This window comes from Bos grunniens, chromosome 23, assembly GCF_055505025.1.
Source record: "Bos grunniens cultivar Pamir isolate PY7600 chromosome 23, Bosgru_T2T1.0, whole genome shotgun sequence".
In the NCBI taxonomy this organism is placed as follows: Eukaryota; Metazoa; Chordata; class Mammalia; order Artiodactyla; family Bovidae; genus Bos; species Bos grunniens.
Window position 1 is genome coordinate 21,852,089 of NC_141187.1, and position 128,148 is coordinate 21,980,236.

General features: G+C 37.6%; 1 protein-coding gene across 6 annotated transcripts; it reads left to right on the forward strand.

Moving 5' to 3' along the window:
• The first annotated feature begins 29,338 nt into the window (after positions 1-29,338).
• On the forward strand, positions 29,339-115,650 carry CD2AP (CD2 associated protein). Of its 6 annotated transcripts, none has more exons than XM_086372042.1 (19): positions 29,438-29,863; positions 31,338-31,433; positions 60,133-60,293; positions 74,038-74,191; positions 80,298-80,398; positions 81,639-81,756; positions 84,706-84,896; positions 87,557-87,635; positions 88,031-88,125; positions 88,522-88,626; positions 90,005-90,041; positions 91,133-91,195; positions 96,692-96,863; positions 97,254-97,396; positions 104,121-104,233; positions 104,907-105,008; positions 106,073-106,242; positions 107,972-108,035; positions 112,669-115,650. In XM_086372042.1, exons 3-19 carry the CDS (start codon positions 60,270-60,272, stop codon positions 112,708-112,710), a joined length of 1,773 nt encoding a protein of 590 aa, XP_086228168.1. In that variant the 5' UTR covers positions 29,438-29,863; positions 31,338-31,433; positions 60,133-60,269; the 3' UTR covers positions 112,711-115,650. The 6 variants fall into 6 exon arrangements, 5 of the variants coding, with proteins under 5 accessions (XP_086228164.1, XP_086228168.1, XP_086228167.1 ...); XM_086372041.1 differs by lacking the exon at positions 29,438-29,863 and adding an exon at positions 31,511-31,697 and having other exon boundaries at positions 31,343-31,433; XM_086372040.1 differs by lacking the exon at positions 29,438-29,863 and adding an exon at positions 31,522-31,697 and having other exon boundaries at positions 31,343-31,433.
• The last annotated feature ends 12,498 nt before the right edge of the window (positions 115,651-128,148 follow it).

Genomic DNA, 128,148 nt, shown 5'->3' on the forward strand with positions numbered 1-128,148 from the left:
TGTTGGAATAATTTCCTTAATGTTTCCAATAATGCTCTTTCCTCTAGTGTTGCAGGGAGGTCAGTTCTGACTCCATGTTGGGAATGTTTCTTTGACTTGCTCTTGTTAATATAATCATATATAACGGTCTGCCTCAGAGACCCTGCCTCGCTGCCTGACTGTTAAGCGCCTTTGTTCAGAACCCTGTCAACCTGTAGATGTCAGGAAGGAAGAAATTAACATACTCCCTGCCTGAGCTTTGCCCTTCTAGAAGATATCTGCAAGATTAATGGCTTTCTTATTTTGTTCCCTTACCTTCCCCCCGCACCCAATGTCTCTGATGTATAAAAGAACCTGGCATCCAGACCCCAATGAGATGGTTATTTTGCCATCTTCTCAGTCATCGGGCTCTTTAAATAAAGTCATATTCCTTGCCTTAACACTTCATCTCTTGGATTGAGCCAGCTTGGATTAGTAACACTAGGTTCAAGATAGAGGGTACACAGAAGTCACAGGGGTATAATATACAGCACAAGAAGTACAGTCAATAATATTATAATAACTCTCTATGGGGACAGATGGTCACTAGACCATGGTGATCATTTCATAATGTATGCAAATGTCAAATCACTATGCAGTACAGCTGAAATTAACATAATGTTATATGTCAACTATGTTTCAATTTAATAAAAAAAACAGCAAAAACTTAAGAGAAAAAGAGATTGAGGGAATTCCCAGGTGGTACAGTGGTTGGTACTCCACACTTCCAATGCAGGAGGCACAGGTTCGATCCCCGGGCAGGAACTAAGATCCTGCATGCCATGCAGCTCAGCCAAAAAAATAAAAAGAAAAAAAAAGATTGAGAATACATACACAGTTGGTAGGAGCATTAAGAAAAGGACCAGTAAAGTAAAGGGTATTATAAACATGAAGAAGAAAATAATCATTTTCTCTGACAAATCCAGGAAGGCTAAATAGAGACTTAGAAGTATTAGAAAGGGAGAGAAAGGACCTGAAAATTAGCTTTCTGGTGTCAGTAAGTCAGTTTTTTGTCCTTCCCTGTAGCTTCATCTTTAGTCTCTTTAGAAGGGACTCCCCCTACCCAACTTTCTTCCCGTTTCTTTCTTTCATTGCCTTCCTATTTATGAGTTTCAAAGTGGCTCAGTGGTAAAGAATCCATCTGCCAATGCAGGAGACACGGATTTGATCCCTGGCCCAGGAAGATCCCACATGCTGCCAAGCAACTAAACCCCTGTGCCACAACTCCTGAGACGGTTCTCTAGAGTCTGGGAGCTGCTACTACCAAAGCTTGCAACTAGAGAAGAATATGAGCTATCAAAACAAAAACAGCAGAAGGATTTTGACTATGTGTAATTTATTTAAAAAAAAAACAACTTTCTATATGCTTCTCATGGGCTTCCCTGGTGGCTCAGATGGTAAAGAATCTGCCTGTAATGTGGGAGACCTGGGTTTGATCCCTGAGTTGGGAAGATCCCCTGGAGGAGGTCATAACAACTCACTCCAGTGTTCTTGCCTGGAGAATCCCCATGAACAGAGGAGCCTGGCAGACTACAGTCCACAGGGTTGCAAAGAGTTGGACACAACTGAGCGACTATGCACACACATTTTTCTCATGGTTAGCTCTTTTTTGTCATTGTCTTTGTTCTCATGATTTCAAACTTTGAATTGTTTGGGGGTTTAAACTGCTTGTTACCTTAAAGTACAATTGATATTATATCCAAATGTATGACATTCCCCTCATTATAATTAGGGGAAAATTATCATGTTTTTGGAGAAGGCAATGGCAGCCCACTCCAACACTCTTGCCTGGAAAATCCCCTGGACAGAGGAGCCTGGTGGGCTTCAGTCCATGGGGTCACTAAGAGTCAGACACAACTGAGCGACTTCACTTTGATTTTTCACTTTCATGCATTGGAGTAGGAAATGGCAACCTACTCCAGTGTTCTTGCCTGGAGAATCCCAGGGACAGCGGGGCCTGGTGGGCTGCCGTCTTTGGGGTCACACAGAGTCGGACACGACTGAAGCGACTTAGCAGCAGCAACAGCATCATGTTTTCAGTGTCAATCTACTTGACAACTATATTGACCACTCATATTTTTTCTAGAAACTATAGTCTAGAAATTGGATATGAATAGTCTAGAATTGCAGTCCAGAATTTCTGCCTCCTAGATTTAAAATTCCCAATATTCAAAAAAAACTTCAGTATTCAGAACACCAGTCTTTGAAGTTAGCCAAGTATTCCCTGATGCTCCAGTTGATTTTGTACATTAATATACTCTATGCCTTATTTCTTTATACCAGAAACAAAAAAAATTCTTTTAAAAAAATGTTACCTACTTGCTCAAAGACTGAAAAGGAAAATGCATTTAAGTTTCATTCAACAATATTCATGCTCCACTGACCCCAGTTCAGCTTTCTTTCCCTCATTTTGTGAGTCTAGTGCTACTTTTTTCACGGAGTTTTGAAGACAAGACTGAATAAAAAGAATGTGTCCTGCTTTTTAAGTGTTGCCAGTAAGGACTAAAAATTGTGCCACTTGGCAGCCAATGCAGCCATAACTTTTCCCTTCACTCTCAGTGTTCACATAACAAGGTGAACTTAATCCTCTTAACCAAGTTTTACCAACTGTGACTGGCAGAAGAAAACTCTCTGATCTTTGCTATTTGAAGAACTATTATCAGTGAATAATTGCCATGTTTAATTATGTGGTGAAGAGGTTATCTTCAGTTTTAGGCTAGCAAGGAGACTGACAAAGTGCTGTGTATTTCCATTTGTTTTCTTGGGGTGTCATTGTCTGCTCAAAACCCCACTGTCATTTCCAATCACTGACCACTAAGACGTTAACCAAGACTACAACAGTTTCGGTGTCACTTTGGCAAGCAACAGGAAGCCTTTAGAAATCCCTGAAAATGCACAAACTCGCCCACAGATTCTAGGAAATAGTGCATCAAATAAAATTTCCCTCCAGGATCATTAAAAAAAATAAAATATTAACAAAACAAAGGAAAACAAATTTTAAAAAACATAGTGCTTCATTTGCAGCCTCCCTATCAGCTGCAGATTTGAGATTCAGTGAACATGCCAGAAGCAGCCAGCCAGGTCTTGTGATTCACAGACACATGATGCTTCTGCTAGGAACACAGACAAGTGGATACACTCCTGATCTATTCACCAACTCTGTACTGGGATTTCAGATATATTACCCACGAGCTGGTGGAAAATGGTGCCACTTGCTTTCTTTTTCAGTAAATCTTTGTAGATTTAAGATCACTTTGAAAAAGGAAAGGAAAGGAACCTTAAAATCAGATCGGTTGTGTGGCAGCAGCTTCAGTGTGTGGGATTTAGTTTTAGAGGCTCTCAGGTGGAGTTGTCAAGCTCTTTGTGCTTCCAGCTCATTGGGAGGGTCCTTACAACATCCTATGGCTGGGGGTCCATCCTTAAAGATTCTGAATCACTGACCCAACAATTCCATTTCTAGAAGGGAAACAAAAGAGATTTTACTTTTCACTTTGTACAATTTGTATCCTGTTTGAATGTTCTATGTTTATATTACCTTTTATTTTTAAAAATTAACTTGAGGGACTTCCCTGATGTTCCATTGGTTAAGATCCCAAGCTTCCACTGCAGGGGACAAGGGTTCAATCCCTGGTTGGGGAACTAAGACCCCACATGCCACACAGTACAGCTAAAAAGAAAAATTTAACTTGAAAAGCACTTGCCTTTAATATGGACTTTCCTATATGCTCCTCACTTGCTAGTGGTTATAGTTCTTCTAGGTTCTCAAAATACCAAACCCACATAGAAACAGAAATCTATCTACAGTTTTTAGTGTATTGGACTGATACTATGAAGTTTTATGATAGAAACATGGATTGTAAAGTCTGGTTCTGCCAGTATGTAAATTTAGGTGAGTTGTATAAACTCTCCGAGTCTCAGATTCTTCAACCATGAAGTGGGCACCTTAACCCTGTACCTGTTTCTTGAGGTTGAGTGAAAACTAAATGATATCCATGTAAAGCAGTTTTTACAATCCTGCTCCTGCTTCTGTTTTATGTTTTGGATTTTTGGCCACAAAGCATGTGGTATCTTAACTCCCCAACCAGGGATTGAACCCACACCCCCTGCATTGGAAGGCAAAGATTAACCACTGGACATCCAGGAAAGTCCCTAAAGCAGATTTTATACAGCAGGTATCCAATAATGGCTTATATCCATTACCTACTCTAACCCCCATTCCTGCCCTGACATAAGGGATAGTTTATAGTATATTTAATTCATTTATTCATTTCATCTTTTCATGCAAATATATGATCTCTCATTCACAAATGTAGAAAATATATGATCACTTTCTGAGCTGAGTATCCCAGTCTGAACTCAAAGGTAAATAGTATTAATATTTATTATATAGATGTTTATTTTGGTTAGCAAATGTTCTCTGGTTCTTTTCTGCCAGCTTTTCCTTACCACCTGCTATTTGTGTTCCCATCTTTCCTCTTTGGTGTTTGTTTATATATAACCACACCTTTCACGGCTTCCCAAAGCTCAAAAGATGTTTCAGTGGGGAGTGTGTTTTTAGATAGGAGACAGATGGATCAGGGATAAACACAAGTCTTTGTTGTTGATGACCATGGTATTTTATGTTTGCCAGGTAAATGCACAGTCCAGAAATTGAAATGAGATAAGAAGGCAGAGAGATTCTACTAATATAGTATGTGGCTTGTGTTTGGGGCTTGATAGTTTTCCCATATTCTTTACCTCATTGGACAAAGTTTAGTAACATTGTTATTTAGCATTCTCCTGCCAGCTCTGTGGAGGGTATTGGGGTCCCTTGTGGCTGGACAAGCAGCATCAGTATCACCTGGAAACTTATTAGAAGTCTAAAATCTCAGCTCCCCCTCCCCAGCTATGGAATCTGCATTTTCAATAACACCCCCACATGATGTGGGTATACGGCATAGTTAGAGAAGCTCAGACTTAGGGAACATTTAAGTCTCATCAGTTGCCTGGGATACCTGACTGTCCCATGATGTCTTTCAGTTTCATTGAGACTGTATTCAAGGCTTCCCAGGTGGCATTTGTGGTAAAGAACCTGCCTGCCAATGCAGGAGATGCAAGAGATGAGGGTTTGATCCCTGGGTCAGTATTTTTGCCTGGAGGATCCCATGAACAGAGAAGCCTGGCAGGCTATGGTTCATACGGTTGCAGAGTCCGACATGACTGAAGCAACTTAGCACACACACAAAGTCAAGACCTCGACATTCAGAACAGGTTTACTCCATCTTTTTTCTGGTGTACTATGTCAGTTACCTTTTAGTAGCTGATTCTCAGTTGAAAAGGTAAGGCTCTTTATTGTCATTACTCTAAATTCTTTTTCAGATAGGTTGCTTATTTCCTCTTCATTTATTTGGTCTTATAGGTTTTTACCTTATTCCTTCTTCTGTAACATATCTTTTTCTCACTTCACTGTATGCTTATGGCTGATTCATGTTATTATATGGCAGGAACCAACACATTCTAAAGCAATTATCCCTCAATTTAAAAAGATTCCCCCCGCCAAAAAAAAAATGTAAGGTTGAATCATAGACTGAATTCTATTTGGCAAGGATACCCTCAGGACCAGACAAGTGGTTGGACTCAGTGCCTTTTACGGCCTCATTGCGTAGTATGACGCTGTACTTCCACTTTTCTCCTACAGAATCACCGGGAGAGTTAAAACGAGAGTAGTAGCCAGCATAATCATGATAATCAGAGGTAGTGAGTTTACACAGTATCTCTAAATCTTAGACCAACTTCTCAATCACTGGCATAGTACTCCAGTCAGGAGACTAAGATCCCACAAGCCACGTGGTGTGGCCAAAAAAATAGGAAGCGTGCTCTCTGTGCTTCAGACAGTGTTCTAAGGCTTAAAAAATATCAACTCGTTTGATCTCAAAACAACACTGCAAGATAAGTGCTACTATCATGGCTATGTTATAAATGAAGAACCCAGGGCACGGAGAGGTCAAGTAACTTGCCCAGGGTCATACAGTCAGTAAATGGCTTAAGTGACACATAAGGTGGCTGTAGGTCACTCCTCACAGACACTATATCCTACCTTTTGTCGCTTCTAACCAAATCCAGTGCCGAGTCCCCCCTGAGGGATTCCATCATGTCTGCTGCTGCTGCTGCTAAGTCACTTCAGTTGTGTCCGACTCTGTGCGACCCCATAGATGGCAGCCCACCAGGCTCCCCCATTCCTGGGATTACCCCACCTCATATTAGCCAAATGCTTGAAAACTCATTTTCCCTCTATTTTATTAAAATTAGCATTCTCTGGTGTATTTGTTTTAGCCAGTTTCTAGGAAAAAACAGAAATCTGATTTACACTAATTCATACCAAGGATTATTAAATCAGATTATGGCTTAACCTAGTCATCACTGCATGGGTTTTGACAGCTCCAAAGAGAATACTCACTATGTTAAAGGAATTCATCTCAGTTGTAATAATTTTCAAAATTTAGAAGGGTCAAATGGTGGTGGTGGTGGGGATTGTCCAGCAGGAAGGACCTAAATCCCAACCATCTAGCCTCAAATCCCAAAAGTCTCCTTTTCTAGGTCAGGGTTGTGCATAAAACTTCATTTGGGAAAATAAAGGAGAGTCTGTTGCTTAAAATAATAATAAATGGACCCAATGCTCTAGTCACTTTCTGGCTTTCCTTCCCTCCCCTGCCCATCATGGGACACATCCCGTCCACCTCTTTCTGGATAAGAAAGCACTTAGGGACTCACAAAATGGGCAGAACACCTCTGTGATCAAAGGACTTCCAGAGGAGATCCAGATAGTAATTTTGAGCAGATACTTTGAGCCTCTCAGCAAGGTGAAATTACACTGCAGAGGTGAACGTCTTGACAACAGGATTGTTCTTTTATTTTTTTAAATTGCCACATCACAGAGCATGCAGGATCTTAGTTCCCCAACCAGGGCCTGAACTCAGTCCCAGTAGTGAGAGCACCAAGTCCTAACCACTGGACCACCAGGGCATTCCCAGAATTATTCTATTTGATGTGTGTGAGCAGGCTCAGTCGTGTCCGACTCTTTGCGATCCCATGGACTGTAGCCCGCAAGGCTCCTCTGTCCATGGAATGCTCCAAGCAAGAATACTGGAGTGGGTTGCCATTTCCTCCTCCAAGGGATCTTCCCAATCCGGGGATCCAACCCGCATCTCCTGCGTTTCCTGCATTGGCAGGCAGAGTCTTTACCACTGCGCCAGATAGTGGGTGCCAGCAGCCACACTTCCCGGTATCTTGGCCTCAAACATTCTTGACAAAGAACGGGCAAGACCATTTCTGCTGGGCATGACCAGAACAGGAAAGTAACCAGCCATGCAGGTTTCTTACAGTTCCCCTCAGCAAAGGCCTGAAACCTCTGGGGGTCTGGACGCCTCCCTTAGCCCCAGGCGGTTGGCTTTCCGGCCTCCCTGAGTTCGTCCTGCTAAATGGCTGAGATTGCATCTAACCAAGTGTCGGTCAATGTTGTCCTTCAATGAAGTCAGATTTCTGGTCATGGGTCAGATCACTGCTTGAAGCAGTTTCTTCCTCCACGCCCAGTGAATTCCCCAGGGAATTATGTGGCTTTATGGCAATTTCTGCAGGCCCTTGTTAGTATTGAGAGCAGCCGGGAATGCTCTTCTTGGTTCTAGTTAGTGATTAACTTTTGAAGGCAATTCTTCTATAGCTAGTTTGTGTGAGTGACATGGAGCACCTGTTTAAAGCGATTCCACACCAAGTTACATGCCGCTTTTCCTGATCAAGCCCTAGCCCAATTCCAAAGGGTTGTGACTTTTGTGGAGCCTGTTGTAGTTAATATGACTATGTTCCAGAGATGTGCTGTGTAATTTTGTGCCTACATGTCTGTGTGCTCAGTTGATTCAGTCGTATCCAACTCTTTGCGACTCCAGGGACTGTAGTCCATCAGGCTCCCCCGACCATAAGATTCTTCAGGGAAGAATACTGGAGTGGGTTTCCACTTCAATTTCCAAGGGATCTTTCCAACCCAAGGATCGAACCTTGCATTGCAGGTGGGTTATTGGTTGATAGTGACCTAAATGAGAAGGAAATCCAAGAAAGAGGGGAGATCTGTGTACACATAGCTGATTCGCTTTGCTGTACAGTGGAAACGAACACAACATTGTAAAGCAACTATACTTAAATAAAAATTAATTTAAAAATTAAATTTTAAAAATTGTTGAGAAGGTAAATCTCATGTGACTACAGGAGAAGAAGGGTTGGAGGGTATGTAAAGAAGCTTTGGGAGGTGATCGGTATCTTTATTACCTGAACTGCAGAGATGGTAACAAGGTCTTATACATAAGTCCCCAAATCACCAAGTATTATTCATAGGTTATGGTCCAGTTTTTTGTACACTAATTATATCTCCCTAAACCTGAGTGTGGAGAAGGCAATGGGACCCCACTCCAGTACTCTTGCCTGGAAAATCCCATGGATGGAGGAGCCTGGTAGGCTGAAGTCCATGGGGTCGCTGAGAGTCAGACACGACTGATCGACTTCACTTTCACTTTTCACTTTCATGCATTGGAGAAGGAAATGGCAACCCACTCCAGTGTTCTTGCCTGGAGAATCCCAGGGACAGGGGAGCTTCGTGGGCTGCCGTCTATGGGGTCACACAGAGTCGGACACGACTGAAGTGACTTAGCAGCAGCAGCAAACCTGAGTGTGTGTGTTGGGGGCGAGTAGGGGTGGGGAATAAAGTCCTTTTCTCTCAGAAATTTCTCAATTGCTATAGAAGCGAAATCAGCTTGCTTTCTCCCAGATCACTACTGTGGTCCCCTATGGTTGACTAGGGGCTTTCCTTGTGGCTCAGCTGGTAAAGAATCGGCCTGCAAAGCGGGAGACCTGGGTTTGATCCCTGGGTTGGGAAGATCCCCTGGAGAAGGGAATGGCTACCCACTCCAGTATTCTGGCCTGGAGAATTCCATGGACTATATAGTCCATGGGGTCACAAAGTGTCAAGACATGACTGAGCAATTTTCACTTCACTTCTTCATGGTTGACTAAACTGTTTCCACTTAAGTTCTTTAACCTCTGGGAATCCACAAGCCAGTTCAGTGACATGCCCAGAGAAATCAGCAACCTGATTGTAGTGAGAGCTGTATACACATTTCTCAGTGAGAAAGCCTTGGATTACCACTTCTATTCAATTCCTGCTAGTAGGTTTCTTTTTATATTACTAAGATTGAGACTCATTCACTGTGTACATTGGAAACCTTATGTCTTAAGCTTGTGGTAAAGGAAATGGCAACCCCCTCCTGTATTCTTGCCTGGAGAATCCCTTGGGCAGAGGAGACTGGCGGGCTACAGTCCATGGGGTCACAGAAGAGTCAGACACGACTTAGTGACTAACCAACCAACCAACCAAAGCATGTTTTGTCAAGACCTGTATTTATAATCAAGGTTTTATATGTTTGATGATTTTTAAATGCGTGTATTCAGCAGACTTGCCTCCTCATAAATTTTGGTTCCTCATTTCAACTGATTGCTCAGTTTCTGCTGTTTGAAAGGACTTGTCCGACTAGTGACCCACATGCTTTGTAAACCAACTTATCTTCCCCAGTCAAAATACCACTTCCTCTGGATTCCACATTTATGTCCCCATTTCTTTACACAATTCCTTTTTCTGGTCTCTCGAGCTCAGCATTATATTTAATTTACTAATCAAAATATTTTCATAGCTTAATAGGTTTGATTTTTGCAAGACTACCCTACAGAAACAATGGAAACAATGACAGACTTTATTTTGGGGGGCTCCAGAATCACTGCAGATGGTGACTGCAGCCATGGAATTAAAAAACGCTTGCTTCTTGGAAGAAAAGTTATGACCAACCTAGATAGCATATTGAAAAGCAGAGACATTACTTTTCCAACAAAGGTCTGTCTAGTCAAGGCTATGATTTTTCCAGTAGTCATGTATGGTTGAGAGAGTTGGACTATAAAGAAAGCTGAGCGCTGAAGAATTGATGCTTTTGAACTGTGGTGTTAGAGAAGACTCTTGAGAGACCCTTGGACTGCAAGGAGATCCAACCAGTCCATCCTAAAGGAGATCAGTCCTGGGTGTTCATTGAAAGGACTGATGCTAAAGCTGAAACTTCAATACTTTGGCCACCTGATGTGAAGAACTGGAAAAGATCCTGATACTGGGAAAGATTGAAGGTGGAAAAGACAGAGGATGAGATGGTTGGATGGCATCACCGACTCAGTGGACATGAGTTTGAGTAAACTCTGGGAGTTGGTGATAGACCGGGAGGCCTAGCATGCTGCAGTCCATGGGCATCGCAAAGAGTTGGATACAACTGAGTGACTGAACTGAACTGAACCCTACAAAACTGTTCTCTTTTTGGAATCATGCTTGCAATTTACAGGTGCTAACACGTAATTGTGGTTCTGGCTATGGAATTGGGGCTAACTGATCAGCCTGACCCAAGTGATGGATAATTGAAAGTCAGTCTTCTGTGTATGCTACTGTTGCTGCTGCTGCTAAGTCGCTTCAGTTGTGTCCGACCCTGTGTGACCCCATAGACGGCAGCCCACCAGGCTCCCCCTTTGCTGGGATTCTCCAGGCAAGAACACTGGAGTGGGTTGCCATTTCCTTCTCCAATGTGTGAAAGTGAAAAGTGAAAGGGAAGTCGCTCAGTCATGTCCGAATCCAAGTGACCCCATGGACTGCCGCCTACCAGGCTCAGCCGTCCATGGGATTTTCTAGGCAAGAGTACTGGAGTGGGGTGCCATTGCCTTCTCTGCTTCTGTGTATATATTAGATATAACTAGGAGAAGGCAATGGCACCCCACTCCAGTACTCTTGCCTGGAAAATCCTATGGACGGGGGAGCCTGGTGGGCTGCGGTCTATGGGGTCGAACAGGGTCGGACACGACTGAAGTGACTTAGCAGCAGCAGTAGCAGCAGTCACACTGGGCAATGGGAAAGTAGCAAATGAGTGCAAAATGCAATATTAAGACAATATCTAAGTAACAGGAAATATTTTTTAACACATAAGTGAAATATGTCAAATAAGTCAAAAATAATAAAAGTAGTATAAAACTAAATCCCAGCAATTATCAACTACTGTTTCACCTATGTTCTTCCTCAGCTAGACCAAATAGAAAACACATTTATTTCAACGAGTATTAATTGATGTGGTTATCTTGGTCTGTGGATCAGCTCTATCAGAATCATCGGAGATCTTTTTATATTGATTTTAGTTTACTTGGTTTTGTTTTATTCTATTTAAACTTATTCTATTGCCTTATTCTACTTAAACTTTATTATATTTAAACCTATTCTATTGCCTTATCCTATTTAAAACATTATTTAGTTTTACATGTGCAAAGTATCAATTTAAGTTGTTTACAAACTAGGCCTTTGCAGGTGGTCCATTTGTTAAGACTCCATGCTTCCACTATAATTGGAGAACTAAGATCCCACATGCTGCTCAGTGTAGCCAAAACAACAACAACAAACAAATAAAACACACAATAGTTACAAAGGATTATGCAATGACAATAAACTGCCCTTCTCTTCCCATCCTTCAGCTGTTCAGTTCAGCTCCCCAGTTGCAAATACTGCACTAGTTTCTTTTATTTCCTTCCAGAAACATACCGTGTGTGTTTCTAGCAGATAGATTGCTTAATTTCTTTAATATCCATTCTCAGCCTCCTACTAGAAATCCTTCCTGTGTTACAGAGGCTAGAAAGCTGAAAATAAAAGCTTCCAGACTCTGTTATAACCAGAGTTCTTGAAGCTAGCTAAAGCCAAGATCATTCCAGAGGACAGTAGTGGGTGCTGGAGATGCTGTTTGAAGTAGGGGATAGGGGTGGTTTATCTCTTTCCCTGGCCCTCTGTATAGTTTCCTACTGCCACTGTAACAAATCACTGCAAATTATGTGGCTTAGAATTACACAAACTTAGGGGCTTCCCTGGTGGTCCATTGGCTAAGACTCTGTGCTCCCAATGCAGGGGGTCCAGATTCAATTCCTGGTCAGGGAACTAGATCCCACATGCCGCCTTCACACTGCAACTAGAGAAGCGTATACACTACAACGAAGACCCAGCACAGTCTAAATAAATAAAGTAAAAATGTTTTTTAAAATTACACAAACTTTTACAGGGCTTCCCTGTTGACTCAGATGGTAAAGAATCGGCCTGCGATGTGGGAGACCAAGGTTCAATCCCTGGGTTGGGAAGATCATCTGGAGAAGGGAACAGCTACCCACTCCAGTATTCTGGCCTGGAGAATTCCATGGACAGAGGAGCCTGGTAGGCTACAGTCCATGGGGTCACAAAGAGTCGGACACAACTGAGTGCCTTTCATGCACTCTTAATTTTACAGTTCTGGTGTTCAGAAGTCTGAAACAGGCTGCATCAGCAGAGCTGCATCTTTTTCTGGAGGCTCTCGAGGAGAATGTGTTTCCTTGGCTTTTCCAGCTCCTAGAGGCTACCAGCCTTGGGTCATGTCCCTGTCCCTGTCCTTGAAGCCAGCAATGACTGCTCATGTCCTCTTCATATGACCATCTCTCCAGGTCTCCTGACTCTCTCTTCCATTTTTCAGGATCCTTAAACCCACCTGGATGATGCGGCATGCTCTCCTTCTTTTAAGGTCAACTGATTTCCCAAACATAACGCTGCAACTCAATTGCCTTTTGCCAAGTAACATAACTTGAAGCACAAGCTGGAATCAAGATTGCTGGGAGAAATATCAACAACCTCAGATATGCAGATGACACCACCCTTATGGCAGAAAGTGAAGAAGAACTGAAGAGCCTCTTGATGAAAGTGAAAAGAGGAAAGTGAAAAAGTAGGCTTAAAACTCAACATTCAGAAAACTAAGATTATGGCATCCGGTCCTATCACTTCATGGCAAATAGATGGGGAAACAATGGAAACAGTGACAGACTTTACTTTCTTGGGCTCCAAAATCACTGCAGATGGTGACTGTAGCCATAGAATTAAAAGACGCTTGCTCCTTGGAAGAAAAGTTATGACCAACCTAGATAGCATATTCAAAAGCAGAGGCATTACTTTGCCAACAAAGGTCTGTCTAGTCAAAGCTATGGTTTTCCAGTAGTCACGTATGGATGTGAGAGTTGGGCTATAAAGAAAGCTGAGCACCAAAGAATTGATGCTTTTGAACTGTGGTGTTGGAGAAGACTCTTGAGAGTCCCTTGGACTGCAAGGAGATCCAACCAGTCCATCCTAAAGGAGATCAGTCCTGGGTGTTCATTGGAAGAACTGATGCTGAAGCTGAAACTTCAATATTTTGGCCACCTGATGCGAAGAACTGACTCGTTGGAAAAGACCCTGATGCTGGGAAAGATTGAAGGTGGGAGAAGGGGATGACAGAGGATGATGGCATCACCAACTCAATGGACTTGAGTTTGAAAAATCTCCGGGAGTTGGCGATGGATAGGGAAGCCTAGCGTGCTGCAGTCCATGGGGTTGCAAAGAGTTGGACATGACTGAGCAACTGAACTGAATTGAAATAACATAACATGTTCACAGTTTCCAGGGGTTAGGACCTAGGCATTTTTTCCAAATTATTTTTTAGAAAAAAAAATTATTTATTTGGCCGCACTGGGTCTTAGTTAAGTTTCGGTCTGCAGATCTAGTTCCCTGTACTGTGCATGCTTAGTCACTCAGTTGTGTCTGACTCTTAGTGACACCATGGACTCTAGCCCCACCAGGTTCCTCTGTCCACGGGGATTCTCCAGGCCAGAATATGGAGTGGGTTGCCATGCCCTCTTCAGGGGATCTCCCCAACCCAGGGTTGGAACCCAGTCTCCCGTATTGCAGACAGATTCTTTACCATCTGAGCCACCAGGGAAACCCCTAGCTCCCTGACCAGGGATCAAATCCAGGCCTCTGGCACTGAGTGTGCAGAATCTTAGCCATTGGACCAAGAAAGTCTTGGGAACTGAGACATCTTTGAAGGGTATTGTTCTTCCTTCCACACCTTCCAACCGTCTATCCTCAACTGGGAAACAGCTGACTGGGGAAGTGCTATGCAGAGATCAGCACCCTCCCCACAAACACACACTCATAGGGGAGAAAGATAACTAGATCTAAGGGCAAATGGATACCTGGATACTGAGAAAAGTGATGAAGATCTCTAGAATAAAGAGTTCTTAGAAAGCCATGAGAAAATAATAAATAAAAACATGAAGATGAGTCAAAGATATGGGCTGGAGGTGGGCAATTTTAAACAAAGAAATAAAAGTAGTCAATCTACAAAGATTCTCAGCCTCCTTAATGTAAATTCAAACAACGAGTTTTAACATTTCTCCTACCATATGGACTAAACGCAAAAGATCATTAAATACTCAGCTTTGGTGACAATATAAATTGTTGAAGAAATGTGAATGGCATGATATTTTTGGATGAGTTTTGATCTAGCAACTGCACTTCTATGAAAAATTTCACATGAGTGTGCAAAAATTTACATACAAAGATGTTCACTGAGGCAGATTTATGGCATCCCAAAATACAAAATTCTGGAAGTGCTTCAAATGTTCATTAATGTAAGATTGGTCACGATTCAATAAAACAATAGAATGTACCATTTGAAGCGATGACTTGTTTGGGAATAAATGCAGTGAGATTAGGTGGAAAAATTACAGTTGCAAGCAATGTATAGTGAGTTATACTACACTACACTATAGTATCGTGCAGTATAGTACACTACGCTATATATTATTATACTGTACTGCTGCTGCTGCTAAGTCGCTTCAGTCGTGTCCGACTCGGTGCGACCCATAGACGGCAGCCCACCAGGCTCCGCCGCCCCTGGAATTCTCCAGGAAAGAACACTGGAGTGGGTTGCCATTTCCTTCTCCAATGCATGAAAGTGAAAAGTGAAAGTGAAGTCGCTCAGTCCTGTCCGACCCTCAGCGACCCCATGGACTGCAGCCCACCAGGCTCCTCCATCCATGGGATTTTCCAGGCAAGAGTACTGGAGTGGGGTGCCATTGCCTTCTCTGATTATACTATACTACATTGTAGTAAATTATAAGCAATTTACATGTAAGAATTACAAGCAATTTGCATGTTAGAACATGAATACAAATGTGGTTAATATAAACTGTTAAGAGTGGTTGTTCTGAAACATGGGATTTTTGGGGACTTTTAACTTTTCAGTTCAGTCAGTCAGTCGTGTCCGACTCTTTTCGACCCCATGCATTGCAGCACGCCAGGCCTCACCTTTTACTTTACATATTTCTTTTTATTTTTGAATTTTGTACAACAAGCATTCTTTACATAACAGAAGAGAAGCATAAAAATGTGGAAGTAATTAATATATGGATTTAAGAATAGGCCAAGTCTTTATTTACACTGGATAAATTTGACTTCACTTTGTCACATTAAATCGATCACATTAAGAATTCGTGAATCATGATTAAAGCATTCTCCTCTAAAAATGAACAGATGAATGAAGAAATGAGTAATTAAGAGAGATTTTCTCTTCAGGCCTTTTGTTGCCCGGTATTTCTGTCTCTGTCTGTCTCTCTCAATAAATTTGTTTAGAGAGTTCCTCTTTCTCAGGGTCCTTTTCCTACAAATGAAAATGTCCTCTTGGGCTTTCAATTCCTATGTCTACAAGATGTCTGTCATGAATTTCCTTTCCGTTTCATTTTAGTTTAAGTAATATTCAAATAGATCCTCTAACACTTTCATTTGGGAAGAGAGATCCTTAGGTGAACTTAACCAGAAATGGGAATTCCTCTAAAGTTCTTTTTCATGGCATATCATTTTCCTGGGTCCTTGAGAACTGGTGGTCTTTTAACAAAACTCTACTGTGTGGTGATCGCAACATCTTTCTGTTTTGTAAAATGTTTATTGAATTGTTTAATCAGATTCAGAAACTGAGCACCTCTCCTACTCCTGGGTTCTCGTTTCCTCCGGATCTGAGACGACATTGCACTGGGGAGGTGACTCATTTCTTAATCAGCAGGGCATGACTAACTTTTCGAGCACAGTCTTGTAGTGACGTAATAGCTTGGATTTCTTCATTCTTTGTATTCTTTTTAGAGGTTATAGGTAAGCCTGGAAGAAGAAAGTGATGGTCCCCTGCTGAGAAGTGACTACCGCATGCATGTAAACACAAATATACTTCTGTGAAAAGGCGAGGCTAATGGGACTTCACCCGCAGGACTGGCGGCTCTGATGCATGCCACAGGGTAGTTAAGATTTTTCTAGCATGTATCTCACACAGCCAGCATTTATTTCACTCCTTCCTCCCTCCCCATAACTCTTAGGGAAAAGGAACTATGACTTTGTAATAAGTAGAATGCATTATATTCTGAAGATATTTCTTTTTATAAGTATTATTTCTACCAAAATTCTAGTATGTAAAAATTAACTGAAATTTATGACAATTGTTTAAAAGGAACTGTCTTTACTGCAAAAGATAAGGGATCACTTAGGCACGCATGTGCCTAAGTAATGACATCTTGACTAATCACGTCCAGGAAAAGTTTGGCACAGAGTGGCAGATAAATCACTGATAAGATAGCATTTGTAAGAGGAATATGACCGAATCAGTGAAGGCATAATGCCTTGATTTGAAACATTCAGGAGGTAGAGACATAATTTTACAGTATCTTTCTGTTGTTGAATTTAGTACACAATTATTGAGGGCCTCTTTGCATTAATGGCAGGCAAGGGGGACTTTGCTGTCCATCCAGTGGTTAAGACCCTACACTTCCAATGCAGGGGGAACGGGTTCAAGCCCTGGTTGGGGAGAACAAAGATCCCACATGCCTACATGCCACACAGCAAAGCCTTTTTTATTTTTTTAATGGCTGGCAAGAATGCAAAGATAGGAAGAAAAAAGACCCAGTCTCAAGACCATTACCCTAAAACAGAAAATGTACATTGAAGGATAATAGCTGTATACAAAAGGAAATACACCATGTGTTCTAGGAGAGGCATGAGCAGACTGTTTCTGAGAAGGAGAGAATAATTTAAGAAAGCAGGGATGGTGTGGGAGGTGGCACGTGAGAAATAGTGGAGATGGTTTATACTGTGCACTTGGGAACCGACCGCAACTTCTTCCCCTAGACCGCAAGCTCCATGAGAGTTGGGTCCACTTCTCCATTATCACTTCTCTACATCCATCTACTCAAGCACCTTGTACACCTCCTGGCACTGAGTAGGTCCTCAAAGAAGGTGTAAAAGTGGGAAGAGAAATTAGCATTAAGTGCCTACTCTGTCCCAGGCCCTTTCTTGGTTGATCTGTATAACAGACTCCTGAAGGAGGAATCCTTTCAATCTATTTCCGGGGCAAGAACAGAGAGGCAGACGTGGAGAATGGACTTGTGGACACAGCAAGGGAAGGAGAGGGTGTGATGGTGAGAGGGAAGCGTTGCCGTACATACACAGCCATGCATAAATTAGATAGCTGGTGGGAAGCTGCTATACAGCACAGGGAGCTCAGCTCTGAGTTCCCCGATAACTTAGAGCAGTGGGATTGGGGGTGGGTGGGAGAGAGGCTTAAAAGGGAGGCAATACAGCTATGAAAGTGAACTGAAAGTGAAATTGGTTCAGTTGTGTCTGACTCTTTGTGACCCTCATGGACTATACAGTCCACATAATTCTCCAGGCCAGAATACTGGAGCAGGTGGCCTTTCCCTTCTCCAGGGGATCTTCCCGACCAGGGATCGAACCCAGGTCACCCGCTTCACAGGAGGATTCTTTACCAACTGAGCTATGAGGGAAGCCCTAATTTATGTATACATATAGCTGATTCATGTTTTTGTACAGCAGAAACTAATGCAACATTGTAAAGCAATTATCAGTTCAGTTCAGTCTCTCAGTCGTGTCCGACTCTTTGCGACCCCATGAATCCCACCACATCAGGCCTCCCTGTCTACTACCAACTCCCGGAGTTCACTCAGACTCACCTCCATCGAGTCAGTGATGCCATCCAGCCATCTCATCCTCTGTCGTCCCCCTCTCCTCCTGCCCTCAATCCCTCCCAGCATCAGAGTCTTTTCCGATGAGTCAACTCTTTGCATGAGGTGGCCAAAGTACTGGAGTTTCAGCTTTAGCATCATTCCTTCCAAAGAAATCCCAGGGCTAATCTCCTTCAGAATGGACTGGTTGGGTCTCCTTGCAGTCAAAGGGACTTTCAAGAGTCTTCTCCAACACCACAGTTCAAAAGCATCAATTTTTCAGTGCTCAGCCTTCTTCACAGTCCAACTCTCACATCCATACATGATCACTGGAAAAACCATAGTCTTAAGTAGATGGACCTATGTTGGCAAAGTAATGTCTCTGCTTTTGAATATGCTATCTAGGTTGCTCATAACTTTCCTCCCAAGGAGTAAGTGTCTTTTAAGTTCATGGCTGCAGTCACCATCTGTAGTGATTTTGGAGCCCCCAAAAATAAAGTCTGACACTGTTTCCACTCTTTCCCCATCTATTTCCCATGAAGTGATGGGACCGGATGCCATGATCTTTGTTTTCTGAATGTTGAGCTTTAGGCCAACTTTTTCACTCTCCACTTTCACTTTCATCAAGAGGCTTTTGAGTTCCTCTTCACTTTCTGCCATAAGGGTGGTGTCATCTGCATATCTGAGGTTATTGATATTTCTCCTGGCAATCTTGATTCCAGCTTGTGCTTCTTCCAGCCAAGCATTTCTCATGATGTACTCTGCATATAAGTTAAATAAGCAGGGTGACAATATACAGCCTTGACATACTCCTTTTCCTGTTTGGAACCAGTCTGTTGTTCCATGTCCAGTTCTAACTGTTGCTTCCTGACTTGCATACAGATTTCTCAAGAGGCAGGTCAGGTGGTCTGGTATTCCCATCTCTTTCAGAATTTTCCACAGTTTATTGTGATCCACACAGTCAAAGGCTTTGGCATAGTCAAGAAAGCAGACGTAGATGTTTTTCTGGAACTTTTTTGCTTTTTCCATGATCCAGCGGATGTTGGCAATTTGATCTCTGGTTCCTCTGCCTTTTCTAAAACCAGCTTGAACATCAGGAAGTTCACGGTTCACGTATTGCTGAAGCCTGGCTTGGAGAATTTTGAGCATTACTTTACTAGCATGTGAGATGAGTGCAATTGTGCAGTAGTTTGAGCATTCTTTGGCATTGCCTTTCTTTGGGATTGGAATGAAAACTGACCTTTTCCAGTCCTGTGGCCACTGCTGAGTTTTCCAAATTTGCTGGCATATTGAGTGCAGCACTTTCACAGCATCATCTTTCAGGATTTGAAATATGATAGCTGACTCATTTGAAAAGACCCAGAGGCTGGGAAAGATTGAGGGCAGGACGAGAAGGGGACGGCAGAGGATGATGGTTGGATGACATCACTGACTCAATGGACATGGGTTTTGGTGGACCTGGGAGTTGGTGATGGACAGGGAGGCCTGGCGTGCTGCGGTTCATGGGGTCACAAAGTGTCAGACACGACTGAGCGACTGAATTGAACTGAGACACTCTCAGTTGTTATTAATGTTGCCTTCGTTACTAATACTGCAAAACAAGAAATTATTTCCCTGATTTATTTTAAGGAATACATTGGGATTACGTGCTATTTGAAATATTTGAAAGCAATTATACTACAATTAAAAAGAAAAAAGTATGGAAGGAGGATTCCTTTAAGATCCTCCTCCTATTCCCTTCTCTCTCTCTTCCTCCTCCTATTTATTTATTCTCCTTCTCTTTAAACAAACAAACAAAAAATCACGACTCAGGGGTCAAATTGAGATCAACTGAAACATTAGCTGTGAAATTAGCTCTGTGTGCAAGCACAGGCACTGCTATTAATAGTTATGTGATCTTAGGCAAGAGAATTACTGGTCTCAGTTTCCAGCTCTTTAAAATGGGGATGATTATACAATAATTCATAGCAATGTAATAAGAACTGTATCAGATGAGGGGTATAAGGTGTATGGGTCAGCGCCCGAGACTTAAAAATGGTTAGACACTCTTTGTCAACAAAGGTCCGTCTGGTCAAGGCTATGGCTTTTCCAGTAGTCATGTATGGATGTGAGAGTTGGACTATAAAGAAAGCTGAGTGCCAAAGAATTGATGCTTTTGAACTGTGGTGTTGGAGAAGACTCTGGAGAGTCCCTTGGACTGCAAGGAGATCCAACCAGTCTATCCTAAAGGAGATCAGTCCTGGGTGTTCCTTGGAAGGACTGATGTTGAAGCTGAAACTCCAGTACTTTGGCCACCTGATGCGGAGAGCTGACTCATTTGAAAAGACCCAGAGGCTGGGAAAGATTGAGGGCAGGACAAGAAGGGGACGGCAGAGGATGAGATGGTTGGATGGCATCCCTGACTCAGTGGACATGGGTTTTGGTGGACCTGGGAGTTGGTGATGGACAGAGAGGCCTGGTGTGCTGCGGTTCATGAGGTCACAAAGAGTTGGACACGACTGAGCAACTGAACTGAACTGAGACACTCTCAGTTGTTATTAATGTTGCCTTCGTTAGTAATATTGCAAAACAAGAAATTATTTCCTTGATTTATTTTAAGGAATACATTGAGATTATGTGCTATTAATGCATAAAAACTTTGTTTCCTTAAAACTGCAACAATAAGTCTGTGAAAAAATATTTGGTGACCAGGGAGGATTAGGAGATCAGGGAGGCCTCGTATGTAAAGTTGACTAGACCGGACAGACTGGATTGGCAATTGGAGGTAAAGGAATTAGAAGAGATATGTTGTAAGATAGAAAGAGGGGGGAAGGAACAATGCAAAAAAGGAGGGTATTTAGTCTAGGGAATTAAGGGTGAAGAAAAAGTAGCTCAAATATAAAATTATGAGTCCCCAGCAGTGATATGACTGTTGAGAGAAAATAGGGGGACAGGGTCCTGTTAAAGCATCAGTTCTAGAGTGACGGAGGTAGGCAGGATGTGCAGGAGATCATTTAGAATGACTCAGGTTCCCTGGTTATAAACTGGAGGGGTTGATGTGATATGAGGAAAGGCAAACGCTGGGCGAGGTGATGTGGGCTGACCACAGGAGATGGAGGAGATCAGCTTAGGAGCCACATATAGAATCTGCCTCAGTTGTGGGAGTGGCTCAGAAACCTGCAGAACAGCATGTGAATTCTCAGGAATAGGCAGAGAGGAATGTCTTGGTTCATGAGCTTCTTTTGCCTTAGCAGGCATTTAACCCCAGACATCAGAATAATATCAGAGCAAGCAGTTTAAACACTCCAGTCTCAGATGGGACATAACCTTGTTGTCATCTATGCCATTAGGAGGTTAAGTAGAGATTTGAAATAAGGTTTCTACTTCTTGTTTTAGAAACCATTCCTGGTTAGATGAGCAGAAGCATAGAAATATAACACTTTGATAATTCGATGAGTGCCTTTTAGTATCACATTAGGCAGACACAGAAATGGGATTGACCAGGGGATGATGATTATAGATGGAATCCTCTGCTGAGAATTCTCTTAGTTTATTAAAAAGAAAAATCCCTTCTTTGTCATTTATAAAAGCTCACAAGTGAAGAAAGCACAGATCACTCATATTTTTGTTTTCAAAAAATCTACTCTTTTTTGAAACTTGTGATACAGCAACTTGTGATATGTATAGATATTTTCTGAGTTGGGGGTCAACAGGTCACTTGCATTTATTGCTTAGAATTTGCAAAGAGATCTAAATAAGAATACTAATTCATTACTAAATTCATGACTAAAACGAGAAGGTACCCAGTCTATTGGTTTTTGCCGTGATAATGCTAAACGCAGATTCTCTGAAAAAAGGTAAAGTTCAGAGCAGTTAAGCATATCTTATAGATGTGTGAGCTGGAAATCACATTCCTTTGTTTGTTTTTTTAAATTTTTATTGGAGTATAGTTGTTTTACAAATTCCATTTTTAAGAAGTTTTTATTGGGTTATAGTTGATTTACAATGCTGTGTTAGTTTCAGGTATGCAGCATAATGAATCTGTTATACATATTCATACATCCCCATTCTTTTTTATACATAGAGGCCATTACAGAACACTGAGTAGCGTTCCTTTTGCAATACAGTGGGTCCTTATTAGTTATTTATTTTATATATAGTAGTGTGTATATGTCAATCTCAGTCTTCCAATTTATCCCTCCCTACCTCTCCTTATCCCCGGGGAACCATAAGTTTATTTTCTACATTTGTAACTTATAGATAAGTTCATTTGTATCCTTTTTGTAGATACCACATATAAGTGATATCAGATGATATTTGTCTTTCTCTGTCTGACTTACTTTACTCTGTATGACCATCTCTAGATCCATCCACGGAAATCACATTCCTTAAGGGCAGAGCTGATGTTTGCTGCACTGCATCTTTCACGGCACCCAGCATACACAGTGCCTTGTATATTATGTTAGTTTAATTAATTTTTTTTTAGTATAAGTGAAAAACATATTTATTAATTGATCAAGGGTTAGTGGGGTGTAATCAATGCTTATAGAATCAAATATTTTATACTTGATTTTTTAAAACGTGAGAATTTTTTTCTGTGGCTGAAAGAGCAAAGCAATTACCTACTTCAAGTTCATCATTAACTACCTGTAACTTCTAGGATAAGACCTCAGGATCATCTCCATAACACATGAACCCTCTGTGTTTGGCTATGGTTTCCCCAGCCTGCTGTTGCTGCTGCTAAGTCGCTTCAGTCATGTCTGACTCTGTGCAACCCCATATAGGGCAGCCCACCAGGCTCCTCTGTCCCTGGGATTCTCCAGGCAAGAACACTGGAGTGGGTTGCCATTTCCTTCTCCAGTGCATGAATGTGAAAAGTGAAAGTGAAGTTGCTCAGTCATGTCCCACTCTTCTCGATCCCATTGACTGTAGCCCACCAGGCTCCTCCGTCCATGGGATTCTCCAGGCAAGAACACTGGAGTGGGTTTCCATTGCCTTCTCCCAGCCTGGCTCCCCCTAAAAGCTATCCTGGACTTTCAATAGTTTACCTACTTCTTGTCCGGGCTGTCCAAATATACTTTCTTGTCCTTATTGGGCAACTCCAATGTACCCCCCAAAGCTCCCCAACATTTGCACTTTTAAGAGCAGAGACTATATTTTCTACCTCTATATTTAAGACAGAGCAGGTGCTGATCTATAATGGGTGATCCCTAAAAATGTCTGTTGAGTTGAATGAATCTGTACTCATAGCCAGAAATTCTTCATGGGATATTGTGTGTATAATTGAATTGCTTGATATTTGAAAAATGGAAATGTGTAATATTTGTCATTTGGGATTGTTTAAAATATCTGATCCTTCAAAAGAGACTAGCTTTAACATTTTGAAAAAGTAATGCTTCTTGAAAGAGATTATTATTGGGGATCTATGACAAGGCTCTCCTCATTAGTATAGTGGTGAGTATCCCCGACTGTCACACAGGAGACTGGGGTTCAATTCCCCAATCAGGAGACAAAAAGACCTATTTTGAGCTTATTTCCTTGTGGCTCAGATGGTTGAAAAATCTGCCTATAATGCAAGAGACCCAATGAAAGAGACCCAGCTTTGATCCCTGGGTCAGGAAGATCCCCTGGAGAAGGGAATGCCAACCCACTCCAGTATTCTTGCCTGGGAAATTCAATGGACAGAGGAGCCTGGTGGGCTACAGCCCATGGGGTTGCAAAGAGTCGGACAGGGCTGAGGGATTAACACTTTCACACTTTCACTTTCACCATCTGAATAAAGTTCAAACAACATTACTAAAAAGGTCCTTTTCAGCTTGCAAAGTGATAATTCATTTGGATGGGTTCATCATATTTTTAATTAAACTTTTTCTTTATGTGTAATAATGAAAAGTGCTTAGAGCCATCATGTGTTTAAGTACATCTCCCAAAGTACCAACAGAGTAGCAGGATTTGTCGGAAGGTGATGGGTCACCAGTTTGAGCAGGGACATTTTTCAGCTTCACTGACCTCACAGTATAGGCATTGTGTTTGAGATTATTATTTCCTACAATTATTTTCTAAAGAATGATTTTTTAAAAATTGAGGTTATACATTGTTGCAATTTGTGCTTAAGTATACAACAAACTAGCTAAGGCAAAACAAGATAACAATAAAAAAGCTGGCCAGGAAATCTAGTACTTTGGAACTAAGAATAAAGAAACAAAAAATTTGTTGCCTTTAAGACCTGAGCTAAATGAGTGTTTTAAAAATAACACAATCAAGTTAGAATTTAATTTTCTTCAGAATAATCTTCCTGGTTAGAGTAGTTTACACCAGAAGGAAAGGAGATAGATGGGTTTTTCAATACAGATATCTTCTGATAAATTCCTAAGAAAACACTGGGAAGAAATGATAGCAGTTTGGCATGAATTAGACTGGTTGAAATTGTCATTCTCACCGAAATTGTAATATTCTCTTTCATACCAGGTCAATATTCAGCAGAAAAAAAAAAGGAATAACTAGAATAGTATTAGTTCATTTGTCTGGGAATGCAAAAAAGGGTAAGGTCAGATAAAACCTAACTCATTATAAGATAAAGGAAATAAGGGCAAAAAGAAAAGGTAATTTGTTCTTAGCTGAAAGGTATTTGAGGTTAAATCTAAATATATGATAAGATTATCATCTCATCATATTTTCTATCATCCGACTAATAGTTACTGTTGAGGAAAGCATTGTTTTGAGCTGAGCAACGTGCTAGATGTATAAAAATGTATAAAATAAAGTACCACACTTTGAAAGTCTCCTGGGGGGTGGTGATAAGACTTATAAGATGAAAAGAGCTCCATGTAGTAATTAATAGCTAACATTTGCTTATTATTACTCACAACTTGAGAACATAGTTTCACATACCATTTTGTAAGTTTAAAAAATATACTTCTAATTTTGTTCTTCTTCTGGAATTTCCATTGGCTTCTTCTCCTCTTGAAGACAGCGTTGGGACTTCCCTGGTGGTCCAGTGGCTAAGACCCTGAGCTCCCAATGCAGGGGTCTCAGGTTCAATCCCTGGTCAGGAAACTAGATCCCACATACTGCAACTAAGAGTTGGAATGCTGCAACTAAAGATCCTGTATGCCAAAGCAAAGACCCAGAGCTGCCAAGCAGAGAAAAACAGGATATTATTAAAAAAGAAAAAAGACAGCATTAACTCTGGGATGGTTCTCTGCTTTACTTCAGTTTTCTCATCCTTATGGTCCTACTCCCTGATCTTTCCAATTTCTTTTATGATCCATTATGTCAATATCACCTCAACCAGATTTTGCCTTCTGAATTTATACAGTGATTTTGCTTATTTCAATTTTCAAACTTCTAAAATATGTGGTTTCTCATGAAAATACTACAGATCTTGAGATTTCTAGGGTAGAACTGATCGTAGATTTTTTTACCTTTTCAGATTATGCGACCTGACTTCTGGTTAAGAATATGTTCATCTTATGGCCTCACTTCTTTTTCACTTATTTAGTCATTGAAACCTTTAACTGACTTCTAACTTTTCTGTTCTATATATGCTGAATATATGCAGCTATATATATTACATATTCTGTTATGTATATTCTTAAGTTACAGTTTCAAAGGTAACCTTATTGTCAAATCCAGTGTTCTTTTTTCCTCTCCTTCTGTTTTCCTGACCCTCTCTTCATTTCTATTCATTGGTTTTTATTCTTAAAATATTTAAGATCCTGGAGACTAAGACATTCAGTTCTCTTCCTATAATATCTTATATTTTTCTTTGTTTCCTTCTATGAATCCTATTTTGCCTCTCATCAGCCTCATTCATTCAAAGTTTAAATGGTTTGGTTTCTTATGGGTTGCATAAAACTCAACATTCAGAAAACTAAGATCATGGCATCTGGTCCCATCACTTTATGGCAAATAGATGGGGAAACAGTGGAAACAGTGTCAGACTTTATTTTGGGGGGCTCCAAAATCACTGCAGATGGTGATTGCAGCCATGAAATTAAAAGACGCTTACTCCTTGGAAGGAAAGTTATGACCAACCTAGATAGCATATTCAAAAGCAGAGACATTACTTTGCCAACAAAGGTCCGTCTAGTCAAGGCTATGGTTTTTCCAGCAGTCATGTATGGATGTGAGAGTTGGACTGTGAAGAAGGCTGAGTGCTGAAGTATTGATGCTTTTGAACTGTGGTGTTGGAGAAGACTCTTTCGAGTCCCTTGGACTGCAAGGAGATTCAACCAGTCCATCCTAAAGGAAATCAGTCCTGAATATTCATTGGATGGACTGATGCTGAAACTGAAACTCCAATACTTTGGCCACCTGATGCGAAGAACTGACTCACTGGAAAAGCCCCTGATGCTGGGAAAGATAGAAGGCAGGAGGAGAAGGGGACCACAGAGGATGAGATAGTTGGATGGCATCACTGACTCAATGGACATGAGTTTGAGTAAACTCCGGGAGTTGGTGATGGACAGGGAGGCCTGACGTGCTGCAGTCTGTGGGGTCGCAAAGAGTCGGACATGACTGAGTGACAGAATTGAACTGAACTTCTTATGGCTTGCAGGAATCAGACAGATTTCAGGATATTTCCCTTGCATTTCCACTTTTACCCCTTACTTCTAGGACTCCTTCAGGTTGTAATTACTGCCATTCTCCAAGCCTTAGCTCAATTTATACCTTCCTCCTGAAGCTTGCCTTTATTATTGTTATTTAGTGTTAGATTCTTTTCAGACCCCATGATCTGTAACCTGCTAGGCTCCTCTGTCAATGGGATTTCCCAGGCAAGAATACTGGATTGGGTTACCATTTCCTTCTCCAGGGGATCTTCCCAACCCATGGACTGAACACACCTCTCCTGCATTGTAGGCAGATTCTTTACCCCTGAGCCACCTGGGAAGCTTGCCTTGCCCATAGCTACACACACAACTCATACTGTCAACTATCTGTTCACGTCTCTCTTCCTGGTTACACTGCAAATCTTTGAGGATAAGGGCTGGACTTCAGGTTTTTTGGTTTATTTGTTTGCTTGCAAAGGAGGGTGAACACAATACTCAATAAATATTTGTTGATTGAAGAAAGTCACATTGTTACACGGTTTCAATACAACACAACCAATATGTACATCTTTTTTAGGTGTGCATATTAATTTTTTTTCTTTTTTCCTTATTGGTCTCTGACTGTAACTGACACTTTTTGTTCTAAAGGTATGCTATGCAGTCTTTTTAGAAGTAAAAGATTAAAGGATGTCAAATGCAGGCGTATAGGAGATAAGTAGAAATGGATATTTACAAGGTTGCCACTATCAGCCAGACACTGTGCTTTGCACTGTAAAGATTTCTTTCAACAGACTCAAGAAACTGAAATCCAACAAGGTTAATTTATCCAAAGTCCCATACAAAATGAATGGTTGCGCTGAGTTTCAGAAATCCAGGTTTGCCTGATTGATTGTGAGACTTAAAATAACACAACTGCTTTAGAAGTCACTAGACAAGAGCTGGCATTCAGCAAATGTTGCTGTCTGAGGATTGGGTTTGCTTCAACAGTAGGAGAAAAAAGTTGGCTGATTGTATATGTATACACACACACACACACACACATTCTGGTCATCATGCAATTCACTTCTCTGCCTGATGTTCTAGTAACTATAACATGGCTCACAGAATATAGCTCAAAATATTATCTATAGCCCTTGAGGAAGAATTAAAGGTCCATGCAGAGTACATCATGAGAAACGCTGGATTGGAAGAAGCACAAGCTGGAATCAAGATTGCCGGGAGAAATATCAATAACCTCAGATATGCAGATGACACCACCCTTATGGCAGAAAGTGAAAAGGAACTCAAAAGCCTCTTGATGAAAGTGAAAAGTGGAGACTGAAAAAGTTGGCTTCAAGCTCAACATTCAGAAAACGCAGATCATGGCATCCGGTCCCAACACTTCACGGCAAATAGATGGGGAAACAGCGTCAGACTTTATTTCTCTGGGCTCCAAAATCACTGCAGGTGGTGACTGCAGCCATGAGATTAAAAGACGCTTACTCCTTGGAAGGAAAGTTATGACCAACCTAGATAGCATATTCAAAAGCAGAGACATTACTTTGCTAACAAAAGCCCGTCTAGTCAAGGCTGTTTTTCCTGTGGTCATGTATGGATGTGAGAGTTGGACTGTGAAGAAGGCTGAGCGCCGAAGAATTGATGCTTTTGAACTGTGATGTTGGAGAAGACTCTTGAGAGTCCATTGGACTGCAAGGAGATCCAACCAGTCCATTCTGAAGGACATCAGCCCTGGGATTTCTTTGGAAGGAATGATGCTAAAGCTGAAACTCCAATACTTTGGCCACCTCATGCGAAGAGTTGACTCATTGGAAAAGACTCTGATGCTGGGAGGGATTGAGGGCAGGAGGAGAGGAGGATGACAGAGGATGAGATGGCTGGATGGCATCACTGACTCGATGGAGGTGAGTCTGAGTGAACTCCGGGAGTTGGTGATGGACAGGGAGGCCTGGCATGCTGCGATTCATGGGGTCTGGCATGCTGTGATTCATGGGGTCGCAAAGAGTCGGACACGACTGAGCGACTGAACTTAACTGAACTGACTATGCCTAGTGACTACATTATTATTATTTAGTCTCCTTTGGCTGTTTTCTTCTGTTTCTGCGTTTCTCACTTCTCTGATTAAACTTATTCTTTGACTAAAGTTTTCCCCAGACTAAAGGTAGGCAGAGGACATGGTTTCCGGGATGGGGGTGGGGGGCAAGGACCATAGGGTTGTGCTCTGTTTTAACGTCTGATTACAACAATCCTATGTTCTTCTTCATATTGCGACTAGGGAAAAAAAAAAAAAAAAAACCAGCCAGTATTTCAGATTATGACTCTCCGGCCCTGCTCCCCATCAGGTAGCAATTTATATTTTCAAAACAGAAAAGGGTATTTAGAAAGTTGCCTTCAGCAGACAGAAACTAAAGGAATCCACTAATTGAATCCTGTAAAAGAATTTATTTTGTGCCTATGATTTTTTTTTTTTTTTCCGATGAAGAAATGCTTCTAATTCATACAGAACTTTGCAAGGTAAACCGCAGGTCCTGTTTGCAGCTGGGTCTCTAAAGGTCGAAGGAAAGTGGGTTCTCTCTTTCTCTATACTCTTGCACGTTTCTCTCACGGTCTCTTTCAGGTCCCCCGAAGCCTGCCGTACAAAAACAACAGTGCAAAGTGGGGCAGCCCAGCCTCACTTTGCCTATCAGCAAAACCTCTGTCAATCCATCGGAGGCGACAAACCACACAAAACGCCCGTCCCAGCTGCTTCGAACCTCAAGGCAGAGAAGTGACCGCAGCTACGCCGCTTGTCTCCCTCATCCGCTCCGCGCACCTGGACGCGGGCGGCGTGAGAGTCCCGGCCGTGACGTAACCGCACCTGGCAGCAGCCCCAGCGCAGCGGTGAGCCGGAACGCACGGGGGCGGGGCAGGGCGGCCTGGGGATTCTCGCGAGATTTTCCTCCTCCCGGCCCTGCTCCCGGCACCTTCCCGGCCTCTGTCCGGGTCTCCACCTCACTCTTTGGCGTCGCGTTCGAGGACGGCGGGCGCTGACGGAGCTGCCAGGGGCGGGCTGCGGGGCTGGGCTCTGCGTTGGAGCCGACGGCCAGGACGAACCGGCAGGTCCCGCCCCGTGGCAGGAGCGACCGGGGGTGGGAAAACCGCCGGCTGGGCGGGCGGGGGAGGGCCCTCCGGCCGCCACGAGTGAGGAGCCGCAGCCGCCGCCTGTTCCTTGCGGGCCGTGGGGACCGGACTGGCCGGGGAGCGCCGCGGGCGAATGGAGGCGCCTCCTTGTCCCGCCTGAGCTCAGCCGGGCTAGAGCCGAGCGGAGGGCCCGCCTCCTGCCGCCGGAGCGGCCGCGCGAGCAGCGGGAGGAGGAGCAGCGGGCGCCGGGCTGCTCCCCGCCGGAGCCCCCAGCATGGGTAAGGGACTCGAGCGCGCTCCTCGCCACCCGCTCCGACCTTCCGGATTCGGGGAGGCGGTTCCCTTTCTCGACCTCGGCGGGGTGGGGTAGGGGGTGGGGGTGGGCGTCGGTCCCTGCTATGCCACACGGCCCGCTCCCTGTGTCCCCTCCTCGCTCTGCCTCCCACCTGGCTCATCTCGCGGAGAAGCTGGTTGCGGGGCCCCAGGCTGCTTTTCCCGTCTCGTGCTTTTCTCGCCACCTCTTTTCCTGGTCTCGGGAAAGGTGAGGGGATGGGCGAGGGGCAGTCCGATCACTTCGCCCCCCGCCCAGCTCCTCTCTGCACCGAACTTCCCTCCTTTGCCAGCGCTTATCGTCCCAGATCCTAGTGGGTTGGGGGAAGGATGATCGAAAATCTTGACCGCGTAGCACTTTCAACTTCTATATCTTCTGCGAACCTTTTTAGAGATTGGCCTTTTAAAGCACTTTTTTGGTTTGTTAGAAAAGGCATTCCCCGCCCCCCCCCCCAGCCTGAAACTTTCAAGGGGTATCTCAGGGGCAGGAAAGCTTGAATATTTGCTCCGTTTCTACCCAGGCAAGTGTGTTGGCACTTAAATATTAAATCTCTTCCTGAGAACTGGATTGGAGTTGAGTAGGATTTCTGCGTTGAACCCTTTGAGAAGCAGTTTCCTGTTTGGAGTTAGACTTCCTCGCTAGAAGGGGAGAAAAGTACAAGGCCTTATAGGTTATTTACAGTGTGCTTTAAAGTTTTGTTTGGCGCTAGAGAAGGAACGTGTTGCAGTCTGGTTTGAAAGGGAGTTTTGTTGAGTAGTGTAACAATTCTTTTGATAACAAAAGTTCGATGTGGGCTAGGCGCTATCTCTCTAAAACCTTTGAAAATGAAAAGCAGTTTAAAAGAGAACTTTAAAAAAAATCAAACTGTGTCACCGTAAGGCATATGTATGCTTTGTAAGAGTAATCCCATTGTTGGTTCTGTAGTCAGAAGGACGCTCTCACTTTTTGCAGTTCAGGAAAGAATTGGTGCTGCTTCATCTCAACAAACTATTAACTGAAATTAATAATTCATGAGACTAACAAACGATTTAGAAGCAGGACAAACACAGGACTGCTGATGTGGCACCTACTGCCCACACATTGTCTTGTGGGAAATGCTTTAAGCATAGTGTTTATAAACAGTCGCAGTAGCTCTTCTGTGTTTTCCTAGACTTTACAGTTTTATAATCTGTCTCCCTTTTGCTTTCAGGTAACTTTTGTGCACAAAGTGCTCTTAAACTTAGAAACAGTAAAACCTTGTTACTTGGGACTTTCCAGTGAATTTCTAATTGATTAGTTGAGCTTACTGGGTAATTGAGGGTTTATCCTTTAAGCTTCAAATTATAAAACCACTTTGAGTGCAGATCATACTAAAATTAAATGTGTAATTCTTTTCTGTTTTAAATAGGATGTGAGTATAATTAAATCTTTTGATGACCTAGGGTCATCATTTGTGACCTTCAGTTACTGTGGTTCGTTGAGGATCTATCTGTTGGATTGTATATAGGACTCCTGATCAGATTTCTTTGCATTTTGGAGTAAGTATTTTTCGTGCTTCGCTGTTGGATGTGCTTGTTACCGTGATCAGTGTCCCCCTTCACCCTCTCATCACCAGTTTTTCTACAGCATTTTTTTCCTGCGGAAATCAAATTTGTAGTTCTGCAAAGGAAAAAATGAGTTGACCCTTATTTGGTGTGTGAGATCTTCTTTGAGAATAGCGAGTGTCCATCCTTGCCACTTTGGAGTGTCTGTTTTGGTTGTCCAGAGGCCTTCACTCAGTGACTTTGCTGTGTTCTGCCTAGGTGAGTTCTGCCGTATTATCTTAGTACAGTGTGATGTTTGAGTACTCAACTGGACTGTCCAGAATGTATTTTAAAGTTTGGTTACTTGGGGGCATGTGCAGTTAATTTTTGAAAGGTATTTGTCAGACGAATGTGTACTTTAAATTTATTGGTCATGCATTCATAATAAAACTGTCAAAATCATTTAAGGAGTTTTTTCTTTAATATAAGTCTAAGGTGCTTGATTTCACTGTCATAAGTCTTTCTTTCTTGTGTTCTGAGATGACAGCTTAAGGGATTCCCTGGTGGTCCAGTGGGTAGAGATCTGAGCCTCACTGCCAAGGGCCCTGGTTCAGTTCCTGGTCAGGGAATGAAAATCCCACAAGCCCTGCAGCATGGCCAGAAAAAAATAAAAGATGATAGCTTAAAATACTTACATGATATTTTATCTAATTTACCACGAAATGAAAAATCTTTAATTTCTTCACTTTGAAGTAACTTGGATAGCCATTAAGTGATGGTTCTTGACATTTAGGTGGTACAGCGAGAGTTAAAAGCATGGACTCTGAACTGGGACAGTTTAAAGTCAAATCCTGGCTCTTCTGTCTAGGAGCTGTTGTGACTGAGCTTTAGTTTCTTAATCTATAAATGCGATAAAACTATCAACCTCAGGTTATTAGGAGGATTGAATGAGTTAATACTTGTAAAATGCTTAGAACAGTGCCAGTGTAGGTTGCTGTTATTTTCAAATGATGAAATAAAATAAATCAATAAAATAAATTAAAAAAATAAAAATTTTCAAATAAATTTCCCCAATTCTTGTACCAACTTGAAAAAAATAATGCTCAATGTTTGACCTTTATTATCTTTAAAGACCAGTGGGATGAAATGCTTTTGTACCAATGCAGAAATAGATAACTTTCAACATTTGGTATATACTGTGAGAAAGTCCAGCGTTGGTAGTAAGGTTAGTAGAGTAGGAAAAACTAAGTGGGATGAGTGCTCGTAGAGACTTACTTGAAGTTTATCTTTTAAGCACTGTTTTTAGTTTCGACATTTGGTTAAATGTGGAAGAATGCTTATAAGGAAATTTGAGGCATTCTGTGGGAAAGAATTTGGGGAGAGTGTTAGCGAGATGGAAAGACAGTACTTATATTTCTTATTGGGAAAGTACAGATCTGCATTTTGGAGTGGAATAAGACAGAAAGCAATTGGCACAAAGTGTTACTATATGTAACTTCTGATTTTTGAAAAAATAAGTGGATTTTAAGGACTTGATATTTCTGAATTTTAAATAAGGTTATGAACTTTTCACATATGACATATAACAAGTCAACATGTTTAAATTATGAGGCAGTTAATGGACAGAAACACACAGTTGGTTTAGAGATAATATGTACAATTCTATAATACAGATATGTATTTCTTTGGCTCATTGTTTGGAGAAAATCTTGATTCACCCAGATAAGTAAGGGCAACTAGAAATTGCCTGCTAGTAGCTCACCTTTTAATTTCAGGATTTACTTCAATTAACTAATCCAGAACACGAAAGTGAAATATTAGGGAATTTTGTTTCAAAGTTGAATCCTAGTAAATAATCAGTTGTATTCTTTAATTAGTAAGTACTTGTAATCAGATTTGTCTTAAGTGCTTCAAATTTGGATAGATATAAGTCCATAAAATCACATTTAGGGTGAAAATACACGTTCATAATATATTTTTCCATAAAAACCAGCTTGAAGTTTGCCATGTACCTCTCTAAATGAGGAGTTAGCCAAGTAAGATGATGTCTTATTAACTTAATAAGATGATCTAAATTTTAGGACATTTAAGATAAGACATAAAGTGCTTTTGGTTCATTCCATGTTGTCAATCAAAAATACCTTCAAATTTTTATTTGTAAGTAATCCAATCTGTGATTTTTTTTTTCCCTCCTCTTCTGTGTCATGGAATACCCTCTATGAAATACCTTTTAAGTATGATACCATTTTTAATGTGTTTTAAAAGTGGTGTCATGTCAAGAGGTTGAACATAGGCAAAGAAAGAGGTGAAGATTCTTGATTTGGGTGGGAGAAGGACAGCTGCAGAAGCTGTAAACTGGTGTAAGTTGTGAAAGATCTGAAAGCTGTTGGAGTTTGTGTTCAGAAAAGAAAGGGGAATAAAACCTAATATGATGTGATTGAAATTTAGGTAAATTGGTAATCATTATGATGGATCTGTGACTTTGTTAATTGTGAAATTTGATATCCAGCTATTAGGCAATAGTTCCTCAAGCGGAATTAGTTCTTTTTCAATGGAGAGGCCAGAACACTGGCCTGAGAAATCTGGATGAAGGTCCATGTATGCCTGTAGTTAGCCTCTCAGCATGAAGAATACATTCTAGCAAAAGCCAGTGCACAGACAGGTGAAGTTGGCCAGCTTGGCATGGTGGTGAGCAGCAGGCACCCTGGAGAGGTTCAGACTGGTATCTTGGAAAAGGGAGGAAATGGGTTTTAGCAGTAGGCTTTAGAGAGCTAGCAGGGGAGAAACAAAACCAGTCAAGGTCCACATTTCTTATGAGAGATAAAAGGTAAGGTATTTGTTCCTGAGAACAAAAGTGAGCTTAGTTATTGGATTGTTTAGGGTGAGCCAGGCAGTAATATTGACAAGGTAACTGAACTCTTATTAAACTGTTGATCTTACTTATTTTCTGCTTGGCACTACATCAGTAGCTGAATCTGTGTGTGTGTTACAAGTTGTCCTGGGTAACTGGGATGAAAGGAGATTTTCTGTCTCAGTGCTTGAGGATATTTGTTGCTCACAGTTTAGCACTTCCTCTGTTTACTTGGTCGCAGGGATTTGATACATATGCTCTTTTTTTTTGGCTGCTTTTTTCACCTGTTCCTCTCCTTTCTCACCCAAGACAAAGCAGATTACAAAATTTCAGTATACCCTTCTGTTTGAGAAACAAGTGTACAATCCTTAACAGTTTTAAGTAGTTTTAGCTGCCAATATAATAATAAATGATAGAGTAAGCCATAAGAAACTTGAAAGTACCACTGATTGTTCCTGAACAATTTCACTGAAGTGGTATTAGGTTAGTTATTAGAACGACCTTTCTTGGTTTTGCTTTGTTTTTTAGTAGAGTATATCTGCCCTTTTCAGTCCTCCCTCATGCTCCCCCACTCTATATTATCCACAGCTTTCTTTTAGGTTTGCTTATATTGGATAGACGTTCAGACTAGTTCACAGTCTTTTATCACTACTAGTAAGCGTATAGGAGAAGGCAATGGCACGCCACTCCAGTACTCTTGCCTGGAAAATCCCATGGATGGAGGAGCCTGGTAGGCTGCAGTCCATGGGGTCGCTAAGAGTCGGACACGACTGAGCGACTTCACTTTCACTTTTCACTTTCATGCATTGGAGAAGGAAATGGCAACTCACTCCAGTGTTCTTGGCTGGAGAATCCCAGGGACGGGGGAGCCTGGTGGGCTGCCGTCTGTGGGGTCGCATGGAGTCGGACACGACTGAAGAGACTTAGCAGCAGCAGTAAGCGTCTAGAGTTCCCTTCATAATCTACTAGGGCTTCTCTGACCCAAGACTGTGCTATACTTTCATTTTTCAGTTATAATCACTTGGTTTTAGCCCCAGGTGAGTTAGGTATTTTCTTTCTAGGGTCTCAGTGTTTCTTCTTTTGGACTAAATGACATTACCTCTTTTCTGTTTCTTGGGTTTTGTTTGATAGTTTCTGAAGACCTCAGTTGCCTGAATGTTCTATTCTTTGATTCTTTTATTTCAACTGAAAGCATGTTTACTGGTTGTTTGTATTTAAAGGAGCTTTTACTCTTACAAGTAACTCTACTGTTTAAGTATTCATTATTCTAAAATGATACCTAGCTTAAAATGTTGATCTAGTGTCAGATATGGCAGTTTTATGGACTCTTTCCTGGAATCTCATTATACCATATCGTTCCTTTCCATTGCCTCCAGTAGACTTGTGTTTTTAATCTTTAAAATTTTGTTTACTTACTCCACTTGCCTTCATGATCACATTTTACTTCTCAACTAAGTTTCAAAGCAGAGATGACTAACATAGGATCCTGAATTCCAGTGACTATTTTAGTGCCATGTAGCTCTGGTTCTTTTTGATGATCCAGTGTCCAGGTAATTCTTAGGGAGTGACTGTGACATCTAATCACTAGGAGTTCCCAGTGGAAAAATACTTTAAGTGTGGTAACAATAACAGTTACCACCAACATGAAGAGAAAGGTTCTGTCCCAAGGTCAGAGAAAAGAGCTTTTTGTCAAAGAAAAGAGCTTTCAATGAGAGAGAGATAAATCCAGAATTATTTGTCTTACTGTGAGGAATGTGATTAATGGTGTGTTCGGTGCGAGGAACATTAGGACACATACACATCCAGTGGTTTACAGCAGTGTTAGAGGTTGGGCACGTTATTAAAGTCATTTGGATTTCAAAAATTTCACACAGGAGATTCTGATGTACATGCTCCCATGTCTCCTTCACTCCAGTTGTTGATGAGTGTCATCACTGGGTTGGGATGGCTGAATGTTGTGAAAGGAATAAGACATCATAATAGGAATAAAACTTAGCTCATGGATCACCAGAAATCCATTTAGAAAGGGAATTTAGTACATTAAGAAAGTATCAGTGTCAGAAATGTCAAAATATAGAAGTATAAGGAAGATTAGGATATAGATTCCTGCATTGGAAGTCAAATAGGATTTGTTCGTTTCTCTTCATTTGACCAGTGACGTCATGAGTCCTTGACAGTAGCCAGGATATTTTTTTCTCTCCTCCTGGTACTGAACCTTTAGAGTGAAGCACACCTTCATTTGAACTGATTTCTTCAAGATCCTTTTACCTGAAGTACTAAAACCGTACTAACCTTCTTAGTGTCTATCAGTGCCCCGGTACTGAGGAGGTCAGAATTTACTTAACATCTAGGCTGACTTTGTTAATTATCAGAGTTCTATTCTTACAGTATATGTATTTATCGTGATTATTATAATAATCAAGTGCCAAGTTGTTTGCTTTGGTTTATAAATATAGAATTTCATACATTTGTACAATTGAGATCATCTAGTCTTGGCTGAAGCAGCGTGTAATGATTTTAGGAAACATATTTAAAGTTGGTCTTTCAAATGTATGGGCTTCCCTAGTGGCTCAGACAGTAAAGTATCTCAGGAGACCCAGATTCAATCCCTGGGTCAGGAAGATCCCCTTGAGGAGGGCGTGGCAGCCCACTCCAGTATTCTTGGCTGGAGAATTCCATGGGCAGAGGAGCCTGGCAGACTACAGTCCATGGGTTCACAGAGTCGGTCACGACTGAGCAACTAACACACTTTCAAGAAAATGTATACTCTTCTATGTTTTTTTCCTAATTGTTGTTAGACTTAATAGTTAGAATGTGTTTTACTATCAGGGGTTTTTTTGTTTTTAATTAGACTTTAATTAAAACTCCTGTTCTACTGCAGCAGAAGGTGCCCTGATGCGTATTTTGCCTTGCTGCTTTGGAGGGTTCGTGTGTGTGCACATGTGCATGTGTTTAAGGTGTTTAAGATGACTCCATTTTTTCTTGCCTCTTAATTAGACCATTTTTATCCAGCACACTTTTTTGAAGCAGTTAAAAAAATTACCTTACATGATGAAAACAAATCTGTCGATGAATTTTCAGAATGAATGTCAAATGTAAAGGCTATTAAATTTCTAGGTAACCTCTTTCCCACAAAAATTGCCTAAATTTCTTACATTCTATGTAACCCAACTGAACTTATGATTAGAACCTTACAGTTTAAAGCCTAAATAAATGTCAAATGTAAAGGCTATTAAATTTCTAGGTAACCTCTTTCCCACAAAAATTGCCTAAATTTCTTACATTCTATGCAACCCAACTGAACTTATGATTAGAACCTTACAGTTTAAAGCCTAAATAAAAATTCCTATATTATTACTGTCTTTTATATGTAATAATCTTACTTGCCTGGAACTTATGTATGCCAGAGACCCCATAATTTATTTTATACTATTAAAAAAACTTAATACTCTTAGTAACTCACAGAAAATTGGGAGCTTGCTGTGTGTTCACCATGTTTGTGATTCAATAGTGTTTTAATTGGAGTAACTGGAGTGGATGAGGTCTCACTTTCTTTTTAAAAAACAGTTGACCGTTGGTTTGAACTTCCCAGGTCCACTTATATAGATTTTTTCAGTAGTAAATAACACAGTACTATAGGGTCTTCGGTTGGTTGAATTTGTGAATGCAGAACTGTTGGTCCAAAGAGCTGACTATAAATTATATTTGAATTTTCAACTGTGAGGAAGATTGGCACTCCTAACCCCTATGTTGTTCAGAGGTCAACTGTGAACTCTTTAATCTTTCCTGTATGACTCACTGAGACTCTTTAAGTCCCTTTAGTAGAGAATCAGTAATCAAGGATATTGAACATCTTGACAGGTGGATCTGCAGCTTGCCTACTCCATGAATGTTAGAATGAGGTTACATATTTCTACTAAATAAAGGGGAAATTGCTTATTTTTCAATTGAGAGACATTTCTTTATGATTCTCCTGTTAAATAAATTTAGGCATAATTTGCTTTAAAAAGTTTGTTTAAAATAACTTGAACAATGTTGTTGAACTATAAAATTATATCATCTTAAATGGGTATTATGAAGCAGCTATACATACGTTCTTTGAGGCATACTAAATTGATAAATTACATATATAATTAAAAATTTTCTAGTAGCTGTGTTAAAAAATACAGGAAAGGTGAAATTAAATGTTTTGGATATGTTTTTTTAACATGTTCAATATAAAAGTCATTAATTTGTGTACTTTTTTTCTGTCTTTGGAATCTAGTATGTATTACACATTTATAATCAGTTTGGACTAGCCACGATTCAGGTGCTTCATATTACCTGTGGGTGGCGGTTACTGACTAGAGGATGCAGTTTTAGAATGTAAATCTTAAAGGCTTTTGTGAATCTAGTGAGAGTATATGTGAAAACATTTTATAAGTACTATGCAATTATAAATAGTTATGTAAGGAATTGAACTATTATAGGTTTCTGTAAATAAACCATTTTTGGCCTTTACCAATTAGTTTTTTATTAGATATTTAATTATTGATAATTTATTGTGATTAAATAACAAGTGTATATTCTCATCAGTTCAGTTCAGTCGCTCAGTCGTGTCCGACTCTTTGCAACCCCATGAATCACAGCAGGCCAGGCCTCCCTGTCCAGCACCAACTCCCGGAGTTCGCTCAGACTCACGTCCATCGAGTCAGTGATGCCATCCAGCCATCTCATCCTCTGTCGTCCCCTTCTCCTGCTGCCCCCAATCCCTCCCAGCATCAGACTCTCTTCCAGTGAGTCAACTCTTCGCATGAGGTGGCCAAAGTACTTTAGTTTCAGCTTCAGCATCATTCCCTCCAAAGAAATCCCAGGGCTTATCTCCTTCAGAATGGACTGGTTGGATCTCCTTGCAGTCCAAGGGACTCTCAAGAGTCTTCTCCAACACCACAGTTCAAAAGCATCAATTCTTCAGTGCTCAGCCTTCTTCACAGTCCAACTCTCACATCCATACATGACCACTGGAAAAACCATAGCCTTGACTAGATGGATCTTTGTTGGCAAAGTAATGTCTCTGCTTTTGAATATGCTGTCTAGGTTGGTCATAACGTTTCTTCCAAGGAGTAAGCGTCTTTTAATTTCATGACTGCAGTCACCATCTGCAGTGATTTTGGAGCCCCCCAAAATAAAGTCTGACACTGTTTCCCCATCTATTTTCCATGAAGTGATGGGACCAGATGCTCTGATCTTCATTTTCTGAATGTTGAGCTTTAAGCCAACTTTTTCACTCTCCACTTTCACTTTCATCAAGAGGCTTTTGAGTTCCTCTTCACTTTCTGCCATAAGGGTGGTATCATCTACATATCTGAGGTTATTGATATTTCTCCTGGCAATCTTGATTCCAGCTTCTGTTTCTTCCAGCCCAGCGTTTCTCATGATGTACTCTGCATATAAGTTAAATAAGCAGGGTGATAATATACAGCCTTGACATACTCCTTTTCCTGTTTGGAACCAGTCTGTTGTTCCATGTCCAGTTCTAACTGTTGCTTCCTGACCTGCATACAGATTTCTCAAGAGGCAGGTCAGGTGGTCTGGTATTCCCCTCTCTTTCAGAATTTTCCACAGTTTATTGTGATCCACACAGTCATAGGCTTTGGCATAGTCAGTAAAGCAGAAATAGATGTTTTTCTGGAACTCTCTTGCTTTTTCCATGATCCAGCAGATGTTGGCAATTTGATCTCTGGTTCCTTTGCCTTTTCTAAAACATGCTCGAACATCAGGAAGTTCACGGTTCACGTATTTCTGAAGCCTGGCTTGGAGAATTTTGAGCATTACTTTACTAGCGTGTGAGATGAGTGCAATTGTGCGGTAGTTTGAGCATTCATGGAAACCCCCTAATATGGTTTAAAAATGAACAAATTTAAATATTTATTACCTAAAAATTGTGAATTAATTTACACATTGTTCATGAATTTGTGTTACTATTTTCTCTCAAAAGACTTACATTTTAACTGTATTACACCTTGTTCTTTTACTCATTTATCAGTCAATAATAGGGGAATCATAGGATTTTTTTTTTTTGAGGGGGTGAGTTCTATAAAATTTGACAAAAATTTATTGGTATTTTTAAAAATCTGGCTTCAAATGTGCTTAAAATTAATTTCTAGTGTTTTTTCAGAGTTAATAGTGGATTAAAAATCTGAGGAATATTTAATTGAATTTTCCAACTTATTTGCTTTTTAAGATTTTGTAAATTTGTTGTTTTTAGGATTTATTATTTTGGGAGGAGACATCACATGCACATAATTTGTTTTGGGCTAATTCTTAATTTTTGTGAGATTGAAATCCTTTTTTGTTTTTAAACTTTGCTTAAGGTTGTTTTTGGGTGTCTGTCACCTATTGATCTGATTTAGTAATGTTTAAAGGAATGCAATGCTATGTAAAAGCTTCTTTATACCAAATTTTATTTTCTTGTCTTTTACTGTGTGGTAAAAGTATATGATACTTTGCATACTTTTCACACTCTTATGTGAAATACAGAAAGGAGAGGTGGGTTTTGTGTGTGATATCTTAAGAATGACTGCATTTATTTATCTCTGCTCTAAGAAATGCTGATTATCAGTTCTGTGTTTAACAAGCTTGAGGAAGTAAATTATAGAAATTCTAATATTATGCATATAGCTAAAAGGTTGCAAAATGCCAGACTAGATGAATCACAGGTGGAATGAAGATTGCCAGGAGATATCAACAACCTCAGATATGCAGATGATACCACTCTGATGATAGAAAGTGAAGAGGAACTAAGAGGCTCTTGATGAGGGTGAAAGAGGAGAGTGAAAAAGCTGGTTTAAAACTCAGCATTCAGAAAACTAAGATCATGGCATCCAATCCCATTACTTCATGGCAAATAGATGGGGAAACAATGGAAACAGTGACAGACTTTACTTTCTTGGGCTCCAGAATCACTGTGGACAGTGATTGCAGCCATGAAATTAAAAGATGTTTGCTCCTTGGAAGAAAAGCTAAGAAGCTAAGACAAACCTAGACAGCATATTAAGCAGAGACATCACTTTGCTGACACATGTCCATATAGTCAAATCTATGGTTTTTCCAGTAGTGATGTACAGATGTGAGAGTTGGACCATAAAGAAGGCTGAGTGCTGAGGAATTGATGCTTTTGAATTGTGTTGATGAGAAGACTCTTGAGAGTCCCTTGGATTTCAAGGAAGTCAAACCAGTCAATCCTAAAGGAAATGAACGATGAATATTCATTGGAAGGACTAACACTGAAGCTGAAGCTCCAATACTTTGGCCACCTGATGCGAAGAGCTGACTCACTGGATAAGACTCTGATACTGGGAAAGATTGAGGGCAACACGGGAAGAGGACGACAGAGGATGAGATGTTGGATGGCATCACTGATTCAAAGGGCTTGAGTTTGAACAAACTCCGGGAGATAGTGAAGGACAGGGAAGCCTGTCATGCTGCAGTTTATGACGTCACATAGAGTAGGACAGTGGTTTTTTCATTTCTCCATTTATGGTGAAGATAGTCCTGGAAATAAATTTCTGGTAAAGATGTTTGGTTTATGGTAAAAAAAAAAAAAAAAAATTAACCCTGAAAATAACTAAAAATACTAAAAATAAATAGGAAATAAGATGTGGAACCATTATAAAGTGTTTCTTATACAGCTACTTCTTTGGCAATAAAGCTTATAGGGAAGTGTGTTTCTGTTCATTTTTGTGTAACTTTCTATATTTTGACTTTTCTATAATAAAGGTTATTACTATAAAAGTTGCTATAATATAAATAAAGTTAGGTCCTATAATTATATAGGTGTTATGATGTGAATAAGGTTAATTTGACATACCCAGTTAGATGATGCCATTGTGCTATTTATCTGTATTGTATTTATCCAAACCAAAGTAAACATTCCCTAGTGAATGTTCTTACTGCTTAAACCTACTTGGAATTTGTGTGAATTATTATTTCTTCATTAGATGGTATTTCATTATCAAAAAAATATGGAATTATTAGTGCAGAACAGTCAAAACTTTTATAGTGTTATTATCTTAAATATTTTTGTGTATGATCTTTTAAAAAATTAGGGATTTTTAAGAGTTTTAAGTTTTCAGATATTTTTGTTTTAAAAAGATCAATATTTTTAAATTAAGTGTTTAAAACATATTCCACCAGAACTACTCCCCCAATTTCTTCTTGCAACCAAGTTGTTACATAAAATAATTTTTTTGAGGATTTAATTCTTAGAGTGGTTTAGTGTACTTTTTAAATAGTTCACTTTCTTTTACTTCATTTTCATTCTGGGTTTTCATAGTTGTCTTTTTGGTTCTTACAAACACTTTCAATTATTAGTCTTCCCAGTTTTCAGTTTGTTTGCTTTAGTTTAGAAATTTCTTCTTTCTCTATAATTTTGATATTTGCTTCCATTTCCTTCTCTCCTGCCTGTCTGCTTCCTTTTGTTTGTGTGTGTGTGTGAAGAGTTCTCTTTTACTCAGTTGGAACTGTGGGATATGGTATGAGATGAACATCTGTATGTAGTATGTTACCCTTATACAGAGTTTTGTGGCGGTTTTGTGTTGACATTTGGGGCCAGAAACTACTTGCTAAGAGTCTATCCTGTGTTTTGATGGGTGCTTAGCAGCATCCCTAACCTCTACCCAGTAGATGCCAATAGAATTGCCTGAGTTTTAACCACCAAAAATGTCTCCAGACATTCCAAAGTGTCCCCTATGGGGCAGAATTATCTTGGTTGAGAACCATTACCCTAATATAACTTAGTTTTGAATTTATATGTTCTAAATATAGTTGTCCTGAGAGACACTGATTTGCTGTTTTAGCCCCAAACTTACGTTTTCTGGGGCAAAGCTTGAGGTTAAGACCTCACACTGTGGACTCTTTACTGGGGCCAGGGGGATCAGGTTCACAAAGGCTAATTTTTATTGAATGCTTATTTTAGAATCTGTGGATCATGTGGTTTTTCATATTACATCTATTTATATGACAAATTAGATTTTCCAAGATTAAACCTATCCCATGATAGACCTTGCTTAGTTGTAATAGCCAATTATCTAATTATGCATTTGAATTCCCTTTGTTGATAATTTAGAACCATTTCTATTTGAGCGAGTACATTTTTGGGTGCAATCTTTGGTCTGAATAACATTCATATTATTTCAAATACTGATTATTTTTAAATAGTGAAGCTTTGTAGATGTATTTTGTGTTCTATAGAAGTTTTGAAAAAGTCTTTAAAACAAGCTTTTTTTTTTGTAACTTTTTATGAGGTCATTTTTTAAGACCACTTTCTGATTTTATTCCTGGATTGATCTGTTGATTTCTAAAAATTTGTTGAGTAACTAGTTTTTCTTTAAAATAGAAATTTATCCATTTCATTGAGATTTTTAAGCTTGGAACTTTAGGGCATATCCAAGAACAAGCCTAGTTTCATTAAGTTCTCACATCCCACTGGACTGCTGAGTCTGACCCAACTCTGCAGCATCTCTTTTTAGAGTGTTGAATTGACAGATCTCTTTGTGTGTTCTGTAATCTCTTGTGGCTCCGGTTTATTTTTCATTGCTCATCCTGATAGGCTTCTTTGAGGTATTCAGTCTTTTGAGATGCTTTGGAAATGGGTTGCTGGATGGGTTAGCCATAACAGTGCCAGTGCCATTTGAGATCACTTGGTGGAGTGCATCGGTTAAATGTACATATTTTCAATATTGGCTGTTAGAAGGGCTATTCATGTATTGGCAAAAAAATAAACCCAGATATCTAGGATGAATTTATTTTGAAGTTTACTGACTTCAGAAAGATCTGGTTCACTTAGCTCTAATAAATGAGATGCTGGTGTTTTTTTAATATAGTTTGATTATCTGAGAAAAATTAAAAATAGAATGCTACTTTAACATGTACATGAAAGTAGCTCTGACAAACTGATTTTTAATGAATTAAGTTAATTTTACTGGAAAAAACATGGATTGTTGAAAGTTGGACTTTGGAATAAAGGTTTTAAGTGGCTAAAATATACGAAAGTCAACTCTGTTACTCTGCAAGATGACAAAAATAAAGAGTAATTTAATGAGGAATTCATTGTACTGAGAGGCAGGCCTGCTTGGTGTAACATTACAGAGATAAAATTTTTGTCTGACTTTTTTGGCTTTTTCATTTTTCTAAAAACATTTCTGTAGTTACCAATCCTTCTTTCACAGCTTGGTTTAGTTTCACTGCCTGTATCATAGAAGGATCCACCTCATAAAAGAAGTCAAAAGCTGTCTTGAATAATCAGCACCCTTCTGCGAGATTATCTCGTGTCAGTCTGTTTTCTGGTACTGCTGTTTCTATGTCATCTTTCTCATTGTCTGCTTTGGAAGCATTCCTATTAATTCCTGTTGCGTATTGTCTGTTAGCTCTTGAATTTCTCCAAGATCCCTGTCTTGAAACCCTTCATCCTCCACTTTTTTTTTTTTTTTTTTTTTGCCGTATCTATACTCTTTCATGGTTTCCTTGATTGGCTCTGTTGTAAATGCTGTTAAGTCATTTACAACATATGGACATAGTTTTCTCCACTGGGAATTTTTTGTTTCAGGATTGATGGCTTTCATGGTTTTTTAAAAACTTAACAACAGTGGCATCTTCAGTGGTGTAATCCTTCCAGACCTTCATGATCTCTGTCAGGGTCCTCTTCTGTGAGTGTTGCCAACCTATTCTGTAGCTTTATGTACAATGAGCCTTAAAGGTCCTTTGACCCCCTGATCTAGAGGCTGAATTAGAGACATTGTGTATGAGGGCAAATAGGTAACTAACGCCTTCATTATTGAACTCATGGGGTCGTTGTTCAATAACAATGGCCAGGGGACATTGTCCAATAACAGAAGAACTTTAAAAAGTAGTTCTTCACTGGCCAAATACTTCCTGACTTAGGGAATATGTCAGTGGAACCATTCCTTTTTCTGGATTGGATTCTCATCCAGTCCTTCTTGTTTTATAACCAAAAGATTGGCAACTGATGTTTATCTTTTCCCTCAAGGCTCAAAAATTAGTAGCTTTATAGAGGAAGGCAGTCTGGACCATAAACCCAGCTGCATTTGCACAAAACAGTGGCGTTAGCCGGTCTCTTCCTCTCTTAAATCCTGGTGTTTGCTTCCTTCTCTTCCTCCCTCTCTCTCTCTCTTTTTTTTACACTAATAAATATCCTTTGTGAATCCCCCCACCCCGTCCCGGAATAGGGCACCTTTGTCTGCAGTAAAAACCTTTTCAGACAGATATCCTTTCTCCTCAGTAATTTTCTAATGGCATCTGAGAACTCTGCTGCTGTCTCTTGGACAGCAGAAGCTGTTTCACCGATTATCTTGACATTTTTAAAGCCAAACCTCTTTCTAAAATTATCAAACTATCCTTTGCTGGCATTAAATTCTCCCAACTTCACATTCTTCATCTTCCTCTTGCTTTAAGTTTTCATGCAATGATTTTGCTGTTTTTCTTGAATCATACTAGAGTCTGTTGGTATGCCTTTCTTATAGCAATCCTGAATTAAAAGTTGCATTTTCGATATGAGTAAAAAGTGCAAAGTTTTCAACTGTATGCTGGGACAGCTGCAGTGAGTGACAGCTTCACAAATTTCCTGTCTTTTATTTTTTAAATTTAATAATAGTCCTTACCCTGGGTTCATTTATCTTGAAATGGAGGTCAGTCGTAGCTACAGATCTCAATCTGGTGCATATCAAATAATTCAGCTTTTTTTTGGCGTCACAACTTCTCTGTGTTTCTTGGGAGCATTTCCAGCATCAGTAGAGGCACTTTGTATCGCAGAGTGATATTTCACTGGATGACTGTACCAGTTTTTTTTTTTTAGTCCATTTGTCTATTGAAGGGCATTTGGGATTTGTCTAGTTTGTGGCAGGCAGTTAAGAACAGGGCTGTTGTAAACATTTGTGTATAGGTTTTTAGGTCAACATAAGTTTTACTTCTTCAGAGTATGTATAGTTTGGAGTCATATGGTAAGTGTCTATTTATGTGAAACTTCCAAGTTTTTCCTGAGTGTATATACCTTTTTTTTTTTTTTTTTTGCATTGGCACCAACAGTATATTAAAGTGTCACTTGCTTCATGTCTTTGTGGTTTTTTTTTTTTTTTTTTTTATGTTGCTGCTGCTGCTGCTAAGTTGCTTCAATCATGTCCGACTCTGTGTGACCCCATAGACTGCAGCCCATGAGGCTCCCCCATCCCTGGGATTCTCCAGGCAAGAACACTGGAGTGGGTTGCCATTTCCTTCTCCAATGCATGAAAGTGAAAAGTGAAAGTGAAGACGCTCATTCGTATGTTGCTGCTGCTGCTGCTAAGTTGCTTCAATCATGTCCGACTCTGTGCGACCCCATAGACGGCAGCCCACCAGGCTTCTCTGTCCATGGGATTCTCCAGGCAAGAGTACTGGAGTGGGGTGCCATTGCCTTCTCTCTCTTTTTTTTTTTTGTTAGCCATTCTTAATAGGTGTGTAGTAGTATCTCATGGTGTAGAATTGGGAGATTTCTTCTTTAAATTTTGCCAGGGAAGCCATCTGGCTCTTGGGATTTCTTTTTTGGAAGGCTTTTAACTACAGACTCAATTTAAAAATAGTTATTCAGACTCTCTCAAACTACTAAAACTTTGTGGCATTCTGCATGAGTGTGTTGTTTATAGTGCTGCTGCTGCTAAGCAGCTTCAGTCGTGTCCGACTCTGTACGACCCCATAGACGGCAGTGTCTTGTTTATAGTTTTCTTTTATTATTTTAAAAATTAATGTGAAGTCTCTGGTGATACTCCTTTTAATTCTTAATATTGGTAGACTGGGTCTTCTCTCTCTTTTTTTCCCTTGATCATTCTTAGAGATTTATCAATTTTATTGACCTTTTCAAATAACCAATTTTGATTTCATTGTTTTTTCCCTATTTTTCTGTTTCTCTGGTTTCAGTTGAACATTTTATATTATTCAAATTTATGTCCTTTTATACTTAAAATTTTCTTTTAGTGTAGGTGCCCTAGAGTTTACAGTATATGTTGATTACTAATCTAAGTTCACCTTTAAATAGCACTGTCCCACCTCATGTCAAATGCAGATCCCAGAGTATTCCCCATTCCTGTGTCTTTTATGATATTGCCGTCATTCATTTATCTATATGCTAAAAGTCACCCAGTACATTGTTACTGTTACCAATTTAAACTAATCTTTTAGATAAATTAAGAATAAGGAAAGTTAAAGATTTTGTTTTACTTCACTTATTCCTTTGCCTTTACTCTTTATTATAGATTCACGTTTTTGACCTGTATAATTTTCCTTCTATTTGAAGAACTTCTGTTAACATTTTCATTGTAGGTCTGTTATTTTTGTTTGTGTGAGAAAGTCTTTATCCTTTTCTTTTAAAGAGAATTTCACTGAATATAGAATTCTAAATTTGTAATTTTTTTCTTTCAACAGTTTAAATAGTTTACTCCACTCCTTTCTTGCTTCAGCGTTGCTGAGAGAAGCCTGCTGTGATGCTTTTCCTTGTTCCTCTGTCGTTAAGGTGTTTTTTTCTTATGGCTTTTTTTACGATTTTCTGTGTCTTTGATTTGAATATGGTATACTTAAGTGTAGGCTTTTCCTCTTTCTTTTTGTCCTTTGAGTTTCCTGGATGTATGGTTTGGTTTTGGTATAGGTTACTAATTTTGGAAACTTCTCCACCATTATTACTTCATTTATTTCTTTTGTTTCTTCTTTCTTCCTTTTCTTATATTCCAGTTATACATATGTTATATCTTTTGAAATTGTTGGATGAAACAGAACTTGGATGTTCTGTTTTGTAAAAGAATATTATTTTTATATTTAGTTCAAGAAGTTTCTGTCGATCTGTCTTCAAGCATCTTGACTCTGTTCTTGGTGGTGTCTAGTTGGTAGATGAACCTACCATTGGCATCCTTTATTTCTATTACAGTGTTTTTTGATTTCTAGCATTTCCTTTTGATTGCTTATCTTAGGGTCTTTATCTGCTTACCTTACTCATCTTTGCTTACCTCTTTTTTTTTCCATTATCACCCTTAATATATTTAAAATTCTCAGATTTCAAAAAATTTGTTATATTTGAGTCTGGCTTTGACTCTGGGTTTGTCTTTGTGTTTTTCTTGCCTTCTGAGTGAATGATGTGTAATTTTTTGTTGAAAGTTGGACATGCTGTATTAGATAAAAGGAGCTGAGATTAATAGGTCTTTTGTGTGAGGTTTGATAGTAACCTGTCAAGGAGTGTACTCTCTAACATTGTTCTACCTGCAGTTGCCAGAGGCATCAGATTCCTTTAGTGGCCTTGTGTTTGTCTCCCTCTTGGGTTTCCCTAAGCGCTCCTTCTCAGGTAGAATCTGCATCATGTATACTCTTTCATGGTGATTAACTCTTGTTATAATGGAGCCCCATCAGTCTAGTTGTAAGGTGCTGGGAAGAGGAAGCATCCTATAATCTTAAAATTAAACCTTAAACTTTTGGTGGGTCTTTGTCCTGGGTCTGTGATATCTTATCTCCCCACTTCTGCATGTGAGACAGAAAGGTAAGAGGGGACTGGAATCAGAGAAATGCTGTTATAACCCTTTCCAGTGGTGGAATCAGGACCTGGTTAAGTCTTTTTCCTGGAGAGCAGGTCTTTGTTTGGGTTAGTGGTTATTTCACAGTGAGTACTTTCCCTTTCCTCCTTGCCAGAACCTCAAGGAGATCTTTATAGACTCTTGACTGTGAGAACCTAATGGGGTTCCTGGAAGTAAAACCCACGAAAGGTGGGGGCCTGCTGATACTGTTGTCCCTAGGAGTTTTCTACTCTTAGGCTGTTCCACACTCGGCCTCCAGAAATTCATCGAAGTTTGTGTTTTAAATTTTTGTAGTAGATTGATTTTTGGCCCCAAAATGTTATGTCTAAGTCCTGCCCTGGCACATATGAATGTGATATTATTTGGAAGTATAGTTTTTGTAAATGTAACTATGGATCTTAAGATGATATCCTAGATTTAGGGTTGGCCATAAATCCAGTGACTGGTATCCTTATTAAGAGTAAGGAGAAGGAGATTTGAGATAGAGACACAGAAGGGGAGGGCCATGGAAACAGAGATTGGAATTATGTCAGCCAAGAAATGCCAGAGATTGCTGGCAGCCCCTAAAAGCCAAGAGAGAAGCATGGAGCAGTTCTTTATCAGTCTTCAGAAAGATGCAGTCCTGATGATACCTTGATTTTGTATTCCGGCCATCAAAAATGTAGCCATGAAAGAATTTTATAAGTTTTATTGTTTGCAGTCACCTAGTTTGTGATAGTTTCTGTGATAGCCCTGGGAAGCTAATACAGTATTCATACCAGTTGATGACTCTGGTGTTTGCTGCTTGGAGTGATCTAGTAGATCTTAACTGTGACTCTGGATGTGCCTGTGTCTCTGTATCCTGAGGTGGTGGTTTGCCCCATGTCCTCACTTCTCTGCTGGGTCCAAGGAAAGTCATTGATTGTTTAGCTTGTTTAAATTTTTTCTCGTGGTAAGGGTGAGTGTGACAGTCTCCAAACTTCTTTCATGTTGGAATTGAAATTGCAAGCTGAGTTGTTTTTTTTTGGGGGGGCGGTGGGGGGGGGATCTGGCATTTTTATACTGTATTATTTTAGTGATTATCACATGCATGTTTATCTTTTAAATATCTAATGTTAATTATTGCCTTTACTCTCCTTTTGTATCATCCAAGAGTCTTAGGCTACTTTAACTCCTGATTTATATAGCTGTTATTATTTTAATCTTCCTATATTTTAAACTTCCTCATCAGCCTCCCTCCTCCTTTTCTGCTTCTTATTTAGGCTTTTTGTTGGGTATAACTGTCATATAACAGTGTATTTCAGGTGTACAACATAATGATTTGATATTTATGTTTTGAGAAATGATCACCAGAGTAAGTCTAGCTAAAATCTGTCACCATACATAGTTACAAATTTTTTTTCTTGTGATAACTTGTAAAAGGTTTACTCTCTTAGCAACTTTGAAATATGCAGTATAGTTTTATTAAAGTCACTATGCTGTGCATTATATTCCCAGGACTTACTTATTTTATAGTTGGAAGTTTTAATTTTCATTTCTCTGATGATTACTGATGTTGAGTACCTTTTCTGGTATCTGTTGACTATATGTATGGCTTCTTTGGAAAAATGTTTATTCTGATTCTCTGTCCATTTTTAAGTCAGATTTTTTTGGTTAGCTTTTTGTTTTTGTGTTTTTGCTTTTAAGTTGTATGAGTTCTTATTAATCCCTTTTAATACACATGATTTACAAATATTTTCTCCCATTCTGTAGGTTGTCTTTTCGCTTTGTTGATGTTCCTTTCTGTGCAGAAGCTTTTAGTTTGATATAGTTCCACTTGTTTAGTTCTCTTTTTGTTGCCTTTGCTTTTTGATGTCATATCCAGAAAACCATCCCCAGGACTGATGACAAGGAGCTCACAGCCTGTGTTTTCTGTGAGGGGTTGCATGGTTTCCGGTTTTAAGTCTTCAGTCCATTCTGAGTCGGTTTTGTATTTTACTCGGTGTTTACCTGCCTGTGTGTTTACCTCGCTTTGCCTTTACCTACTGAGTCTCTCCCTAGGTATTGGCTGTGTTCCTCTTTTCCTGATGTCCTCAGAGAACACCTTCAGAGTTTCTTTCAGGGTGGCAAACTCTGTTTTTGCTTGTCTCTTCTTGTGTTTTGAAGGATTTTTCCCCTCTGGTTCAGATTTTATGGTTTGCAATTATTTTCTTTCTGCATTTTGGAAATATGAAACTGCTGCGTTCTGGCTTCCATTTTCGCTCATCAGAAGCCCATTTTAAGTGTTGCTTCCTTGGTAACCGTTTAAAAATTTGTCTCTTCTGAGATTTCTTTCTTTTTCCTCTGTGCTATTTGGCAGATTTACCGTGTTGAGTTGCAGGTTTCTTTTTGTCTATTCCATTTGGAATTGCTTAGACTTCTTGACTCTGTGGTTTGATCTCTTTTATCAGTTTGGTGAGTTCATAGCTATTAACTTTTCAGATAGTTTTTATTTTCTTCCTCTGGGATGCCAATTAAATATGTTAGATTGGTTTACTATATCTTCTGTTTCTGTTACATTCTCATCTCTATTGTCTGTATTTTTGTCCTTCTTGGCTTAATTTTGGTTAGTTTCTATTTACCTGTCTGCCTTTTAGCTAGTTTTCTGCAGCCTTGTCTAATATACTTTAAAATGTATCCTTTGAGTTCCTACTTTTGGTTATTGTCTTTCTCAGTTCTAGAATACTTCTGTGGTTCAGGTTTATTTTCTCACTGTCTGTGCTATTTAGCTTTGTGTCAGTTTTTCAAGCTGTAGTTTATATCTCTGAACATGGTAAATGCCATCATTTTAAAGTCTGTATGTGATGAGTTCAGTATTTGGAATTCATTGAAGTGTTTCTGTTATTTCTTGTTTCCCTAGGTACTTATTTTAATCTTTTTTTTTTTTTTTTTTTCACTTTACATGCCAGGTTGTATTTCCTTGTCTCTGGATATTGTAAATTAAAAAAGTATTTCTTGACATAATAGGGCATCTCCCAGAGAAGGTTCTGGTTTCTTCTCTTTTGTCTTGGTGTGAGGTTTCCTGAGTCATCCACATAACGTTAAGCTGGGGTACAGTGCTTGGGTGCATATATTTAGGTCCTATCTCAAACTGTGTGTGTAGATTTCTAGTGCTCACTTAAGTTTCATCTGATAAAATTGCTACATTTTTAGTAGTTTAATCTTCCTAAGAAAGTGATTTTTATATTTCATCAATGGTTTTTATATTTCATCTTGTGAGATTTGGTGCAGATTATCTAGTGTTCTTCTATTTTGAGTCTTTTGTTGCTATGTTTTAAAATCTTTATTACCCTACTGATCAGATAAATGCTTAAATGTCATATCTGCTTAAATTGGATAGCTTTCTTCACACTTTAAAAAGAAACTGTTACATAGCCAAAGTAATTTAAATTTAACATTCTCTTTCAGTGGCAGTCACAATTGAAACGCACAATGAATAATCCACAACCAGAAAGTGTCGTCTGAAACAATTGGTTTTGTAGGAGAGTAGGTCAGGGGGAAGAGCCCTCAGTGATAGACAGGGTCTGTATACCTTTTATAGTCCTAGAGTGTTTTTCAGGATGTGCATTTTCTCTTCCTTTTATTTTTTTCTTTCCAAATGTTTTTAGTCAACATGTGTTTCTTCACTTTAAGCAACCATTTAAAGTGAAGAAATAAATTTAGTCAGTCAAAATACAATTGTTTTAAGTGATGAAAGAGTTTTGTTTAATTTGAAATTTAAAATAATGAATTTTTTGAGTTTCCACAATATGGAGGATGCTGATTCTTGGTATAGCAGACTTGTGAATTAAATGAAGTTTTATTTAAACTGTTGTAGCTTTTCTGCAAGTATCATTGTTACATACTGTCTAGTGAGCATCAGTGTTTCTAGTAACTTGTTTTTACCTAACTGGTGTATGTTTATTGTAGAAAAATCCTGAAATATGGGTTACTGTTTCTAAGAATGCCCTCACTTATGACAGCTGCAGACTTTGGGGATTCCCACAACTGCCCTCACCTTTGACAGTTGGTTGGAAGAGTTTGCAGAACCCATTGAAAGCTGTTATACTCTTGGGGATGGTATTCTGTTGTAAAAGGACACAGATTAAAGTTGGCCAAGGGGACAGAAGCCTGGGGCAGATTTCAGGAAGGTACGAGACATGATGTCAGTCTCTCTCTCTAAAGTCACGGATGGCGTTAAGTCCTGGCGAGGATGTGTGACAACATGGAGAGTACTGCCAACTGGGGGAACTCACTTGAGTCTTCGTGTCCAGAGTTTTATTGAAAAGATACAGTTGACTGCCCAGGTAACTGACCTGTTTAGTGTCTAGCGCTTCCAGAGGTAGAACAGCTGCAACAGGGTTTGAAGTCCCAACATAATGACATTGTTTGGTAAAGTCTTCAGGTAACAAAGGTGCCTGAGGAACTTCAGAATCCCTCAATAAACAAACTCTTCCCATAGATCAGGATGAGGCCAAGTCCTGTCCTCTCTTTTGGGTGAGATTAATTTTTTTTTTAATTGGAGTATAGATGATTAACAATGTTGTTTTAGTTTCAGGTGAACAGCAGGATGATTCAGTTATACATCTACATGTGTCTATTCTTTTTCAGATTCTTCCCCCATTTAGTTGTTACAGAATAAATACCAAGCAGTTTCCTGCTGTTACACAGTAGGTCCTCACTGATTATCTGTTCTAAATAAAGCAATGAGTACGTGTCAACCCCAGAATCCCAATCTGCCAATCCCAAGTACGTACTCCCCCACTCTTTTAATTCTTTACTAAAGGTGAAATATTATATCAAAAAGAGATAACAAACAGCATCTTAGATCCCTTCAGGCATCTGTTAACATTTTGGAATGTAACTCTTTATATTTTTCTGTGCATATGTTTGTTTCTTCCCTTTTTACAAAAATAAGTTGTTACAGTACCTTTGTTTTATAACCTTTATTATTTAGAATGGTATTGCAAGCCTAATTAAAAATGTTTAAAAGGGCAAGAAGGACTTCCTGGCAGTCCAGTGGTTAAGACTCTGTGCTCCCAATGAACCCATGGGTTCAGCCCCTAGTTGGGGAGCTGAGATCCCACATGCTGCTGCATGGTGTGGCCAGACATTAAAATAAAAGGGCAAGAATTTAACCTTATTTACCATATGGTGTTTTATTTAGAAGAAATAAATTATCTTTGAGTCAGTAAACTTTTAAATTATGAAACAGAATCATGAGTTATAAACATCTTTATAATAATATTGGACAAGCCACTTTTAATACTTAGTGCTTTCTTAAAAAAATCTTATACAAGTAATACCTGCATATGCTATAAAAACAGAGGAGCCTGGCGTGCTACGGTTTATGGGGTCACCAAGAGTTAGATATGACTTAGCGACTGAACAACCACAATGAAAAAAATGGTATTTCTTTGCCTTACTGTTCTCTTCCTCTGTTCTTATTCTCCAGAGGGAAGCAACTTAGAACTATCTAATCTTTCAGTTTTGATTTTTTGGCTTTTGTATTTCTAAATAACAAGTTTATGTAGCTGTTTCTGATTGGATACTTGCGTTTTTTAACCTTCTGATATGATAGGTAAAGATTTGGCTTACTTGTAATCTCACTTCTGTTCTAAGTTTATCCCAATACAGTTTTATTTCTCTCTTGGATACCTTTCTGAATTCTGAGTTTTATAGTTACACTTTTATTTCTTTTTCAGCAACTAACGCATTATTTCTGGACTTCGAAGTTTGTATGATGAAGATTTACCTTTCTCTTTATCAACCTCTCCAGTATTTACTTTATCCTATAATGTGAAGGCTTGTTAATATTTACATTTTGTTCTGTAACTGTAATATAGTCTTGTTTTGTTATGGGTTGGTTTTCAGTGTTAAAATTAATAACTAGTCTCTGTTATTATGACCATGTAAATACTTTTTAGTTTGCAGCCAAGTAGTGTATATGATGATTATATTTTCAACACTGCATAGCTCTTTGCCTTTTCAGAAGTTTCTAGTCTCTTTAGTTTTTCTTCTCCTTATAGTTTTATTGTCTCTTTGAATTCCAGATTCTTAAGGATAGTATACAATTTCACAGTCTGGCTCTCACTTCTTTTTTGCCCCCAAATACTTCCTCAACTTTCTGTCTCCTGCTTAATCTAGACTGTTCCTTAGATCTATAGCACAATTACTGTCTTAGAACTTTTCTTACTCTAAGGCTGGCTTCACTGGTTCTTGAATTTTGTATCCTGTCTTTTGGTTCTTACTCTGTCAGATAAGATCGTGTAATCGCCTGTGTATTATTGTTGTTCAGTCGCTGAGTCGTGTCTGACTCTTTTTGACCCTGTGGTCTAGAGCCCGCCAGTCTCCTCTGTCCTCCACTGTCTGCTGGAGTTTGCTCAGATTCATGTCCATTAGGTCAGTGATGCTATCTAGCCATCTCATCCTCTGCTGCCCTGTTCTCCTTTTGCCTTCAGAAGTCTTTCTCAACATTGGTCTTTTCCATTGAGTTGGCGGCTCTTTGCATCAGGTGGCCAAATTGCATATGTAGGAATTAATTTTCTTTGTCCTTGTCTGTCTGAAAATGTTATATCTTGAATATGGAATACATTTTTCTTCAGTACTTAGGTGGCTTTGCCTTTTTATTTTCTTTTTCTGGAATCTGGTGTTGCCAGTGAGAAGTCTCCTAATGAATATGATTTTCATTCTTTTGTATATGAACTTTTTATTTCTTCTCAGATAAATTTCTAGGATATGTTTTTTAAATTAATTTTTAATTGGAATATAGTTACTTCACAATGTTGTGTTAGTTTCTGCCATACAGCAAAATGAATCAGTTGTATGTGTATGCATACACATCTCCTCTTTTTTTGGATTTCCTTCTGTTTATGTTACAATAGAGCATTGGGTTGATCCCTGGGTTGGGAAGATCCCATGAAGGAGGGCATGGCAACCTGCTGCAGTATTCTTGCTTGGAGAATTCCATGGACAGAGGAAGCTGGTGGTCTACAGTCCATGGGTTTGCAAAGAGTCGGACATGACTGAGCAACTAAACACAGCATAGCAGAGAGCACTGAGTAGGGTTCCCTGAGCTGTAAGTAGGTTTTCATTAGTCATCTATTTTATATATAGTATCGGCAGTGTGTATACGTCAGTTCCAATCTCTGAGTTCACCACCCCTGCCCCGCCCAAGTAGTTACTTTAAAATTTTTGTATCGTACTGGCTTCTCATAGACCTCTCTATTTGAAGATTTGTTTCATATAGCTTTGGAATATTTTCTTCTATTATTTCACTACCTATTCTCTGTTTTCTCTTTTCTCCCCCTAGAACCGTTACTTGGATTTTGAATTGACCATCTGTGTCTTGTCTGTTCTTTTATATTTTCTTTATGTCTCTTTACCTGTTTTGATAAAGTTTTCTTGGGTTTGTTTGTCTCTACCTTTGCAAAAAAAAAAATTAACATGACTCATTGGAAGATGTATTTCCAAATGCTTTTTATTTTCATACTTCTTTTTTTTATAACATTCTGTTCTGATTTTATTACATCTCTTGAGGGTAAAAATTTGTACAGTTTAAATCTTTAAAAATTTTTAGACATTAAGTTGTAGAAATGTTTAAAGTACAATACAAAGAATTTTTTCATGACTGATGCTTTTCTCCTGAATATTTTAGTGTTTTCTACAGATCAGGATCTTCTATAAAATGTAAGAAATTAACATTTATTTATATATGTGTGGACTCATGGTTTTTTTTTTGCTTTATTCAGTGGGGTATATTGTTACACTGTCATTTATTTTCGTTTTTTCATCGTTTATTTTGATGCTCAGATTGTCTTGACTTGGCCAGTAGGATGTGTTCTGATGTTACTTCTCCGTGTCCTTGGACATCAGCTTATCTTTCTTTGAGAACTTCCTTGCTTTCTAGCACAACACCCTGTTCCATGTTTATCTTGTACTTTTCCTGCCTAAGCCCTGGAATTGCATATCTTCCCAAGGATTCCTGGTTCCTTTCAGTAGAAAGTGGTTTTTATAAGATCTCAGCATTAGGTTTGCTCGTTGATAGGTTGTGGTTTCAGGCCCTTTCAGTGGATAGAGCGTGCATGCCCGTGTGGTACATTTGTGTTTATGGTATGTGAATGTCTGTGTATTGAAAACCCTGAGTTCACGGTGATACTTCTCATTCCCACTTAATATCATAGGATTAAGTGAAGTCTTTTCCCATTATGTTTGTAACTCCCTTCCTTTCATAGAGAAACTTGGCTTCCATTGTCCTTAATTTATTTGATCAACTCTCCTAGATGCAGCCAGTCATTCCCCACCCTTGTATGGACACCCTCCTCTCTGGCACAGGTTGTTCCACCCCTTTCTGGGTGACCTCCACCCTCCGTCTAGGTTACCTTTCCTCTGCATGGTGATCTGGCCCTAACCCCACTACAGGGGGCTTCTGTTCCTCACCAGGCTGCCCATCAGCTTGGATGCCCTCACCACTGTGACTGGGAACTGGCATACCATATCATGTCGCCTCTACATGGATGCCTTCCTCACCCTGCCTTCGAGTTGTGATAGGCTGCACTGGGGAACCGCCACAGACAGACACGCTTCTCATCCTACTTTGGCTCTGATAGCGTCACTGCCACCCCTGCCCTCCTAGCTTTGGATACCTTCTCTACTCTTTGGTCCCTGTCTTCTCACACCTTCTCAGACTCCTTCCCCTCCTTGGTCTCCCTTCCCCCCACTATGCTTTTGTATGCCTAGTGACTTTAATACTGAATTATTCTGGAAGGGGAGAGGTTGGTGTGTGCTTCATCCAGGAGGAGCTTTTCAGTTTATCGTCGTCTTTCATGGTTAACTGTTGTCTACTATTCATATTTATGAATAAATGAAAAGCAAAAAGCTGATTGGGAACTCTTTATATGGGTATAACTTTTTAATTTTATTTTAGAGTTGGTATGTTGGAAACCACCCATTGCTCTGGAGACCTCTAAATTCTGGGTATCAGAAGTCGTTTTTCTAGGAAACCATCACTCATCCATAGTAGCTTTACTAGTTCCCCCAGACTATTGTGTGTGTGTATGTGTGTGTGTTTCTGAGATTAACCCTTTAGTATTTTACCTTTGAAGAAAAATACGTACCTATGTAGCATTGTTGTCTCAGAACTGTTGTGGTTAATAATGGGTCTCAGCTCTTCCGTGAGATGCTAATTTCCCTATTTTCAGTTCTGTGTTTCCCACGAGCGTTCCTTTTCTTAATTTCTGGCCTTTCTGGGGTTCTGCAGAGCAGTTTGATGTCTCAGTAATAGTTTCCTTAAGTTTTCTGAGCTCTGGCTTTATCAGTAATGGATCCATTTTCAGGAATTTTAAGTTTCTTGCTAATTTCCATCTCAGATTGGTATGTTTTCAGCTGCAAATACAAATCTCATCTAGAATTTACTTAAAAGTTAAGAAAAAACTGCTTCTATAACAAGAAATCTAAAAGTTATAGGGCTGGTTAGATTAGCAGTTGAATCAGTCTAGTAAAGATCCAAGCCATTTTCATCTTTCTTTTCTTGTATTCTAAGCATATCTGCTGTTTTTCTTGTCTAATCTAGTTGTAGCAGTTTTGGCCATTACATTCTCAATGAAGAATATCCAAAGTCTGTAGGAGGACACTCTTTCCTTGTGTTTTGTTTATAAGGTCAAATAAAACCTTTCAAGAACCCCTACTTACATTGTATTGGTCTGAGTCGATTCATCATATCTGTATTTGAAAACCAGTCTGTGTGTGTGTGTGAGATAGAGAATATGAATGAGATTATCATAAATCTGTGTGTGATCTGTGTGCATGCTCAGTCGTGTCCGATACTTTGCAGCCCAGTGGACTTTAGCCCACCAGGCTCCTCTATCGTTGGGATTTCCCAGAGAAGAATACTGACGGGGATTGCTCTTTCCTTCTCCAGGGAATCTTCCTGACCCAGGGATTGAACCTGCATCCCCTGTGTCCCTGCATCTCCTGCATTGGCAAGTGGATCCTTTACCACTGAGCCACCTAGGAAGCCCCTGCTATAAATCAGTTCTCTTCAGACATTTATCTCCGTGACCAGAAGTGTTAGGTGTCCTGGGACCTACTCAGTCTGCGCTTAAGCAAGATTCCCAAAGTCAACAAGATGACCTGATTGTACATTAGTATTTGAGAAGTACTGGTCTAAAATAGTTTAATCCTCAGGGTTTAACCCTCTGAGTCTGAGAGAAGCTTCACTTGTAAAAGTACAGGGTTCCAAAATACCTGAACAGAATCAGCGTTCAGTGAGAAAGGAAGGAGGAGGAGGAGGAGTCGGTGTGGGAGTGGCTGTTTGTTTGGTAGCCAACAGTGTCTGCCCATACTCCCTTCCCCTTTTTTTTTTTTTGGTATAGTTGTATATATGTGTTCTTTTTTCTTAATCATTCTTTTCGGAGGAAGAAAAGGTAATGGAGGTATGACTAGTTAAAATATTAATAGTATGCTTATATGCTGTCCTATAACCTTAAAATCCTTAACAGCCTTCATTTCAGGGTGTATTCATTTTCTATGCTTCTGTGAGAAATATCGCCACAAACTTAGCAGATAAAAATAATACACATTTATTATCTCACGGTTTTTGTGGTTTCTTCAGTCCGGGCATGGCTACATCCTCTGAAGGGCTGCAATCAGTGTATTGATCATGGCTGGCTTCTCAGCTGGGGAAGGATCTGCTTCCAGGCTCACGAGGCTGTTGGCATCATTCAGTTCCCTGTGGGCAGTTGGACTGAGGGCCTCAGCTGTTTGTGGGCTCTCATCCAGAGACTTCCTCAGTTACTTGCATGTGGCCCTCTCCATAGGCCAGCTCAACAAAACAACTTGTGTCTTCAAAGCCAGGAAGTGACAGAGTTTCCTAGCAGGGGTATTATAGCCTTATGTCATCACATACAGTCCATCATCTTTGTCACATTCTGGTGACTAGAAGTCAGTCATAGATCACGTTCACACTAACGGAGAGAGAAGTACACAAGGGCCTGAATACCAAGAGATGGGAATCGTGGGGGCCGCCTTAGAGGTTGTCACAAAGCATGTATAGCTGACTGGCAGGATAACTGACGAGGTAAATTGTACGTTGTGTTGAGGTTTCTCCGTAACACTGGTACTGTGCATTATAGTTAGGCAAAAAAGAAATCTGCGGGTGTAGCCAAATATTAAAAACTGAGGTAAGCTTTGATGGTATCTTTATTGTATTAATCATTGCTAAATAGGTTCCTTAGTTTTAAGTTTATTAGTATGGTTAGTAGTATTTCATGAGTTAAGTTTTAGATGTTTGTTTCTTTTTTTTTAGTTGACTATATTGTGGAGTATGACTACGATGCTGTACATGACGATGAGCTAACAATCCGAGTTGGGGAAGTCATCAGGAACGTGAGGAAACTGCAGGAGGAGGGATGGCTGGAAGGAGAGCTGAATGGGAGGCGAGGCATGTTTCCTGATAATTTCGTTAAGGTGAGCATTCTCGGTTAGATTCCTTGCTGTTGCTCTATCGGATTTAATCTTGAAGAGATGCATACACATATTTTTAACACTAAAATATTTTAGATAAATTTTTTGTTTGAGGAATTAAAAAAACTGGAGACTCAGGTATCACTGTAATGAATGTTATTGTTGCCTGGTGTCCTGGGGGATTATAAAACTCTGTGTGTGTGTGTGTGTGTGTGTGTGTGTGTACATGTACCTGTCTACCTGTGATGTAGGTAGCACTTTGTAATTTGCAAAGTTTTTGCTATCTACATTTCCATTTAAGCCTAAACATCTTGTGGAGGAAGTAGGGAAGACGATAGCCCCATTTTAAATCAATGACATGTAGGTTGAGAGGTTAAATGGTGTTTACCCAAGGTTGGATAGCTAATAAAACAGAATCTGAACTGAAATCTGAGATAGTTGCCTCTTTACTCAAGTGTGAGTAAAAACACTTACTGGGTTTTGTTGCTTTTCTAGCCCCTTTGAGAATCTTGTATTCTTAAGTTTCAGCATTGCAGCAGTTATCTTTGATAGTAACAAATACTCTTCAACTACCACCAGACGTTCCTTTTTAAATAATGTTCTAGTCACTTCTGCCAGAAAACAATCAAGATTTTTAAATATATTACAAACTAAAAAAGTTCTCAGAAATTTAGAGGAGGAAAAAAAAAGTAAAGGATATCTGTGTGTTTACATGCCATTTATAATAGTCTTAACCCAGAGCTTCCTTGGTAGCTCAGACAGTAAAGAATCTGCCTGCAACACAGGAGACCCCGGTTCAATTGCTGGGTTTGGAAGATCCCCTGGAGAAGGGAATGGCAACCCACGCCAGTATTCTTGCCTAGAGAATTCTGCGGACAGATGGTGGGGTTGCAAAGAGTCGTACATGACTGAGCAACTAACACTACTATAGTTGTCTTTATTTTCTGGATTAGTTTTCTTACATTCAGCCACATCCCTCTTCTCATGAATTTGTGGCTGTGAGCTCTTCTGGGAAGGCTCGAGTCTATCTCTCATTTGGTTTGTCCAACTTGCAGAGTAGTTGTTAGAATGTCTGTGCAGTGTGAATGTTTTGTAAATATTTGCTCAGCTGCGGTTTTACTAAGTATGAACACATACTTTGTTAATTGGTTTTAGAGAAGGTGAACTAACTACATTTTACCTCTCAAAAGACCTGAGAAAAGCTGTAGTAGGAATTGAGCTCTTTTGTTTATTTTTTCTTTACAAATTGACTTTCTTCTAATCTAAAATGGAGTGTAAAGCAGATGCTGTCAAAATTGAAGCAGAATAACTACATTTAAACCCAGTCAAATGAAGTCTCCCTTTGTTGGTAGAATGATATAAGGAAAATCACATAATGTCTTTGTTTTCTTCCTTTTAAAATGGCCTGTCTTTAGTCTGTAGTCTGTATATAGTAAGCTGCAACATTGGCCTCTCATCTCTCTCTCTCTGTGTCTCTTTTTTGGGGTGAGTGGGGGAAGTGGCTTTTCAGGAAAAATATATTGAAGTAATAGAACAGTGGTTAAAAAAAAGAACTTAGTAAGAAGTATTAATATGGGTCTGTTTTAAATTGTGTGCTGATAGGTAGTCCCCGTGCTGACATGTGGTCACACTGGTGGAGATGACCTGTCATGGCACTCCCATCTTAAAATACATTTTCCTGTCCTGTTACAGTACAGCTAATTGTAGAACTTGAATTTAATCTGCCTGCTAGTAGAGGATGCTGTTTGTGTTTGCTCGGAGATGCAGGGAAGCTTAATCTGGGATTAAAATGAACCACAGGGTGGACTAGAGTTGGGAGACATCAACATGAACTCGTGTTTAATTTAAAATATGTACAGATACATACAGAAATAATTTTATATGTGTGTGTTTATACTCCGGTCACTACACATGCATATATATATTCCTCATTTCTTCCACTGAGGGCCTGGAAGCAGTGACACACCAGTACCAGTGAGTACACTCGTTGCTCAGATCTTGGTTTCAGAATATCATTTTCCAGTAAAAGGAGGCTCCTGAGAGGAGTGATCCTATGGCTGCAACACGGTATTCACAGGATGAGCTGGAGCAGCTAGTAGTGCCGAGAGTAAGAATTTGGAAAAAGGCAACATAGGTGCCAACTGGAAAGCTGGTTGAGCATCAGAATAACCTAGTATTTGAAGAGCAGATAGATATGCACGAGTCTAAATAGATAAATGCTGATATAAATAGATTGTTATGTAAATAATGGAATAGAAAGGATAAATCTTACAGAATTATTCCAAGTAATATTTGTAAATACTGTCCCCACCCCCAAGTATCCTTCAAGTGTAGGTTGGACTAAAGAATAGATGGAAGAGAAAAACAGCAACTGTACAGTGGAGAAACTCAGCAATTACTGCCTTTACCAAGTGATCAAGGCTAACATCGTCGGTAATAAATCATGTTGATACCATGTATCTGCTGAGCCTCCGGTATTTATTCTTCTCCCAAACCTATCATTGCAGTCCATTTGTGAAAAAAAACATCAGACTGACCCAAATTAAGGAACATTTTACAAATATCTGATCAGTACTTTTCAAAAATTTCAAGGTCATTAGAAAACAAGGAAGGCCTAAGAAACTGATGTTGAGCAGAGACTGAGGAGACATAGTGACAAATGCATTGTGGTGTCCTGGATTGGATTCTGGAATAGAAAAAGGATGTTGGTGGGAAAACTGTGAAATCTCTATAGAGTTGGTGGTTCTGTTAGTAGTAATGTACTATTTTAATTTCTTAGTTTTGACAAGTGTAATACAGTTACGCCAGGTATCACTGTGGCATATATATGGGAGATATATGGGAACTCTGGGCGGTACCTTGGCAACTCTACTGTAAACATAAAATTATTACAAATCAGAATTTTTTTAAATTTTCTTTTAGCCTTTTATTTATTTTTAATTAATTTATTTTTTATTAAAGGATAATTGCTTTATAGAATTATGTTGTTTTCTGTCAAACCTCAACATGAATCAGCCATAGGTATACATATATCACCTCTGTTTGAACGTCCCTACCATCTCCCTCCCCATCCCACCCCTCTAGATTAATGCAGAGCCCCTGTTTGAGTTTCCTGAGCCATACAGCAAATTCCCATTGGCTATCTATTTTACATATGGTAATGTAAGTTTCCATGTTACTCTTTCCATACATCTCACCCTCTCCTCCACTCTCCCCATGTCCATAAGTCTATTCTCTATGTCTGTTTATTCAGTTCAGTTCAGTTCAGTTCAGTCGCTCAGTTGTGTCCGACTCTTTACGACCCCATGAACCACAGCACACCAGGCCTCCCTGTCCATCACCAACTCCCAGAGTCCACCCAAACCCATGTCCATTGATGCCATCCAGCCATCTCATCCTCTGTCGTCCCTTCTCCTCCTGCCCTCAATCTTTCCCAGCATCAGGGTCTTTTCCAGTGAGTCAGTTCTTTGCATCAGGTGGCCAAAGTATTGGGGTTTCAGCTTCAACATCGGTCCTTCCAATGAACACCCAGGACTGATTTCCTTTAGGATGGACTGGTTGGATCTCCTTGCTGTCCAAGGGACTCTCAAGAGTCTTCTCCAACACCACAGTTCAAAAACATCAATTCTTCAGCACTCAGCTTTCTTTATAGCCCAACTCTCACAATACATGACCACTGGAAAAACCATAGCCTTGACTAGATGGACCTTTGTTGGCAAAGTAATGTCTCTGCATTTGAATATGCTATCTAGGTTGGTCAAAACTTTACTTCCAAGGAGTAAGCGTCTTTTAATTTCATGGCTGCAATCACCATCTTCAGTGATTTTGGAGCCCAGAAAAATAAAGTCAGCCACTATTTCCACTGTTTCCCCATCTATTTGCCATGAAGTGATGGGACTGGATGCCATGATCTTCGTTTTCTGAATGTTGAGCTTTAAGCCAACTTTTTCACTCTCCTCTTTCACTTTCATCAAGAGGCTCTTTAGTTCTTCTTCACTTAACTGCCCTGTAAATAAATTCTTCAGTACCATTTTTCTAGATTCTATATTTATGCATTAGAATACAATATTTATCTTTCTCTTTCTGACTCACTTCACTCTGTATAATAGGTTCTAGGTTCATCTACCTCAGCAGAACTGACTCAAATGTGTTCCTTTTTGTGGCTGAGTAATATTCCGTGGTGTATATATACCACAACTTCTTTATCCATTCATCTGTTGATGGACATCTAGGTTGCTTCTATATTCTAGCTATTGTAAATAGTGCTGCAGTGAACAATGGGATACATGTGTCTTTTTCAGTTTTGGGTTCCTCAGGGCATATGCCTAGGAGTGGGATTGCTGGGTCATATGATGGTTTTATTCCTAGTTTTTTAAGGAATCCCTATACTGTCGTCCATAGTGGCTGTATCAATTTACATTTCCACTAACAGTGTAAGAGCATTCCCTTTTCTCCACACCCTCTCCAGCATTTATTGTTTGTAGACTTTTTGATGATGGCCATTCTGACTGGTGTGAGGTGATATCTCATTGTAGTTTTGATTTGTGTTTCTCTAATAATGAGCAATGTACAGCATGTTTTCATGTGTTTGTTAGCCATCTGTATGTCTTCTTTGGAGAAATGTCTGTTTTGGTTGGGTTGTTTGTTTCTCTGGTATTGAGTTGTATGAGTTGCTTGTATATTTTGGAAATTAATCTTTTGTCAGTTGTTTCATTTGCTATTATTTTCTCCCATTCTGAGGGCTGTCTTTTTACCTTGCTTATAGTTTCCTTCGCTGTGCAAAAGCTTTTAAGTTTAATCAGGTCCCAGTTGTTTACTTTTGTTTTTATTTCTATTACTCTAGGAGGTGGGTCATAGAGGATCTTGCTTTGATTTATGTCATCGACCATTCTGCCTATAGTCTTCAATCCATTTTGAATTTATCTTTGTGTATGGTGTTAGGAAGTGTTCTAATTTCATTCGTTACATGTAGTTGTCCAGTTTTCCCAGATGCATTTATTGAAGGGGCTGAAAGCAGAATTTTTATCAAAAAGTTAACCACAGGTGATGAACAACAGTGGAGAGTCCACAGTTTAGTAAGGTAGTTGACTTTTATCATTTCAGATGCGTATTAGAAGTTTCAAGGAAAAAAAAAAATAATAAATAAAAAAATAAATTTTTTTGTCTACTGGAAAATAAGCTTTCAGTGGGACACTAGTATGGTGCTTTGTAAACACAGAACTGTGGTGTCGATGGTAGAACGAAGCTTCCTATAGAAAATTCCTGTTATTGTTTTGAATAACTATACTGAAAAGCAGCATTTAAATAGGGCTGGAAGATGGATAGAAAGGTCACATCATTTTTGTAGCCTGTTATGAAACATTGTAGATACTGTAAATTTTTTTTGTGTGGCTAACGTGTCTGTTTTCAGTGTCTCTTTGCAATGTTAGTTCATCTTTATATATGATTTAGAAAATATTTTACAAAAACCATAGGACAAGGATCTGTGAACTTAATGTTAGAATGTTGTCACTTTGTTTTTTGCTTCAGAGCGTTAACTTTATAATAAAGACAGCATGACAGTAACATTGAGTTTTTTATTACCCTCTTCTCATTTCTCTTTCTCCCAATTGCCTGTGTTCTGAAGCTCTGTGTATCCTTCTAACACATAGTTTTATATGTATTTACCTATGCATAAATAAAGACTGTTTTGTGTGATTTATACATTTACATAAGTACTGTGTCAGATTGCAGCTTTTAAAATACTTAACGTGAGATTTTGATGTGGATACATAATATAGTCACATCTGCCAAAATGTGTTTTATATCACTCATCAGTGATTGATAAATAGAGGAATGAAGTTGGGACAAAGTTGTATTTGTTTTTCTAGACAAGGTGAGCTGTCATAGAGGGTAGTGTTTTAATTTCAGTAAAAAGTTAAAACTCACCTACCTGCTTGCATAGACAGGAATTCTTTTGGCTCTTAAAACCTCTTTTTTTCTTTTTTTATATTTGATCCTCTATAACTGGATATTTTCCTCAAAGTTACACAGTCCTAACATGATAAGGGCTTTTAATTTCTGGTGCTTCCGTCTGCTTCTGTCTGCATTATCTTAGTATCCACTAGCCACCATTTCTACTTTATTGTTCTATGCATTTTTAATAACTCCTGAAGAATCTGTTTGTCATAACTCCTTGGGTAATCTTAGGTTATTGCTCATCTTTTGAGGTTCTGATTATGTTATTTGTTTACATTTTTAGTGGTCAGTTTCCAGAGCATGCATAGGTTTAGAGTAGTCTGCCCCAAGTCCTACTGTTTGCATAATCATTGGTATTTTTAGTATTTGATTCAGAGGTTTTCACAGAATCATTGCTTTTTTAGTGTGTGATTCCTCCCGCCACTCCCCACCCACCCCCCACCTAACCCACCCGTCCTCGCCCCGAATGTCAGGTATTTAGGAATAATCATATAGTGCGTCTATAGTAGAAGTTCCTTTGTTGTTCAGTCGCTAAGTTGTGTCCAGTTCTTTGCCACCTCATGGATTACAGCACACTTACTGTCTCCTAGAGTTTGCTCAGGTGCATGTCCATTGAATTGGTGATGCTGTCTAACCACCTCATTCTCTGTCACCTCCTTTTGCCTTCAGTCTTTCCCAGGATCAGGGTCTTTTCCGATGAGTTGGCTCTTTACATCACGTGGTCAAGGTATTGAAACTTCAGCTTTAGCAACAGTCCTTCCAGGTTCATTTCCTTCAGGGTTCGTTTCCTTTAGGATTCAATTTGTAATAGCCATATAGTGTTCCAGTTTATGTCTTAAGCATATTTTATGAGTATTTAGCTATTTTCTAATATGCTAATTTAAACTCCTACCAGTGATGTAATGAGTGTTTTTCTTTAATGTTTTCATTAACATTTGATGCTATCAAATTTTCTTTTTTATTCTGTATTCTATGTCTATGTAATGTTCAGAGTTTAAACTGTGGTTAGTGAGAGAAGTAGGGAAAAGTATATGTATTCCATCTCTCCACAAGATAATCTAGATGGTGATGCATTTTGATAGAGATTTTTAGCAGTCTAAAAACTTGCACAATATAGAAGTTTCTCCTTTTAGAACTGGTGTTGGAATAGCTGTTTTTCCCTTAAGCTGTGGTTATAAAGCTGGTGTTCAGAAAAATGTAGTATTAGTTACCTTTAACATAAGAATAGATTAGTGTTCAGTAAAAAGGTAATAAGCATATTTGATACCCTCTAAGTTATGCCTTGCTTCTGAAGGTTAGGGCTTCCCTGGTGGCTCAGCTGGTAAAGAATCCACCTGCAATGCAGGAGACCTGCGTTCTATCCCTGGTTTGGGAAGATCCCCTGGAGTAGGGAACAGCGACTACCCTCTCCAGGATTCTGGCCTGGAGAATTCCATGAACTGTATAGTTCATGGGGTCACAAAGAGTTGGACGCGACTGAGCGATTTTGACTTTTTCTGAAGGTTAAGATAACCATGACAGTAGCTAATAGTGCAGCTGACTAGTTGTATGCATTTACTAACGTTAGTGGACTCTGTTCACTGAAGAGTGTCGGGTATGGTAGAGGCCATGGTCTGATTCACTGAGAGTGAGTCAGAGGAGGTTGGGCTGGAGAGTGGGAGGAGCATTACTATTCAAGGTACACTTGAAAGTTTGACCAGTGTTGAAGCACAGGGCAGTACGGAGAAAACAGAGAAATACCAATGGAATAAGATATAAAAGAGGTGAAAAGAAATTATTTTTATTAGTTGGACTTGAAGAGTATTAGCAGGACAGTATTTGTGGTAGGAGATCCTAATGTTCAAGCTTTGAAGCACCTTTCCTGTGAGCACTATACTTATTCCGTGGAGGTGCTACAGGTTATTCTAAGATCTGTTAATAATACAGTTTTGACTTTAGTGCTTTAAAAAATAAATGAGTATGTCCACAGAAGATGGTTCAGAGCTGGTAAGTGAATTGCTGTTCTTTATATTTTTTAATTTAAAGTGGGATTTTGGTCCCTTTTGAAGAGTTCTCAGAGCTTGATAATAATATGTTTTAGACTTTCTGGTATAATAAGGAACAAGGAAACAGAAGTTATTCACACTTTAGCTGGTAAGTAAGTAAAAATCATTCAGCTGTTTACTCTTGTTTGGACCTAAATTTCTGAACAAATTTTTTTTTACTGGTTTAGAAAAAAATATTCAAATCATTGCACCTGGTTTTTTCTTAAATAATATGTAGTGTGACAACTTATCTTGCCTTCAAAAATGTTTGTTTTCATTTTATTTCTAGATTTCATAAGTTAAATGGCTAAGTAGACATTAAATCTTTATTCATGTCTTTTTAAAACTGCTTTTAAAGAAAAGTTAATTAGCAATATGGGAAGTAAGATGATGATGAGATGGATACTTTGAAAGAGTTTCAGTGATTTTTTGTTTGTTTTTAAAATATCACATTCTGATTTAGTTTTAAAATCTTATTCCACTATTTCCATAGGAAGAATTATTATTTGAATGAAATAAATGACAGTTTGATTTTATGTGACCTTTAACAGTGGATGTGTATCAAATAAACATGTAATCTTGCTTAGTTTTCTTTTCTTTAGTAATATCACTTCCATATCTTCTGATTTATACTTCTATAAAGTTGAAGGTACTAGTTTTAGGTAACACTTTTGGAAATCCTGAATGTTAAAAGTAATTGAGTGTAGTCCCCTCCTTATCCTTGGGAAAATTCCAGAAATAAGTCGTGTTTTAATTGTGCACCCTTCTGCCTGGAATGTGAATCATCCCTTTGTCCAGAGTCTCCTACCCATTAGTCACTTAGGAGTAGCCCTCTTGATTATCAGATCAGTTGTCTCAGTATCCCAGTGTTTGTGGGCGAGTAACCCTTATTTTATTTAATAATGGCCCCAAAGTGCAAGAGTAGTGATGCTGACCATTCAGATATGCCAGAAATCATATGAGTGAAAAGGTGTGAAAGCTTAATAAACAAGAAAAAGTTGTGTGCTGAGGTTGCTAAGATCTACATTAAGAATGAATCTTCTGTCTGTGAAATTGTGAAGAAGAAAAAAGGAGTTCACACTAGTTTTGCTGTCTCACCTCAGATGGAAAAGTTCCTGCCACAGGGGGCGGTGAGTGCTTAGTTAGGATGCAGAAGGCATTATAGCTCTTCAGTTGTTTTGAAAGATAGAAACCACATTTATGTAACTTTTCATTAGAATGTATTGTTATAATTGTTTTATTATCAGTTAATCTCTTATTGTGTTGAATTTATAAATTAAACTTTATCATAGGTATATATACATGGGAAGAAACATAGTATATGTAAGACTCAGTGTTCTCTGCGTTTTCAAGCATCCACTGGGGGGTCTCAGATTTTAATTAGCATAAGCAGAACTATAACTGTTTAGAGATTTGTTGGTTAAGTTATCTGCCTCTTTCGTCTGAGAAGTAGAAGAACGCTCCTGCCATCTAATCTGGTTTTTATTATTCTTTGTGACCTTTGCTTCTATGTTCTAGAGGTAATTGCTTTCTATTTTCAGATCATGGTCGTTCACTGGCCATGATTAGATAATCAAATTATAAAATAGGTATATTTCAACATGATGGAGTGGTTCATGAATTTTATTGATGAACCTTTTAAGTTACCTTTTTTGATTAATGTGATTGGAATTAAATATTCTTCTTTACCTCAGATCAAGAGTAACTATATCCTTCCCACCTTTTTAAAGCTGCTTCTTATTTGCTTATATTTTTCATCTTTTCCTTTAATTTACTACTTCCTACTCCTTACCCTACTTTCTTATCCTTACGAAAACAAGCAAGTCAATGTGTAGTACATTCTTATCTATACAGCAATCATCCACGCTGTATTTTCTTGACTGGTTTTGTATTGACATTACCTGTTGTGTAGGAGACTTCCCTTATTTGTACAGTGAGGTTTAGTTTTCTGACTTTGCTTTGTCAGTACATGATACTGTTTTAAGTGAGGGCTCATTCTTTCATTGCATCTCCTAGAGTCATTTTCAAAGTCAGTAAAGGAAGTGAAATTTGTAGGAAAGAGATGTCACAGTGTTAATATGTCAATATTTTATTTACTGGCTGATTCTCAGTCTCAGTTCAGTCGCTCAGTCATGTCCGACTCTTTGCGACCCCATGGACTGCAGCACACCAGGCCTCCCTGTCCATCACCAATTCCTGGAGTTTACTCACACTCATGTCCATTGAGTCAGTGATGCTATCCAACCACCTCATCCTCTGTCGTCCCCTTCTCCTCCCACCTTCAATCTTTCCCAGCATCAGGGTCTTTTCAAATGAGCCAGTTCTTTGCATCAGGTGCTCAAAGTATTGGAGTTTCAGCTTCAGCATCAGTCCTTCCAGTGAATATTCAGGACTAATTTCCTTTAGGATTGACTGGTTGGAGCTCCTTGCAGTCCAAGGGACTCTCAAGAGTCTTCTCCAACACCACAGTTCAAAAGCATCAATTCTTTGGCACTCAGCCCTCTTCACAGTCCAACTCTCACATCCATACATGACTACTGGAAAAACCATAGCTTTGACTAGACAGACCTTTGTTGGCAAAGTAATGTCTCTGCTTTTCAATATGCTGTCTAGGTTTGTCATAGCTTTTCTTTCAAGGAGCAAGTGTCTTTTAATTTTGTGGCTGCAGTCACCATCTGCAATAATTTTGGGGCCCCCCAAAATAAAGTCTGTCATTGTTTCCACTGTTTCCCTGTCTATTTACCATGAAGTGATGGGACCAGATGCCATGATCTTAGTTTTCTGAATGCTGAGTTTTAAGTTAGCTTTTTCACTCTCATCTTTCACGCTTATCAGGAGGCTCTTTAGCTCCTCTTCACTTTCTGCCATAAGGATGGTGTCATCTGCATATCTGAGGTTACTAATATTTCTCCTGGCAATCTTGATTCCAGCTTGTGCTTCATCCAGTCCAGCATTTCTCTGATGTACTCTGCATATAAGTTAAATAAGCAGGGTGATGATACACAGCCTTGACGTATTCCTTTCCTGATTTTGAACCAGTATGTTGTTCCATGTCCAGTTCTAACTGTTGCTTCTTGACTGGCATACAGATTTCTCAGGAGGCAGGTAAGGTGGTCTGGTTTTCCCATCTCTTAAAGCATTTTCCACAGTTTGTTGTGATCCACACAGTCAAAGGCTTTGGCATAGTCAATAAAGCAGAAGTAGATGTTTTTCTGGAACTGTCTTGTTTTTTTGATGATCCAGTGGATGTTGGTAATCTGATCTCTGGTTCCTCTGTCTTTTCTAAATCCAGCTTGAACATCTGGAAGTTCACGGTTCATGTATTGTTGAAGCCTGGCTTGGAGAATTTTGAGCATTACTTTGCTAGCATGTGAGATGAGTGCAGTTGTACAGTAGTTTGAGCATTCATTGACATTGCCTTTCTTTGGGATTGGAATGAAAACTGACCTTTTCCAGTCTTGTGGCCACTACTGAGTTTTCCAAATTTGTTGGCATGTTGAGTTCAGCGCTTTTCACAGCATCAAAATAAAGGGCAGAAGGAAGAAACAGTAGAAGCCTTACTGACCCTTCATAGGTGCTCTATAAAATTGCTATTTAAGATGATAGCCAAAGAATAATTTCGAGGCACTATGTGTCCAGGAATGAGGGACTAGAGTAGAGAGAGAGAGGGAGAGAGAAGGGGGAGAGAAAGGGGAGAGAGATTGGAGAGAGTCAGAGAGAGAGATTGTGTGTGTGTGTGTGTATCTGGTGGTAGTAATTTGTAACAGGAAGAGGTTCCAGAGATGGAGCAGGGTGGAGCCTAAAGTGGACCTTACCTTATTTGTAATTTTGCTTAGACCCTAAAGTCACTTGGTACTTTTGATAATGGCTTAGTTGGCACTGCGTATGTGGAAGGCTGTAAACCTGAGTTTTCCATATTACTGTAGATTGTATATTTTTTTGTTTTGCTTTCCTCCTCTCTTCGTGTCTTTTGTCTTCAGAAGATATATTATATCTAATATTCATGGGTTTGATTTCTCAGTGAGTATTGAAGGTCCTCAAAATGTTTCTAGATCTTGAGCAGTATGTTGTAAATTTATATTTTTAGAAGTGGTAGACATTGTCATTGTCTTGTATATCATACCTGTTTATATGGTTAATTTTTGTTCAAAGATAACACAAATATCTATTTAGCCTATGAACAGGATAGAATGAAGATTTAAACCCCGGATATCTGTCTCCTGTCTCACATTGGGTCAAACTGGAATTATTTTCCTAGAGGAGTAAGATTTGAATATCAAGCCAGGTTCTTGGTCTCTTGTACCAGAGAGGTAACAATAGCTTTCAGAGATACGATATTTATCTTTTTAAAATGTAGGTAGCTCATGAGATAGATGTTCAGGAGAATCCAAAATTAGTACTCTTTGGCATGTTGAGGTTATAGCTACTAGTTTTTACATAGATTTCATATTTTTATTAGTTTGAAAAATACTTACTGTGATCTGAAAACTGAAGTTTTCATATGGTGTGTCATTTATTATTAGTAGCAAATTGAAGTTGTTTTCCTTACATACATTACTAGTAAAAATGAAGCAGTCACTACAGTGTGAAATATTTTGTGTATCTTCTATGATTTATACTTTAATAGTTTTCACAGTTTCTCATCATTTAACAGATATTCCAAAATGAAAAAATTTTCTGTTTGCAAAATGATATGCCTTGTTAAAAAAACACAAAAAAGCAAGCATCAAACATAATAATCTGAAATCCTGCCAGCTAGAGTAACAACTCGTTAACATTGCAGTAGACATAAACACCTGGAGATATAGATTCTTTGTTGTGAAAAATACCTTCTGGTTAGGGATTTACTTTTTTCTTGTGGTTGGTTACTTTTAATGAACAGAAACTGTTAATTTTAATATTAAATGTGTGAGGCAGGAATCCAGTTTGATTCCCTGCCGCCTAAATGTGAAACAGTGCATGCACCATCTATTTTAAGATTAATATTTTCCCTCCCTTTTTGCCTGTTGTAAATCGTTTTTCTGTTTATGGATTTTGTTTCATTTATCACTGTATCTGTTTTTGTGCCAATACACTCTGATTCGTAGTATCGTATGGTTTTTCTTTATTTCTTAGTTAAAACAAAAAAAATCCCCTCACTTTCTTTTCATTGAAGTATTTTGGCTGTTCTTGGTCATTTGTTCTTCTCTACAAATTTAGAACTACTTTATTTAATTGCTCTCCGAAATCTGTGACATATTTATTCAATTGCATTGTATCAATTTTAGGGGAAAAATGCTATCTTTATGATAATGAGTTTTCAACATCTGAACATGGCATGACTTCTCTTTCCTATGTCTTCTTTTATGTCTTCCAGTAAAACTTCATACTTCATATTCTTAGACCTGTGACTTAGAACAGGGTTTATCAGACAACAGCCCATGAGCCAAATCTAAATACCACCTGTTTTTATAGTGTCACTGAACTGAGAATGCCAGCTAAGAGTTATATAAATAGTTGGAAAAAATGAAATGAGAAGCAGTATTTAATCACATGTGAAAATTATATGAAATTGAAATTTTAGTGTCCATAAATAACATTTTGTTGGAGCTGTAACCAAAGTGTGATATTCTTTAGATATGTGTGGGCAGAGAAAAAGGTTGCAAACTGTTGATACTTTGTTTTATATAATAATCAATGTACCTGGTTTTGGTATTTTGCATTTGAGGGTTTAATTTAATGAAATACAGCTTAATTTGCCTATTTGCTGATTTCCCCTTTTGTAGGAAATTAAGAAAGAGACAGAATCCAAGGATGACAGTTTGCCCATCAGGCGGGAAAGGCACGGGAATGTAGCAAATCTCGTACAACGAATAAGCACCTATGGACTTCTGCCTGGAGGAATTCAGCCACTTCCACAAACCAAAACCATTAAGAAGAGTATGTAAATAATATTTTCTTCTTCATTTAAATCAGAATAGACGTTTGTTTTATAACTAACTGTTCATAAGTTGTATTAAGAAAAATCAACCTTTTGTAGCAGACTACAGAAACTTCCTACTTATCTTCAGTTACTAGTTATGGGCCCATGTCGTCAGTCTTCATTTGGAAATCCAGCATGAGCTGTTCTATAGGAATTGTAAATTGAGATACAAGGCTTTGTTTTCTTGTTGGTCTTACAGGCTCTGTTGGATAGTTAATCCTTTGCCTTAAATTTACTTGAATATTATTTATTAAATATTAAATGGGATGCTAAAATGTCTGTTCATCTTTAAGCAGTATAGATGCAAGCATTTGATAATACATTTTCTTTAGTGGTTAGCCATCTGAACATGGATATTCAGTTTTCCAAGGTGGTTGGCCTAGCAGAGTGCCTTTGAAGTATTTGGTGTAAATATGTTTACACCAAAGACGAGTTTAATATAGAGGGAGAGTACCACATTTAAAATCAGACACTATTTGAATCTGTCTTATGACCTTAGATCATTTAGACTCTTGAGTTTTATTTTACTGCTGGTGAAAAAGTGGCTTAAAAAAAATAAAAAGACTAGTAATATTGCTGTTGTCAAAAACGTAGTCTTTGGAAAGACTGTTACTCAAAGAAGTACTTCAAGCCTGGGAGCAGATAGTGTTTTAACATAGTAAACCTGAGGCCCCATTAGAGATTGAATACTATGTTCAGTTTGATTTAATAAGTTATAAATGAGTATTTATCCACTATTATCTTTGATCATTCTTTTTTTTTTTAAACCCACCTCCCCTCCCTCCCTCGCCACTCCCCACACCAGTCTCTTTGATATTGGGGTCCCTTGTGTTTGATGCTGGTTACTACCTTGTGTACCAGGTAGCCTAAAATATAAAGAAATTTTGTTTATATATGTTTCATAAATGTAAGATTATTTTTGATTTTTATAGTCTCATATCTTAAACCTGTTACTTTCTATGCTACTGTCTGTGAAGTTAGGGGAAATCTCTACTTTCTAGATTATATCACACTTGATTATTTTCATAAAATAAAAATAGGTTTTCATAAAAATGAACAGGTTTCATGACACAGAGACAGACCAGTTAAAAGGTACTACTTGTTGTTCTTTTCTCCCAGTGAGTGCAGTGTACAGACAATATTTAGATATCACTCACATTGCCTTCAGTCTTCTGCCCGAAGGTGGACTGTTTAGTAGTTCTGGTTGTCCTGGACTCTGAAACTGTTTGGAGATTGAGGAATAGATAACGGAGTTATTTCCGCAAACTATACATGAATCTCTACGTAGAATTTCTGTGCACAAGGAGAATTTTAGACCCATAAAATAGTTATTTATGATCTCTGTCTGTTGTAAGATATATATACTACTTTCTTTAGCTCTACTGAGCTATAAAGGAACACACTTTTTCTTAAGTGGAGGCTAGACAAAGGACTTCAAGTTTATTTTGTCTCCTAATAGGAAAGGACACTAAACTTCACCTTCTTTGAGAACACTGTCCATCATTTTTCTTGTAAGAAGGAGAAACCATTATATAGTTGGTGCCAAGAGGCTTAGGCTTTTTCCTAAGGTTCCTCCATAACTTGTTTTTAAGTGCATGTGTTGCAAAGACTAAATTAGTCACTTGGTGTGCTAAGTAACATTTAAAACAGGATGCAGGTTGTTTTTGCTTTCAGATTACTTTTCCAGGAAAAGCAGCTAATTTTTTTTTAATCAGATTTTTTTTGTTACCGTTAGTTTGCATCATTTCCTTGGTTAATGAAATAGATCAGTTATTCAAAGTCGTTCATTGTAATGTTAAATAGTAGTATATACTCTTTTAATCAATACTGTTAATATAAAAAAACCCCAAACCATTGTAAAGGTTGATAATGATAAACACTGCATTGTGAAGGTTCAGTTCAAATCTCTGCCAAGACAAGTGAATCTGCATGTGTGCTGAATTTTGACTAAGCAACCACAAGGAAAAGTTCACATAGTTAATATGATAGATACCTGGAGACTGGAATCGTTAGCTGTTTTTCTCTCCAAAGCCAAAAAACGTTGGCTTTATTTTTTTTTCTGCAAAGTCTGGTCACGAAACCATTGAAACTTTTGCTATTGCATGTAAATTAAGCATCTTCTTTAGTAAGACAGTTATTTTTAGATTGAGCACAGAAAATTTTCCAGGACAAAGTTGATTGTAAAAAGTTGCTAAAATTATAGAATAGAACCAATTTACTCTTTTATAGCAAAAACATGTACAAATGGAATCACTGCTGAGACCCTTGTAAAATCGGGCACAGATATAATGGTGTAGAATATTTTTACTTGGAGTAAAGAATTGATGTCTTTCAGCATCACAGTTGTATATAATGTGCAGTGTGGAATATTAGTGGATATTCCACTTTATATTTGGAAAACCTTGATACCAGATATGAATCTACTCATGGCATATTGTATTCCTTATTAGTGGGAATTCATGCTACAGAAGTGATTTTTCCATCTAGTTATTTTGAATGCAAAAGATGCTTTGAGATTAATATTGATAAATCATTGGTAGTTGTATAGAAAGAAATGATGATACATTAAAAGTTGGTTGACTAGAATATAATCCACATAGTGTTTGATTCTCAGATAACATTTGGTAACATGCCTCCCAATTTTGAGTCAGTACTGAAGAAGATAAATTTCTGAATCTCATCAAAGTATGGTCACTGATGATACATCTTTGCAGCATACATGTGAAAAGGAAGGGGCATATTAGTAGTTCAGGCTCTGCTCTTTGACATTGAAATATTCTGACTTAGAAGGGGAATAAAACCTCATTCAAATGACTGCTCCCTGGCTGCAACCTTTCATATGAATGGGGTAAGGTGTTTTGATTTTTTATTTTATTCTGAAAAATTTAGTCTTACAGAGAAGTTGAAGTAATAATTGTGTGCTAAACGTGGTATATTCTTCACCTAAGCTTGCTTTGTTATATTGGCTTTATATATCTGTTGAAAATATGTTGTTAGACATGATATTTCATCCCTAAGTACATGAGTTTTTTTCTTCATGCTAGTGATGATGATAATGTTTTCTAAGATTTTGATGATCTTAAGTGTGTATCTCAGCAGTATAGGTAGAATCTTGAGTAGCTTAAAATTTTCACTTACTGGCTTAATATGATTTTTTTATTGCTGAGGATAAGAAAAAAATTAAAAAAATTCAGCCATGTAGCAAATGGCTCAGTCTTGATGTTTCTTTACTTTTGATGACTGCCTTTGCTTACTGGAGAAAGAAATTGATAAAAAATTTTTTTTACATTAGAAAATGCTGTAATAAAGTTTGACGATTTACTTTCCAGAACTAAATGGAACTAAAAGTGGATCAGAACATGTAAAATATCATGTAAGAAACGAGTTGCCAGTCCAGGTTCGATGCACGATACTGGATGCTAGGGGCTAGTGCACTGGGACGACCCAGAGGGATGGTATGGGGAGGGAGGAGGGAGGAGGGTTCAGGATGGGGAACACATGTATACCTGTGGCGGATTCATTTTGATATTTGGCAAAACTAATACAATTATGTAAAGTTTAAAAATAAAATAAAAAAAAATCTTTTTGTTGCTATCGCTGAAATTTTGGCATTCAGGCTTCTAACTTCTGAGTATGATATGCTCTTCATTTTAGCATTTGATGGAAAAAATTAAAAGTGTTCTTAAATGAGAAATAATATAAGAAGTACTTAAGAACTCTGTTTGATCTAAATATTTAGATCTTTTTTTTAAGAACCATGAAATACTTCCCATTTGTGATGACTTACATTTGAAAATAAAAAATATTTCGAAAAGGTTTTTCTGAAATTATTTGACATTCATGTGATGAATACTGTAATACCTGTGGGTATGAAGACCATAAGAGCAGTGTTAATGTGGACAGTCAAATCTGCCAAATAAAAACTAGATATGGATAATGATTCAAAACTCACAATTTAACAGAGGAAAATGCCAAGTTACTCTAACACAAGGATGATAGTAATAATTACCTTATAGGGTTTTCAGAGTATTAACATGTTAAGTAAATATTATAAGAAATGCTCTGTAAATGTCTGTACTTGTCATTGCAGTATTTTATACTATTAAGAACCGTACTTGTTGTTGTGCAGTCACTAAGTCACGTCTGACTCTTTGCCACCCCATGAACTGCAGCGCGCCAGGCTGCCCCATCTTTCACTCTTTCCCAGAGTTTGTTTAGATTCATGTCCATTGAGTTGGTGATGCCATCTAACCACCCTCTTCTGCCCTTTTCTCCTTTTGCTTTCAATCTTTCCCAGCATCAGGATCTTTTCCAATGAGTTGGCTCTTTGCTTGATGACTAGAAACATACATAATGTGCAGTTCAGATTCAAATGAAAGGGCAATTCTGTACCCAAGTCATCAAATAAAGTGTCATTAAGCTCTTCTTTATGTAGGACATATCATTCACATAAAAATTGGAGAGTATGGCATTGCAGTTAGAATTGCAGCCTTTGAAAGACCCATAAAGATAAGCAGGTCCATGGTATTTTCAGAGAATAAGGATCCAACGTGACTAGGGTACATGAGTTATGGTAAAGCACTCTAATCTGTGAAGAAAGCAGCCTGATACAGTGGGAAGGAGTTCCTGTTTCTCCTTGATAAAATATGTCTTAGCAAGTTTTTATGCTCTTTTGTGTGGGAAGTATTTATGAAGGACTTGGAGTAATATTGGTACATAAAAATTTGTCACTGCCTTTGTTGTTACACTTCTTTATTTGCTTGCTTATTAATAGCTTTACTTATAAAATACTGATTTAAAGAAATACTTTATCATTAATTTCTCTGTAGTTCTAAAAAGCTGTATGGAGGTTACTTACGTTAAGAAAATACTAGTTAAAAAAATCGACTGAATGCTACACATCCTTTTATTGACAGTTTTACTCTTTAATTTCTTTTCTTTTGTGCTTAGCAAAGGTTCTGATACATTTTAGAAATTCAGTAAATATTTATTGACCAGTATGTATGGGTAGACATTGTATGTGCCATTTGAAATGTGAAGAATCTCCAAATTGCTTAACTTGTGTTGCCAACTAATAGAAAAGTTCATTATAGGCAGTCATTCTAACTGAAGAGTAAGCTGTATAAAAATACAGAATCATACAAAAAAAATTTTCTTTTTTAAATAAATGACTCACATTTTGTGGCAATGGTAGGGGCTATTTAGATATTTTTATCCAATGTGGATTTTCCTTTTAAAAATGAGAAGTTCCTTTGCAAATAATTTTGCATACTATCTTGGAAAAAAAACTGGAGAATTATGCTAGTGTGAAAGACAAGACAAAAACAAAGCTTTTGATTAAAATATCACTAGGTTGTTTGAAGTTAATTGACATATGCTTAGGGGCAGAGGAGCTAATTAATACTCTTTATTAACTTTAAATTATTTAAAAAGATACTGATATTCATTAAAAAGAATCAAGTTACATCTTTTGAAGTCCTACATTATATAATCATTACTTTTCTGAATAAATGAAGCTTGTTTAAAACGCTACAGTGAAATTATTTTTGTCTTCACTTGTGTTTTTGTCAGAAAAATTATTAAATAAGATAAAATACATTTTAGATTTGTGCATTGTATCTTTTTTTTTTAAACACAGATACTCTTGACTTAGTGCCTTAAAATATTCCTAGATTTTGATCAAGAAGCAGTCTGAAAATCACTGGTTCGAAGGACGTGTCTGTGATAAATTTGTTATGCCAATAGTGTCTAAAGTCTGTGTTTCTAGTTCCCAAATTGGCAGTGGAAATTTTACTTTTGTATAATCAGTTGGATCTGATTTCATTTCTGAGAGCTACCTTATTTGCAGTTGGCTTGAATTCATTTTAGGAGAAGGAAGCACTTCTAGGATGGGGAGCCAGGTGGAAAGCCAGATGGCACAGATAACGGTGCTGTTGAGAATGTGTCCATGTTCGGTTTTCATTCATACACACAAATCCTGTGACAGTAAACACAGTGTGTAAATAAAGCTGCTACTGTTTGTTTTAAAGGTCTTTCTTAATTTTTTTATGTGACTTCCTTTAGAGACCAAGAAGCGTCAGTGTAAAGTTCTCTTTGAATACATTCCACAAAATGAGGATGAACTGGAGCTTAAAGTGGGAGATATTATTGATATTAGTGAAGAGGTAAGGAAAACACATGTTAGAGATAAAGCAGCAAGCAATTAGAATTAATGCTCTGGGTATTAGAAAAATGCTTTGTAAGAATACTAATTTTTAAAATTTATTTTGCCAGTTTTTTTTTTTTAAGATACAGATTTTAAAGTGGATCTTTAATGACCTAAAGGAAGGTTGTTTAATTGTAGAAATAAAGCTTTATTCATCCTTGCTATGCCTAATATTTGTGTACCGAATTTGTATCTTTGACTTTAAAAATAAAATAAGCTCTTTTTTTTTAAGCTAAAATTGATGTAATCTAAGTAGCTGAGCATATAAACCTTTCTTTGATTCTGAATTCACTTTAGACACAAGCCATAAAAACAGAAGGATTTTTACCTTTTGCACAGCAGAGATGTTTGCAAGCAGAATGTAAAAGCTTTGTTTTGTTTGAATTATCACATTCAAATATTAACCCCAAAACACTTTGCCTCATTTTAATATCTTAGAATAAGATTTTAAAATATTTCAAAAATAGTTTTTCATATATCTACTTTTATCATTAAAGGAATATCAAAGTGTTATTTAGCAGCTAAAGATGCCATTTTCAGAGTGTATATTTTGATATCAAGTATTGCCACCGCAGCTGATTTTGTTTGATAACGTGTAATTTATCGCTAGTTTTTGTTAAATTCCAATGTGTTTATAAAAGGCAGTTCTGGTTTATTGCTACCAGGTGGCAATAATAACAGTGCTCATCAAGCTCATATTATGCCTGACGCACCATTCTGAGTGTTTCAAACTTATTATTTCATTTAAGTTTCTGAACAACCTAAGGAGATAGGAATTTTTATCCCCATTTTACGAATGAGATGGACTCACACAAGATAAGGGACTGGCTTACCTCCTGTTGCTGCAGGACACAGCATTCCAAATTTTGTGGCAGAGAACACTGTTTTGTTAGGTTTGTTAGTTATGTGTGTCCAGAATTCAGATTGGATGGCATGTTTCTGTTCTGTGATTTATTAATAAGATTTCATTGTGGAAGGGTTGCAGAGTGCTATTGATTAATCCGTGTATGAGTAATTGAATCCACATAGATTTAATCTACTTAAAAATTTTTTTCCCCTTTGTTTTTTCTTATAGATTTAAAGGGATTATTTTGCACCTCTAACTTTGTGCCTGTTCATTTCTGTAGCTCAATTTTTCTGTGGGGGAAGTGAAAACTTAAGAGAAACTATTATTATTTTTGAGTTGTGAACTCTTTCAGGTAGAAGAAGGCTGGTGGAGTGGAACCCTGAACAACAAGTTGGGACTGTTTCCCTCCAATTTTGTGAAAGAATTAGAGGTAACAGATGATGACACTCATGAAGCCCAGGAAGATTCAGGTAGACTATTTTAAAAATTTGAATAGATTTAAACAAATTTTGTATATGACTAGTGTTCATTTTGTATATTTTTAGTCTCTCGTCTTTTTGAACTATGAGCTTTAGTTTATCTACTTTTAAAAAAAGCAATTTATGACAAGGACTTAAAGTGAAAATGTTAGTCGCTCAGTTGTGTCTGATTCTTTGCAACCCCATGGACTGTACCCGCCAGGCTCCTCTGTCCATGGGGTTCTCCAGGCAAAAGTGGATAGCTATTCCCTTCTAGGTAATTTACTATTTTTCCTTCTGATGTCTGCTTCAACCCAAAGTAAACTTATACTACCCTTATTATGAAACGATACTGCTTACGTTACCTGATTTCTTCCCACTGAAGGTCTACTTATATACAGTTGTGATCAGAGTTTGCAAACGGCCTGACTACTTCTGAAATATTAGGAGTTTAAAAGACTCTTCCTCTGATCTTCTGTATCACTTAATAGAGTTTGTTTTCCATGTGCAGCCAGAATGTAATTTAATTATTTTGTGACCTTGTCATTTAGAGACCATTCAAAAGTATAATCAAAAAAGCTTTATCCCCAAACTTGGAATTGCATCTGTGAACTGCTGAGGGATTTAGGAGAGATTTTTTTTTTTTTAAGAGATATTAAATTCATAAGTGGTGGCATAGGGATAAGTAGATATTTTTCTTTATAGAAAAGTATGTAGTGAAAATGTTCAGGAATTCACACTTGTACATTCGTGTTATTTGGCAGTTTTATAATGGTTACATAGATTCATAAAAATGAGGTATAGACATACAACCTTAAGGTTGTTGATATTGCTTTTTTATTTCAAAGACAGTGTAGAGTCAAGATACGAAGACTATTGTTTTAGTCCATTAGAGCTGCTGTAACAAAATACCACAATCTAGGTAGCATTCAAAACAACAGAGATTTATTTTTCACAGTTCTGGAAACTGGGAAGTCCAAGATGGAGGCTCCTTTCTGGTGCATAGTTGCTGACTTCTCACTTTGTCCTCACAAGTTGGAAGAGGCAGGGGAGCTGTCTGGAGCCTCTTTGTAAGGCACTAATCGAATTCGTGAGGGCTCTGCCCTCATGACCTAATCACCTCTCTGAAGGCCCACCTCTTCACGTGGGGAGCTAGGATTTCAACATAGGAATGTTGGAGGGACAGTTACTACTTAGCACCCTGTCCCCTGAATTACTTCAGGCACATATTGGTATTAAGTGTCATAGATATTGTATCTATTGATGTTTATTTTTAATGTTAGAATTTAGTGTGAAAAAAAAAAAAAAGAATTTAGTGTGAATTAAAGTGTGTAGTGAAATAGTCTTTATGATGCCATATAAACTGAGCCCTTAAAATATTGTATGAAATTCAAAGTCCATAAGGGATCAGTAGCAAAAGAAAATCGAATTTAAATTTGGATGTAGTTCATTACTTCATAATTATAATACTTTGGGCATTTCCTTGCACTATTCAGCCTTATTTGAATTTTAGTAACCTTGCAGAATCATATCTGTTAAAAATGTACTTCCTTGCTTGCTTAACCCCTTTACAATAACAGTGCATTCTAAATGTGGAGCTTTGTGATTATGGGGTGGGAAGTCAGTGGTTGAAGTACACTGTAATTTCCCTTTTTTTAAAACTCGAATTTTCAGGCAGAAAGATTTTGCATATTGATGTAAGTACCAAGAAGTGAGCACTTTATAGGATCTTTAGAACTTTACTGAAGACATGATGTCCTTTGAGTTTTAATTTAAGCATTTGGTATCTTACACATTGGGTCTTAGAGAATGAAATATAACATCTTCTGTGTTAACTGATGTTTTGACAGTCTTCTTCAGTCAGTAAAATAGCATCTATTTCAGGTAACTGTTACAGGAATTACCAACTGTACATTATAAAATATGTTTTTTTGTTTTGTTTGTAGTATTGGAATGCCATATCCACTGCATTTATTTTACATAGCTGCTGCTTACACTCCTTCTTTTAATAGATAGAATGAAGTGTATGGGATGTGTTGTGGTTTGACCAGTTAAACTCTGGCTATTACTGCTAAGAAGATAATTCTGACTCTAGACAGTAGGTAGACAGTATTACCTGAGCTTTTATGAATAATTTATTTTCATGCCCTCTGTTTTCATTGAAGAACTGTGGAATAAAAGGTATAAGAAAGCCCCTTTTTATATTTTTTAATAGGAACATGGTAAATTTATAATCTATTCTATTACTTAGTGGTTTCTATATAAAAACCTCAAGATTAATATCTTTTTAGTAGTCAATTTCAGGAAAAGCTTTGCTTTTCTAGGGAAGTGTTATATTTCAGTTTTTATAATAAAGTGACTGCCCTTTCATTTTGTCGAATATTCTTAGCCTTTGTTGTTTAGAGTGTCCTTTTGCCTTGCCTGTAAAACTGTCTTTTCATGTACTTTCACCCCTGTGAGAAATATGAGCAGTGGTATATGGGTTTGATGGCATTTCCCATGGATCCAGTGTATTCCCAAATCTGAAATTTAAAAATGGAAGTGAGTAAAGGGAAATTCTAAATATAAACATTATTATTTAACTAAGTCAGCATTGATGTATTTGTTCGTTCAGTACATTGAATGCTCACTGAGCATATCGTGCACGTTTACCGTTTGTGTCTTGTGTCATCTTTGTAAAGGAGCTGTAAATTTTGACGTACTCTTCTTAAGAAACTGATATACTGTGATTTCCTGCATTTCTGATTGGCCTTTTATGAATTAGAAATACCTAAAATTGTTCTTAAATATAGGAAAAAAAAATCAGTATAAAGTGCTTAGGATAGTTTTACTACTCAGCAATTTTATTTTTATTCTACCATTTTTTTATTAGGAGGTATAGGATATAAATCCTGTGGAAGTGGAATGTCAAGGCTTTTGTGATTTTAGGTGTCATTCTTTAACAACCAGTTATCCTTTCAGAAACTGCTCTGACTGGGCCTACCTCACCTTTACCCTTCTCTCTGGGGAACGGGACTGAAACTGCACCTGGATCAGTTACCCAGCCAAAGAAAATCCGAGGAATTGGATTTGGAGATATTTTTAAAGAAGGCTCTGTGAAACTGAGAACAAGAACATCCAGTAGTGAAACAGAGGAGAAAAAACCAGAGAAGGTAGTAGTGATGTGCTTTCCTTAGATTAACCCCCTTCATTCTCTCATTAAGCAGTTTTAAAAATGTCACAATTAGTTTGCAATTCTGCTTCCTTTTTTTTTTTTGAGATTGCTGGTGATAGGTTATGAATGAGAAACTGTGAGAAACTTTTTAAGCTTAAGTGACTTCCTTTAATGTTTACATTTGATTCTTATAAAATTGGATGGGGGGTAAATTTAACACAAATTTTTCTTAGTGGAAATTTTTAAGTTTTTAGTTATTATAATGTAAAAATATAAAAGCAAATACATTTTTGTTTTCCTTTTAAAGCTAAAATTATGTTTTGCCTTTCAGTTTGAAGTAGCCCTTAAATGGGCCATTTTAAAATGAATTCACAGTGAGATATTAAGTTAAGTTAGGCCTTGCTTAATTTTTCTCTGGATTGTTTTTTTTTTTTTTGGATTGTTAATAGTGGTGAAATCTACTAATCATTAGCCCTAGATGTATGGAGAACTTTATTTTTTACTAGCATTTCACTGGCATTGTGAAATAAAGAGAATGTACCATCTAATAAGAGATTTTAAAATAAATCATTAAATTTTTACTTTGGGGGGGAAATAGCTACAGTCTTTAGGATGTTTACTTCAGGTCTTGTTTCTGGTGTTAACACCTTGAAGATTAGTTTGAGTACTTAACTTCAGGAGGCTTGTCCCTTGACTTTTAAAGTATTGTTTCCCTTCTGGTTCTCCTTTGTTGTGTCTTCTTTAACTCATAATATTTGAAAATGTTTTAGTGTTTACTTGTCTTTTTTAGTTACATTTCACTATTAAGACTGTTTTGGTTGGTGAAATATATTCTGAAGTTTTCTCCTAAAATGGTTAGTTTCAACTTTTTTTTTTCCTTCCTTTCCCAGCCTGTTACATATTTTCCTATATAATAATAAGTTAGGTTCGGGAAAGAGAGCTTACACTTTCTCCTCTGCCCTCTCCTAGCTGTGTGACTGTCTGACATTAGGATTATGGGCCTAATTCATTCTTGGTTTTAAAGGTACAGATTAGAATTCTTTTTGGGATGGTGCTATATAGTCCTGTAACAGCTAGGAATGTCTAGAAGCACTGTCTGTATTATGAGGGATATTAGGCTAGATGATCTGGGGTCCCTTTTTAACTCTAAAGCTTATGGTTATGTTGAATAACTTTATCTGATTGTTGATTACACTGGTAATCTTTTCTTTGCCATTTTTTTTTTAAATTTCTGGCTATGCTAGGATGATTATTGATTGATTATTGATTACACTGGTAATCTTCTTTGCCTTTTTTTTTTTAAATTTCTGGCTATGCTAGGATGATTATTGATTGATTATTGATTACACTGGTAATCTTTTCTTTGCCATTTTTTAAAAATTTCTGGCTATGCTAGGTCTTCATTGATGTGTGGGCTTTTTGCTACTGGGGGTGAACAGGGGCTGCTCTCTAGTTGTGGTGCACAGGCTTCTCGTTGTAGTGGCTTCTCTTGTTGCAGAGCACAGGCTTGAGGAGCGCAGGCTTCAGAAGTTAGAACACGTGGGCTCAGTCGTTGTGGTGCACGGGCTTAGTTGCTCCATGGCATGTGGGATCTTCCCGGACCAGGGATTGAACCCGTATCCCCTGCATTGGCAGGCGAATTCTTCAACAGTGAACCACCAAGGAAGCCCCTCCTTTGCCATTGATAATGTTCAGTAAAGAGTTGTTGTAAGTGAGGGTATTCTCAGGATTACCATGTAAGATGGCCTTCCAAGACTTGATTTGATCACTGACCTAGGAATTGATAAAGTAGGGAGCGCATGTGTGTTTGTAGGCAACACCAGATTGGAAGATATAATGGAGAAAAGTTAGGAGAAATTAAAGTTGAGTATTTTAAAAGATAAATAGAATGTACAATGATATTACCAGTTAGCAGTATGCTCAGATTTTTAACTAATGAAATCTAAGGTCAAATGTAGTGTTACTTCTGAGGAGAGAACTTAAGGAAACACTAAGACATGATGAAAGGCTTACTGTAGTTGATTACAATGGAAAATTGTCCACTAGACTATATAGTTACAAGGGTTGTAACATTACCTAAATGTTTTCATTCTGATAGCAGCATTGAAGTAAGTATAAAGACTTTCTTTTCTTTTCTGATGGTTAGGAAGTTCAGTTCTGTCGTTTAAGAGCCCTCCTTCTGGAGTTGAATTTTGAAGGTTCAAATCTGGGCTGCACTGCTAAATTATTTTTATTGTAGTCAAGTTATTTAACTGCTTTCTAACTTATAAAAAGGGTGACTGATAGTGCCTACTTTATTCTGATTGTTCTGAGGATTAAATTGCAAGGCGTGTAAAGTGCTTATTAGCTTAGAGATTGGTACATGGTACATTTTCAAATGCTGTTTTTATTTGTTTTGGAGGTTCTAAAATCATAGCATTTTGGGTATCAGAGTATGTTTGTTATCCTTAAGACAGCATTTTAAAACTAGAAGTTCTAGACTATCATTTAAATAGCTTTTCAGATATTTATCATTTTCATGGAAGAGTTTTCAGTTATATTACTAATCTGGCTATAAGTACTGTTAGGGAAAGCTAGATAATTGTTAATGGAAATTTTGTTTAACCTTATTAGCTTTGTTATAACTTAAAGTAGACGATACTGTCCTTTCTATTCTAGCCTTTAATCACACCGTCACTAGGATCCAAAACTCAGAGTGTGGAGATAACAAAAACAGACACTGAAGGTAAACTTAAAGGTAAGTTTTTTAATGAAATGTTCATGTTGAGTGAAGCATGCTCAAATATATTATTAGATTTGTTGAAGACACTTGTTACATTGTACTACTTCATCAGAGTATTAAATCCTCCTAGATGTGAACATCATGAGGTCAGAGATTTTTGGAGGTTTTATTCATTGATATATCCAGTACAGTTAGAACTGTGCGTGGAACAGGTAGGCACATAGTAACTGTTTGAATGAATGATTAATGAAACTTGTTATTTAATTCAGCATGAAGTAAATTGGCTAAAATTATTGAAACCATCTCTAAAAGCTTCTAGTATTCATTTCTTAAGACAAAATGGAGGCTTAATAAGTATTTGTTGAAAGAAGTAATTTATATGTAAACTTTATTTACGTTTTTCATTTTAGCTAAGGAATACTGTAGAACGCTATTTGCCTATGAAGGTACTAATGAAGATGAACTGACTTTTAAAGAGGGGGAGATAATACAGTTGATAAGTAAGGTAAGACACTTCGCAAGTTTTTCAGTGAGTAACTTAATGTATTCATAGAAATATTTTTTCAGTAGTCTTGCATTCACACTAGAAGGTAAACTGTGAAAGACCTGGGACTTTGTCATATTTATTGTTGTGACCTGAGAACCTGGCATATAGTAAGTGAGCAGAAAGGTTTTTTTTAAGCAAATGTTTATTGTCTATTGTTATAACTGATGTATTGGAAATTATTTTTACCCTCATATTGTGGGGAAATATATTTTTTTAGTAGGATCTCAAAGTCTGCTTTAGGTCTTTATTTTTTCTTTATAAAAATAATGGAATTCAGTGTTTTCTTATTTTGTTGCTAACTTTTTTTCTTATTTAGACATAACCATTATTTTTATTCTTCATTTTGCGGTTTAGGAGACTGGAGAAACTGGCTGGTGGAAGGGTGAACTGAATGGTAAAGAAGGAGTATTTCCAGACAATTTTGCTGTTCAGATAAATGAACTGGATAAGGACTTTCCTGTAAGCTTTTCTTTTTTAGTGATGATGATAAGTTAAAAAACCTTTTACCAGTGTTTCTTAAAAAAACAAGTTTTTACATAGTTACTGAGTAGTTTTCCAGGAATTTCAGATTTATATAATCAGGTAAAAATTATTTGAATTATGGTGAAACAAAACAGTGTATCACTTCTGTGTTTTGTTCCTGTTTTTCTTTTCCTTTGACTAAAAATTAACTTAGACTTTATTACTTTATTATGATTAAAAGAAAAAAGACTGGCTGTACTATTCAGACAAGTTAGCACTTGACTGTAAGTCATTATATTTAATTTTGTGGAAAATTTTTATTTTAAGGTACTGTTGGTTACTGTTACTCTGTCACTGCATTTCTGGGACAGTGAGAAGGCTTTATTTAGCCTCCTTACAGGATTTAATGTATTGATCTCACTTCTCACAATGAATAATGTGAGACTGAGTCAATGATCTTTTAGTTTTATACAGTTTGATCCCTCTTTTTCGCCTATGGAGGGATTAATGAATTTTTAAACAAGAGGAAAAGATTTACACAGAGAGCTGGCAAACCCCAGCAAGGCAGTAAGCCATATTTAATTTAAGCCAGTGCAGAAATCTCTAACCTTTGCAGTCTTTTATTTAAAGTAAATTACAAAAGGATAATGTATGAAACCTTACACTGTCTGAGATTCTTCCTTTGCTAAATTTCATTCATTATTAATTCAACAGGCTTCAGGTGTGCTTTATTTTTACACACTTTATACTCTTGTTAATGAGCTCATTTTCTTTTTTTGGCTTTTATTAGATGTTCATGGAGTATTGATTATCAGTTATTTTTAATTTGCAAAAACCAAATTCACAAACTTAGAAATGTGTTTCAAGTTTTTTAAGGCAAAAATGAATGAATGCTTCTAAACCCAAGAGAATTTTAATAAATTAAAAAATAGACCTTTGCCTTTTTGTTCTTTTTGAGTCCTGAATAATCAAAAGTGAAAGCTCTCTGTATTTATTAGGTATTCCTCTTCTTTTAAAATAAAGTATCTTTCTTTCCCTGCCAGGTAAAGAGAGGTAAAATGGTGCATAGGAATCTTAAAATAGGAGAGATAAAGAAGAATGTTTCTGCTCATCATTAAGCTTTTTTAAATTCATCTAAGTCCGTGATAATTTTTGAAATATTTGAATTTTGATCAAAGAGGCATTTGTTCTAATAGGATAAATTTTTTGTCTGTAATCTTTTGTGGAGTTGCTTGAATCTTACCATTTTATAATTTCTAGCAGGGATGGGGTAAGGAGAGGTATTTATGTAACTTAGATTATTTATGATCAGAATTTAACTATAAATATTTAATATGTAAGTGTTTTACTGTTTTCACAATTATTATTTTAATAGAAACCAAAGAAACCACCACCACCTGCTAAGGGTCCAAGTAAGTAAGAAACAGATTATTCAGTTTTGTTTTTTATAGTTTTAAGTTCTAAAATGATGAAATTGGGTCTTCTGTAAATCATTTATTTTTGGTAGCAAAAATTAAATGCTATGACACTATATATAATTTTTTAAAATCTATGAAAATTGAGTGTTCATGTGTATTAATATGTCAGTATTTTTTAAAAGTATAAACCATATAAAATTGGGATTTTGAAAATAATTTGGATATTTTATGACATTTTGAGTTAAGAAAATTGACTAAGCTTAAATCTTAAATATTTACCTAGCTGATAAGTTTTCAGATGCAATCCATTTTTCAGTGTCACAAACAAGTACTGATTTATTTATATATTCTTCAAAGAGTGTGATAATGCTTAAGCAATCTGGAAGAGTTTTGTTTTTCCTTTTTAAACAGTTGCATAAATGATGAGTACCTAGAAGTGTTTTCCAGAGTTAATGTTTTATAATCTGACTCTACTTTTTTAAATTCTAACCCATAATTTCTGATTTTTAAGATGTGCAGTCCAGTTTTTTTTTCCTTGAAAGATTTGCTTTTTTTTTGAGTAACACAAGTCCTTCCCTCCTCCATAATTTCAGCTTTGTGTTTGCTAACCTTATCTCAGAGCAAGGATACCTTAAAGGTAATTTTCGATAGAAGCTGGCATTGGAGAGTTTTTAACCACTAGTCATACTGGGCTTTTAAAATTAATTAAAATTAAATAAAATGTAAAAGTTAATTCCATAGTTGCAGTAGCAGCATTTCAGGTCTCAGTCAGTGGTCAGTATTGGACCATACAAAAACAGAGTATTTCCATCAGTACAGGAAGTTCTCCTGAGCAGTGGTGTTGCAGAGGATGTGAACACCTTCCCTTGATAGAGTAGGAGCTCAGCCATAGTGCTGTCCCTTACTCAAGGGGACAGTGGCAGGTTCAGGGTCAGATACAGAGTGATTGCAGTGTACTGCTCATTCTGGTAAACCGTGTTTTCATCTTACATTATTTTTTTAACTTTTGCTTTTAGTAGTATAATTATCTTTGTGCTCTAAAACTTATCTTTTTTTTAAAGTATTAACTTTATTCCCCCTTTTAGTTTCAAAGCCTGAGCTGGTAGGTACCGAGAAGAAGTATTTCCCCACAAAGCATGAGGAAAAAGGTGAGGTAATTTCTTCCAGTATCAGAAAAATAATTATTATTTATCAGTGTAGAGAAAAATGTGTCTCCACATTGAGTCACTGACACTGATTTTTAACAAGTGTTCATTATGTATTATGAAATTCTTGGAGTTTTCTGGAAGGAGTTTGTGCAGATCAATAGGAAATTAAGATTTTACTCAAACTGATACCAATTTACATTCATGAGAAAGTTATACCATCACTTCAGTAAGGATATAGCATTTAATCAGTTATTTCTAATAATGTGTGAGAAAACCAAATATTAAACAGTTATACTTATTATTTTCATAGTGTCCCAGTTGAAATATATTAAAAATTTTTTTCTTAGGTATAAGAGTGAGGTCTTAGCTAAAACATGGAAGTGATTTATTATGTATTGTTTGATTTTCACTGTGTATATTTATCATGTAAACTTGGAAAGGTATTCCAAAATATGTATTTTGTTTGAAAACGTCACATGTTTTGTTACTGTTAATACCTGCTTCTTGTACACAAGATCTGCAGTGGTGTATCTAGCAGAGTAGGTTATAGACACTTGCAAAGACTTGTCACTGTTGCAGAATACTTTGTATCTACTGCCAGTGTTGATTCTCCTTCCTGTTCTTGTCTCTTGCTTAAAGTGTTAATGTATTCTCTTAATGATTTCTCTTATTTCAGTCCCTAGTCTGGCTTCTATTTCACATTGTTACCAGATTAATTTTTTAAAGTTTTTTTTTTTTTTTTTTTAATTTATTTAGAAGTTTCAGAACCACAGCAGAGTTGAGCAGAAAGCACAGAGTTCCCGCATCCTCCCTGCCCTAGGCATGCACGGCCTTCCCCTCCATCAGTGCACCCCACAGTGGTTCACTTGTTACAGGCAGTGCACCTCCACTCACAGCATCGGCCAAAGTCCATGGTTTACACTGGGGGGTCACCTCTGGCATTGGACAGCTTATGAGTTTGGACAAATGTATAACTGTGCTGTCAGACAGAATAGTCTCTTACCTCTCGAAAATTCCTGTGTTCTGTGCTTTTCGTCCCTCCCTTCCTCCAACCCCTGAGGCTGCCCATCTGTTAATTTTCTCCCTAGTTTTGTGGTTTTCAAAATGTCATATAGTTGGACTCATACACTACATAGCTTTTTCACATTGTCTTCACTTTGTAATATTCATTTAGGGTTTATCGATGTCCTTTCATGGCTTAATAGCTCAATTCTTTTCAGTGTTGATTAATATTCCAGTGTCTGGATGTACCACAGTTTATCCATTCACCTACTGAAGTTGGTTTCAGGTTTTGGCAGTTATGAACAATGCTGCTTTAAAACTTGTGCCATCTTTTTGTGTGTCCATAAGTTTTCAGTTCACCTGGGTAAATACCATGGGGTGTAATTGCTTGTTCATATGGTAAGAGCATGTTTAGTTTTGTAAGAAATTGTTAAATTGTCTTTCGTGGCGTCTGCACCATTTTGCATTCCCACCAACAATGAATGAGAGTTCCTGTTGCTCCACATCCTGGTCTGTATTTAGTGTTGTTAGGAAATGATCCCAGATGACATTTTTGGTATTATCTTCTACTTTATTCACTAAATGTAGCAACCACACTCTTGACTCTGAATGTCATACACCTTCATAGCTTTATCTCTTTCTCACGGTCTGGGCTTACCATGGAAAGTTTTTATATCCTCAACTCTCCTCCTCCTTTTTTTACATTTGAGATTTTTAAATTTAGATGCAAAGATATTTCTTGATTAGTCTTGTGATATACCTATTGTTAGGTCCACATCTTGGATCAGTTTATTTTGGTACTTGGTTATAATATCTGTCCTACATGAAAAACTCACCATACAAAGTTATATAGAATCATATACACACACACACACACACACACACACACACATACATACACATGTAAGAAGTTTGTTACTAAATTATTTTCATTATTTTATTTCTTTTGTAGTCCCCTTTATCAAGTAGGTAAGGGTTTTGTTAAAATAAGTTAGTGACTTTCTATATTTCCTGAAATCAATCAGTTGATCTTATAAACAAAATGGGAGGTAACACATTTTTATTACTTTTATTTTTTCAAAATCCTTTTCATGAGGAAGTGACAGGGACTGAATTTGCCCTCTTGAGTTAGACGACTAGGAAGCTGCGTAAAATACATTTAACGGTGGTTTCAGACATTGGACAACAGGTAACATAGGGCTGTTATCACTGAGAGAAGTTATCACTGAAACCAATGAGGCAAACCCTAAAGTTACCCCCAGCTTATTATCTAGAAGCAGTTTTCAGGCAGCAGAAAGAAAATGGATTTACTTATGTGTGAATGGAGTCCCTGAGGAAATGAGAGAGAGAAGGGACAGGAAAAAAAAATGTGAAGAAATAATGGTTGAAAAATCTTTAGATTTGAAAGAAACTTGAAGCCCACAAATCCAAGCTGCTCAGTGAACTCCAAGCAGAAAAAACAGAAAGGATATCACCTCAAGACACATCATAATAAGTTCTGTGAAAAGCAGTGATAAAGAGAAAAACCTAAGGCCTGAAAGAAAATAACTGACAACCTTGAATTCTCTACCTAGCAAAATTACTTTTCAGGCAGTGGAGGCAAAATTAAAACTTGGAGATAAAATCTGAGAGAATACTTTGCCAGTAGACCTGTATGTACCACACAGGGACGGTTTAAAGAGGTTCTTTTTGGCAGAAGGAAAATGATCCTGTGTTGTCATTTGGATGTACACAGAGTAATGAAGAATGCCAGAAGTGGTAATTATGTAAATGAATAAAAAAGACCTTTTCCCCCCTTATCCCTAAATGTTACCAAAACCACCAAAACTCTTCTTTGAAAAAATTTTCAAGCTTACTATGAAGTGTTGATTTCAAAGTTTAGGTGTACAAATGTAAGAAATTTTTAAATAAGTGAAATAAGACAATTACAACAAGGAAAGCAATTCTTAATATTTTGAAAATGTTCTCCTCAACCTGGTATGACTTTAATCTGGTGCAAGAAATAAGAAGAATGTCAGTGCTTTGCCTATTAACTAGCATTCAGGGAGAGCCAATATCAGTTCAGAGGGTCTGACTATTATTATAGACATGGATTACATTATTTCTTTAAAAAAATAAACATAAGTTTATCTCTCTTTCTTGTTCCAGAGTCAACAGAGCTTTTTCAAACCATAGCTAGGCTAGGTCCACTTGGAGGAACCTTAGCCTTCTGACAGGAGATACAATGTATTCTTCCAGTGTGTGTTTCTTACTTTTATCTCTCTCTTGATCCCCATTTCACAGAGCATGTCCTTTGAAAAACCCTGCCTTATTGATAAGGATAAAAGTGGAGCTACTAGAAAACATGAAACAGATCACCATCTTACCTTTGACTCTTAGGTGACTCCCCAATATTTCATGGGGCACTTTCCCATATCATAAGAATGGAGCTTAAATCCTCCCTGTCCAAGACTCCGCACGGGTTGTCTCAGACCTGCTTTGCAGCATCATTCTCACTGTTTTCTCAGAGGTGCTGTGCTCATCATACGTGTTGTCCCTCAGGATAGTAATGATCCCAACACTTAGGAGCACATGCTTTTCTCCTGCTTTGGGGGAAGACTTTCCTGGACATACCTTTCAGTAGCCTGCTTCATTCTTACCTGAGTAGGAAAAAGTTACTCAAATTCATTACTCAGCAAGGAAATGTAATTTTATTTAAACCAAAGTAAGATTCTCACCAACATGAGTGAATTTTTTTACAATAGACTTAGCAACAGCAGCACCAATACTAAATGTTGGTGAGGATCCAGATTATCAAAACCCTAATACATTGTAGGTGGGAATGTAAGTCGTTGTGTCTACCCTTGAGAACTAAAGTTGACCCTGTTGCCCAGCACTTTTATTTCTAATTATATACTCACAGGAAATGTGTGTTCCATATGTACACCAAAAGACTCAAAGTTTATCGTAGCATCATTTACATTGACCCTCAGTTGGAAAGAGTACAAAATGTCTATCAGTAGTTGAATGGATAAATAAATTGAAGTAATGCATGTGCCAGGATACAGTATAGCATGTGTGTGCATTAGTCATTCAGTTGTGTCTGACTCTGCGACCCCTTGAACTGTATCCTGCCAGGCTCCTCTGTCCATGGGATTCTTCAGGCAAGAATATATAGCATAGCACAAATGAATACAATAGAGTTTCACACAGCAGCATATTATGATCTCATTGGTGTAAACTTAAAATATTCAGAAGTGATCTGTCGTGTTAGAAGACACCTTTGGATTGGTGCGTTGAGGTGGTGATTGGAAAGAGGCATGAAGAGAAGGAATTAATGTTAAGGCTTAGTTCTTGGCTGGAGCAGTGGTTACTCAGATGTGTTCTGTGATGATAGCTCCTTGAACTTTGTACTTAGACTTCTGAAAATACATCACATTCCAGTTTGAGTCACTTCAAACTGGATAAATACGGGGTTTTTTTTTTTTTTCCCCCTAAACTTTTCTAAAATGTTAGGAAAGTAGAATCAATTAAGGATATACTTCCTATTTTTTGCAGAGTACTGTGTTACTGTGTTTTTCTCTAAAGCATTTCCAAGTGACCACTGATAAAATATGGAACAAGAACTTACAAGTATGTCATTATGTATATAACTATGCCTTTTTGGTGACAAAATTTTTATTAACATGACATGGTACTGTTCTTAATTTTTTTTTCCCCCAGTATATTTTATTAACTATCTCATAAAATTATTCAGTGAAATGGTACTAATAAAATTCTTAATATAATGATAAAAATTATAAATATAAGCCTGTCATTTTCTTACCTGCAACTAATCAATGTAGCCTCAGTTTTTCAAAAGAAATTTTTTGTCATCATGATTATTTTTAAATAAATTAATTAAATGGCACTAGAGTTTGTACTCATTTTTAGTTCCCTATACTTCAGTTTTAGAAAGTGGACTGGATTTAAGTCTAGATAATGTTGTTTTCTGCTTAGAGTAAATTATACATGATTATATTGGAGTAGAATACCAACCCTAAGAGCAAAGGATGGTGGGAAGACAGTAAGAAGCAGGCATTATTTGTTAATCAGAAGATTATCAGTGCTCCCCCTTCCTACCAGGGTAGAGTTTTTTTAAAATGATAGTTAAGTTTAAAGTGGCTCAGACAGTAAAGAATCTGCCTGCAATGCAGGCTACCCAGGTTTGATCCTTGAATTGGGAAGATCCCCTGGAGAAGGGATGGGAATGGCTCCCCACTTGCATGTTCTTGCCTGCAGAATTCCATGGACAGAGGAGCCTGGAGGACGGCAGTCCATGGGGTCGCAAAGAGTCCTACACGACTGAGCGACTAATACTTCATAAATAATTTAAAGTTAAATTATAACTTTAAAACAGATGAAATTGTACACATACACGAAGTGTCTCTTTTTGTTTCACACCTTTCTAGTCTGACATTAGCTTTAAAAATAGTTCTGATTGTTAGTAACTTTCTAAATATTTTTAAATAATAGAAAAATCAGATGAAAAATCAGTGCTGGAACAGAAACCTTCTAAACCAGCTGCTCCACTAGTCCCACCCAAGAAGCCTGTTCCACCCACCAAAGCCAATAATATATTGAGGTCTGGAGCAGTGTACCCAAAGCGCCCTGAAAAACCGGTTCCTCCACCTCCTCCTGTAGCCAAGTAGGTTTTATCTAACTTTAAATTAGTTTATTGATTTACTTGGTTTTGACATAATTTTGGCTCTACTGTTTTTTTTAATCGTAAAAGTTATTTTTAAAGTCCTTGCTTTTCATCTTTTTCATATAGACTGTAATCTGTGTTAAATGTTATTAATCTTACGTTCACTCTAGGCAGATACACTTATGTTAAACTGTTTTATTTACATTTCTTATTTTATTAGGATAGGTCTTAGGGTAGAGGTTTATGTTTATGGAAATAATTTTATAGACGAATAAGAAAAATCAGTGTTATACTGTAACATCTTTAGTGTCATTAAATCACAATGTTAAAAAGATGGTCATGCTTCAGATACAAATGATTTTTGCATGTGTTTGATTTTTCTCATTTCAGGATTAATGGAGATGTTTCTACCAGCTCATCAAAATTTGAAGCTGAGCCAGTATCAAAACCAAAGCTAGATTCTGAACAGTTACCACTTAGACCAAAATCAGTAGACCTAGATTCATTTACAGTTAGAAGCTCTAAAGAAACAGGTAAGTTAACATGTGGAAAGATGGTGTATAAAAAATAAAAGTGCAAATACAGTTTTCAGAAACTACTGAAAATAAGATTTGTGTGTGGATATAATGGAAATTAATTAAAACTTGTTTAAAATCTCTCAAGCCAAAAAGAAAATGAAACTGAAAGAATATAAATGGACAAAATATTTCTGGTTCACATAAGCTTTGTCACTGGTCAGAGAACTGAGATGGATATTAAAAGATCAGCCATTTATCGTTCTGTCCCTCTAGTGGAACGACCATACCACCTAACTTGGGCAGATATGAATGAACTGGAGTTTCAGTGCCATGCTAGATTATATTTAAGAAGAATATTTTTCTGTTCCTACTGAAATCTCCAAATACTGTTGTTTCCAGTTCTGAAAAATAAGACTTTTCATGACTCTCTCTCTGTATATATACATAGCAAGGTTTACATCTTTAGCTAAATATTATTCCTTCAGTTTTATCACTAATTTTTTAGCCCATTAATCTTCTTTGTCTCCTGGTGTTTTATACTTCTTGGTTATAAAATGAAATACTGAGAGGTCATTTTCCTTTTTCTTTTTGCATCAGAGAAGTCTAGATAAAGTCTAGATAAAGGTCTCACTGTTAGGAAAAGCATCACACAGTCCTTACTTTGTGGTAATGGTTGTTTTCTAGCAGTTTGCATTTGTTCTTTAGTTTTTTAACATTTTAAACACATTTTCTCATACATATTCTTATGTTAACACTGACTTTAAGAGGCAGAGACCATTTTTCCCTATTTTGCATCTAAACAAAGTAAGTTACAGTTACAGCAAATGTTCAAGATCACATAAACCAGAAGAGAACTCTTTAAATCCCCTTTAAGTTCTCTGGTATTTCCTAAAAAAAATTTTTTTTTTTAATGTCTTAATGTATTTTTTAGCTTCAAGTTAACATTTCTTTACAGTTAAACTTGAAGGCCAGTTACACTAAAATTTTTTTTATCACTATTGTAAAATGTGCTTCCTTTCTTATTTTTAAGGTGATTGTATTTTTCTTCCTTCTTTTTAGTTTGGGAGTACAAAAGCTCTGACTTTAGCATAGCCGCCTATAGTTTTTTAATTGGAATGTTTTATAGGTGTTTCATCATATATTTAGATCCTGCCTGATCTGGATGAAGTCATATTTATCAATAATTTCTGGAAATTGAGAGGTTGATTGTATTTTAGAGACATTCACTCAAATATATTCAGTATATTTTTGGTAAAAAATTGTTCTTATTTACTGGTAGTTAAATAAAAACAAAAATCATCTTTCTGTTTTTTAAAAAAAATCCTTTAATTTAAAAAAAATTGAGGTTAGTAGTAAAAAATATAATTCTATTAGTTCTTACTATTTTCTGTTTGATTTTAAATGTAGCTAGAAATATGTTTTCAATAGTAAAGAAAAAATTAAACACAGACTCTGGATATCAAAAATCCATTGGTATTATCTTTTGAATTTCCACAGTTTTCTGCAGTCTTTTATCACAGAAGTTCTGGATTTTGATTAAAAAGTCTCTTTGGTAGCTGTAAGTGTAATATTTAGAGTTTTTTGGGGGTTTTTTCCCCTGCCTGTATTTTTTGTTACTTGTATCATTCTTTAACATTTGCTCTATTTAGTTTCCTCATAGTCTTGGAAATTATCAAAAATTTTTGTAGATTAAAACAAATTTTTCACTTTTCCCCCCAAACCTCATCTATATATGATTACTAGCAAGCTTTATTTCCTTGACATGTGTGACTACTGGTGATTGAAAAGTTCTGTTTTTTTCCTTTGTTTCTTGGTCCCATTTCTTGTCTTATATCCATAACCATTATTTATTCTTCATTAAAAATTAGAGGCTTTGTGGAACAGGGTTTGAAATGTTCTGATTTCTAGTTAGCTTTTTTGTTGAAATGAATAATTTAGAGGTGCTAAGACTATACATGGTCAAAAAACTAACAGTTAACTTCCAAGCTGCAGTCTTTGTATCTTCCACTGTCACACTGCCTTTGATGTATTGCAGTTACTCACTGTGAAGTTCAGAAAATATAGATTTTGGAAATTGAGTTCATATTAAGTAGCAAATACTTACTGAGCAGGTGTGTATTCACAGTAGTGTTTTGGGCACAAGTAGGATGCTAAGATAAAAGACATTGCTGCTGACAGCAAGTAGCTTGTGTTTCAAGCCTCACATCAGAGGCTTTTTATTTCCTTTTTTTTTTTTTAATTAGAATATTATGTTCTTAGTACTTGTAGTATAAAATGTACCTGGTACTTGTTTTACCTCTTCTTCGAGATGTTGGCACCTTAAAAAAATAAACAGAACTGTGCTTGTTACCAGATACAGCCTCAAATTTGGCCTTGCATTGAGGTATGATTTAATTTACATACATGGGTCAGTGTGAGGTTTAAAATTTTTTAAATAACATGAAACTAGCCCTTTAACATAAGTTCCAGAAAGTTTAAAACATACATGAAAGTCTCCTTAGAATTTATTTTGTAAAATAATAATTTGAGGTGAAATGATATAGTAGAATTTGCTGTTAAAAAATGTGGGTTTTAAATTATTAGTTGGTAGGTAATTGACGTGTTTCTTCAGTTTTCTCACTTATCTAACAATTGAATGATCCCTTAAATCTCTGATGTACCTACTCTTGTCTGTTAAGGATATAAATTCCTTTCCCTACTCTCTGATTTGATTTCCTTATATATAAAGCCATATATAAACATATGTATATAAATATTGAGTCTGACTTTTGTTCATATAAGAAAAATTCCTAGAATACTTAATTTGTTTCAGTTTGTTAAAACGTTTCTTCATAAATATTCTCGTATGATACAAGATAGCATTGTACATTGCAGAGCTGTCAAAGCATGCTTTCTTTTTTTTCTTTTCTTTTCTCTTTTTCCAACACTTCATCAAAAATAGGTTTAGGATAACCTTACTGCTACTACAGGTTAAGTATAAAGTTCACATAGTCTAAATATTTCTAAAATAGTAAGTTTTCCAGAAAGTAAAATTGGTTTGTAAGTAGTTTTAAACCTCCAGCTAGAAATTAGTGGAAACAGCTATTTCATTGAGAAAGGACAATTGATGAAGTATTCTTATAGAGTGTAGTATTTTATCCTGTTTGATTATCTTTCTGTGATAATTCTTCTTACATTAAAAGAAATAGTAGAAATATATACATTATTTGATCTGAAAGTCATCATTGTTAAGTAGAATGGTTTTCTTTCTCTTCAGTTCTATTTAATAATTGATCTGTTTTGTTTAAATTAATTTCTCAATATTTATTCAACTTATGGTGAGATTTTTCAAATATGATGTCTGCCTGTTGAGTGGTAGACGCTTTAAAAAGTGAACTTGCATCTAAGCTAGGATTCAAACCAAAAGAAAACACTGTACCCCAAAATATAGAATTTACCTGGGAAATAAGGGCAGTAATTAAACTTTTTTATTTTCTAATAATAATTTGCTTGATAATATCATTATAGAGAGTTTCACATAAGGCACAGTTGAATTTTCATTTGTTTCTGTGGGAGATTTTAAGTGATATTGAGTTGTATTTTTATGGTGAGATACTTAAAAATAATATTTGGCACTTTTTTTTTCCTATTATACCAGAATTAAAATTGCCTGTCGTATTGTAACTACTATCATCTGCTGAGGACTAAAACTTGACTATAAGGTGGTTTAATTTCAGTTGCAAATATATCAATGAGTTGTTAATATGTTGATTTATTACTCTGACCTCTAGTTTCAGTAAGTACTAAAGCATCCTTTTAGAAATTGTCGTGGTGTTAAGTGAGTAATTTTTAAAAAGGCTTCTTTCTAGTTTAATGTATGTTGAAATTAATGCTAATCATAGTTTTTCCTTATGAAACACAAAAGAATAAATCTAAAATCTAATACACATCTTAATGTAAGTTTAGATAAACTGCAATATCTGCTAAACATGAAATGGTTCTATTCATTTACGACTGTTCCTTTTTCCTGCTTTGTAAAATAATTCTTTTGGTTTAGTCTTTTCTAGACATTCCTATCCTTGACTTTTCTTTCCAGATTTTGTTTCCTAGCCTGTTTGCCATGTTTCCCTTCTTACGTGTCAGGAAATTATCCTACCTTTCTCCATTTTGGTAAGATGACAATTTATAAAAGAAATCAAAATAATATATTCAGTATAAATAGGTGGTGCACATTGAGTTTTCTTTGTGATTTTACTAAAGTGTACATGTTTGTCTGTCTATTCTAACCCTTTTGGTTTTCCATTTTAAAATAAAATGAAATTCATATTGGAAATTTTTTCTTGATTAGTTAGTTTAAAATATTCTTTTGATAAAAGTTTTTTTTTTAATTAACAACCATGAAAGTCAGTTTATTTTCTCCCCCAAATTTTATATTTCATTTTGATTTTTAAAAATCCCACGTATTCGGCAGTGTGTAGCAGTGTACACGGCAAGCAGAGTGGCTGTGTGACGGCAAGAGTTAAGTGCCTCTTGTGCCTTTCATGCCATGTGTGAAATAGAGATTCACTGATACCACTCTTAGGTAAAATTAAAAACATTCAAACATATCATGAGTCAGAAACGTGCACTATTTCATTTTACTAACCCAGTGACTTAAATGGAGGACCTGAGAGAGTATTAGAATAGTGAAATTACTTGTCTTGGTGTTGTGGGCCAAAACTGGACATATAGAAGGCATTTTACATGAGCATGATATATAATTTTGTAAATCTTCCTTTCATTTACCTTTTAAATTTCATTTAGCTTCATCTCTTCTTGTGTTTTTATTTCTTTTTCTTTTTGCATGTTGCTTAAATATGCATTTGAAAATAATCTCCATAGGCAAAAATTACTGGATTGTGCTTTTCAAGATTTTTTTTGTAGGTTGTCAGTATGTATGTATCAGTGTAAAAAGCAGTTTCTAACCTTTCAAACTATAGCATATTTTTAACACCTTTTAAAGACTGTTTTCTTCATTTATGCAGTAATTAACAAATGAGATATTTAGATATATATTTAAACTCAAGATCTCTCACATTATATAATGCATTTTCCATTAAAGCCGCTGTGTTTCTTATTATGCTTTGGTGTATATTATAATTATTTGTGTACACTTACCAAACAATTCAAGACAGAAATCAAACCAAGCATATTAGATTGCCTGTTGTGATATATTAGCCTAGTGACTAGATCCAAGATAGAATAAAGCAACCCCAGAACATGAGTATGGAAAAGAATCAACAGAGGTCAACAAATACAGTTATTACAGAATGCATATTGCCAAGTAGTAGTAACCTCTGCCTGTTTTACCTTTGTGTCTTCCAGCCCTTTAAAAAAAATTCTCTAAATTATTTAGAATATGAAAATTGATTAAGTTTTAAAGGCAATAATGATAACTGTCTTTGGACTTCTTTTAAGAAATAGCAGTTCTTTGAATCTGTGCATGTAAATATTTGACAGGAAGCATTTTAAACTTCTAGGCAATGGCAGCGTGAAGAATGATTCCATACTTGGAAGACAAGGCGAAAGATGCCTTGCTGCCGAAATGAGTGATGGCATATTTGCTGTGATTAATGTTCTTTGTTTGGAATCTGGGCCAGAGGGAGATTTTAATAATAGTGGAAGTGTCTGGAATTATAGGGTTCTTATACCACTTATAGATATCTGGGCTTCAAAATTAAAGATCAGCTCCTTCAGGAAGGTTTTCTGGACCATCTAGCAAAAGGGAAGGTATTATATACCATTGTTTCAGAGATGCAAATTAACCTAGATTTGTTCTTAAACTCAAGATACTGAATGAAAGGTCAACCAGCCTTTGGTGATGGGAAAGCACATGGATGATGTATGTAGCATTTTCCCTTGCTGTCTGAACCTGCCTTAGATTTATGACTGTCATCTGATTCGTACACATGGATGCTGTCTGAACAGAAGTACAGTGAAGTATATGAATAGGTCCAGGCCCAGCTACAGTATACTATGCACATACATGTATAAAGACATTAAATTACACTTCATCTTTACCTTAAGAAATGTGGTTGGAAAGCAGCAGGGTTCCAGATAAAAAATTGAGTTTTTAACATTTTAATATTAGGATATTACTTGAACTTTAATACACATTCCATGAGTTAATTTTGTGATATGTTGTAATTAATTCTGAGTTGAAGCAGATTTTTTTTTTTTGTAAGTAAGAACTTAGGAAGATTGGCTTTTTCATACTACTGGTTTCCCTGGTGGTTCAGACGGTAAAGAACCTGCTGGCAATGCAGGAGACCTGGATTCAGCCCCTGGGTCAGGAAGATCCCCTGGAGTATGAAATGGCAACCCTCTCCAGTATTCTTGCCTGGAAAATTCCGTGGACTGAGGAGCCTGCCAGGCTGCAGTCCACAGGGTCGCAAAGAGTCAGACACGACTGAGCAACTAACACACACACAGCTTATGATACGGATTTATATTTTTCAATAAGAACTTTGTTGAGGTCTAAGTCTCTATTGAAGATATGAACATTATATTGTTGATATATAAAATGTATCAGGTAAAGAGAATGTTAGTGTTTGAGGGTGAGTGTTGTTTTCCAAATGCATATGAAAAGCACAGGTCAACTTGTGAGTCTTAGTGGTACTCTTTCTAATTTTATAGTTTGTTGAAAATACAGAGACATTCTTTTTTACCTTTTAAAATGTGCAGTTATCTCTTAATAGATATGTTTATTTTTATTCTCCAGATCTTGTAAATTTTGATGACATCGCTTCCTCAGAAAACTTACTACATCTCACTGCAAATAGACCGAAGATGCCTGGAAGAAGACTGCCTGGCCGCTTCAATGGTGCACATTCTGTGAGTTACATTTGCTGCTGTGAAGCAAGACCATTTAGCAAAGCCAGAGTCCTTCCAAAGATAAGAAAGGGGGGCGGATTTAGAGTTCCACTGAAGTTTAAAAAATCAGAAAGACAGCTATACATAAGTGGCCAAGGGTTGTATTTAAGAGACATGGGGAAAGAGACCTGTTCATTTCCGCAGAATGTGGAATGGAAGATTACAGAATCAGAAATGGAGTTGTCCCAAGACCATAACCATAGAGCACAGTGTCGAAAGGAGACAGGGGACCTGTGTAATCTCCTTGTCCAACAACAATAATTAGAATTGAGTGGTACCTGTTCACTTCAGGAAAAAGTGAGAGCATTCCCCACCCCCTTATAACTTCTTTTTATGCTTTCTGTGCATCGCCTGGGATACTGGTAGTACTTGAAGTATTAATATATTACCTCTTAAGCACTATTATGCTTTTAAGTTAATGTAAGTAGAGAAAATTTTTGTTGCTAATAGACAAGCTGTTTTTCCATGCTTACTGCATGAAATTATGTAATATGCTGTTAACAACAACGGGATATCTGGAACAGTAGCTGCTGAAAACAGTGATAAAAGTTGCTTAGTTTATTATCCAGATGCTTACTACCTTTTCTTTCTTTGGTGTTTTCTGTTTCTTGATTTAAAAAATAAAATCATTTAGCCAACTCAAAGCCCAGAAAAAACCTTGAAGTTACCAAAAGAAGATGACAGTGCCAACCTAAAGCCATTTGAACACAAGAAGGATTCATGCTACTCTCCAAAGGTGAGGTGCATCATGGTCTAAGATTTGTATGATTTGTAGCGTTCTTTGTGAACATCAGAATTACGAGGTTTAAAAGTGTCTGTCAGGAAGGATTATTTCTTAAGCCAAGAAATAATGCCTACTAAAACTAAATAAAATGATTACTGTTAAATTGAAGTTGCATTATTCTCTGTAGATCTCTTTTTAGGAGGGTTACATTATTTTAAATGAGTAGCACAAATGCTACCTGTTTCATAATTTTTAAGGCATAGATCTATACATTTGTTTCATTTCCCATTAAAACACGGGCTGTTTTGCAGAAGCCAACAGTTCTTTACTCCTTTCATCATAGTGAGCTTGACACCATAATAAGCACTGAATGCACACAGGAATGACTTCGATTCTTCCATCTGTTGCATGGTGTTGAGGGCCTTTTCTAGACCCTTGCCATTTAATTTAAGATAGTATTACAACAACTGACACACATCTTATGTTTGAGAAGATTATTCCTGCTCCTCAGATTCATTGCAGGGCATCTGACTGCCATTCAGATTATCAGATACACTTAATCTGATTCTCTCAGCTGACAGCAGTCTGTTGAAATTTTATCAATACCTGCTGTGCCCAAGTAAAATAGGAAAAGGGTATCAGGCCATGGATTCATTTTAATGCCTCTTTGGACTTACTGCATTCTTTATAGTTGCTTTTCATTGGAGCTCTTTGGATATTCTAAACAGTAACTATTTAATATGAAGGATCAAAGTAGTACCTTAATAATGCTTTTATATTCTTGCTTCTAGATGGTCCAATAGGCAGCCATAAGATAAATATAATGGATTTTTTTCTTAAATGAAACCTTTGACATTTCTAAGAAAAACCCTTAGTAATTACAGGTTTATTCTTTGGTCTTTTAGTGGTTTTTTTCCAGTTGTGAACATCAAGCTGCTTTTTTTGATTTTCAAGTTTATCATTTATCTTGAAAGTATTACTTCAGTTATTTATCTCCTTGTGGTAAAAAAAAAATCCTTTGAACTTATTAAATATAAATACAAATAAAATAAAAATTTTGTTTATTATGTTTTCAGCCACCTGTGCACCTTCCAACACCTTCAAGTACTTCTAAACCAAATACAGCTTCTTTTCTAACTCCATTAGAAATCAAAGCTAAGGTAGAAGCAGAAAATTCCTTGGATGAACTTAAAGCTCAGATTGTTGAATTGCTGTGTGTTGTGGAAGCACTGAAAAAGGACCATGGGTAAGTAGCCCTTGTGTTCTTTGAGTACTACTTAACACATGTGTAAAGAGTTCTTCCAAATTACATACATCAAGTAAAGACGTTTCTAGTATGAGCAAGTTTGTTTTCAAAGAAATTTTTTAATAGTGTCTCCTCTTGGCAAAAAGCTTGAATTAGAAAACAGAATAATTAGAAACTCAGTTATTAATTCTGATTATTCCAATTAGGAATTGGAAAGCTTGAATAAGGAAACCTAGCCTGATTATGAAAAAGGCAAATCAGTGAAAACAGAAAGTAGTAGCTCAATTATAGACTAGGTTCCAGCAGTTTGATTATAGAAAAATGGCCAATAGCCACATGAAAAGATGTTCAGCACCATTGGTCATTAGCACACGCAAATCAAAATCAAAATAGTGAGATACTATTTCATGCCCACTCAGATGGCTATAATAAAAACTGAGCGATCACAAGTGTTTGCAAGGAAGTGAGAAATTGGAATCCTCATGCATTGAGAGAGTGGGCATGTAAAATGGTACAGCCAATCTGGAAAACAGCCTGACAGTTACTCAGAAAGTTAACTGTCGTGTTCCCATAGGATCCAGCAATTCCTCTCCAAGGTATAATGCTGTCCAAGAGAATTGAAGACAAATGTTCAAACAAAAACTTGTACAAAAATCATAGGTAGTGTTCTTCATAACAGCCAAAAAGTGCAGACAACCTAAATGTCCATCAGTTGATGAATGAGAAGCAAGGTGTGGTGCATGCGTACCGTGGAGTGCCTGACTACAGCCAGAAAAGAAGTGAGCTGGTAATGCCTGTTATAGCATAGATAGGCCTGAAAAATGTAATTTGAGGCTAGAAATGTCAAACATAGGGGTTAATTAGTCTTAAAAGTACTGGCAAATAAGATTCACCTTATTTTGGATCTGGGATATGTCTGCATGTATATTTGTTTTTCTTCTCAGAGGATTTGAATCACTTTTTGCTAGGGTTGAGTTGGGCATTTATAAAATAAATGGGTTGGGACATCTTACATTTTTGATGCCAAGTGTGCTGTTAAGAACTAAGAAATACATATACAGATTACCCGTAGATGCTCTTAAATAAGCTGTTGAATGAATAAAAATATTAATGACCTATATTTTAAAGCATATATATCAGATCTTTTAGAAGTCTTTCCAAAGACTATTTTAAAAGTCTTGAATTCCTCCTGGAAAATCAAATAGAAGGCAAAATGACGATATAAAAAGATAGAAAGAAGCCTAGAAAAATGAAAACATGAGTTATAGGAGAAGAATTGCTGGCTGAAGTTTTTTGTTATTGGTTTGGATTTTGGAGTTTAATGTAATATTTAAGTTTAAAAAAGAGAGAGAAAGATATATGTAAAGTTCAAGTTTATTCTATTAAAAACTATAATTTGTTTTGCCCTGTGACATACTGTCACATTCATTTTATCACCTTATTTGAGCTGTGTGTCCTGCCTTGAAATGGATGATAACTGAATATGGAAAATTACCTGTATTCACTTAAAAATTTCATTCTTTCAGATTTGCCCTGCTTTTGCTTTGCTTTTAACTGTCATTTTGAATTGTTTCAGCTAGAGAATTTGAAGTTTTTCTAATCAACGTGGTTGTTTCCTTTGTAAAATTTTTCCTAATGTTCTGGGATATCAGCCAACAGATTTGTTCACCTTACTCAAATACATTTATTAATTGAAAGACTTAACAGCAATAAATAACTTTGTTTTTAGGAAAGAACTGGATAAACTACGAAAAGATTTGGAAGAAGAGAAGGAAATGAGAAGTAATCTAGAGGTAATTCACTTCTTCCAGCATTGAGATTGTAGTCAGCATAAACTAGACATGTTTTTTCCAACCCAACTGGGCAATTGGTTCCACCACAAATTATGCTATCCTGCTTTGGTTGGACACTCCCTACCATGGGTCACCATTTAATTAATCTCTTGCTGACTCCCTGCCACATTCCATTCATTCATTCAGCAAATGTTTTTGAGCGTTCACTCTTGTAGGCATGAGGCACACGGGATGCACTCTTAAATAAAGCAGACATCGTTCTTGTCTCTTAAAAGTGTCTAGTTCGAGATCTTTTGCACTCTGTTTCTCTCTTGACCTGTAGTTTTCTTCACAGTTAAACTTTTTTTCCATTTTTTGCTTGGGGGCAGGGGTAGTGGTAATGGCAATGAAATGGTTTTAGATTTGCTGACTTCTATTTCTCACTGAATTAATTTTACTTTATAGCTAATGTCATCATCTTCAATCTGCTGATGACTGACAGTTTCACTTATTTATCTTCCTTTTTTTCCATCCTCACTGACTTCTGTCTTCATTTGTATTTTTTTGTGTTTGAGTTTTTTCCTGCATATCTCAGTGTTTCCTCTTCTTAAGAGGCTCTTCCCATTTTGTATTTAAGTCTGATATACTCCTCCCTATTTTACCTTACCTTCTTATTTACCCTGTGTCTTTTTGTTCTCACTGTGGAACAGCAAACATGGAACTTCTTAAAAACACAAACAAACAAACTTGAGCTCCTCTTCTGACGTAGCCTTGTGACTTTCAGTTCAGAACTGCGCATATGTCAGACTCAGCACTTCCTGAACATTGTCTCATTGGACACATAACAACTTGTAGGCATCATTGTTCCTATTTTAAGAGTGAGGAAACTAGGGTTTAGAATGATTAAGTCAGCAGTGGAGCTAACATTTTTTAACAGAAGCAGCCAGACTTCAGAACCTTTGCTCTTAGGTATTAAATTACATAGCTTTAATGAGGAAGTCACTTACCTAGTTTAGCTTTACTTGTTGAGATACTATATGTGAAGGTATTTGGCAGATTATCAAAACTCCGTTTTTACTCTTTTTATCTGACATGTACCCTTTATTGGTACTCTCCTTTCTTTGCCTGAAAATACTCAATTTTCCTCTTTATTAAAAAAATAAAAAGCCCCCCTGAGGTCTTGCTACCCTCTTGATCTGTAGTTTTCTCTTTTCATTTGTTGCAAAACCAGCAAAAGCACAAGAAAAGCATATATTTGTAGTCAGTAATTCTTCGCTTTTAATTCAGTCCTTTGCATCTTGGGTTTCTGAAGGCAACTCCTGTGTCTCTTCAGTTTCTCCAGCGCTTCACGTTTCTACTTTTCAAAGTGTGTTCTGGGTTCTGTGACCCTGCATTCTTCTGACTTCTCGTCCCTCCTCACCTAAGTGAGGTGCTCCTGCAGTGCCATCCTCAGCCCTCCTCTCTGTATCCACAGTGCTCACCTGTGCCCAGGAGTATGGCGATTAGTGTGGTGCATCTTCCACTGAAGTCTAGTTCTTCTTTTCCCAGCTTCTCTCTTGTGTTTCCAGCTAGTAGTCTTCCTGAATGTTCCACCTAGCATGTCCCCTGTTACCCTTAATACCTTCTATTCAGATTCAGATTTTCTGTTTGTGTTGAAAGTTTGTTGCCCTTCTAGTCATGCAGATGTGGGACTTCCATCTTTTCTAATTCCACTCACTTTTCAGGTCTGGCTTTACTCCGAAACATCTTCCTTATTCCCACTATTTCTGTCCATTTCTCATGCTCTTATCTTCTGTTTAGTTTGTTTCTCTCATTCTTGTCTTTCCTCACTCAGTGTTTTTGAGAACTTCTTTTTACTTGCTGAATGAAGTTCAAGCTTATTGACTTGGTATATGAAGTCTTTTATGTCCTAATCCTAGTTTATCTTTCTGTGCTCACTTGCTTCTTATCCCCAATTGTCCCTTACAGTTGATTTGCCTGGATTATTATTATTGTCATCGTTGGCCGTGCTGTGCAGTGTGTGGGATCTTAGTTCCCTGACCAGGGATTGAACCCTTACTTCTCTGCAGTGGAAATGCAGAGTCTTAACCACTGGACTACCAGGAAAGTCCCTGGTCTGAATTTTTGCTCCTTCTGTATTTTCATGGGTGTCCCTTTTGTCTCGTCTTCTCATCCCCAAGTTCTGTAGATTCTCAAGGCCCTGCTCAAACAATGACATTCATTGAGTTGGCCACCAGACTTCTGATTAAAGGCAGTTTTTCTTATTTCAAATTCATGTTGTTTAGTCTTATAGGAGATGAATACGTAATAATTTTCTGCCATCGCTATTTATGTTATATACTTATTTTGCCCACTTCTGTACTGTTGAAGGTGGGATCTTTTTCTGTTTCATCTTTGCCCATAGCTCTTAGTACAGTGCTATATACATATTAGATTGCTGACAAATTTCTGTCACACTAATAAATGGTAGGAGATACATAACATCTTCTAAATGTATGTTAAATTCCAGTGTAAAGCATGGTAGACATTGAAAAAAATTTTTTTAATGTTTCTTGAATGTTGTTCCTTATATTTTTATACATAACAATATTCATACATGGAAATAAGGTATTAATGTTAGCAAGAGGAACTAATAATGCTGAATTTGTATATATGATTTAGTTTGTCATAAAAATTATGAAAAGTCAAATGAATTATTTGTCTCTTATTTTGAAGAATTTCATCTAATTTTTGTTTCCCAGCAAAATCGGCTGTTATTTAGCTTCTTAGTGACCTGTGTTATTTTTTTAATTGGGAAAAATTTGACCCTTGTATTTGCAAAAGTGTACTTAATAAAGCAGTAGAGTTTTAGGATCATAGTTTTAAAGGAGAAACTATATTTTCCTCCAAATTAAAAATAACACTTTGAATTACTGTAGCATGAACATTTGTTGTTGTTGTCCAGTTGCTAAGTTATGTCCGATTTTTTTGTGACCCCATGGACTGTAGCCTGCCAGGCTCCTCTCTCGGTGGGATTTCCCAGGCAAGAATACTGGACTGGGTTGCCATTTCCTTCTCCAGGGGATCTTCCAGACCCAAGGATTGAACCCACATCTCCTGCATAGATAGGCAGGCAGATTCTTTACCACTGAGCTACCAGGGAAGCCCTAACATTAACATCAGATAGTATTAAATTATACTGTGGAGTTATACGAAAAGCTAGTGATGAACAATGGACATAAACATAGTAAAAGAGAAACTCTAGCTGAAGATTGAGGGTATTTTGTCTCAATCCAATGCTGCTAACATGTTTGGCTAATAATCGTCTTGCTCCTGCTGCTGCTAAGTCATTTCAGTCATGTCCGACTCTGTGCGACCCCATAGATGGCGGCCCACCAGGCTCCCCCATCCCTGGGATTCTCCAGGCAAGAACACTGGAGTGGGTTGCCATTTCCTTCTCCAGTGCATGATGGTCTTAGTCAAAGAATAATACCAGGAAATATCCTGGAATAAGCAAACTGTTCTTGAATGGTTAGGATCCATTAGGAGATGGTGAGCTTATTGAAATTATACTTTCCGACAGTTGCAAAATGCTCATCGTTTAGTAATGAACTGTTTGTCAGAAGTTAGCCATAACGTGCATTATTTTTATGCCTTATTGGGGAAAGGGATGATGGGAGAGAAGGATGATGCTGTAAGGAGAAGGTAAACTCTAAATGTTTCTACATGCAGTGAATGGTCAAAGATGATCAAAATGTCTCCACTGTGACCTGTCTGTCCTGGGTGTCCCTGCATGGCATGGCTCATAGCTTCATTGAGTTATACAAGTCCCTTCTCCATGACAAGGCTGTGATCCATGAAAGGGATATAATTGGGAAGAGAGTACAAAAACTGTGGCTTTTAAAGCCTTAGACTTTACCAGTACAAGTTCTGCATGGAGTCACAAGTGTGGTATTGAATCTCTTAGCCTCAACTTAGTTATTTGTATTATGTCAAAATTAAAAACAACTCTAGAGTTACTGTGAAAATTTTGTGAATTTTTCTAACTTTCTTCTTCAGTGTCTTAAATCATGAATTTCTGTTAAGTGAAGAATGTCTTCTACCTAATGGTGGACATATTTATAACCCACTGACTGAGTTTTATATATATTCTTGGGCTTCAAAGGCAACTTAATCTAGAACATACTAGTTTACACTTGAGGAAGTTGAGACCAAGTGAGGTTAAGTGATTTACCAATATTATCTAAGCAGTAAGTAAAAAATGTAGAACTAAATTGGTCCTACTTTTTGGGAAAAAATATTCTGAACTGCCCGCTTTGTGTAATTATAGGTATGAGTATATTTCTTAATTTGGTTTCAAGGATGCTCTTGTTCTTTGCAGGGCTAAAGATTTTCTTACCGATCTTCAATTACATTATTTAACATTGTTCTCTACGAAAGCAGCTGTAGCTGCTCTTTTTGTTGTTGTTACCTACCACTAAGGAACTTGCATTGTGGCATTTTCTTCTGTTGAACCTTTTAAGTATTTATCACACCATTGGAAATTAGATTTTAGATTGGAAACCAAAATCTGGAGGCTTGAAATTATGATCAGATCTTCTTGACTTATGATGAACACACACCTTACTAAAGTAAAGATTTTTATCTGTTGCTCAATTTATGTCTTGTATTTTAGGTGGAAATAGAGAAGCTGAAGAAAGCATTCCTGTCTTCCTGAGGTGACGGGCACCCAGTGTTCTCAGTGTTCCAGGGATGCAGAAGCAACACTATGGACTTCAACTGAAATAATAAACGCTGATGTTGTGATAAAGAGTATGAGTATATGAACTCATATACTATATGAATATAGTATACTATATCTATATAAAAGTTGTAGGTGGGAGGGTAAATTTTTTTTATATATTTTGTTTTGCCAATACGAAAAAAAAAAGAGGCCTTATTTCTTATGTGCTGGGATTGCAAACTTTTTTGTTGAGTTTGCTTTAAAATACTACTGAATCTGTATAAAAAGGAAAGTTCACAATAGTTTTTTTTTTTTATCAAAATTGTAGTATTATTTTTAAAGAGATCTATACTATAAATATGGTGATATCTTTTCAAACAATCTGTAAAATATATCATTTGAGAGGGACAATTTAGCTTTATAGTAACTGTAGCCACTACCTTTCCCATAAAACATAAGGGATATAAACTTTGTATATATATATATTTTTATGTTTAGCTTCTTAACCCAGGATTACACTGTTGTGCCTGTTTGTTTGCAGTGCTGTTTGTACTCTGGGTAATGAAATAGTTTCCTAGCTATGAACCAGATTACTCACCCATGCATATAGTAATAACTAATGAAATAATCAAAATAACTTCTTCAACTTTGGGAATATTTTATATTGCTTGCAGTATAGGATTCATAAAAGGAATTTAGTTAAAATGTATCAGATTGTTAAATATATTGGGGAAAATGTGAGCTATCTTTTAAGCTCATATGAGGTCTAAGGAACTAAAAATGTCAATTTAACCCTTAACTTGTTGTGCCTACAAACAACAGCACATATAATATGCAGACACCAGCCTTATTGCTGTACTTCTCTGCTTATTTTACGGGCTCAAATATTAACTCATTTCATGATCTTGTGATTTAATTCTTTGTGCCCCTGCCTCTGATTTTTAAGAACGGAAGTGTAGAAAACGAAACTCCGGAAGTTTCAGAACTTCAGTGTGCAGTTTCCTACTTGGACGCGCCGTCATTGTGTGTATACTCAGGTTTTCCCTTGCGTGATTCACCTGCTGGACTAAACTAGCTGGTGCAGATGTTTTGGGCTATCGGTTTAGGTACCAACTTTAAAAAGAGTGTCTAGTAGATCATAAGGCTTATTTAAAACCAAATATACTTGTCCATTTTCAAAATGCATTTTCACAAAATGGATGAAGAGCAGATTCTTCAGAGTCACTTATGAACACTTGTGCATTTTAAAATGTTATCTACAGATAATAATGTCTCAACATATGTGAGTTTATATTAAAAGTAAAAATTTGATTTTTTTTTTTTTTGCAAAAAGATTAGACTTTAAGCTTTATTATAGCAAATGACTTACAGATTTTAAGTACCATCTATCATGCTTCTGTTATGTATTGTTTAAACCCCCAAACCGATATTTTTCCTTTAAGTTTTAGTCTTAAAGTACTGAAATCTTGTGTTAATGAAATTTTGTCATGTTGTCTCTAATAAAAGAAGAGTGAAATAGAAAATAATAGACACTCCAATACATAATTACTTGATGTTAGATCCACGACTTTAGTGCTTTGGGGGAAATCTGATTGTGTGTTGAGTGAATACATTTTAACTTTTTAAAGTCCTTGGGCTCTTCTGATGAGGTCACTACTGAACAAAATTGTTTATTCCTCATCTAATGTTTTTAAATGACTTGTCAAATGAATGATTTCTTTTTACTTAAATAAATTGCATCTAATTTTCTTTTAATATGAAAGTCCTTAGGTAGAAATAAAAACAGTGTATTCTGGAAATCATCCTTCAGCTTGATGACTGTAAAGTCTTATGAAAGGACTCTTCCCCACTCTAATAATAGGGTAGGGGAAGTTTCCAGAGGATTTGAGGCTGTTCTTAAAGTTTTTGTTGATCATTTTCTCACCAGTTCATAAGATCAAGATGGTCATGAGTGCAGAAAGGCATTTAATAAAGTGTTTGCCTCAGTTAGAATTAAAAAATAATAAAGTAGCATATCTGTTTTCCTGTCCTTGACCAAATAGTAAAGAAAACCCAACAAATTCAAAGGGAAAAACGATTAATCTAGCAATTCACCAGTATTTGCTCTTGATATAGGAATTCTATTAATTCCTGTAAAGTTCATATCACAAGATGCTGTGTAATAATAATAGCTTTTACTTGGGGATAAATCTTTTTCTCTTTTTTTTAATAATGAGTGAGTATAAATGACAGAGTGGAGGTGAACTGCTTGGCATCTGTCATTGCCAAATTGTTAGTGAATGTGTTGTTCAGGTTTGCTATTCTCTGAAACACGTCATATTACTAATTTGGGGAGTTATATTTTAATGTTAGATGTACTGTGTGTATGTATGCGACCACTAGGCTTCGGTCATTCTATAAAGCTGTTACCTCTCTACAAAATCTAAGTCTGAAGATAGGAAGAGAGAATGGGCCTGGTGTAACAGAGGATTCTCTTTTTATGCTTCTTACCGTGATCACAGAAAACAGCAACAACCCAAGTGCTCTCTCGATGTTGGTAAACATTTTACGCTTGCATTTAAACTTGAAATGTATGAATAGAATGAGACAATCAGTTCAAATCAGCAATGAGAAGTGTTAAAATTTAATGGCCTTGTATTGCTGTAGCAATAAAATGACCAAGTGCAATGACTTGATTTAATAAAATCATCTTTTTAAAAGTTGCTGCTATGAATATTTTTAGCCATAAAATTTTACCCTTGTTATAGCCTAACTTGCCTTCAGTAACTATTATGTAATGCAGTTGGTGTTGTGGTATTCTAACATTCCAAAAAAAAAAAATAATAATATATATTTATGGGGAAACTCAGAACAGTATACTTCACTGACTTGTTTACAGGTGCTGTAAAAAAGCATGCTTCTCCTTCAAAAAGAAAATAAAGAATAGTATTGCCAGTTGTGTTGGTCTTTATTATTTTTTCATTAACTTCAGCTTATGCTTATTGCAAAGTATGACGAAGATTATTTTATATTACTTTGAGTTTTCCAATTAAAACAGTTTTAGTCGCTCAGTCATGTCCAGCTCTTTGTGATCCAAATACAGCAGTGCAAGCAGGAAGATATAAAGGCATCAAAAGTTCTAGGCTTGTATGATGTTTCCTGAACCTTTGTGAGTCTTTTATTTCAGTTGGAACTGTGAGATAATTCCTACCTCATAGTGCTGGGAGAATTTGAAATGATTTATATGAAGTACCTCATGGAGTGTTTGCCATGGGGTAGATTTTTTAAAATGGGAGAGGTTAATTTTACTCTTCTCAAAAACATCTGGCAGTGATGGAGATGATATGGGTTAGGCAGATGAAAAGGCACGGACATCCTCTCCCCTTGTTTTTGAATGCAGCATCCCTTTCCTCGGAGGAAATACGCCTTTCATTTGTCTTCTGTTCAAAATGGAGCTGAGAGTGCTTTGCCCAAATTGAAGTCTCTTATTGACTCAGAGATTGAGATTTTAAACATTTGAAACAAAGAGCTAGTCTCAGCACGGAAGCTCTCCACAGTTACATTTTTCTGTCATCTGGAAAAAGCTGATTTGAAAGAGCAAAGTAGAGTATATATAAAGATATGAGAATAGAATACAGGAGGATTTTAAAAACTGACTTGAGTTTTCCCAAGCCCCAACTACCCACCCATTGCTTGGTGGCTTAAGTATAAACTTGAACATAAACTTTTTGGGTTTCTGAACTTAGAACTGGATGTCCTGGTAAATAAGAGAAAATACAGTCATGTGTCCTTATCCGTACGTAGCAGGTACATTCTAAGACCCCCCCCAGAGGCAGCCTAGAGCCACAAACAGTGTTGAACCTTACATTATACTGTGTTTTCTCCTATACATACGCACCTGTGATGAAGTTTAGTTTATAAATGAGGCACAGTTAAGAGATTAACAACTAATAATGGAACGATTATAACAATATAGTCTAATGAAAGTCATATGAATATGGTTTCTCTCTCATGATACTTTACAAATACAATGCCTTTTTCATCTTAACTAGGAACTTATCACACATCGTGGCTGGGCCTAACTTTTGCAGCTTGAAGTGGGACAGCAAAACTAGCAGGAATTTGCTTTCTTCACAGTTTTATGGATAGAAGATTCTTTTTTGCCATAGATCTTGGCAGCATCAGCAGATGATTTTTTTTTTTCCTTCTCAAGAGCTGTCATTGTTTCACTTAAAGGAAGCACTGTTTGTCATTTCTAAATTGCCGGCATCACTACTCTTAGGCTCTGGGGACATTATTAAAGCAAAGAGTTAGTTAATGTAAGCACTGCATCCCTGTGTCTCCTAAGTGACTAATGTCCAGACCAGGATGTTGCAGGATTTGTCATGCTATTCCAAACAACATGCACTTTAAAGGTTATGAATTCTTTCTGGAAATTTTCATGGTTTTTGGACTGCAATTGACTGCAGGTAACTGAAACTTTACAGAGCAAAACCACAGATAAGGGGGCACTACTGTCCAGAAGACATGAAGGCCCATTTACTCTTGCTGAGCACATCTATGACTCCAGACTTTGTGGAAATCCGAAAGATCTGAATCAGAAAAGGATTAAGACACTACTATGAAGCAATATGGAAAATAAGTGTAGCAAGTCATTTTAAAATTTTTAGTTTGATAGTTTTTGCTTTTTGTTGGGCTTTATAAACACGGGATAAATTAAGCCCTGCAGGTGGAAATGATGGTAAAATTTTGGATTATAGTTACAATGTTTGAAAGGACATTAGACATTGTCTAACAACTGTGCAGATGGTTGAAGGAAAAGTTTTCAAATTTAGCCCTATTTTAGGAAGTAAAAGCTGGCAGCAGCTTAACTCAAATGGGTCTATTTGACTTTATTTGCCAATCAAGGTTTAAGAGACTAGGTGGTGGTGGAGTGTGAAATTTTTTTTCTGAACCCTAACAATTATTGCCTTTATTTTTACCACTTAACAACTTTATTGTGAATATGCTTACATAAAAGGAAAATAAATTTAGAAATAAGTATCAATATTTTTCGTATAGAGTCAGTTTTTATCACAGGTGTGGTTTTTCATTTTGCAGCTATTGGGTGGTATTTTTTTATATCATTTTATAAGTGGTTTTTAATAGCTATATGTCAATTCCTAGAAAATTGTGTAAATAATGCTAGGAAAAGTAAAGCTATATTTTAAGTGCATTGAGTAACTTAGTTCTTTAATAAGGGAAATCACTTGTTAATATTTCGTGTGTATTTTTAGAAATATTACTAAATGTTAACAGGATGCAAATATAGTCTGACATGATAGAATAAAAACATGTTGCACTCTTATCCTCTCCCTTGAAATTGACCAAAAACAATAAATGAATGAAAAATCGACTTCATAGATTGAAAGAGACTTAAGGTAAAAACATCCTTCCCAAATAAACAACCACGACAATTTTATAGTAAAAATACCTCCCAAGTGCTTTGAGATTTGGAACAAAATGACCATCAGATGGTCTTAGATGCGAATCCTCTCTGGCCAGATGGCAGTGGCTTGAAACTGAAAAAGCAGCCAACCACTGTAGGCCCTACTAACTGAAGGCAGAAAACCTAGGGGCTCCCAGGAAAGACAGCAGGTTTGCTGATGGAGTGTTTTAGAAAACGTATAAAAGTACAGTTATCTCCTGCTGCTGTTCTCTGCTAATTGGCTAATAACAGGCCGATTCAAAGGTGAGCAATCAGCCTATAAACCTCCGAGACAAATGTTATTCTCTGTTCTACAACTTTTAATGGAAAAGTGTAAAGGTCAGAGCCTTGAGAATAGGCTATCCTGTATATTCAGACTACAGGCAGTATTCTCTTAGAAAAGGTGCAAAGCCAACATGATTAAGCACAGGCAACAGAGTTCAAAGATTAGAGCTAGAGAGGTTTCTGACTGCAACCGCATGGACTGCAACACACCAGGTATCCCCTGGAGTTTGCTCATACTCATGTCCATTGAGTCCAGTGATTGCATCCAACCATTTCATTCTCTGTCATCCCCTTCTCCTGACTTCACTCTTTTCCAGCATCAGGGTCTTTTTCAGTGAGTCAGCTCTTTGTATCAGGTGGCCAAAGTATTGGAGCTTCAGCTTCAGCATCAGTCCTTCCAATGAATATTCAGGGTTGATTTCCTTTAGGATTGACTGGTTTGATCTTGCAGTACAAGGGACTCTCAAGAGTCTTCTCCAACACCACAGTTCAAAAGCATCAATTCAGCACTCAGCCTTCTTCATGGTCCAACTCTCACATCCATACATAGCTGGATGTGATATGGAAAAACCGTAGCTTCAATTATATGAACCTTTGTCAGCAAAATAATGTCTCTGCTTTTTAATATGCTGTCTAGGTTTGTCAAAGCTTTTCTTCCAAGGAGCCAGCGTGTTTTAATTTCATGGCTGCAGTCACCATCTGCACCGATTTTGGAGTCCAAAAAATAAAGTCTGTCACTGCTTCCACTTCTTCCCCTTTATTTGCTATGAAGTGATGGGATCATATGCCATGATCTTAGTTTTTTGAATGCTGAGTTTTAAGCCAACTTTTTCACTCTCCTCTTTCACTTTCATCAAGAGGCTCTTTAGTTCCCCTTTGCTTTCTGCCATTAGGGTGGTGTCATCTGCATATCTGAGGTTACTGATACTTCTGGCAATCTTGGTTCCAGCTTATGCTTCTTCATCCAGCCCGGCATTTCACATGATGTACTCTGCATATAAGTTAAATAAACAGGGTGCCAATATACAGCCTTGACATACTCCTTTCCCAATTTGGAACCATTCTGTTGTTCCATGTCCGGTTCTAACTGTTGCTTGACCTGCATACAGGTTTCTCAGGAGGCAGGTAAGGTGGTCTGGTATTCCCATTTCTTTAAGAATTTACCCAGTTTGTTGTGATCCACATCGTCAAAGGCTTTAGCATGGTCAATGAAGCAGAAAATGTTTTTTCTGGAATTCTCTTGCTTTTTCTATGATCCAGGGGACGTCGGCAGTTTAATCTCTAGTTCCTCTACTTTTTCTAAATCCAGCTTGTATATCTGGAAGTTCTCAGTTCACATACTGTTGAAGCCCGGCTTGAGGGGTTTTGATGATTACTTGCTAGCGTGTGAGATGAGTGCAATTGTGCGGTAGTTTGAGCATTCTTTGGCATTGCCCTTTGGGGTCGGGATGAAAAGTGACCTTTTCCAGTCCTGTGGCCACTGCTGTTTTCCAAATTTGCTGGCATATTGAGTGTGGCACTTTTAACAGCATCATCTTCTAGGATTTTAAATAGCTCAGCTGGAATTCCATCACCTCCACTAGCCTTGTTCATTGTGATGCTTCCTAAGGCGCAGTTGACTTTGCACTCCAGGATGTCTGGCTGTAGGTGAGTGATCACACCATCATGGTTATCCGGGTCATTAAGATCTTTTTTATATAGCTCTTCTGTGTATTCTTGCCACCTCTTCTGTTGCACTTTCACATATGAGGTTGTTGTTTTCTGTCACACTTTTACATCTGAGGAAACAGGCTCAGAGAGGTTATGCAATTTGGCCAAGGCATAGAAGGATAGAGCTAAAACTAGGCAAGCTAATTTTGAAGCCTGTGCTCTTGATTATATGCTCGCTCTACGTACTGTGTAAAGAACATTCTTTGTAACCTTTTATATTTCTCTGAGTATCAAATTTTCCTATCCGTAAGAGAAAATTATTTACAAAGTCCATATTTAGTGGTCTCATATTCTGCTTAGATTTCTCCGTGTAACATGGTCTCACGTAAGTTAAGATTTGGGGAAACATTCTTTGTTTCTAGATCTACATTTTTGTAAACTTAAATTATTTTATTGGCTTTTCAGCAAAGACATGAAAAACAAAAACTGCAGTGCTTAGCTTCCCTACAGAGATTAAATGACCACTAGATGGCAGTCAAAGAAAGCCCAGCTTCTCAAGGGCGCCTTGCTTAAAACCACAAACACAGCTGAAAGCTGTAAATATTACAGACTTCTCCAACCAACTGAATTCCCCCAGAACTAGGACACAGCCACTACAGTCTCCTAGCCTGCCTCAAGTTCCACATGAGAGACGACTGCAAAGAGTTGAGGTTTTGGAATCCTATCGATCTGGCTTTGAAAACTGGCTCTAAAAAGTAGTAGCCATGTGAACTTGGCAGGTCGCTCAAACCTTGTCACTTCCATGATTCAAAAGAGATCTAGGAAAAAAAAATAATTGCTACAATTTAAAGCCTTTCCCTTGGGACTTCCCTGGTGGTTCAGTGGTTAAGAATCTGCCTTGCAATGCAGGGGATGTGGGTTCAGTTAAGATCCCACATGCCACAGAGCAACTGAGTCTGGGTGCTGCAACAAAAAAATCCCACATGCCACAAGTAAGACCCGATGCAGTAATTAATAAATATTTAAAAACATAAAAAGGAGGGGATATGCATATAAATATGGCTGGTTCATGTTGACACATGGCAGAAACCAACACAATATTGTAAAGCAGTTATCCTTCAATTAAATAAATTAAAAAAATTAGCTTAAATTAAAAAAAAATAAGCTGTGAGGATATATGGTACAGCATAGGACAAAAAGCCTATATTTTATAACTTTAAGTGGAGTATAATCTATAAAAATATTGAATCACTATGTCGTACACCTGAAACTAATCAAAAATTCTCAATAAAAAAAAAAGGCTTTCCCTGTGATCATTTACTCAGAGAAGAGCGAGGAAAAGGGCCCTTCATACTTCCATATACTGCTCTCAGAATAGTCGCATCGCAATAGCAGCAACAAAACCATTATGGTCTGTTGGTCATTCCTTTGACCCCAGGTGGTTGCAGTGTCCTCGGCCCTTCATCGAAGCTGATTTGCCATTTCCTGCCCTCGGTTCTCTGGGAATTGCTCCATTTTCTCCCCTGCAACGTGTACCTATATCAACCAGATCAAATCCTTCCATGGTCACTTATGTAAATAACAAGCTCACACAGTAGTGAGCTTGTGTGATGGGCTTCATAAATATCTCTCATTTTGCCACCTGTCTTCTCTGCAAAGGTTTTGTACAATTCACATACAGTTGGGGTCTGACTCTAGAGCAGGTGGTCAGTGGGCAGTCCTTGGTGCCGTAACCGTGCCTGAAAAGACAAATCCAGACTCTGCTCGAATTCTAAGCAGAAAATGACTTTTCTCTCCACAAGGGGGTTAAAATGTCCATCTTGTGATTGGTGACATGCCTACAGGATCACAAAAGCAGAGAACCATGCTACCCCAGAAAGAATATGATCATCCGAGGGACTTGAAGCTGTGGAACACTCGTTGTAGGAGGAGGGAACTGGAGATCACACAGCTCTTCCCACCAACCAGCCACACAAGGGCGGGCTCCCTGCAGTGCACTGTGGGTGTGTGTGTGCACGCTCACTAGTGTCCAACCCTTTGTGATCCTAGACTGTAGCCTGCCAGGCTCCTCTGTCCATGGGATATTTCCAGGCAAGAATACTGGAGTGAGTTTCCATTTCTTCATGCAAAGATGGGCTCGATAAAGGACAGAAATGGTATGGACCTAACAGAAGCAGAAGATATTCAGAAGAGGTGGCAAGAATACACAGAAGAACTGTACAAAAAAGATCTTCACAGCCACGATAATCACAATGGTGTGATCACTCATCTAGAGCCAGACATCCTGGAATGTGAAGTCAAGTGGGCCTTAGAAAGCACCACTACGAACCAAGCTAGTGGAGGTGATGGAATTCCAGTTGAGCTGTTTCAAAGCCTGAAAGATGATGCTGTGAAAGTGCTGCACTCAATATGCCAGCACATTTGGAAAACTCAGCAGTGGCCACAGGACTGGCAAAGGTCAGTTTTCATTCCAATCCCAAAGAAAGGCAATGCCAAAGAATGCTCAAACTACCACACAATTGCACTCATCTCACACACTAGTAAAGGAATGCTCAAAATGCTCTAAGCCAGGCTTCAGCAGTATGTGAGCCGTGAACATCCAGATGTTCAAGCTGGTTTTAGAAAAGGCAGAGGAACCAGAGATCAAATTGTCAACATCCGGTGGATCATCAAAAAAGCAAGAGAGTTCCAGAAAAACATCTATTTCTTCTTTATTGACTATGCCAAAGCCTTTGACTGTGTGGCTCACAATAAAGTGTGGAAAATTCTGAAAGAGATGGGAATACCAGACCACCTGACCTGCCTCTTGAGAAATTTGTATGCAGGTCAGGAAGCAACAGTTAGAACTGGACATGGAACAACAGACTGGTTCCAAATAGGAAAAGGAGTATGTCAAGGCTGTATATTGTCACCCTGCTTATTTAACTTATATGCAGAGTACATCATGAGAAACGCTTGGCTGGAAGAAGCACAAGCTGGAATCAAGATTGCCGGGAGAAATATCAATAACCTCAGATATGCAGATGACACCACCCGTATGGCAGAAAGTGAAGAAGAACTAAAAAGCCTCTTGATGAAAGTTAAAGAGGAGAGTGAAAAAGTTGGCTTAAAGCTCAACATTCAGAAAACGAAGATCATGGCATCTGGTCCCATCACTTCATGGGAAATAGATGGGGAAACAGTGGAAACAGTGTCAGACTTTATTTTTTGGGCTCCAAAATCACTGCAGATGGTGATTGCAGCCATGAAATTAAAAGACACTTACTCCTTGAAAGGAAAGTTATGACCAACCTAGATAGCATATTCAAAAGCAGAGATATTACTTTACCAACATAGGTCCATCTAGTCAAGGCTATGGTTTTTCCAGTAGTCATGTATGGATGTGAAAGTTGGACTGTGAAGAAAGCTGAGTGCCGAAAAATTGCTGCTTTTGAACTGTGGTGTTGGAGAAGACTCTTGAGAGTCCCTTGGACTGCAAGGAGATCCAACCAGTCCATTCTGAAGGAGATCAGCCCTGGGATTTCTTTGGAGGGAATGATGCTGAAGCTGAAACTCCAGTACTTTGGCCACCTCATGCGAAGAGTTGACTCATTGGAAAAGACTATGATGCTGGGAGGGATTGGGGGCAGGAAGAGAAGGGGACAACAGAGGATGAGATGGCTGGATGGCATCACCAACTCGATGAGTTTGAGTAGACTCCGGGAGTTGGTGATGGACAGGGAGGCCTGGAATGCTGCAATTCGTAGGGTCGCAAAGAGTTGGACACGACTGAGCGACTGAACTGAACTGAGGGGATCTTACCCACCCAGGGATCGAACCTGCGTCTCCTGAATTGGCAAGCAGATTATTTACCACTGAACCTCCAGGGAAGCCCCACAGTGCACTCTGGGGAGAAGCAAAGCCTTCCACGTGGGCTGGTATCAGCTGGGAAAGGCTCAGGGCTTATTTTGAGCAAGTAAGAACTAGTGATTATGATTCTTAATGGAAACAAAGGTCCCAAAGAATGAGAAAAACAGCCTTCTGAGGGCTTCGATGGCACAAAATTTAGTAAGAACTGTCTTCTTTTTCTTGTTAAAGTTTTGCAAGCAAGCATCTACAGGCAAAGCAAAGGGCAAAGGAAAAGTTGCATTTCAGTGTTTTTATTCACTACTGAATAGTTCCTCCCCAATTCCTCCCTACCCCACCCCCACCCCCATTCTTGAATGTAGAGATAGGAGTTGAAATTTGGAGTCTAATCTGGGCTTGCATTCTCCATCTCAAGGAAGTTGAATAGATGTCATCACATCTTTGGATCTATTTTTTTAACAAAAAATTAAGAACTTGAATTTTAAGAGCTGTTCTAACGTGTGTTTGGTGTTATCCCTTCCTGTCCTTGGTGCTATGTACATGAACAGATGGTGGTTTCTCCTCTTTAGAGGGTTACTGTTGTCTAATCTTGGAGAAGACTTCCACAGTCAATGGTGTCCACCTGCAAGGTCACCGACTCCTGTAAAGCAAGGAAGTAGGTGTGTCTAGGGGTTTTCACCTGAGACGGAAACCCACAGAACCCCAGCAGAACAACAGCATCACACTGAGTAAGAGTGCTGGGGTCTGCATCTGGAAGGGAAATGGAATTGGAGTGACCAGTAAATATTAAGCCACACAAGATGAAAGAAATATTCACATATGGAGGTATGGGGAAGTCACTCTGGCTCAGCCATGATTTGACTTGAATTTTATGTTAAGTAGAACAGCCTGTCACATGGCCTGTCAGATACGCATCGTACGTCAACTTTAACTAGTCAAGAAGAGAACACATTGAGAACTCAAAATGGACTAACTGGTTCAGGCAAAATGGAGCCGCATGGCCATTGTGCATGTGATTTCAGACACATTCCTGCGTCACCAAGAACTTAAATTTTCTGAACTGTATCAGACTCAAGGACACCACCAGCTGTTCTCAAAACAATGTCCGCTGGCAGCTGGCAGCTGCAAACTTGTGGTCTCAAGGTGAAGTGAAAGTGAAACTTGCTCAGTTGTGTCTGACTCTTTACAACCCCATGGACTATACAGTCCATGGAATTCTCCAGGCCAGAATACTGGAGTGGGTAGCCGTTCCCTTCTCTGGGGTATCTTCCCAACCCAGGGATCGAACCTAGGTCTCCCGCCTTGCAGGTGGATTCTTTACCAGCTGAACCACCAGGGAAGCCCAAGAATACTGGAGTGGGTAGCCTCTCCCTCCTCCAGTGGATTTTCCTAACCCAGGAATCAAACCGGCTCTCCTGCATTGCAGGTGGATTCTTTACCAACAGAGTTACCAGGGAAGCCTCATGGTCTCAAGGTCTTCTCTTGTAACTGTGCAACCATTCTGGACATCAACAACCCTTACTTAACAAGCTGGCTCCAATCCTAATTCTTGACAAACTGTTTATATAACTTTGAGGGTTTTTTGCCTATGCATACCTCCTATTCCCATCGCTACCTTTTTTGGAACACAATTCAAGTGCCTCTTGAATCTGTGTCTCCTGGACTATAGTCTTCAGTTTGGCTCAAATAAAATTCTTTTCTATTCCTATTATAGATTGTTTATTAGTTATTTTTGTCAAAGACAGGAACACAGCTGAAAGGACCAGTCCTTCAAAAAAGAAAGCAGGGAAGTGGCTTGAGGTAAATAGATGAATACAGTGAAAAGGAAACACTTTGCCCTCGGGAGACATTCAACATCACAGTCTGTTCCAGCAATGAGACTCTTAGAGTTATCCAGCTGGCTAATTCTGGGATAGAGAACAACACTGGAAGAGCAAGATAACAAGGTCGCCTGCCGATCAAATTTGAGCCTAAAGGCCTATTTAGTGATTAAGATCGGAAATGAGAATATTGACTACTTAAATAATGGAGTTGAGGAAAGATGAGGGGTGGGCAAAGAAGAGGGCTTGTCAGTGAAAACTGGGAGAGTAGGTTTTAGAAATTTACAATTAAGATTTTATGATGGCTGAGAATTCAGTGTATTTTCCTGTGTTAAACAATACTGGAACTGAGCATTCTTTCCTGTCCCAGTGTGAAATAACTCAGAAAATATGCAAAAATAGATTGAGACCTTGGTCTCCAGGAAATGTTAGTTCTTGGAAGATAAGCTCTGGACTCGGAGAAGGCAATGGCACCCCACTCCAGTACTCTTGCCTGGAAAATCGCATGGACGGAGGAGCCTGGTGGGCTGCAGTCCATGGGGTCGCTAAAAGTCGGACACGACTGAGCAACTTCACTTTCACTTTTCACTTTCATGCATTGGAGAAGGAAATGGCAACCCACTCCAGTGTTCTTGCCTGGAGAATCCCAGGGACGGGGGAGCCTGGTGGGCTGCTGTCTATGGGGTCACACAGAGTCGGACACAACTGAAGTGACTTAGAAAAAAAGCTCTGGACTATGTAAAAGAACTTATTATCAACAGTAACCTCTTGCTCTTTGAGACTTACTGAAGATCTTGGTCTTAAACACCTAGCCAAGCCATTGGACACAAACTCTGCCCAGTCCCACCAGTTCCCCAGCGTTTTTAATCACCTAACAACCCTTTACATATTCTCCCCTGATTTCTTTCTTGTGAACCTTATGAAGGCCATCACGGTGGTGTGCTCTTACTATGTATAAAAGATGTAATGAACTTAGAGTTGCTTGATCAATGGATTTTTCTAGTGGTGTTTTGAGCAGTTGTCAAAAGTGAAATGTTGCTCTAAGCTATGAAACAAAAGTTTTATTGTAACATATCAGAAATGAGGCCACTTTTCCATACCAATTTACCTTTACATTTTGTATATTGGGTTAATTGTCAAGATTTCTATCTTTCCAAGAATCTTGGATCTAGTAATGCTTGAATTTTTTTCATTTTGAAAAATCAAGCATTTCAGAAGCTTTACTTCAAGTATCAGTCCTATGGCAACTCTTATCCCCCTTCCTTCTTCCCTCTCCCTCCACCCCCAGAAGGGAGAGGAAGCTGACCAGGGATTGATATGAATGTGAAGCCCTCTACTTTCAAGGATGGTTGAAGTAACTGTGGCTATCAAATGTATTCAAAACCAAACACTTACTGTGTGTGCCCAGCTCTGGTTTTCCTGAGGAGGAGGGAAAGACAGACAACTTCCAATTAAATAAATATGTAGATAATTATGCAACTTCCTAGGTGACGCAGGTAAAGAATCTGCCTGCCAATCCAGAAGATGAAAGAGATGTGAGTTCAGTCCTTGAGTCGGGAAGATCCCCTGGAGTAGGAAATGGCTACCCAGACCGGTATTCATTCCTGGAAAATTCCATGGACAGAGGAGCCTGGCAGGCTACAGTCTATGGGGTCACGAAGAACCTAATACGACTGAGCACACAGCATGCATGCATGCAGATAATTATACACTGGAACACATGAACCATGAGAAAGAATAAAGGCGCAACAATTTAAGATTAAAGGGTTGGTAGGTGGAAGGATGAAGGGACATATTTGGAGAGAATGGTCAAAGATATGAATAACTGAATCACTTGGCTGTGCACCAGAATCTAACACAATATTATGCCAACTATACTCAAATAAAATAAAATAAAATAAAGATTAGCTACAAAACAAAAATAATGGTATTTCATTGCACTTAAAAATATGTGGCTTATTTTCAAATATTTTTTGATTTTGATTTCTAAACAATTCTACAGTGATAAGAGAACACACCCTGCATGATTTCAATACCTTTAGATCATGAAATTTTTGTGCCTTGTTTTATGTCCCTGGATATTTTCCAGTGTCTCCTAGTTTACAGTCTATGGGAACATGAATATAATTTGTACCCTACTGTTGTGTGAAAGTTGTGTAAATCTTAATTATGTTGAATTGGTTCATGATACTGTTCAGGTCGACTATTTCCTTCTACTTTTCTGATATTCATTCTATTGGTTTTTGAGAGTGTGATATTGAAACTCCAACTAAAAATCTTCATTTATTTGCTTAAAAAGGTATAAAATATAGTAGAACTATATGTAAATCTGTTCTGTGTTTTCCAAGTCTCTTGTAAATGTGTTAACATACTTTCAAAATTTAA

Coding starts and splice junctions, on each gene's coding strand:
- CD2AP (XM_086372038.1), top strand. Junction 96,864..97,253: donor CCACCTCCTCCTGTAGCCAA/GTAGGTTTTATC, acceptor TTCTCATTTCAG/GATTAATGGAGATGTTTCTA. Junction 108,036..112,668: donor AAATGAGAAGTAATCTAGAG/GTAATTCACTTC, acceptor CTTGTATTTTAG/GTGGAAATAGAGAAGCTGAA.